The 121,896-nt window shown below is 36.2% G+C and overlaps 1 protein-coding gene and 1 pseudogene across 4 annotated transcripts; one reads left to right on the forward strand and one right to left on the reverse strand.

Annotated features, from left to right (window-relative positions):
* Positions 1-20,183: 20,183 nt before the first annotated feature.
* SHPRH (SNF2 histone linker PHD RING helicase) lies at positions 20,184-104,758 on the reverse strand. 4 transcript variants are annotated; one of them, XM_077998436.1, is made up of 31 exons: positions 104,557-104,758; positions 95,167-95,831; positions 92,831-92,960; positions 92,274-92,406; positions 90,707-90,925; positions 88,725-88,803; positions 87,942-88,092; positions 86,379-86,487; positions 85,524-85,780; positions 83,290-83,949; positions 81,778-82,029; positions 80,881-80,959; positions 75,367-75,530; positions 74,998-75,254; positions 73,178-73,299; positions 66,937-67,025; positions 65,950-66,042; positions 63,414-63,521; positions 59,387-59,529; positions 58,442-58,615; positions 58,066-58,128; positions 56,246-56,471; positions 54,421-54,564; positions 53,215-53,316; positions 48,795-48,866; positions 45,795-45,983; positions 30,472-30,564; positions 29,767-29,853; positions 28,805-28,983; positions 23,584-23,664; positions 20,184-22,156 (listed from the first exon to the last, which is right to left on the reverse strand). In XM_077998436.1, the coding sequence occupies exons 4-31, from the start codon at positions 92,350-92,352 to the stop codon at positions 22,060-22,062; spliced, it is 4,368 nt and encodes a 1,455-aa protein (XP_077854562.1). In that variant the 5' UTR covers positions 92,353-92,406; positions 92,831-92,960; positions 95,167-95,831; positions 104,557-104,758; the 3' UTR covers positions 20,184-22,059.
* On the forward strand, positions 60,263-61,654 carry LOC100426551 (nuclear envelope integral membrane protein 2 pseudogene; annotated as a pseudogene).
* Positions 104,759-121,896: the final 17,138 nt, after the last annotated feature.

A 121,896-nucleotide genomic window follows, 5' to 3' on the forward strand; every position in this document is an offset into this window, starting at 1 on the left:
CAGAGTACAATAAGTTCACATTTAAAAACTTTGAAGTACACTGTATCAAAACTTTACTTCCTCTTTCATTTTTATGTGATTCAGTTGATAGTCTGGAAGGACAATGAAAGTGAGTTCTATCATGCCACCTGGTGTCCTTAATGATAAAGACTTAGAGTGTATTTGCAAACCCTCAGTTAATGACAGCATTTTTTTTTAATTCTGAGCTTTATTGAGGTATAACTGACATACAAAAAAAAGTACATATTTAAGGTGTATAATGTAATGTTTTGATATACATATACATTCTGAAATGATTACCAAAATCAAGATAATTAACACATCCATCACCTCATAGTTACCCATTTAGCAAATCATTTACTAGGTGGCAAAATTGATTTTAAAATCACATTTTTGTCCCCTTGAAATTTTTTCATCTGTAAATGTTCAAGGGCAGTCTTTTAATAGAATACAAACAGCTCATTCCTTCTGTGGCTCCAAGCTGGCATTTCAGCATTGGGTTTAAACTTTAGAGCAACATATGAAAATCTCCTGAATAAACTTGTCAAAGATTATGGTCATCAAAACTTAGTATGATCAAGGAAACTGGTTTTTACATAATATTCTGAATATTTAAACTTCACAGAGCTTGAATAAATGACGTATAAATTAAATATATCAATTTTTTTCTTTTGGTACATGGTCTATGTTATTGCAGATTAGCATCGCAAACCCAAAATCACAAGTTTGAAATACTTCAAACTCTGAAACATTTTGAGCACTGATATAAGGCTCAAAGGACATGCATTTTGGATTTAAGATACTTAACCAGTAAGCATATAAAGCAAATATTCAAAAATCTGAAAACCAAAACACTTCTGGTCCCAAGCATTTTGGATATGGGATACTCAACCTGTACCATGGTAAATGGTTAGTTCTTCCTTGGCTTATGCCAGTGGTTCTTGATTTAAGCCCCAGGAGATATTGGAAATGTCTGGAAACATTTTTGGTTGTCAAAGCTTGGGGATAGAGTGTGTTTCTGGCATCTAATGGGTGGAGGCCAGGGATGCTGCTCAATCTTATAATGCATAGGACAGGCCCCAGAAGAAAGAATTGCCTGGCCCAAAATATCAGTCAGTAGTGCTGAGGTTGAGAATTCTTGACTTAGGCCATAGCCATTCCACAGCTCAAATCACAGTTGCATTCCTTTAGCTGAACCTTCCAGTTCAGTTGTTTTACTCAATATTTGAATGCTGAAGAAAGATTGGCCCTCTAGGGTTGTATTTCTAGAACAGGGAGAATGTTGTACTTCGAGGTTGCATGCTTTAGAATTAGTCATTATGTGAGTTGGAAGACCGTATGATTCTTTATTGGAAGTTGGCAAGTGTGCCAGATTAGACTTTCACCCAAGAATATCATGAGGGTTAATGAGAGGTTTTTAAAAGATAATAGTTATCTTTGTTTCATGTTTAACAACTTTATGCATTCTCTGGTCATTCCAGCTCCATGGAGAGCTCTTCAGTTGAGTTTCAATTACAGCCCGCAATTCCAGATGCTACAACATTTTAACTGTGGCTGCCAGATATCAGTAAGATTCACAGGCCTGGAGTACAACATTCTTTACAATGTGTGCTTCATATTTTGAAGACCATTTGTCTCATTTTCATCTACAATTGGCTCTGCCAAAGTTTTGCATGCCATTTTTCAAAATAAGCTTTTGTGCTACTTTAAAAATGTTTCAAAAATATCTTTGAGACACAATTCATATACCATAAAATTCAGCCATTTAAAGTGTACAAGTCAATGGTTTTTAGTAGATTCACAAATTTGTGCAACTATCACTACAGTCTAAATTCAGAACATTTTCATTACTCCATAAACAAAGCCCATGCCCCTTAGCAGTCACTCCAGTTCCTCTCCTAGTCCTCGGCAACTACTAATGTAATTTCTGTGTCTAAAGATTTGCCTATTCTCACCAGGAGTGGTGATGTATACCTGTAGTCCCAGCTACGTGAGGAGGCCAAGGCAGGAGGATTGCTTAAGTCCCAGAGTTTGAGGCTGCACTGAACTATGATACTGCTACTGCACTCCCATCTGAGTGACAGAGTGAGAACCCATCTCTAAAAAAAATAAAATAAAATAAAGATTTGTCTATTCTAGACATTTCATATAAACAGAAATATACAGTATTTTGGGACTGTTTTTTTTCCACTTAGCATAATGTTTTTAAGGTTCATCCATGTTGTAGCATGTATCAGTACTTCATTTATTTTTTCTATAAATCATATTCCATTAGAAGTATAACCATATGTGGTTTGTCCATTTATCAATTGATGGGCATTTGGGTTGTTTCCACATTTGCCTACTATAAATGATGCTGCTATAAATACTCACATACAAGTTTTTCTATGAAGACATGTTTTCATTTCTCTCCGTTATAATTATAGGCTGAACTGTGGCTCCACCAAATTCACAATTTGAAGTCCCAACCCCTAGTATCTCAGGATGTAACTGTATTGAAATGTAAGTGTGTACAGAAGTGGTTATGCTAAAGTAAGGCTGCTAGGATGGGGGCTCTAATCCCATATGAATAGTTTCCTTATAAAAAGCCATCAGAGGCCTATCTGCACAGGGAAAGACCATGGGAGGACACAGAAAACAGCCATCTGCAAGAAAGGAGAGAGATCTTAGAGATCTTACACACCTGCTAGCACTGTAATCTTCAACTGCCAGCCTCCAAAATTGTAAGAAATAAATTTCTGTTGTTTAATTTACTCAGTCTGTGATACATTGTTATGGCAGCTCTAGTAGACAACTGCAGGTATATACCTAGGAGTGGAAATGTTGGGTCATGTGGTAATTCCATTTAACACTCCAGGGACCTGCCAGACTGTTCATATGAGTTTTTGTGTGAATATATGTTTTATTTTCTCTTAAGTACATAGGAGTGGCATAGCTGCTAGGTATACATTTAACTATTTAAGACATGGATAGTTTTCCAAAGCAGCTGTGCCATTTTTCATTCCTACTAGCAATGTTTGAGGGTTCCAATTTTCCATATCCTTAACAAAACTTGTTATTGTCTATCTTTTGGTTATTGTTTGAGAACTAATCTCTGATTTTTTTATATTGTCCAAATTCCTACCTAAGGGGTCTGGGGAGTCAAGTCCTACAAACCATGGATCCTCATCAGATGGGTTTTATTTGACCATGTGTATTGTGACTTGCTTTTCAATCTGACTCTGGCATAACATTATGAGACAAGGAAAAAATATTTAGTCCCAAAATACATTTCCTTGCCATGCCTTGAGATTGCCCTGCAAAGTCTCTTGTGGGAAAAATCCACATTGTATAGAAAATCCCCTTCCCCTTTTGTTTTCCTTCCTTTCTTTGCAGATCCAGTGGATAATCAACTAAGAGTCAGGCACCCTTTTAGATCTGATAAGAAACATTTTACAACCTACCCTCTCTCTGAAGTCTGCTATCTGAGATTCCTCTGAACAACAAAACTAGTTCTCCATGATCCTTTGTCTTTAACCTGAACATTCCTTTCTATAGATCCCAAGTCTTTAGACAAACTCAACCAATTGTCCACCAGAAAATGTTTAAATTTACCTATAGCCTCGAAGGCCCCACTTCGAGTTGTCTCACCTTTCTGAACCAAACCAATATATTTCTTAAATGTATTTGATTGATGTTTCATGTCTCTCTAAAATATATAAAACCAAGCTGCACCCCGACCACCTTGGGCACATGTTCTCAGGACCACCTGAGGGCTGTGTCACGGGCCATGGTTGCTCACATTTGGCTCAGAATAAATCTCTTCAAATATTTTAGAGTTTGACTCTTTTCATCGACAACTCATGTGGTGTAAAGTGATGGCTCATCGTTTTTTAACAGACTTTATTTTCTAGAGCAGTTTTAGGTTCACAGCAAAATTCAGCAGAAAGTACATAGAGTTCCCATATATCCCTACCTCCCCCCAACCCCATGCACCCTATGCACAACCTCTCCTACTATCAGTATCACACATCACAGTTGTACATTTGTTTCAAATTATGCCACATCATTATCCAAAGTTCATAGTTTATATGAACTTTGGTGTTGTACATTCTATGGTCCAGCAAATGTTTAATGACGTATCCACCCGTGTAGTAGCATACAGAAGGCTCTCTGTCCTAAAAATCCCGTTTTGTTTATTCATTCCTTCCTCCTCTCCAAACCTTCATATTTTGGTTTTGATATCTACTTTCCCAGCAGCTAAAGCTGTTGATCATCTTTTCATGTACTTATTGGTCACTTACATATTATCTTCTTTGGAGAAATGTCTATTCAAATCCTTTGCCCAGTTTTAAATTGGGTTATTTGTCTTTCTGTTGTTGAAATAACTGCTTTTTAAGGTTCAGTTTACTCCCTGCCAAGGAGGAAAACCCATGACTTTTGTCTACCGTGAGAAAAACACTAATACTTTATTACTCTGGGAATGGCTTCCTCAGCAAATTCACTGTTCCTTTCTACTTGGGATTCACTAAATGTTAATGAAGCCACTTTGTGGTTTTGCAGCAGAGCCGTCGTTTTTCTTGGCCGCCAGATTTATAGGACTCCAAAAGAAACAACCAGCATTAGGCAATATTAAATAAAATTTAGAGATAAAAGCTAATCAGTGTGTATAACAATTACTGATATCAAAATCAAGGAATAAGAATCAAATAGCACTTCTTACTGTTCTTGGACTTCAAAAGATTTATATGAATTTGGTACTATTAAAACTTCCTCTAAATTTAAATATGAAACACATGGGAATAATACAGTTACATGAGAAATATTAGTCATTTCTTTGTGCTTATGAGCTGGGTCCCTTTGGTGGACAGTATTTGTGCAAATGTTTTAGTAACTATATGACTCTGCTCTGTTGTGAGCCATAGTTACCAGATTTTTATTTAGTCTAACCAGTTAAATAGCTATTTACTGAACACCCACTGCCTCTTCTACTGAAGTCATTAAATTCTTTGATACATTTCAAAAAAGAAATAGTTGCTTTTTCTCTGTTTACTAACTTCTTAAAAAAAGAAAATAGCACCGCCCCTCCCCTCTTTGTATTTCTTAGTTGGCTGAAGATATTCTGGAACTTAACACCATATATTTTGGGGGAAAGAAAAACAAACCTAAAACAGAAAATACCACAGTTATTCAAATATAGGACTTAAAAGAAACTCTTGAAGTTTATCTGTACTTAAAAAATTTCTTTCCTTTTCTTAAAATTTTCAGAAAGGATTTCGCTATCTCCTTTGGTAGTTTATTCTGCATTCTAAAACTTTCTTTTCTTATGGATAATCAAAATCGATCCTATAGGCGCCTCTTCCGTATTCAGTAGAAAAGGTGACTAGTGGCCGGGTGCGGTAGCTCATGCCTGTAATCCCAGCACTTTGGGAGGCCAAGGTGGGTGGATCTCCTGAGGTCAGGAGTTCGAGACCAGCCTGGCCAACATGGTGAAACCCCGTGTTTACTAAAAATACAAACATTATCTGGGCATGGTGGTGGGTGCCTGTAATGCCTGCTACTTGTGAGGCTGAGGCAGGAGAATCGCTGGAACCTGGGAGGCAGAGGTTATGGTGAGCCAAGATCACACCATTGCACTCAACCTGAGTAACAAGAATGAAACTCCATCTCAAAAAACAAAAACAAAAACAAACAAACAAACAAAAAAAACAGGAAAGAAAAAAAGAAAAGGTGACTAGCTTCCTCCCACCATCTTGATATAATGATGAAATTCTTCACACCTTCTCTACCCAGTGAGGGAGAAAAAAACATGAAAATATTGGAAGACACAAGACTAAGTACTAACATTTGTTGACACTATTAAGTTTCTGAATGTTTAGGTTTCTGAAAATAGAACATTTACTGTTGACTTTTTCCCTCATGTTACCAGGTGTATCTCCAATAGAAATTTCATGAGAGAATAAATTATTATTAAGCATAAATTAGGTGCTTTATATGCTTTTTGACCAAAAAATTGGAACATGGAATAAATTCATTATTTAACAGTAACATAGGTCTACATTTCCTCTGCAAAATTATTGACCCATAACTGCAAATTATAAGATTAAAAATACAGGCTGAGTGCAGTGGCTCATGCCTGTAATCTTAGCACTTTGGGAGGCTGAGGCAGGATGATCACTTGAGCCCAGGAGTTTCAGACTAGCCTGGGCCACATGGAGAAACCCTATCTCTACAAAAAATACAAAAATCATCCTAGTGTGGTGGCATGCGCCTGTAGTTCCAGATACCTGGGAGACTGAGGTGGGAAGATCACCAGACCCTGGGAGGTTGAGGTTGCAGTGAGTCATGATCATGCCACTCCAACCTGGGTGACACAGTGAGATCTTGTCTCAAAAAAAAAAAAAAAAAAAAAAAAAAAAGGTTGAAAAGAAACTTTTCAGGAAGTGTATACATGTAAAGCAAGCCTGGCACGTAATAAGTATAAATTAGAAACTATATACATTAGAAAATATAAGTTAATGTACATAAAATAGAAAACATATATTTTTGGTTAATAAAATGATGTGAGGTTATGAAGAAATTGTGTGATTTCTTAATTGGTTTTGAAAGCAATTTCAAGCATCCTAAAAAAGTTTTGAGTGATGAAAACGTATCTAGAATAAAAGCTTCTCACATTCATAAGAGCAACAATTATTTCACTTCCAGTGACCTCCAAACTTATTTAATTACATATCTCACCAGTAAAAGGTTTGTACAACTATATATCCAGTGCATATTTGTTTAAAATGTAAATAGCTTATTAGCTATTTCTATTTTAAAGCATGCATAAATTATAGTTGGAGTAAGAATAAAAGTAAAACAATGTAAAATATTGTGTTTTTACTTACTAAAGGGACAGAATCTTTTTGCTGTTATTAAAACACAGTATTTTAAAATTTTTAAACAAAAACAGGCTATTGAATATAATTCACTATTTAAATTCTTTGTTGTTGTTTGTATTAGTCCATTTTCATACTCTTAGGAAGAAATTCTCAAGACAGGGTGATTTATAATGAAAAAGAGCTTGAATTCACTTACAAGTTCCACATGGCTGGGGAGGGCTCACAATTAAGGTGGAAGGTGAAGGAAGAGCAAAGGCATGTCTTACATGGTGGTAGGCAAGAGAGTGTGTGCAAGGAAGCTGCTCTTTATAAACCATCAAGTCTTGTGAGACTTATTCACTGTCATGAGAACAGCATGGGAAAACCCACCCCCATGATTCAATTACCTCCCACTGGGTCCCTCCCATGACACATGGGGATTATGGGAGCTACAATTCAAGAAAAAATTTGGGTGCGGACACAGCCAAACCATATCATTCCACCCCTGGCCCCTTCCAAATTTCATGTCCTCACATTTCAAAACCAATCATGCCTTCCCAACAGTCCCCTAAAATCTTAACTCATTTCAACATTAAGTCAAAAGTCCACAGTCCAAAGTCTCATCTGAGACAAGGCAAGTCCCTTCTGCCTGTGAGCCTGTAAACTCAAAAGCAAGTTAGTTACATCCTAGATACAATGAGGGTACAGGCATTGGGTAAGTACACCCACTTCAAATTAAAGAAATTGGCCAAAATGAAGGGGATACAGGCCCCACACAAGTCCAAAATCCAGAGGGGCAGTCAAATCTTAAAGCTCCAAAATGAATTCCTTTGACTCTATGCCTCACATCCAACTTCATGCTCTACCCCTGTGGCTTTGCAGGGCACAACCCCCTTTCTAGATGCTTTCATGGGACTGTATTGAGTGTCTGTGGCATGGTGCAAGTTGTTGGTGGATCCACCATTCTGCACTCTGGAGGATGGTGGGCCCTCTACTCACAGCTCCACTAGGCATTGCCTCAGTGGGAACTCTGTGGGGGCCTCCCACACATTTCTCTTCTGCACTGCCCTAGCAGAGGTACTCCATGAGGGCTCTGCCCTGCAGCACACCTCTGACTGGACATCCAGGTGTTTCTATACATCCTCTGAAATCTAGGGGGAGGTTCCCAATCCTCAGTTCTTGACTTTCGTGCACCTGCAGGGCCAACACCATGTGTAAGCTGCCAACACTTGGGGTTTGCATGGGGCCTGTAGCCCCATCGTTTTGGTCAATTTCTTTTATTTGGAATGGGGGTATTTACCCATTGCCTCTGAAACAATGGCCTGAGCTGTATGTTGGCCCCTTTTGCCATGGCTGTGACATAGGGCACCAAGTCCTGAGATTGCACAAAGCAGCAAGGCCCTGGGCCTAGCCCGTGAAAACATTTTTTTCTCCTAAGCCTCCAGGCCTGTGATGGGAGGGGCTGCCATGAAGATGTCTGTCATGTCCTGGAGACATTTTCCCTATTGTCTTGGTGAGTAACATTTGGCTCCTCATTACTTATGTAAATTTCTGCAGCCAGCTTGAATTTCTCCTTAGAGGTTTTTCTTTTCTATTGCATCATCAGGCTGCAAATTTTCCAACTTTTATGCTCTTTAAAACATAAGTTCCAATTCCAAACCATATCTTTGTGAATGCATAAAACTGAATGCTTTTAAGAGCACTCAAGTCACATCTTGAATGCTTTGCTGCTTAGAAATTTCTTCCATCAGATACCCTAAATCATTTCTCTCAAGTTCAAAGTTCTGCAGATCTCTAGGGCAGGGACAAAATGCAGCCAGTCTCTTTGTTAAAGCATAGTAGGAATCACCTTGGCTCCAGTTCCCGATAAGTTCTTCATCTCCCTCTGAGACCACTTCAGCCTGGACTTCATTGTCCATATCACTATTAGCACTTTGGTCAAAACCATTCAACAAGTCTCTAGGAAGCTCCAAACTTTCCCACATCTTCATGTCTTCCTCTGAGTCCTCCAAACTGTTTCAGCCTCTGCCTATTATCCAGTTCCAAAGTTGCTTCCACATTTTTTGGTATCTTAATAGCAGTACCCCACTCTACTGGTACCAATTTACTGTATTAATCCATTTTCATACTGCTATGAAGAAATACTTGAGACTGGGTAATTTATAAAGAAAAAGAGGTTTAATGGACTCACAGTTCCACATGGCTAGAGAGGCCTCACAATCATGGCAGAAGGTGAGTTAGGAGCAAAGGCACATCTTACATGGTGGCAGTCAAGATGGCATGTGCAGGGGAACTGCCCTTTATAAAACTATCAGATCTCATGAGACTTATTTACTATCATGAGAACAGCATGGGAAAACCTGACCCCATGATTCAATTACCTCCCTCTAGGTCCCTCCCATGACATGTGGGGATTATGGGAGCTACAATTCAAGATGAAATTTGGATGGGGACACAGCCAAACCACATCATTGTTGTTCAGCACTTTGTCAAATGGCAAATGTTGACTTGATTCTAAGTTCAGTGTATTTTGAAATTCTCTTTTATGGGCTGTCACAGTGCAAAGATATATCTGACTGAAACATAACAGGTGATATGGTTTGGGTGTGCCCCACCCAAATTCCATCTTGAATTTTAGTTCCTATAATAATCTCCATGTGTCATGGGAGGGACCTGGTGGGAGGTAACTGAATCATGGGGGCAGCTTTTTGAATAAGTCTCACGATATCTGATGGTTGTAAGGGCACTTCCCCTTCACAGCTCTTTTGTCTGCTGCCATGTAAGAGGTACCTTTGCTCCTCCTTCACCTTCCCAGCCATATGGAACTTTCAGTCCATTAAACCTCTTTTTCTTTATAAATTATCCAATCTGGGTATGTCTTTATTAGCAGTGTGGGAATGGATAAATAAAATAGGAATGTAGTTATTAATAATGGGTGTAAATTTGTATTTTAGATTTTCTTGATAATCCAGAATTTTCATTGTATGACAGCTTGACAGATCTGATCAGTCTTCATTGTTTTTACCTAGTCACATAGCTAACAGAACTCAGTAGTCAGTTGTAAAAGTATCAGCTGTGCTATTATTTTGTCGTTTTCTGGCATTATTACTATTATCTTTGATACAAGGATTCCTTGTAGGAGCAATCTTTTAATGTCACTTGTTCATTTTGAGAAAGTGAGTTTAAAGCTAGAGAGTATAATCTGCAATTACTCATGTAATCATGCACATGGAAACAACGATATACTTGGAGTAAATAAATTAGAGTCCAATTACTCTCCTTTCTTAGTGATTAGCTCTCATCTCCATTGACAGGTGACATGTGACTGATAAGTGGATGAGAATAAGGGTGTTGGTGTTGATCTGCAGATCTCATAAGAAAAAGCTCATGAAAGGCATCACATGGCAGCAAAAAGCAGAAAGCAAGAGATGGAGAGAGAGGAGGGAAGTGCCAGATTGTTTATACAAGCAGTTCTCATGGGAAATAACAGAGTAAGAACTCACTCATTATCACACATATGGTAACAAGTCATTCATGAGGGTTCCAACCCCATAACCAAAACCCTTCCACCAGGCACCACCTCCAATATTGGGGATCAAATTTCAACGTGAGATTTGGAAAGGACAAATATCCAAACTATATCACCCACCCAAGGTTTTTTTTTTTTTTTTTTGAGACAGTCTTGCTCTGCAGCCCAGGCTGGAGTGCAGTGGCATGATCTAGCTCACTGCAACCTCCTCCTCTCGGGTCCAAGCAATTCTTGTGTCTCAGCATCTGGACTACAGACATGGGCCACCATTCCCAGCTAATTTTTGTATTTTTAATAGAGAAAGGGTTTTCACATGTTGGTCAGACTAATCTCAAACTCCTGGCCTCAAGCAATCTGCCCACCTGGGCCTCCCAAGGTTTTGGGATTACAGGTGTGATGTGAGCCATCACGTCTAGCCAACTTCTCTTTCTCTCTCTTTTTTTTTTTTTTTTTTTCACAATCTTTATTCTTTATATGTTTAGGTCATGGCTAAACATTTTTGGGTATTTTTTTTTAGAAACATTATAGTGCTGTTTAAAAGTTGCAGCATAAACAGTATCACCATTTGCTGAGCAAAAATCTAGTAGTTTGGGTACCTTCTTTTGTACATTTGAAAGTCTTCCCCAAGGGTGGTGTACCAGTCACAATTCAGAAAAAAAAAAAAAAAAAAAAAAAAAAAAAAAAAAAAAAAAACAGTAGCTGCAATAAATTAAGGGATCTATCCCAAAGAATTGGCTTACATAATTGTAGGAGTTGGCTAGACAAGTCTGAAATCTGGAGGGCCAGCCATCAGGGAGGGCAGGCTGGCACACAGAGGAATGATCTGAAGCTGCTGTCCTTGAGCAGCATTTCTTCTGGGAAGCTCCACTCTGTTACTAAACCCTTCCAATGACTGAATAAAATCCTCCAGGTTATCTAGGATTATCTCTCTTATTTAAAATAGGCTGATTATGGATGTTAATCACATCTACAAAATATTTTCTCAGCAACACAGAGATTAGTGTTTGATTGAACAAATGGGATTACAGCCTTACCAAGTTGATAGATAAAACTGACCATTACAGGTGACAATTATCTCTTTGATTACAAAGCACAGAACATCACTGTCCACTTTACGTTCATATGGAGACAGGGTTTGGTTTAAAAAGCTACCATATACAACCTTAACCATTTAATTTTTTTTCAAACAAAGCATAAGGTGCAAAATTAAATCAAACTCCTTGTTATACTAAGTCCACCAGATTTCCCCTCCCTTCCTCCCTCCCTCTCTTCCTCCTTCCCTCATCCTAAAATGAAGTGATCCTCCCAACTCAGCCTCCTGGTAGCTGTGATTACAGGCATCCACCACCATGCCCAGCTAATTTTCTTATTTTTACTAGAGATGGGGTTTCACCATGTTGCCCAGATTGGTCTTGAACTCCTGGCCTCAAGTGATTCACCCACCTTAGCCTCTCAAAGGGGTGGAATTACAGGTGTGAGCCAATGCACCTGTTGTGGGTAGACTTCTTTCTACAAATGTGCATATAGCACCTTGATATGAGCTTGGCTGGAAAAAATTATGCCAATTCCTTGCCTTGTTCTTGATGGAGAGAAACTGAAGATGATACAAGCGATCAATGTTTCTCAAACTTTTGGGGCTCAAGAATACTTTATATGCTTCAAAATGATTAAGGACTCTATTAAGACTTTGCTTTTGTTTATATGGGTTATATCTACAACTATTTACCTTATTAGAAATTAAAAATAGTTAACAAGGATATCCAGGAATTGAACTCATCTCTGCAGCAAGCAGACCTAATAGACATCTATAGAACTCTCCACCCCAAATCAACAGAATATACATTCTTCTCAGCACCACATCGTACTTACTCCAAAATCGACCACGTAATTGGAAGTAAAGCACTCCTCAGCAAATGTACAAGAACAGAAATTATAACAAACTGTCTCTCAGACCACAGTGCAATCAAACTAGAACTCAGGACTAAGAAACTCAATCAAAACCGCTCAACTACATGGAAACTGAACAACCTGCTCCTGAATGACTACTGGGTACATAACGAAATGAAGGCAGAAATAAAGATGTTCTTTGAAACCAATGAGAACAAGATACAACATACCAGAATCTCTGGGACACATTGAAAGCAGTGTGTAGAGGGAAATTTATAGCACTAAATGCCCACAAGAGAAAGCAGGAAAGATCTAAAATTGACACTCTAACATCACAATTAAAAGAACTAGAGAAGCAAGAGCAAACACATTCGAAAACTAGCAGAAGGCTAGAAATAACTAAGATCAGAGCAGAACTGAAGGAGATAGAGACACAAAAAACTCTCCAAAAAATCAATGAATCCAGGAGTTGGTTTTTTGAAAAGATCAACAAAATTGACAGACCACTAGCAAGACTAATAAAGAAGAAAAGAGAGAAGAATCAAATCGACGCAATAAAAAATGATCAAGGGGATATCACCACCGACCCCACAGAAATACAAACTACCATCAGAGAATACTATAAACACCTCTACGCAAATAAACCGGAAAAACTAGAAGAAATGGATAATTTCCTGGACACTTACACTCTTCCAAGACTAAACCAGGAAGAAGTTGAATCCCTGAATAGACCAATAGCAGGCTCTGAAATTGAGGCAATAATTAATAGCCTACCAACCAAAAAAAGTCCAGGACCAGATGGATTCACAGCTGAATTCTACCAGAGGTACAAGGAGGAGTTGGTACCATTCCTTCTGAAACTATTCCAATCAATAGAAAAAGAGGGAATCCTCCCTAACTCATTTTATGAGGCCAACATCATCCTGATACCAAAGCCTGGCAGAGACACAACAAAAAAAGAGAATTTTAGACCAATATCCCTGATGAACATCGATGCAAAAATCCTCAATAAAATACTGGCAAACCGGATTCAGCAACACATCAAAAAGCTTATCCACCATGATCAAGTGGGCTTCATCCCTGGGATGCAAGGCTGGTTCAACATTCGCAAATCAATAAACATAATCCAGCATATAAACAGAACCAAAGACAAGAACCACATGATTATCTCAATTGATGCAGAAAAGGCTTTTGACAAAATTCAACAGCCCTTCATGCTAAAAACGCTCAATAAATTCGGTATTGATGGAACGTACCTCAAAATAATAAGAGCTATTTATGACAAACCCACAGCCAATATCATACTGAATGGGAAAAAACTGGAAAAATTCCCTTTGAAAACTGGCACAAGACAGGGATGCCCTCTCTCACCACTCCTATTCAACATAGTGTTGGAAGTTCTGGCTAGGGCAATCAGGCAAGAGAAAGAAATCAAGGGTATTCAGTTAGGAAAAGAAGAAGTCAAACTGTCCCTGTTTGCAGATGACATGATTGTATATTTAGAAAACCCCATTGTCTCAGCCCAAAATCTCCTTAAGCTGATAAGCAACTTCAGCAAAGTCTCAGGATACAAAATTAATGTGCAAAAATCACAAGCATTCTTATACACCAGTAACAGACAAACAGAGAGCCAAATCAGGAATGAACTTCCATTCACAATTGCTTCAAAGAGAATAAAATACCTAGGAATCCAACTTACAAGGGATGTAAAGGACCTCTTCAAGGAGAACTACAAACCACTGCTCAGTGAAATAAAAGAGGACACAAACAAATGGAAGAACATACCATGCTCATGGATAGGAAGAATTAATATCGTGAAAATGGCCATACTGCCCAAGGTAATTTATAGATTCAATGCCATCCCCATCAAGCTACCAATGAGTTTCTTCACAGAATTGGAAAAAACTGCTTTAAAGTTCATATGGAACCAAAAAAGAGCCCGCATCTCCAAGACAATCCTAAGTCAAAAGAACAAAGCTGGAGGCATCACGCTACCTGACTTCAAACTATACTACAAGGCTACAGCAACCAAAACAGCATGGTACTGGTACCAAAACAGGGATATAGACCAATGGAACAGAACAGAGTCCTCAGAAATAATACCACACATCTACAGCCATCTGATCTTTGACAAACCTGAGAGAAACAAGAAATGGGGAAAGGATTCCCTATTTAATAAATGGTGCTGGGAAAATTGGCTAGTCATAAGTAGAAAGCTGAAACTGGATCCTTTCCTTACTCCTTATACGAAAATTAATTCAAGATGGATTAGAGACTTAAATGTTAGATCTAATACCATAAAAATTCTAGAGGAAAACCTAGGTAGTACCATTCAGGACATAGGCATGGGCAAAGACTTCATGTCTAAAACACCAAAAGCAACGGCAGCAAAAGCCAAAATTGACAAATGGGATCTCATTAAATTAAAGAGCTTCTGCACAGCAAAAGACACTACCATCAGAGTGAACAGGCAACCTACAGAATGGGAGAAAATTTTTGCAATCTACTCATCTGACAAAGGGCTAATATCCAGAACCTACAAAGAACTCACACAAATTTACAAGAAAAAAACAAACAACCCCATCAAAAAGTGGGCAAAGGATATGAACAGACATTTCTCAAAAGAAGACATTCATACAGCCAACAGACACATGAAAAAATGCTCATCATCACTGGCCATCAGAGAAATGCAAATCAAAACCACAATGAGATACCATCTCACACCAGTTAGAATGGCGATCATTAAAAAGTCAGGAAACAACAGGTGCTGGAGAGGATGTGGAGAAATAGGAACACTTTTACACTGTTGGTGGGATTGTAAACTAGTTCAACCATTATGGAAAACAGTATGGCGATTCCTCAAGGATCTAGAACTAGATGTACCATATGACCCAGCCATCCCATTACTGGGTATATACCCAAAGGATTATAAATTATGCTGCTATAAAGACACATGCACACGTATGTTTATTGCAGCACTATTCACAATAGCAAAGACTTGGAATCAACCCAAATGTCCATCAGTGACAGATTGGATTAAGAAAATGTGGCACATATACACCATGGAATACTATGCAGCCATCAAAAAGGATGAGTTTGTGTCCTTTGTAGGGACATGGATGCAGCTGGAAACCATCATTCTTAGCAAACTATCACAAGAACAGAAAACCAAACACCGCATGTTCTCACTCATAGGTGGGAACTGAACAATGAGATCACTTGGACTCAGGAAGGGGAACATCACACACAGGGGCCTATCATGGGGAGGGGGGAGGGGGGAGGGATTGCATTGGGAGTTATACCTGATGTAAATGATGAGTTGATGGGTGCAGCACACCAACATGGCACAAGTATACATATGTAACAAACCTGCACGTTATGCACATGTACCCTACAACTTAAAGTACAATAAAAAAAAAAAAAAAGAAATTAAAACTAAGCAATATAAAAATATTAACTAGAAATAATAAACCTATTACATGTTAACATATAATAACACATTGTGAAATGAAAAATAACTATTTTCTAAAATAAAACAAAGACTTAGTGAAAAGAATGGCATTGTTGTACAATTTTGCAAATCTCTTTAAAGTTCCCTAACTGAAGGCAAGCAACTTCTCATATGTCAGCTTTGTTAATAAATGTGTTATGTTGTTTTCATTGACACATATGAAGAAAATCCCAGGGCCTTTCAGACTGCTTGGTCTTGGAGATCCCTAAGGATCACACTTCGAAACTGATGGTCTATGGCAATGGGTCCTTTTAGGCCTTGAATCCCTTTAAGAATCTGACAGACAATATGAAACTCTGTCTCTAGGAAGCGGCTGGAAGGTACACAATGTTGGGAGTTTGCCCTTTGAAGCTCACCTGTGGACCTTCTTTCCCTCCATAAGTCCACTGACTCCGGTTAGGAATGCTTGGGCAGTGGTCTGATAAGCGTCCTTTTTATGTAATGGTGGATAAATTGCTTTTTCCAATGTCTAAACACACAGTTTCAAAACCAAAGAGGAAATAAGATTGAAGAAAAGGAAATAAGGAATAATGGAAGAAAGGAAGGGAAAAAGAGAGAGAATTAAAAGGTGGTTTATTGTAATCCCAGCACGTTGGGAGGCCGAGGCAGGTGGATTGCTAGAACCCAGTAGTTCGAGACCAGCCTGGGCAACATGGCGAAACCCTGTCTCTACAAAAAAATAAACAGGTGTGGTGGTGCTTGTCTGTAGTCCCAGCTACCCGGGAGGCTGAGGTGGGGACATCACCTGAGCCTGAGAAGTTGAGGCTGCAGTGAGCTGTCATGGCACTTCACCCTGGACAACACAGACTGTGTCTCAAAAAATAAAAATTAAAAAATTAAAAATAAAACACGTGGTTTACTCAGTAGAGATCTTTATCTTGCTTGAAAGACCAAAGCCATTTTAAGAAGGAAACTTGCTAAATCTTCTGCTGTATGCGTAAAGAGTAATCCCTTAAAAATAAATCACTGGGTAAACGAGATGACTGCTTGAGTCATCATTAACAACTTATTAAAAAGACAGAAGGGGCCGGGCGCGGTGGCTCAAGCCTGTAATCCCAGCACTTTGGGAGGCCGAGGCGGGCGGATCACAAGGTCAGGAGATCGAGACCACAGTGAAACCCCGTCTCTACTAAAAATACAAAAAATTAGCCGGGCGCGGTGGCGGGCGCCTGTAGTCCTAGCTACTCAGGAGGCTGAGGCAGGAGAATGGCGTGAACCCAGGAGGCGGAGCTTGCAGTGAGCCGAGATCGCGCCACTGCACTCCAGCCTGGGCAACAGCGTGAGACTCCGTCTCAAAAAAAAAAAAAAAAAAAAAAAAGACAGAAGTGCCTCTTACAGAGGTGTAAAGTTTTACTTGCACCCTATCATGCTGGTAGAAAACCTGGGAAGGCAAATCTGAGTGCAGGGTAGAAAACGGTCAGTTGCAGAACATAAACATTAACATGATTATAATTATGGACTTGAGAAGTGAAAAGCACTGGGGAAGTTTTAGGTAAATACAACATTCCACACTGATGCTTTCACAGTTTAATAGCGGAATCACTTATAAACATTCTGATAAAGATCAGAAACTAAAATGCATTCCTGTTTAAAACACAGATTTGCATTTACCAAAGAAGACATGATTCTGGAACAAAGGAAAAATACACTCAACGTTATCAACAGGCAATGATGCTCTCAATCAATGGAAATTTTTACAAAGGCTCTGGAAAAATAACTGGAGATAGCAGTTGTTTGATTATGGGAAGCCAAGAGAACAGAAGAGGCACGCATGAAGTGCCTTACGGATCTGGGTAAAGAATTAGGGACATGATGCGGTAAATGTTAAATAGTCTTGGCAGAAAATGACCACAGGTAATTTCAGTAAGTATAACCTAAATAAATAATAAAATGTACAGAAATGATTTCTAAGGAAATATAAGCACAAATGTTTGCTCCTTAGAATACTGGAAGAGTCAGTGATCAGAACTGTGCGCACATACAAATCACAGGTCTGGAAAGATCCCATAGATCGAAAATGTGTCTTTGGACAAATCGCTCCTCTAATATGCTCTCTAGGCAGGTATGGAGCATTAAGAACAGGTTTACCGGAGAGACAAAGATAACAATAGGGTTTGGAAAGGCAGACCATTTAAAAAAGGCTGATTTTTTGATAGGGAGAGAAAAAGTTATTGATTTTAATAATAGTAGTCACCTATACAAAGATCTTTATACAGATAATGGAGGCTGCTTTTTTAAAATTTCTATTTTGCAGGAAAAGAAGCGTAAGCTGCAATAAAAATTTGGTTTCAAGATAACAAAGTCAGTCCCCAAAGTCAGTATTGAGAGTCACTGACATTAAATGAAGAAGATACAAGGATGGTGTGGGGACCTTCACTCTTCAAAGACGAGCTATACATGCCCCTGAAAGGCTGTCTGAAGGCAAGGGAAGGCTGGAGATGGCAACTCTGGCCTCTGCCAAGTACTCGTGCTATTTTCTGGATGTGATACTATCTGTTTTGTAACTCAGAGGCAACACCACATACCTAGCATAGGGCTCGAACCCCCTTTGGGGTTATCAATTACTTACATAGCCTTCCTCTAAGGGAAGGCTTGCAAATGATTTAAATTCAACCCTTACATGTGATAAGCATTCATGTCGGCTTCACAATGTAACAGAGGTACATAAGGATTCTTGTAAACAGAAAATTTTATAAACAGTTAACTGATCTCACTTTGAAGAAGTCTTACTGACTACATGTCCTTTATCAGAGTAGACAGGCTTAAAATGCATTGCTTGTAGTATTCTGTTGTAATGCCTTCTTTTTGTTCTTGCATTGGTTTTTAATTCATTTAATTGGTTTAAATTCTTTTTTTTTACATTCCATTTTTGCATTTGTATGCCAGTTAAAAATTATGAAATGGCACATTGTGGGATTTTGTTTACCTAAATTCTAGAAAGATTGAAAGACACCTTTTATTTGAATTAAGTAAGCCTGAGGTTATTCAGCATGGGTGATCTCTGCATTTCTGAAAGGTTATCTTGTCGTTTAATAAACACAAATAACTTAAGCACACTGGAAGAGCTATTAAATGAGAGCAGGAGATTAAAAAGACATGATTTCTTACTTTGTCCACCTGAAAGGAGAGCTTGTGTTGGTGATTAATCTTGCACTGTTAAATTCAGTTCCTAAATATTTAGATAAATAGTTGGTCTGATCATTATTTGTAAAGTATTAGTAGTTGCATGTTGAATTATCATGTTAAGATTTTTAGTTTGTTGTTCATGTGCTATGAAAGATAACAATTCGTAAAACTGAATGCATGGCTTATTCAGCTCAGGTCACATACAAAGAGAAACACTGATGCTGCAATAAACACAGTAAAGTTATCTGGGTTTGAAGCAAAACGGCTGTGAAGTAAGGTATATGCACTTTACGTTGTACATATCTTTTCAGTTCTAGTAAACTCATATGGAATCATGTAACAGAAAATGATTCTCCAGGTCCAAACACATTTAAGTTTAATGACTGGGGCTATTCTAACAATTGCGGCTATCTCATTTTTTCTCACTGGTTCATTAGCATAGCACCCATTTAAGAACAACTACTGCAATAAACATACGTGTGCATGTGTCTTTATAGCAGCATAATTTATAATCCTTTGGGTATATACCCAGTAATGGGATGGCTGGGTCATATTGCAGCACTATTCACAATAGCAAAGACTTGGAATCAACCCAAATGTCCATCAGTGACAGATTGGATTAAGAAAATGTGGCACATATACACCATGGAATACTATGCAGCCATCAAAAAGGATGAGTTTGTGTCCTTTGTAGGGACATGGATGCAGCTGGAAACCATCATTCTTAGCAAACTATCACAAGAACAGAAAACCAAACACTGCATGTTCTCACTCATAGGTGGGAACTGAACAATGAGATCACTTGGACTCAGGAAGGGGAACATCACACACAGGGGCCTATCATGGGGAGGGGGAAGGGGGGAGGGATTGCACTGGGAGTTATACCTGATGTAAATGATGAGTTGATGGGTGCAGCACACCAACATGGCCCAAGTATACATATGTAACAAACCTGCACGTTATGCACATGTACCCTACAACTTAAAGTATAATAATAATAAATAAATTTAAAAAAAAAAAAGAACAACTACTTATAAACATAGTAATATTTCAGAGGCTATAAAATAATAGAGGAAGAAAACTTAAAAAATCCTTTGCAGCCAAGAAAATGTGAGGAACAGATTTGTATTTGTTTTGAACAATTGGAAACTGTCATAATTGTTTTTAAGATGTAACAAATGTATATAAAATATGGGATTCTGTAGTATTAGCCATTTTGATATCTTTTATTGAAAGAAAAAATAAAAAACCCCCATATGTTCTGAGGCTCAGAAATCAAAGAATTCCACAATTTTCATTTCCACTAAAATATTTATTTAATTGATATCTTACAGAAATAAATAAAAACAGTTTTTGTCTAATACAGATAATTTTTATATATATATGTAATTTGTTTTTACAAAATTGAAGCATATCAAATTGTTTTCTCTAAAACATAGCTCAGAAAGGAATAGTAGAAAATAAACACAAAGAAATACTGAAGTAGTCTCATTTTTAAATTATAAGCATGGGCCTTCTGAATCTCAGCATGACATGTTATTAGTAAAAGAATGTAAGATATGGAGTCAGGGTACCTGGGCTCCACTGTTTACTTGCTACATGTCCTAAGAAAGTTTCAATGTATCTGAACTTCAGTTCTCTACCTTTAAAACAGGAATGATATTAATTATATCAACTTCACAAGATTGTTGGGCAAATTAAGCACGTAAATGTACAGGAAAGCTCTTTTTAATATGTAAAGAGCTATAAAAATAAGTTTGATTTAATTTCATATAAAAGAATCAATGCATACTTCCTTTTAACTGAAGAATAAGCACCAAAAGCATGTGTGTGTTTTCTTCAGTTGAATTACATCACTCTATAAACCTAGAGTAAGAAAATGCACCTTAACTGAGCACCAAAGCCTCTCGGACAAATGGGATCCAGGGGATGGTTCTATGAGTTTTCCAGGCAGCTGACTAGGAGCTAGTAAGTCCTGAGGGTCAAAGAAGGTCCTTTAAAACTCTGAAGGCTCAAAGAAAAGGAAGCCAAACAAGAACATTTGCATTACATCAAATGGCTAGGATATAACAAGCTACTCCTTATTCAGCAATTTCAAAGTCCATTAATTCCTCACAGAAGAACAACACTTGGTTATTACCACTTGCAACGATTCGCTTATGTGAACATGGCATTCTCTTGTTCAAAAGGTCAAAGACTCGTGCTTAAGGGAGGAACAACTAGAGTGAAATAACAACTCTACCATGAATTCAGATATCACTGGCTGAAAAGTTCTAGTTACACAAGAACATGGGAGAGGAAAAGAATCCAAGACATCAGTATAATAATGATTGAAACAAAACCCTGCCATATTTCCATGTTATAATAAAACAAAATCATAAAAACTGCAATATTTACAGATACATCAATCTTACAACATATAAAAACTTTAACAATAAGAAAAATTAAGAGTAGAGAAAGCAGATAATTTTAAGGTAATCATTAATACATTAAAAAAATCTATTTGGAGTTAACTGTCTACACTAACACCACTTTACACATAATAGAAATATGAGTATTTTCATTGTTTTTGTTTTCAGTAGCAAGATGCAGAAGAAAGAAATAACTGTCTGACATTAACTTATTCTAAGGAGTTGCAAAATTACTAGTTGTAAAGTTATGGTATAAGCCTACTCAAAAAATGAGTTAATGTAGTTCACCATCTACTTAAAATATTACTAACAAGATACTGGTGAATCATGTGCTAAAGATACTGAAGGCCCTTCCAAAAACTGAGATCTATGTTGGTTGAATATACCAGGTCATATAAAACTAGACTAGTTTACTTTCTTATTCCAACTCTTTTTATGACTGATCTTTTCATAAGAAAAGTACACATTACCTCTCTTAATTCCCTTGTATTGTCAGATATAGATATTATTTGGGACAAAAAATAAATATTTTATTAGGAGTGTAAAATTAAAAATCTTTATAGATCTTTTGAAAACAGTATATTGAAAAGGACTCAGTAAGTACTAGGCCACTGTATAACCAGAACAAGAAACAAATTCATTCAACTAGGAACAGTGGTAACTGTTATCTACTGGGTTTTTAAAACTTGTAACTTTGCTCTACAGCTATGAAAGTTTATTAATACACTAAAGTCCATGGAATGAATCAAGTGTAGTTCATTCAAGCTCTTCAGTTTCTTTGGTAAACAGGTCTGCCAGGTCAGCCACGGTCAAGACGGAAGCCTCTGAATGCTTCACTGATGAGTTCGTGTGACTGCAAGGTTTTCCAAATGAGCACAGTCAGAAAGAAACCCCAAGCCATCAGCGATTGTATTTGTAGTAATACGAACTAGACACATATTTTTTCTTAAGTTTTTGTAACTGGGCTATAAGAAACTCCCAGAGGAAAGCAAGTGATAAGATCATTGTTATACCTTGTCAAAACTAGTGAAGACTTCTATATATTACGTTTAGGGTTTGTCAAAATGTTTTTTTCTCTGTGCAATTAACAGAACAAAGAATAAAACCCTTGACAACTGCTACTAAGGCTCTCACCTTACAAATTACCTTCTTACCACCTAAAGTTAAATTGTTTCAAGAGAATTTCAAACAACTCATAACTGTTATTTTATTAAAACAACCTAAATAAAAATCACTGAAGTCTGATACGCAAGGGAACAAGAACTTTAAAAAGCCTTCATGTTTTAGGTAAAAAGGCTCCTGTGGAAGCCTCTTTCCTTCCCAGAAATCAACAATGGAAGAAAATTTGTGGTTTCAAATTGCTTCTTTGCTATGTGACAATCCCTTCTAAGGCAATCATCTCTTCCTTGGGTACCTTCCAATCCTACCTACCTCCTAAAGATGTAGAAAGATTTATGTTTTCAAAAAGATTTAAATAAATTATACCATAAATATTAGAAAATTCTATGATTCCAGAGTCAAGCTTTTAAAATTAAGACTGGTTTGGTCTCTCTGCTTTTGTTTTGTCTTTGGATTGACACCACAATTAACCTTAACCAATTAAGTTTTTTTTTTTTTTTTCCCTGGGACAGAGTCTTGCTCTGGTGCCCAGGCTGGAGTGCAGTGGCACGATCTTGGCTCACTGCAACCTCCACCTCCTGGGTTCAAGCGATTCTCCTGCCTCAGCCTCCCAAGTAGCTCAGACTATGGCATGTACCACCACGCCTGGCTAATTTTTGTGTTTTTAGTAGAGATGGGGTTTCGCCATGTTAGCCAGGCTGGTTTCGAACTCACGACCTCAGGTTATCCACCTGCCTCAGACTCCCAAATTTTAAATTTTACAGTCAAATTTTAAATTTTAAAATCAAATTTTAAAGTTCAGATATTTATACTTGCACGTGACTAACAAGTGTGATGTAGAAAGTAGCAATAAGAGTTTAGTTTACACATATGAGACTAAGGCTTACGTCAGGCATAAAGATATATTTTGTTTAGAAAGTGATCCAATGTGGCAAAGAAATGTAGTATAGTTTATATTTATGTTATGATTAATACATTAATTCAAATATACAAAGTCTGGAGCACTGACTGGGAAACAGTGAAAAGGCAAAACGTCAGACCTTGCTTTTAAGAAGTATTTGTGTTGTATTTTTTGTTGTCATCTAAGTGAAGAAGTTCCAAAGATACAAACTTTTAACAGGAAAACCTTCCCCCTTCTACTTGTCATAAATTATTACCTACCTCCTCTCAGCAGTTTTCAGCATCGCCTGCATTCTTTCTTCTATTGTTGCTTTAATTAAGAATCTGTGTACAATAGTAGGTCTAAAAGGTACAGAAGAATTTTAAGCTTAAAAACACAGTAAAACAAATCAGTACAAACTGACTTCACAGTTTACATGCTATATTCATCAGTCAGTTGGTGCCCACTTGTGGCAGGTGCTGGGAGGGGTTCAGCAGCAAATAAAATGAACTATTTAATCTCCTGAACTGGCATTCTAACGAGAGACAGACGATAAACATATAAAGGAGTAAGACAGTTTCAAGTAAATATAATGCTGAGAGGAGGCTGACATGCAAACTGAAACAACAGTGATGGGAATGAGGCCAGTAGGCAAAGGAGGAGTAGGAAGAACATCCAAACGGAAGAAACAGCACATTGCCCGGGAAGGGAACACGCCTGGAACAAGTCTAACATGTTCAAGAGGCCAAAAGAAGGCTAGCATGGCAGAAGCATCCTGCAAGCAAGGGAGAGAGGTGAAAATAAGGGTGGAGAAGTGTGCAGGGGCCAGGTCACACAGGGCCTTCCAGGATGTGACCAAGGATTTGAATTGTATTGTGGTTATAATGGAAAGCCCTTGGTGGGTTTGTATGCATGATTTGATGTATACCTGACTGTACTTTAGAAATCCCTTTGGCGACTGTGTGGAGGATGTACTTCTTGTTCAGCAAGAAGAGCACCAGAGAAGTCAGTTAAGTTCTGTAGTCATCTGGGTAAGTAAGGGTGAATGCACTATGATTGTGTCAGTGGAGAAGACAGCAGTCAAGTAGATTTGGAATATCTTTTGGAGGCAGAGCTGACAAAACTTAAAAGATGACTGGGATGTGAGATGTGAAAACAAAAATATAGAAGAGTCCTAGATTTCTGATCTGGGCAGGAACAGATGACAGTGCCACATTATAAGATGGGGAAAGCTCAGGGTGGGAGTGAGAGTGCAGATGCAACACAGTTTTATTTTGTCCATGTGAAACCTATCAGATAACTATTAGACAGGTATCCACGGTGAGTCCAGAGATATGTGTGCAGAGCTAGAACTGGATATATGCACCTGGGATAGGAGTTATATGGGCATGTCTGGGCTGGGGAATATATACCTGAGAGTCGTCAACCCGTAAAAGCTACCTAAAGCCCTAAGACTGGAAAAATTCATCGAAGGGGTGTAGACAAAGAAGCCTCAGACCACTGGCAAGAAGTAGGTCACTAAAAATGTTATAAGCCTCACTTCAGTGATATGGTGGAGAGAAAAATAAACCAGACAGTTTGACAGAGAATGGGGGATAAAAAAGTAGAGATGGAGGTAGGATGTATCGGAGTGTTTTTTTCTTTTTAAAGATGGATAATATTAAGACATATTTATGGAGTAATATATGACAGGTTGAGTATCCCTAATCCAAAAACCCAAAATCCAAAATGCTCTAAAATCCAAAACTTTTTGAGTGCCAACGTGACGTGCAGAATTCAACACCTGACTTCATGTGATGAGTCACAGTGAAAACACAGTAAAAACTTGCTTTCGTGCACAAAATTATTTAAAATATTATATAAAATCACCTTCAGGCTATGTGTAGAAGTTGTATATGAAACATAAATAAATTTCATGTTGAGACTGGGGTTTCATTCCTAAGATATCTCACTATGTATATGCAAATATTCTAAAATCTGAAAAAATTCTAAAGGCAAAACACTTAAAGCATTTCAGTTAAGGGATACTCAACCTGTACAAGGGAAATGTATACCTGTCCTTGAAAATACGAGAAGGAATGGAGTCCAGGACAAATGAATGAGTGGCTTTTGAAAGAAAAGGGACACTTCTGCTGTAATAAAAGGGAAGGCATATGAGGTACTTTCCTGCTTATTACTGGATGACATATCCATGCTCCTGCCTACCAACCCCTCCCTCCACTTCAGTGTTCCATCCCGTATCCTCTTGGCTACTTAAGGACACTGTCAAGCATTCTCCCTGTTCTCCTCCTTCACTAGTTTTTGTTGTCTCTAATGAATCATTCTCTTACGAATTCTCCCATTTGAAAGGAAAAACAAATACTTCTCTTGATCTCATTCTCTTCCTTTTCTCTGCAGCAAAACTCCTCAAAATACTAGCTGTACCAGCCACACAGAAGCAGCAGTGCACTGTGGTTAAAGCTTGTACTGTGAAGGCAGAATGGCTGTGCCTGAAATCTGCTACCGCTTCTACTAGTTGTCTGACCACAGGCAAGTTACCTAACCTCTCTTTGTTATACAAGTATTTGTTAAATAAGAAATACACAAAATCCCATTTTCTCCAAAACTAAAGTCAGACTGTCACCTCTACCACTTAACCTGATTTTGATCTCCATGTTGCTAAATCTAATGATCAATTCTCAATCCTTATCTTCCTTGACATTTTTCACAGCACTTGCAACAGGTGACCATATCCTCTTCTTTGAGGTACATTTTTTACTTGGCTCCTAGGACACCCGTCTTCTGGTTTTCTTCTAACTCACTGCTTGATCTTTGTTACCTTTGCTGGTTTCTTCTCCTCTCCTAGAGTAGTTGAAATTTGGTGCCCTGGAGTTCAGTCCATGGTCCTCTGTCTAAATTCTATCTCTATCTAAATTCACCCCTAGGTAATCTCATTCAGTCTCGTGACTTAATGCACTTGTACATCTAGTTACAGAAAAGAAATCTCCATTTGGATGTCAGTTCTTCTCTTACCAAATCTGTTCCACCCTGTAGACTTCTCCAGCTCAGCTGAAGGTTACTTCATCCTTCTAGTTATCTAAGCCAAAACCCATGGTGTTATCCTTGACCCTCTCACACCCCATGTCTAGTCTGTCCAAAAGTACCATCAGTTCTATCTGCAAAATATATCCAGAACCTGACCACTCCTCACCATGTGCACTGCTACCGCCATGGCCAGGTCACCTTCATCTCTCACCAGGACGACTGCAATAGCCTCCAAGACTCTCCCTGTTTCTACTCTCCCTTGTTCCCCTTCACTCCCACCCCATCATAGCACTCAGAATGATTCTTTTAAAACTTAAGATATGCCAGGCCTCTGCTCAAAGCCTTCCAATGGCTCCCGATTTCACACAGGGCAAAAGCACTGTCCTCACAGTGGCTTCCTGGGCCCAATATAATCCCTCTCCCCACTGAGTGCGCTCACTTCAACTCCTGCTTCTCTCCCCTTTAGCAACTGTGGCTCCTTGCTATTCTTCTAACATACCATACTTCTGACTTAGGGCCTTTGCACCGAATGCACTGTTTACTTGAACATTCTTTTGCAAGAGAGCTGCGTGACTAACTTTCCCATTTTCCCATTTCTTTCAAGTCCTTGCTCAGACCTTCTCAATAAGGCCTTGCATGCCTTCCTGCCCAAACACTGCACTCTTACTTCCTCACCCTGCTCTACTTTTCCAGCTCCGAACATAGTCTAGATTGTACTTATGTTTATTGTTTACCATCTTTCTGTCTACCAACCCCGTTACAGTTAGAATTGCGCTCCATGAGGACATCTCATGTTCCCATAACAGTACCTGGCACACAGAAGATACTCAATAAAAATCTACCAAAAAGCATTGAGTACTGATGCAGGCAGACTGTTCAAGTTGATGATGGAAAGATGAGGTACTTCTAATCTGATTGTATATGTTTCCCCTGTACGAGGCAAGATTGCAATGGTGAGAAAGAAGACAGACTTAAGACAGACTCCTCAGAAGGTAGAAAAAAACAGATTCACTTGGGAGGCATAGTAAGATTGTTGGGTAATGCTGAATGGCCATTTGGACTTATGGTTTTAAATATGAGACCAGTCCAGCCTATGCTTTAGAAGAACATTGGTAGGACAAAATATCAATATTTAAAAACATAGAAGAAAACCAACAAAAAACCAAGTAAAGACGTGACTGCATTTTAAATGACACTTGGTGGTAAGTTAGAAGAAGCCTGCATTTATTACAGTTACTTTGCCCTATTTGTTAAGGGGTTTAATAAACATGTCTCTTCCCTGTTTACAAGTAAATCCTTTATTTTCTCTCCCGCTACTACTTACAGGGCAGTCTACATTTCTGAGTATGACACAGAAGACTTCATTTCCTGCCAATGACCCCTTTCTCATACTTTATACTGCAACAATTCCAAACTCCTTATAGTCCCTAGAAATGTCATGTCATTTCCCACCACTGTATTTTTGCATATCTAACTCTCTTTGGCTGTGTGACTACCCTTTTCCAGCCAACTTTGAAATAATTATTCCTTCAAGACTCAACATCATAAAGCCTTTCCTGACTCTGTAGGGCTCGAGTGATCATTACCTTCTTTTGTTAACACAGTCCTTTTATTATTATACTTCTGCACATTCTACCCAACACTTTAAACCGTGCTTCCTGTACTACACAGTGACCTACTTGGGGAAACAAATTATGTATCATTCAATTTGAACCTTTAGTATTTAGAATAATGCCTGACATACAGTAGGTACTCAATAAATATTGATTTAATAAGTGCTTATTATGGATGTGTGTTTTTTTTTCTTTTTTAAACATCGAAGATATTTAACATTTCTAAATAAAAAAGATACTTCTTTTTTAAACATCCAGAAGGTAACACATTTAGCAGGCCTTATCAAAGATAACTGTCTATTCTGATATATGAATAAAGCTAATACATGCCATATAATAATATTTACTATTAGGTTTGCTTTGGGCCTTAAACTGAATCTAATCATCTCTTGGAGCTGACCTAGGAGGTGTCTTTTCTTAAGGTTAAGAATTTTAAAAAGAGCCATTTATTTTCAGTCATGTACAAAGCATATCTTCTTTTAAACACGGGACTACTTTAGACAAAACTCCATTCTCAAAGGCATGATGGATGCCTTCAACTTTGTAGCTGTCTTAAGTATTTCTAACAAGTTTTTTTGGATAAAGTGATAAGGTTTTTGTGGGAGGGAAGAGAAAAATTTGGGACAATCTGGGGGTTTGCTTCTTGGAGAGAAGGGAGGGTTGGAAATCTCATGCCTTTTAATTAAATAATTAAAAAGTTATAAATAAATAAGTTATAAAATAATTAAATAATTAAAAAATGTAGTATCTAAGGAAGTAATTAAAAACAAGTAGGCTATGATGAACATAAATGAACAGTCTAAAGACTGATTTGGTTTCTCAGAAAACTGAAGCAAATGTGACTGATTCTAATTTTAGTCCTTACTTTGTCTGTCCAATTCGGTGCACCCTCCCTATGGCCTGAAGCTCATGGGCAGGGTTCAATATGGGCTCCACCAAGAGAACATGAGTTGCTTCAATGATAGTTAATCCATTAGAACCTGTGTGCAGGGGCAGCAGCAAAATATTGATTTGGGGATCACGTTTAAATGCTGAAAGGTTCTCCTAAAAAAGAAAGGTACATTTTAATTTTAGCTGGATCAGTTAAAATAAGAGCAGTATGTAATAGCTCACTTTAAATATGTCTAATGCTATCTATTACTATTGTGAAACGTAACAGCTAAGAAACTTAAATGCAAAATAACCAACTTTAGAAAATGTAAACTTGTCACTTGATTTTAATTATGAAAAAAAGTATCATATAAGCTCTCTTGTTCTTCATAATATCTAGAGGAATCACAAGACAGATGCATGTTATGCATGCAAATTAAGCTATACGAGGTTAGAGGAAAAAGAAAGAAAGAGAAAGAATGTGCAAGAGTGAATGTGAGATAAGAGACATGAATCTGTTAAATTTTCATTTGGTCTCTGTGTGTGCCTGAGGTCATACGTCTGCCACTATGCTGAGCATGATGTAAGGATAATTGTGACCACATGCAGTTCTGCCTGACGGCGACTTTAGAACTTAATCCTTGCGATGCGAGGCCCCTGTCCATTCAACAGGTGTATCATAGGCAATCTTTTCCTGTACTTAAAAAAAAAAAGAACCTCAAGTTGGGAGATCTTTAAAAAGCCAATGGTCTTGTTATATATAGGTATAATTACATAGACTGAAAATACCTAGAGTTTCTCTGCTTCTAAATGTTCACTTTATAATTAATCAAGAACTCAGATGCTGTTTATGTGGCTTATGTGACACAAGACAATAAATGTAACTAAGCTAGTTAACAGCAGTTTCAATTTGCAACTGTATCTACTACAAAAACCAGGAGTAAAATCTTAACATACCTGAAATGTCTTAACCCGACTGATTTGTGCAAATTCCATGTTGTTGTCAGTGAGAGCTTTTGAAATAATATCTAATACATCTTGCCACTAGAACACATAAAACAATTAGAAAACCAATATTTATATGTAACATTTATCTAAGGGTATCTGAAAAGTAATTAAATCAAAATGACTTTTATACTGGAGTTAAGCAAATAAAACCAAAACCAAAACTCTCAAATGTAGTACCATCAATATTATTTAGCTCCATCTGAAACAGTATTTTTTTTTTTTTTGCATCAAATGCTGGTTTTGAAAATGGAATTAAGAGAAACAAACAGTAGAAAATACATAATGGAGTGCACACTGGAATATAGTTACTTAGTTTTCTAAAATGAAAACTAGGGGTTTTACTCAACACTTTATTCAGTAGATTTTCTTTTTTTAACCCAAATTCTTGTGAAATGAGACTTTCAAGGTCAGAAATTCCAATTTTAAAAATATTAAACTAAGAAAATCCTTAAACGAAACGAATAAAAAATCATGAAATGTAGCTATACAAATTGCCTTGTGAAGCATCATCACATTTCTCTAAAAATAATTCTATCTTATGGATTTGGGAAAAAAATCAAAGAGTAAACATTAAAAATTAGTTCTCAGCTGCAAACTGATTAGCGAGGGAAAATCAGTTCGAGTTAATATTGAGGATGAAAATGTTGATTATACCGTTGAGAAAACGAGTGCTTTGGCCCCTGGATCTCTAAGCTGTATTTTCATCAGAGTTCTGACCACAGCTTCCACTTTTGTAGAATGGCTGCCCTTTGAACACACACAAAAAATACACATTACTACTAAATAAAATCTAGTTAAGAATAGAAAGGAAAAGCAATATAAAATACTTTTTATTATCAAAGCTACAAATGCATCAAAACAAATTATCAAGTGCATATGTGTTTACTCTTTTCCATTCTGTGTTTGCTGGAAATTTTCTTTAGCTTCGAAATGTAGAAGTCACTAAATTTACACCCAGACATTTGAATGTAAAAGAATGCCAGAAAGTAATTCAGTGCTATGACCCTGAAGATAAGATCTTTTAGTTAAGTAGTCAGGTTTTATAGTTACAAAATTTTGTTACATTAGATTAGCAGAAATGGTATTTTAAAACACTCTTCATTTATTCTTCCTTTCTTCAGATATTATGTCATTAGAAATGTTAAGAATACAATGAATCAAAACTCCCAACTTAAGCAGTGAAGGATCCAACCAACAGAGAACGTTTTCTTGCAAGGGTATTACCAAAAACAATGACAGAGGTACAAATGATGGCCTCTTAGAATGAGACAGATTCATACAAAGCTAGACACTGGGTTTTTGTTTTTTGTTTTTGTTTTTTTGCATCTTCCATAACCATTTCTATCAGATGAGGATGAAAGTGAAAAAATGATTTTTAAAATGGAGAAATAAGAAAGTGAGGAAAATAGTGCAAGTATTTCTGCAGCCCTCAGTGAGAAAGTTTTCCTTCTGGAGTACTCTCAGAGATGGTATGACAGAGAAATTAAGGTTATGAGATTTTGAATGAGAGAAATTTAAGTTGAACTCATAGTTCTGCAACTCACTAGTTACAGTTTCTAACCCTTTGTTTCCTCATCTGTCCAACAGGGCTGAATGATAATTATATCTCTTTCCAAAGGTGGCTGTGATGATTAAAGGAGCAAATGTATACAAAGTATTTAGCCTAACATCTGGTAAGGAGTAAACACTCAAGAACTTACTATCTTTCTGAGATATTAAATATGAACACTATAATGACCTAGATTATATCACAAGGGAGGGCAGATTTAACCAAAAAGAAAGAAAAATATTTCCACAGCAGCATAACCCTCTCCCTCAATCCTCTCAACACACTTTTACATGAAGAAACATTCAAAGGTAAAAATACAAACAAAACAAGAAAGAAAGCTATACTAATTTTAAGTCAGCAAGATAGAATAATGGAAAAAGTTTTAAAATCCTCATGCTAAAATAATGATTCTACACTTATTTTCTCTGGATACGCAGATTTTCAAGAATACTTGCAAGATTAGAAATGTACTACAAAGAACCTATTTCAGTCTAATAATTATCTCAAATAAGAGTGAAGAGAAAATAGGAAATTAGTGTAAAGGTGATCATTTCAGAATTTAGACAAAAACATCCATGTTCCCTGCAAGCGCTTACTTTCAAAAATATTTCAAGTGAAATACCAGGATAACTATGAATTCTTCCACCAATTAATGTTTCTTACTAAAAGTTCAAAAAAAAAAAAAGTAGAATAATTTTTTTGTAACCAACATTCCTAGCACTGTAGTGCTAACTCTATGGAGGAAAAGAACAGAGCATTCACTTTTATCAACGACTGGCCAGTTCAGTGGTAGCGCTCAATGATCCCTTCCAAATGCTACAGTTCTGAACCATTTCATCCCAGTCTAGTTACTTCCTACTCTCCTAGCAGAAAATGTTAGGCTACAAAACAAGTCTTGAAAACAAATTCAGACTGAAATTACATCAAGTATCTTCTCTGACAATGGAATGAAACTAGAAATCCACAATAGGAAGAATTTTGGAAAAATAACAAAAATGTAGAAATTAAATAGAAATTAAATAACATGCTCTTGAACATTCATTCAATGGATCAATGAAGCAATTAAAAGGAAAAATTAAAAATACCCTGAGACAAATGAAAATGGAAATACAACATAATAAAAGGTATGGGAATTCAACAAAAGCAGTTCTAATAATGAAGCTTATAGAAATAAACAACTACATAAAAAAAGAGAAATGTTCCAAATAAACAACCTAATGTTGCACCACAAGGAACTGGAAAAAGAAGAGCAAAGTAAGAAGTCAGCAGAAGGAAGGATATAATAAAAATCAGAGCAGAAATACATGAAAAAGAGAACGGAAAAAAAAAATACAGAAAAGACTAATGAAATTCTTAGTTGGTTATTTGAAAACATAAACACAATGAACAACCCTTCAGGCACACTAAGAAAAAATAAGAGTGAAATTTAAAAAATTATAAATGAAAGAAGAGACATTAAAACTGATACCACAGAAATACAGAAAATCGTAAGAGACTTATGAACAACTATATGCCAACAAATCAGGAAATCTACAAGAAATGGATAAATTCCCAGAAACATACAATCTACCAAGACTGAATCACAAAGAAATAGAAAATCTGAACAGACCAGTATGTAGTAAGGAGATTGAGTTGGTAATAAAAAGTCTCCCGTCAAAGAAAAGCATAGGAACTAGTGGTTTCACTGGTAAAGTCGAACAATCATTTAAAGAAGAACTAATACCAATCTTTCTTGAACTTTTCTAAAAAACTTGAGAGAATATTCTTAATTCATTTTACAAGACCAGAAGTACTCTGACATCAAAGTCAGACGAGAATACTATAAGAAAATTACAGACCAGTATCTCTGATGAAAACATGCAAAAATCCTCAACAAAATACTAGGAAGCCAAATCCCACAACACATTAGAAGGGATCACTCACCATGATCAACAGGGATTCATCTCTGGCATGCAAGGATGGTTTAACATACGCAAACCAATAAATGTGACACACCACAGAATAAAGGAAAAAAATGATCATCTCAGTATTTGCAGAAAAAATATCTGTTAAATTCAACATACTTTAATAAACTATCAACAACTTAGGTATAGAAGGAACGTACCTCAAAACAATAAAGGCCATAAATGACAAGCCTACCAGCTAGCAATATACTCAGTGGTGAAAAGCTGAAAGCTTTTCCTCTAAGATCAGCAAAACACAAATGCCCACTCTTGCCACTGCTAATCAACATAGTATTGGAAGTCTTAGCTAGAGTAATTAGGCAAGGAAAAGAAATAAATGGCATTCAAATTTCAAAGGAGGAGGTTAAACTGTTTGCAGATGACATGATCTTATATATACAAGTTCCTAAAGATTCCACCAAAAACCTGTTAAAATAAATGAATTTAGTAAAGTTTCAGGATACAAAAGAAACTCAAAAATCAGTCGCATTTCTATAACTAACAATGAATGATCCAAAAAGGACATCAAGAAAAAATTCCCATTTATAATACCGTAAAAAAAAATGCTTAGGAGTAAATTTAATCAAGGTGAGAGATTTGTACACTGAAAACTATGAAACATTAATAAAAAAATTAAAGAGAACACAAATAAATGGAAAGACATATGTTCATGAACTGAAATAATTAATATTGTTACATAAATATTAACATAATCTATAGATTCAATGCAATCCCTATGAAAATTCCAATGACATTTTTCATGGAAATAGTACTATGATTTGAGTTTGTCCTCAGCGATATTCATGCTGAAATTTGATACCCAGCATGGAGGTGTTGGGAGGTCGGGCCTAGTGGCAGGTGTTTTGAGTCATGGGGGTGGATCCTTCATGAATGACTTGGTGCCATTCTCTTGGTAGTGAGTAAATTCTTTCTTGTGCAAGAAGAATTAGCTCCTGTGAGGGCAGGCTGTTATAATGTAAGTTTCCTCCTCCTGTTTGTTGCTCTCTCATTGTACTCGTCTGCTACCCCTGTGACTTAAGCCATGTTATCATGTAACAAGGAAGCCCTCACCAGAAGGGCAATCTCCTTCAACTTCCCGAGTACACTTTCTCTTTTCTTTCTTTTTCTTTTTGAGACAGGGTCTTATCCTGTCACTCTGGTTGGAGTGCAGTGGTGTAATTACAGCTCACTGCAACCCTGAACTCCTGCACTCAAGTGATCCTCCCACCTCAGTCTCCGAAGTAGCTGGGAGGGACTACAGGTGTGCACCACCATGCCTGGCTAATTTAAATTTTTTTTTTCATACAGATAGAGTCTTATTATGTTGCCCAGGCTGGTCTTGAACTCCTGGCCTTGAGTGATCCTCCTGCCTTGGCCTCCCAAGGCACTGAGATTATAGGCATGAGTCACCGTATCTGGCCATAACTCCTTTTCTTTATAAATTAACCAGTCTCAAATATTCTACTATGTCAACATAAAACAGACAAAGATAAATAGAAAAAAAACAATTCTATAATTCATATGGAACCATGAAAGACCTTGGATAACAAAAGCAATCTTGAGCAAAAAGCTAGAGATATCACACTCCCTGATTCTAAAACACATTACAAAACTACAGTAATAAAAACAGACATACAGACCAATGGAACAGGAGAGACAGCCCAGAAATAAACCCACACATACACAGTCAACTAATCTTTAACAAACATAAGATCACACAATGGGGAAAACATAGTCTCTTCAATAAACTGTGCTGAAAAAACCAGTTATCCACATGCAGAAGAATAAAACTGGACCCTTATCTCACCCCATATATAAAAATCCACTCAAAATGGATTAAAGACTTAAATATAAGACCCAAAACTACAAACTACTTGACAATGATCTTGGTAAAGCCTTTTTGGATACGACCCAAAAAACATAAGCAAGAAAAGCAAAAAGATAAATAGGATTGCATTAAAGTAACAATCTTCTGCACAGCAGAGGAAATAATTAACAAAGGCAATCTACAGCAAAGGAGAAAATATCTGCAAACCACACATGTGATAAGGAGTTATTATCCAAAATATATGAGAAACTCAAAAAACTCAAGAGCAAGAAAACAACCTGAGTAAAAACTCGGCAAAGGACCTGAAAAGATATTACTCAAAAGAAGACATACAAATAGGTAACAGGTATAGGAAAAGGTGCTCAAGAACACTAATCATCAGGGAAATACAAATTAAAACCACACCGAGATACACACCCCATTCCTGTTACAATGATTATTATAAAAAAGACAAGAGGTAAGTATTGGTGAGAAAGTGGAGAAAAAGGAAACCCCTGTACACTACTGGTAGGAATACAAATTAGTAGGACCATTTTGGAAAACAGTAAAGAGGTTTCTCAATACATTAAAAATAGAACTATCACATGATCCAGCAATTCTATTTCTGGGTATATATGCAGGGGAAATTAAATCAGCATGTGGAAGAGATATCTGCATTCTCCAGTTAATTTCAGCATTATTCACAGTAGCAAAGACATGGAATCAATGTAAGTGTCCATCCACTGATGAATAAATTTTAAAACAGGGTATATATACACAATGGAATATGTTTTTACCTGAAAGTAAATCAATCCTGTCTGGTGAGATAACATCTATGTACCTGAAAGACACTATGCTAACTGAAATAAACCAGGCACAGAAAAGACAAATACTGCATGATCTCACTTACATGTGGTATCTAAAAACATTGAACTCACAGAAGCAGAGAGCAGAACGGTGGTTACCAGAGGCTGGAGTTTGTTGGGGAAGGGAGTGGGTTAAACGGTACAAAGTTTTAGTTAGACAGAAGGAACAGATCTAAAGATCTACTGTACAGCATGGTGACTACAGTACATAATAATGTATTATATACAGCTGTCCCTTGGTATCCATGGGGAGTTCTAGGATTCCCACTGGATATCAAGATCTGCAGATGCTAAGTGCCTTACATAAAATGGCAGTGTTTACATAATAGCCTGCACACATCCTTCTGTATACTTTAAAATCATCTCCGTATTACTTATAATACTTAATACAATGTAACTCTTATGTAAATAATTATAGTGTCTTTTAAAAATTTGTGGTTTTTAAATATGTTGTATCGTGATTTTTTATTGTTGCTGGGTTTTTCTTGAGTATTTTTTATCTGCGGTTAACTGAATCTGCTGATGCAGAATCTGCAAATATGGGAGGCCAACTGTACTTGAAAACTGCTAAGAAGGCAGATTTTAAATGTTCTTATCAAAAAAATTGGTTAAGTATGTGATGGATATGTTAGTTTGACTCAATCCTTCCATAATATCTACATATATTAAAACATCATGTTGTATACTACCACAAATATATACAGTTTTTCACTTGGAGTTAACAAAGAACTATACAAGGAACTGGATGAAAAAACACACTCCCTTGTCTCCAAATACATAACACTCTAACGCATGTTACAGAATATGGAGAAAAACATAAAAGGATGGTTTATCTGCTGGTTTGGCAATTGAAATGAATGCTTTATACTGTCTTAATGAGCACTACACACATTCTACTGCTCTTTTTCATGTTTCTTCTATTTTAAATATGTAAATAAACTTGGGTTCAAATCTGCCGGCTTCTGAGAAGACTACTCAATGCGGTTACTGCTATAGAAAGTAAATATTCACATTGTTAAAAAAAGGTAAGATTAACACAGGAAAAAGGGAATGGGTTACATACAGGCAAGGCTGCTTGCAAAAAAGCAAAAAAGTAACAAAAGGAAATGTGGATACTAATCTATTCCTGTATAAGCTGTTAACACAGTATGAACATTCTCAAGACAGGTAAACTGGTAGCCTCAGGCAAACTCATTATTTAGCTACAGCAGTAAACAGATGCAAAGTTAAGCTTTGCTTATGCATTAGGGATGCATACTATGTTATGCATTAGGGAATGTCATGCATTAGGGAAGAGTGTACATGGGAAGAGAAATCCCACAAACCTGCTAGATAATCTCTTAATATATTAGGTTGATAAAGCTGTACTTAACTATAAGCATCTCTGTCCTCTTCTGACATTATTGTCCCTTTCCTTACTCCCATCCTTTCTCCTTAGTCTCTTCAGCACACACACACCCCCAATCCTAACTTTGTGCTTAATGTTTGGTTTTCCTTCATGTTTCTGAAACATTAATGACCAAGGCCCAGTTTTGGAGTAAGGACACAGCTTCTGTCCTGTACCCTCACTGACTGTATCTTTGTCATTCTTCTCTCCAAGGCACTAATTCTCTCTAAGGTCAACTAGAAAACTGGGATGGGAGACATACAAAGTGTTCCCACTCAGCTCATGGCTGTTATCTCTCCTGGTTTTCTACTCAAGACACAAAGTCAGCAGCCAGGAGAACTAAAATGTTTAAAAATAAAGAAGTGAAGTAAAGTGAAGTCTTTCACTTTCTGGAAAATAAAGTGCAAAGTTAGAAGCTCCAGAATTTGGGGCAGGAAGTCAACACACTGAAAAAACAGTAGAGACCCAATAGCACCAAAGGCCAATAAAGAGTATTTCCAATGAAGTTTGGCCTGGAAGTCACTTGGTAACACAACTCAAGATCAGAAATGTCATGTGGCTTCTTATCTGCTCTAACAGGTGCCACTAACTTGTTTTTATCAGAGTTAAGTCTCATTGGAATAAGGTGTTCTATAGTTGCAGCCTCCTGTTGTAAAATGTGGAGAATCTAACCTTTGAATTACAAGTTGTTAAATGTGTTAAAATGACAGAAAATTCAGTTTTGTTTCTTTGCCGTATGTTCAGTAGACTGAAAAAATTCTTCTAATAAAGTAACCAAGTAGCATCCGATCTAGATTTTAATCCTCTCCCCTCCAGAATGAAATGAACTATTTTACTGATGCAATTTCAGAGGGATGAACTGCTTCTTATGCACTGAAGACTTATTATTAGGGAAAAAAGAGGGTGCAACATTAATAGTGAAAATCTGAGTATTGGTGTAGAAAGATACACTGTAGCTTGGCTTTACTCTATTTCGATTCATGTCCATATCCTATCTACTGAGATTCCTTACTTAAGAGAGAAAGGAAAGGAATGAGAACACATATAAGAGTTCTCTGCTGCAGCAGCAAAGGGCTACTTGCACTTGATTTATACATATAAAAGAAAAATAATGCTCAGTGACTAGGAAGGTATTGTTGCTTTGTATTTCATTTCAATGACTTTATAAGTGAATACTGGAGCACTATCTGAAACAGGGCTTGGCAATCCATCACCCTGAATTAAGAGCTTGTTACTCAATATATCCCTTTGTCACCAATCTAGTTCTTCCTTTTCCTTTGCCATTTTCTATTTTTTCTATTTACCTCATCTGCCCACATCTTTCTGCCACCTCTTTTTCTGTGCAGGACCTGTGGATTCCCATGGTCATGCTTAGCTCCATTTGTAAAATTAAGAGCTAAAGTCGCTGCTGACTCCTCAAGAATATCAGAGAAAAGTCAATGCAATGAAGATGATGAATACACTCAGTCTTATTTTATTTATTTATTTATTTTTTGAGACGGAGTCTCGCTGTGTAGCCCAGGCTGGAGTGCAGTGGCCGGATCTCAGCTCACGGCAAGCTCCGCCTCCCAGGTTCACGCCATTCTCCTGCCTCAGCCTCCCGAGTAGCTGGGACTACAGGCGCCCGCCACCTCACCCGGCTAGTTTTTTGTATTTTTTTAGTAGAGATGGGGTTTCACCGTGTTAGCCAGGATGGTCTCGATCTCCTGACCTCGTGATCCGCCCGTCTCGGCCTCCCAAAGTGCTGGCATGACAGGCTGGAGCCCTGTGTCCGGCCCAGTCTTATTTTTTTAATCAAACAAAAGAGAGAACATTCTTGTTTGGAGACTACTTTATGTCAACAAGCAGGCTGTATCTTTAGAGATTTTATATATATTAATTAATATATGTATTCATACATATGAAATACACACAAATATATAGGAAAAACTTCCAAAAATGTTTTATATTAAGAGGATTGTTAGTCAAAAGTTATTTCCTATTTTGGTATTTTCTGACTTCTGTTACTTTTATTCTAGACTTTTCTTTTTGAAATAGAGCTAACTCCTTCAATGTGTGTGTGTTGTCCATAGTAGGTTCAGCTGAGTAAGATCAGTTAACATTGTTTTATTTCTGTCTGCACCTGTTGACCATGCTAAAAACCCATACTGGTGGCCACAGATACAATTGAGTGCAGTTATGAAGCTTGTATGATTGGTGCTACAAAGGGGAAATACTTTTTAAGCACATGCGTAGGGCAAGTACTGGGTTCTTCAAGCATTCACATGATATTTGAATAAAGCTCAATGGAAATTATGTCTAGGCTGTGGAAAATCTTACAAGTGTACTAGGCCACAAAAATATTATCCTGTTCTTTTAAACATTCTGCATAATTATTTCAAAGATGTAAGTTAGCAATGGAAAAAAAGTTAAGAATTTTATTTGGATACAAAGGCTCTTAGGGTTACTAGGTATACAGACTATTCAATTGTCATCCATCCATGCATTCAAATACTTACTGAGTGTCTATTATATGCCAAGTATTGTTCCAAATGCCTCATATAAAATAGTGAATAAAACAACATCCTTACCTCATGAAAAGTCCTCTACCTTTTAATGGAGTTTATACTCTACAAATGATGTTTTCATAAAGATAATTTCATAAAGATAACTTTTAGTTCATATCTTAGAAGTCTCTGTGCGTTCAATTTATTGCAAGCTGTGGATAACTTTAACATGAGGCTAACAGTTCAGAATTACAAGTATTAACTTGGCCAGTGAACAGAAAGAGAAATGGTATTTTTTTTTGCAATTATATTTAGTCATAACATATTTTAACAAAAAATATACAACTGCATTCCAAATTTACCAGTTAATGTTCATGTTATACAAATCTTGTCTTATATAAGAATATTTAGATAAATATATTTAAATATAATCACTTCTGGATTATATTTACCAAATTATTTTATTCCCATTTTAAACTCAGTCAGAATTTCATAATTCATTTTTTTCCACTCAGATGTTTATTTTAATTATATTTTAAAAGTGTGAGACAGATGTCACAAATGATCTTTAAATTAATTGAACAAAAATTCAAATTAAAAAAGAACAGAACAGGATTCCACATGTAGAATTCTACAATACTATGGCTAGGCTTCTCTGTGAGTTGGAATGTAGAGATACAGAGTTTTTTTCCTACAAACAGGCCATATAAGGTATCTCTATTATTAAGATATTTGCTTGCTAAAAATGCAGATTTCTGGACCACATCCCAGGTCTAATGAGTCAAAGTTTATGGAGGTAGAGAATGAACAAAAATACTTATTTTAAAAAGCAGGCCAGTTGATGGTCAGATACTTAAAAGTTTGACAAGAGAAGCAATTGTGTAGTATGTGGTGGGTGGAGAGGGTGCTGTATTGCTGTCACTGTATCTACGTAGTGGTTATGTCTATTTTCTCCCGGACAGAAATTTCTTATTATCTAAGACTCTTGTTCATTATAGGGTCAGGGTTTCCACTGGCAAAACGCTTTGTATGAAACCTAGCCAAACATAAGACACAGGGAACAAGACACATGGGCCATATGTTCTGCCAGGAGGCCCACTTCACCATCCAAAATGCCTGGCAGTTGTCAGAACTTGCAAGGGGAATTTTGTTTACTTTGTGAGATGCCCAGTAGGTTCCAAAGGTCATTTAGGAATACTGTCACACTGTTGCTAGGGAAGAAATGGTCTTCAACTTAAGTGTATCCACCAAACAGGACATTTGTGATCCTAGTATTCATTTTGTATCTATGGTCAATCAACAGCATTCCTTACATTGGAAAATCTCTTATTTCCAAGAAATACTACTTAAAAATGTCTACTACTAATAAATAGTAGTTTTATGTTTTCCAAATATCTTTTATCCACAAAACAGCTATATGATTAAGCATTATGCATGATATATGGTTTGCTATGTCTGAGAATCTTGACATAAATACAGTGAAATAACCATTTCAGAAATAAATTTCATATTTCAGAAAATATAAATATTTCAACTAAATAAAAAATTACTTATCAGTATTGTTTGTTAAAGATCAGGGATTTGATAATCAACAATAATATAAATAGTTTAGAAATAATTGGAACTAGTAGTTCTAAAATTTGAAAATAATGCCTTAATTATTTACACACAGCCATCTTTATTTACATACAAATCCAAAATAGGCAATATGACCTTTTATGTGGAAGCTTCAAAGAGTCACAAGAGACGGGTGAAGTCTCAGAATACAATAAGCAGATGTTTCAAGGAGGACATGACAGACAGCAGGGCAGAAATGTGACAGAAGTCAGAAGAAGAGACAGGAAGCACAAGGCAAATGTGGCAGACACAAATGGTAACAGAAAAAGCAGCGAAGAGCCAACCTAAACATGGCATGAAGCAATGTGAGGACATCGAGGAGGGATAAAACTTGCCCGCACAATGATACAATATTCAGTGTTACGTACATGTGCATCTTTTTATCAAAGGGAAATTATCTTTAGTAAATTCTATAATCTTAATTTTTTTTAAAGATGCTTCAGTTAATTCACGTGTTCATCAATACCCATGAAAGACAGCGAGAAGTGAGGGCACAATAAACAGTATTTATACACTGATATCCCTGCTCCAACAGCACGGCACATGTAACTGTGCCAATCTCTATCCTGGGTGTCTAGGAAAGTTGCCATAAAATGAACAGGTGTTTGGATTTGATGGGCTCAATGACTCAGTTTCGTAGAGGTTGTGCTGTTTACTGGTAGCTAGAGCAATCACTTCCTTAACCTCTCTGCACAAAACCCGACACAACAGTTCTTTCTTACGCCAGTTCCTTGTACTGGGATGCATGCTTTTACCTAAGGGTGAGCCACCTCTTCTTAGCCACAAAGGCCATCTGTGGCCCTTGAGATGCTGTGGCCAGAGGAAGAGAATGAAGAGAAAAAAGGAAGGGCTAAGAAAGACTATCTTTATGGGAAGGAAAAGAGAAACTATAGGAGTGGGAAGAAAGGCAGAGAGAGGGACTGGGAAGGAGCGTAGCTCTGTGTTGCAGGCAGGATAAAGAGTAACTGTCAAATGCCTCAGGGCTGCACCGTAAGTCACCTACCTCTTCATTCAGTAACTCTTAGGCATTTGCTTTAAAAATTCAGTCCTCCCTCAGTATCTGTGAGGGACTGACTGCTTCCAAAACCCCTGTGGATATCAAAATCCCAGGATGCTCAAGGCCCTTGTATAAAATGATGCTGTACTTACATTTAACATACACACATCCTCCTGTATACTTTAAATCATCTCCAGATTACCTTATGTAATCCCTACACATCATTTCATTTGCGTGGATTCAACGTAAACTCAGCATGCTGCAAATTCAAGTTCTCCTCTTTAGAACTTCATGAAATTTTTCCTGTTCTAAATATTTTTGATCTATGGTTGGCTATATCCACAGACACACAGGGCTGACTGTAAAATGTATTCAGGGGATTCACCAATAGGGAACAGGACTAGATGATCCTTAGGTCATGATGCTCTCAATCACGTATCCTTGCCTATTCTGTTCCTCCTATACTGTCCTGCACTTCCTTCCTGCTTGTTCACCCTCTCACTTTTCTTCTTTCACTGCTGGACCTTTCGCTGGCGCCCCCTGGAACTTGTATTTCATGAAACAAACTGTTTCATATTTTCTACCTCTTGTAGAAATACTGCTCTTCACTTTCCTGCTCTAATTAGAACCTGGCTATCCTCTAAACATACTGGTCTCTCAGCAGCCCTTTTGAAAGAAGGATTTGAGTGTTGCATTTGACTGCTGGTACGCAAATGCAGGTTTCAGAGCATTAGTTCTCATTTGTATAACAACTTCCATTTTTTGAGCCTCCTGAAGCCCAGTTATCCCAACTCTACTCTTTGCTATAATTTACTGAACCCTACCCTACATTCACTAAGAATTTTGGTGCCTAATTTACTCTATACCTCAACTCTAGATATTACATACTGTCTGTCTGGACAACTCATCCAAAATTCAGGTCTCACTGTTTAATCTTCTGGCATCTTTTCTTCTCCTTCTCACTTGAGTCACCTACTTCTACAGTCACATCTGGCAGACCTGTCCTCTCTGCAATGACTATAATTTCCCATTCTCAGATAAGAACACCTATGTTTATATCTTTTGGGCTCAATAGATATTTGACTTCAATGAAACCTCTACTTTCTATACATCAACATTCTCCTTCTTTTCAAGAAACTTATATTACAAATTATCCTTTCTCCTATATCTTCAGTCTATCCTTTTTTTCCACTGGAGATTAAACATGCTCAAGAATCTTTTGTCTTAAACAAAACAACCAAAAAAAAGTGATGTCTTTCTGTACTCATATCTTCTGGTTACAATTCTGCTTCTATCTCACAGTTAAATTTACAAAACAGTTGGGCATTTTTTGTACTTATTGACTTCCTGCTCATCCCTCAATCCCTCCCAATCTGCTTTCTGCCTCTACATTTGTATTAAAAGAGCTCCTTCTAAAGTCATCAGTGACCTCATTAGACAAACTAGTCCATACTGTAGTTGATCCACCTTCAGAACTACTGCCTCCTTACCGAAGCAGAGCTTCCCTGTGGCCTTTGTTGCCAGCATACCCCACTGGATTGCCAGTCCCTGGTTGCTCCTTCTCATTTTCCAGCCCTCTCAACTTGATTCAATCTTTTAAAGTTAAGGACTTCATAGGACGTGATCTGAAGCAAACTTTTCTGTTAGTGACTCTGAATTTTGTATCTCCAGCTCCACTTATCAACACTTTTCTGGACAGTTCTACTTGGATGTCTTAGGCACCTTAAATATGGTATGTCTAAATGTATCTTCTTCCAAATGCCTTGTATCATTAGCCATACCACTACCCACCTGCTTATTCACATCAGAAACCAGGGGTGATCTATGAAATCTCCTTCACTAATGCTGCCAACATTCTCTTACTATCTTTACCTTAAACATGTCTAGAATATACCCACGTCTCTCCATTTCTACTGCCATTACCCAAATCATTGGCTGCCATCAGCCAAATCATCTGCTCCATTGGCCTATATGTCTGTTTTGGTACCAGTACCATTCTGTTTTGGTTACTGTAGCCTTGTAGTATAGTTTGAAATCAGGTAGCGTGATGCCTCCAGCTTTGTTCTTTTGTAGTGCTTATCACAATTATAACACATTAATTATTTGTTAACATCTGTGCTTCTTGTCCCAATTCAAACTCCTTCACCAATCTCCACAAGAGTAGTAACCATATCTGTTTTATTTATGTGTATGCTGCGTCTATGAGGCCTAGCACACCGCCTGTGTGCTAGTATATGTCCAATATATATGTGTGGAATGAATGGATGAACGCTTATTCTAACTGTGGGATTCTGTTTATCCCAACAGACTAAAGAGTAATATGACTGATATTTTCAGGTTTTACTCAAATAACAGTGAAAAAGAGCAATTAAAAGTTCTTTAATGCAACTACAGTTTCCTTGGGAGAAGGGTACCCTAATAACTGCCTAACTACTGGTAGTGAATTTCAACTTATAGCTGATTCTACTTACAAACCACATTACTTAAAAGTGAAAAGAGAGTATCAAAAACTCAGAAGAAGGAATAAAGAATACTTCATCTTGCTTAAGAGTCAACCCCACCATTCTCTAATTCTCATTCTCTATTCCTTAAAGCCCACATTTGCTACTACATTTAGATACTGATGTGTCTTTTGTTTAAGTTTGGTTAGAAAAAAAATATTAAAAAAGCATATTTAAGGAAAAGAAAGGACAAAATAGTCTTGGCTTTTTATTAAATACCCCTTAAAAGCAGTAAATCCAATTACAGATCCAGTCTGGATATCAAATTATAGCAATTTTCTTAAAATTCTGAATGAAGCACGGAAAAAAATTAGGAAAATAAAGCCAAAATTTGGCTTTACCCTGAAATAGCAATCCATGCTGTTTAAAAAGCACATTACATCTATCTTGTAGCTGTGTTCATTAGCCAATTTATTTTATCCTTCTGTTTAGACACATCCTTTTTTCCTTAGATCCAGGGTTGAGTAAAAGAATGAGGAAAACTCTTACTTTAAATAAATCTTTAATGTAACCAGACCTCTATCTACTTGTGGTGGATAGCAATATTATAGAGGATGATAGGAAACTGGAATTTTAAGCTGTTACATTTTAGCCACAGTGTACATGACTATCGCTATTATGTTTGAATAAGCATTCTGTGTTCCTCTCACAATAAAAAATTAGATGGTTAAGCTGAGGCTTTCAGGCAGTATATCTATGGACAACAGTGGCATCTACCTATTCACTGTCAAGCTCGTTCTGATGTTCATGCTTTCTTAATCAGATACTGCTTCCTATATTATATTGCCTTACCTATGCTTCTACGTGTTCCTGACCTACTTTACCTTCACAGGGATGTCCTCCTCCTGGTTTGCTTTCTCTGAGGTGAAGACATATGAGATTTCTTTGTGAGATGTGGTCTGGCGGCAGATTGCACACTTAATGGAGCTTCTGTGAGATCCCACGCTGTATTGTTCAATAATTATAGAAATGCATTCATTACAGAAACAGTGACCACAGGTCAGTACTGCCCACTAAGAAGAAAACAGAACAAGCCTTAGTGCTATCAAAGATGCCTTACAACTTAGAAGTATATCAAAAGGAGAAGAAAATCACAATTTTTCTTCCCAAAGATTTTATGACATTAATATTCTTTGTCATAAAGCCAAGTTGTGTCTTTAAATTAATTTTTTATTCCAAAGTAAGCTTTCATAATCTTTGGTTGTGTTCATCCTAAAAGTGAGCATGATAGTCATTGTAGAAAGGTGGTGGTCTCATTTCTGTATTTGGGAGGAACGTAAATCAGTCCTTCAGCACTCTAACAACAGATATAACAGAGGGAATCAGAACATTAATTTGGAGTTAATATCATACTCGACATATTCCATTTAGTTTAAAAAACAGATTTATATTTTCACAATTAAAGCACTTACATAGAAATTAATTATGGGTTAGTTAGTATCTCAAATTTATTTTGAAAGTGGTTCTGGTTATATTTTTAAAAATACAACCAAAAAGAAATTATTATTATTTTTTAAATAGTCTCGGTCTGTCACCCAGGCTGGAGTGCAAATGACGCAGTCTTGGCTCACTGCAACCTTGCAACCTCTACCTCCAGGGTTCAAGCGATTTTCGTCCCTCAGCCTCCCGAATAGCTGGGATTACAAGTGCTCGCTGCCACGACTGGCTAATTTTTGTATTTTTAGTAGACAGGGGTTTCACCACGTTGACCAGACTGGTCTTGAACTCCTGACCCCGTGATCCACCCGCCTTGGCATGGGATTATAGGCGTGAGCCACCGCACTTGGCCAAAAAGAAATTTTTAAGAAACCCCTTGTCCTATCTGAAAAAAATAAAATAATCCTCTGTGAATCTCTGCAACATACCATGGAGACTTTGGCAATGAGAGATGTAAAAGAGCAACAGATTTAGTCTAGGTGTAAGTTCTAAAAGCTATGGCATCTTAGAAATGTAGATTTAACTTTTTTCATCTGGTAAAAACAATAAGAAAAACTGTCTTTTGAGTGACAAAACTTCTAAATCCTTAAGCTATGTTTTTTTGTTTTTTTTTTTTTTTAGGATATGCACATGTATGGAAAGAAAGTATGAGGCTGGCCCACTTGAGGTTCTTTGCTGGATCAACTAAGATGCTCTTAGGAAAAGAATTCACATTGAAAGAAGAGAAAATTGAGGTATATAAGCTTGGTTTTAAAACCACTATTTTGCCTATTATCAGCTAATACTATTCCTACTGTTCTCTAGCTGTACCTCTGCCAGAGTCCACAGGAGTTAAGATTAATGAAACTGAAGAGCTGTTTTACTAGTATTTTTGTATGACACAGAGCAGCACTATATTGTACTTTATGTACCTCTAGTGCCACTGGGGTACTCTATTAGAAAGGAGTTTTCTGACTCAATGGAGCTCAAAATGGACCAACTAAATGTCAAGACAGGTCCACCTACATGTGCAATGGAGAAGAAGCAATGAGATACCTGGCACCTGAGCATTAGGAGTGACAGGACGCTGACTGACCCAAACAGAAGAGACAAATGACAATGCCTCTAGGGGCATCAGCTGGTATATATGAGTCATCTCTGATAGATTCTAATTTAATAACTCTAAATTAGAAGAAGGGAAGAACTGGGGAGCCAAAAAGGAAAAAAATATATAGCTACTATACATTGTGAATATGAACAGGGCTTGAAAAGTAGTTTTGTTACTATTATTGAAATCCAATATGGTCTTCTAGGTTATGCTACAATTAAATGAACTACTGTATATGAAAGTACTTTAAAAACTGAAAATGTTTAAGACAAAATGAAATAAAATGTCTGAGACATTCTAGTTGCATAAATCTTATCAAAACTAAAAGCAAAAAAGACTACTTTATGTCATGATTTCTTCCATTTTTATCACAACTTTTATCACAGTTTCATCACTGACTTTTGTCAGAAGTCACCAGCATTTGTACACTACTATTTGCTCAGTTTCCAATGTAGCATCTTTCCCTTTAAGATGTATTACCACATATTCTTGTGATCTCACCTTCTCCACCAATCTTGGAAACCAAAAGGTACTTTCTTCTTGATTATTACTGGTCAGAATATGGAATGCATATATTTACCTTTCATCTCTCGGTTCCATAGAAAAAAACAGCCAAGAATATCTCTACTTCTTCAACAATAATAGGCTTATCTTTCAAATTTTCAAGGGCAATGAATATTCTGATACATATATATATAGATTTATCATAGAAAGCAGAAACTTGTATTTTCACAAATTGCAGTTCTCCTAAAGAATGTTTATGAACATTATGTATATTAATATTCACAAAGAAATATATTTAAGTGGTCTACCAAAATCACATCTAAATTTCCATAGGAGATATTAATTTGTACTCTAAAGTACAAGTATTATGAGATATTAATACTGGCAAGTAAGAACTGTGATTCTATACTAATGTAATTCCTTAAGTAAGTCTATGTGTGTTATATTACATTTCTGTATAATTACTGAATAACTATATTAACCCGACAAAGTCAAATTACTGGACACAACCTTGTGACTGGAAACAATGTTCAAAACTATGCATCTTTAATGAAAAAGATGGGGTCATTCTAGAAATATTTTTTCACTTCCCATTTCAGAAAAGCATTGCTCAAATATCTTACCCTAAGCATGTCACCTAACCTCTAGTGCTATCTTTAAGATAATGGTAATACTTGCCTTTCATAGAAACTAGTGGTGGGAAAAACGAGAGAGAGCAAAAGAAAAATTTTATGTAGAAACCTTTGAAAACCATAAGGTATTTTATAAATGCATCTGATGTTTATTATAATTTTACCTGTTTTCCCAGCTGTCGAGCACAGATTGGACAAGGTTCTGGATTAATACCTCCCGATGTTTTGTCTTGAGACTATCCAAAAAAGAATTAAAAAATATATTAGTTACATTTTTACATATAAAACCTGATCCATGTTTTGTAACTCATTTATGGAAATGAATACTGGCAATTATAATTTACATAATCTAACAATGTAGATGACCCATCAATATATTACCTAACATTATTATTCCTGAGACTTACTTACAAATATCATTTATTCAAGGAGTGGAAAAAAAAACAATTTTAATCATAAAGATTGAATATTCCTAATCCAAAATCCGAAATCTGATGCTCCAAAATCCAAACTATTTGAGTGCTGACATGACAATCAAGGTAAACGCTCATCGGAGCATTTCAGGTAACAGATTTTCAGATAAGGCATCTAAACAAATTGAATCAATGAATTATTCTTTTCCTCTGTTAATTATTGATTTTTATAAGTAAATCAATAATGTATGTATATATTTTACAGTTCTATAATGTCCATTTGTTCTTACCATATAGATTCCGATTCGTTTTACTATGTTGTCCAGTTTTCCTTTTTACATATAATAAATCACCTACAAATTTAGTGACTTAAAACAAACATGTTTCCCATGATACTACAGGTGATTTGGGGATGGGCTGAGTTGGCTGGGGTTGGATGGTCTATGAAGGCCTCATGCTCATGTTTGGCAGTTGGTAGGCTATCTGTTCTGCAGGGAGGGCTGAGCTGAGGGTTCTGCTGCTCAAGAAGGTAAACTAGGCTTTTTCAGATAGTCTCACAGAGTTCCAAAGGGCAACAAGAATGGGAGGGTCATTGCTGTAGCACTTCGTAAATAATCTACCATAATTCACAATAGCTCTTCTTTTCCAATATGTCAATAAAGAGTTGACATGTATGTAAACAGTGAGATTATAAATATTTTAGGCCTTGTGGGCCATATGATCTGTGTTGTAACTACTCAATTCTGCTACTGTGGCATGAATACAGCCACAGACAATAGATAAATGAATGAGTGTGGCTATATTCCAATAAAACTTTACTTACGAAAAAAGGTAGTGGGATGAATTTTTCCCATGCATGATAATTTGCAGATCCTTAAGTTAAACAAGTTATAAATTTTCCTCTAAGCACTGTCACATATTTTTACTTTCACTCAGTTCAGAGCATTCTCTAACCTCCATTTCGACTTCTTCTTTGACCCATGGGTGATTCGGAAGTATCCTCTCAATTTCTAAACTTTTAGGGATTCATCTAGTTGCCTTTCCATTACTGATTTCTGGTTTAAATTCCTCTTCAGTCAGAAAACATGCTCTCACATACTTTTAAGAGCTGCTTTTTGAATTAGCATAAGGTCTATTTTGATAAATGTTCCATATACACCTAAAAAATATGCATTCTGAAGTTGTTGGGTGTAGTGGTCTGTGTCAATTGGGTCATATTTGTTCATTAGTGTTCAAATGATCAATAGCCTTACGGACTTTTTTGTCCATTCCTCTGGAGGAATCTTATAATAGTTTACCTCTGCTTACCTCCTTCCTTTGTGCTACTGACATATATTTTAGTTCTATATATGTTGCATAACCCATAAGACAGCACTGTTGCTTTTAAATAGTCAATATCCTTGCATATTTATTCACGTATTTAAGCTCTTGCTCTTCATTCCTTACTGTAATTGCATCCTTCAATCTGAAACAATTTTCCTTCAAAGAAGCTCCTTTAATACTTATTGTGATGTGGGTTTATTGGAGATGACTTCTTCCAGTTTATGTTTGTCTGAAAATATCTTCATTTTACTTTTTTTAAAAAAGGAAATTTTCATTAAGTATAGAACTTTAGCTTGGCTGTTTTTTTTCTTTTAGCAGTTTGAAGATGTTCCAATGTCAACTGGTTAAACTATGGAAACACTGAAACATCTCTAAAGGTGAAAAGAAAAACATCTGTACGTAGTCACCAGTTTTATTAGTGCTCCTTTGTAAGTATTAAGTGTTTTATCCCTCAACTTTTTTTATTTCTATTTTTCATTATTTTTGGTTTCCAGCAGTTTGACTATGATGTACCTAGGCAGTATTTTGTTTTTTTCTTTACTTATTCTGCTTAGTGTTTCTTAACTTCTTGAATCTTTAAGTCATTTGTCATACTTTTATCAGTTTTAGAAAATTCTCAGCCATTATCTCTTCAAGCTCCTGTCCTATTCTCTTCCTCTTGAACTTCAATTATAAGTATGCTAGATCTATGAAATTACAAGTATGCTAGATCAAACAACTGTGTCTCAAATCTTTTGCCCTATTTTGCTCTTTTTCTATCTATGCCACTTCAAATTGGGTATTTTCTATTGTACTATACCTGAATTCATGAATCCTGTTTTTTTCTGTATCTGGTTTCCATTCAATTAGTTTTTGATTTCAGATACTGTATTTCTGCAGTTCTATAATGTCCATTTAATCCTACCGTGTAGATTCCAGTTCGTTTTATCTATGTTGTCCAGTTTTCCTTTTCCTTTCTTTCACATACAGGTTAAGCATTCAAATCCAAAAATCTGTAATCTAGAACACTCTAAAATCATAAACTTTTTGAGTGCTGATGCAATACTCAAAGGAAATGCTCACTGGAGCATTTCAAGTTTTAGATATGAGATGTTCAACCTACATAAAATTGTTGATAGATATTGTTAAAGTGCTTTTAGGAAAAGCTTATATAAATTTATATTTCCATTGGTAATGCATAAAATGCATCCATTCCCTGCCCTTTTTCACCACTGGGGTGTGTAATCATTTAAAATATCTGTGCCTACTTGTTGGCAGAAAATAGCACCCGTGTAATTTGATTTTTCCATCATCATAGATTAAATGCTTTTTCTTTTATTAATAGCCAAATGGATTTTCTTAGGTAGATTATTTATATCCTTAAAATTTTAAAAATATTTTAACATATAAACAATGACGTACAAGATAACTGTCTTTTTATTTTGACTATCATATTTAAAGTATAGAAATCTTACATTTAAAAAACTTATGCCCAGGAATGTTGAGACACTTTCCTAAGTGTTATCTTTTTTTTTTTTTTTTTTTGAGATGGAGTCTCGCTCTGTCCCCTAGGCTGGAGTACAATGGCGCGATCTCAACTCACTGCAACCTCTGCTTCCCAGGTTCAAGTGATTCTCCTGCCTCAGCCTCCCGAGTAGCTGGGATTACAGGCGTGTGCTACCATGCCGGCTAATTTTTTGTATCTTTAGTAGAGATGGGGTTTCACCATGTTGGTCAGCATGGTCTCAAACTCCTTGGCCTCCCAAAGTGCTGAGCCACCATGCCCAGCCTAAGTGTTATCTTCTTAATGTTAGCAATTTGCATGAAACTTTTAAATGTTTTTCTTCTTTTTACCTTTCAGAACAAGTGTTGGTAATCATAACAGTAATAATGATCTTAATAATATTAATAGCAGCAAAAACCTAGAAAGTGCTTAACAGAGCAGAAACTACTCTGGCATTTTACATACATTAATTCACATAATCCTCAAGACAGCCCTATACTATGAAGTAGTGTTGATATCATTCTCATTTTACTGATGATGCGCGGAAAGGTGAATAACTTAAATAAAGTCACATATCTAGAAAATAGTGGAGTCATGATTCAAAATTGGGCTGTCCAGATCCAAAGTCTATCTTCTTAGTCGCCATGCTAAACCTATAATGAATGTCTAACTTTTAATTTTGTCTGAGATTTACTGATTCACTTAAATATATGTTATGCCAGTTTCCAGAAGAATTCAAATCTGTGGCTTGTCCTCACTTGCCCTATCCAAATATTTACTACTATATCTTGCCCCTAGAAGGTTCTCTGTCAACTAGCAAAATATGAATGCCTGCAATAAAATGAAATTATATTTAATCAATGACCCACCAATTCATCAGTGTCCAATATAATACTTAGATCACAACTCAGAACATGTGTTTTGAATTACACTTAATATTTTAAGTCTACCTTTATTACCATGTACTCTGATTTAGTAGCTTTCCAAACACACTTCACAGTTTCAAATAACAAATTACAAAATATTTTTGTATTTACAAATGAATGCATGTGTATAAATTGTATTATGCCATTTTCACCAAGAGATATGTTGTAATACTTTTACTATTCAAGGCTTTGAACTACAGTCCATTTACATTGTTCTCTACTATACAGTGCATGCCTTCTATATCATCTGCATAATATAATTTCTATAGATACAATATTCTTCTGTGATCTCTGTAGCTATTGTAGAGACATAGTTAGTGTTTGGACTCATATAACACAAAATATTAATTTAAAAAATTTGCACCATTATGAAAGGAGTCACTAAAATCGTTTATGATAATACAGCATAGGAAAAAGTAGCATGTCTTAAAAACAATACCTTCTCCAAATTAGTTAGGTAAAGAAGCTGCCCAAGTTTTTTCTGAAGCTGTGATGTAGCAACAGCTTTATCATTTAGTAGTTTTATTCGGTTTTGTTCTACCTAAAGAAAATAAAAATAAAAACTTCTTTATTCTTTCAGAAAGACAGTTAAATTATATTAAATATGAACAATTCTCCAGTAACACAAATGTTCTGTTTTTAAAAAAAACCCATTTACATTCTAAACCACAAGTTTTCAAAATGGATACTAGATAATATACTTCAAATGACTTCTTTTTTTTTTGCTTCATGAAAGGCACAATTCAGTGCAGAGTTCTTTCAAATAGGAAATGTCCCTGTGTACCTGAAGTTAGATAAAAAATAAACTCAAATTCTATTATGTACCATTTTTTTCAGTAATACATCCATGGAATAAAGAAAAGTTACATGATTTGTTGCTCTGGCCTCAGTGATTTCATGAAATCCAGGAAAGAATTTCTCTGCCCTTCTTTCCTCTGTCCCCCTGGTAGAATACAGCAGACAGAGAAGGAACACTCAAACAAGAATGTATTTTCTCAGAAAAACTTATTCAGAATTCACATTTAAGTGAGATAGTATATAATGAATATATCTAAATTTTTCCAAATTACAGTCTCCAAGCTGTACAGAAAGACTTAAAGCACTAAACAAATAAGGAATAATGAATTATAAAGGAAATAATATCTTTTAATGGAGAATAAAAAAGATTGGTGGAGTACTGTTTTTAAACCTGAGTTACAAAGACAAATTTATTAGAAGGTAAAGTTGTTAATATTAGTTCATCATTAGCAAAAGAAACACTGCAAAAGAAAAGGTTTCAGTTGTTTTTAAGGAAGATTTTTCTAGTTCTGATAAAACTAAGGTAACAGAAAATGTCTAAAAAGTGACTGAGAATATCCATTGGTCTTAATAGCACATATAAGGTTTTAAATTCAAAAACAGATGAACGTGCAACCTGGAGAGAAACAAGATGCACCAAAATGCTAAGCATGTAATAGATACGAAATCGCTCATCTTCGACCATTTTTGATCTACAAAGACAATTTTCTATGGGTCAAATTAAAAATGGAGATTAAATACACACTTATAGTAGAGCTCAGTGCCCTGATTCTGCCTCTTCTATGGGTCTCTGATATCTGTGACATCTGCTTGCTGTTCCCTTTTCTGTGATTTACTTGCCAATTACCTCGTGTGGTTCAATGATATGAAGAACAGGCGGATTAGGCTTTGGCTCCCTAGGATCACGCACTCTTAGTCGTTCTGTAGCCATTGCAAGTTCATCAACAGCAGACACACGATTCCTCAGAGCCATCCAATATTCATGAAGCAACTGAACAGAAAAGACAAACACAGTGGTAAAGCATGTAATTAAAACTGGTTAAAATCACCAAGATGTGCCTTAAGCAAACATCTTCAATGAGATCTCACATTTTTTCTCTATGTGTCTAAAATAAGTAGTTCCTGGGGTCATTTTTAGAATGAAATGTGAATGAAAAAATCTCTATAGGACACTGCCTCTTTAGATTCTCAGGAACAGAATACAAAGATTTCTTGGTAGGACCAAAAATCTTTATAAAGTCCAATTATAGGCTGCCAGAATCTCTTCTCTGTTTTATTTTTTTAAAATGTTTTTATAACATATTTCACATATTCAACTATGTATAAATGGCATGAAGAATACTAAAATATACAATCAAGTACCCACCATCTAATTTAAGAAAGAATAATATGAATTCCTTAGAAAGGCTCTGCGTGTTCTTTCTCAACTGTATCACTCTTTCCTCACATATCCCTCCTTCAATACCTAACGATGGAGCAACCACTATTCTGAATTGTACTTATTCTGCTACACTTTTCACTGCACTTACACTATATGAAACGTATTCTTAATAATTCAGTTATATATGTTTCTGAAATTCACAGAAATGGTATCAATCAGTATGCATTTTTTGACAGGCTCTCTTCACTGACTTTACATTTTCAGGTAGATCTGGTGGATATGCATAGCAGGACCTCATTCAAGTTGCTCTTCTGTGAAAAGGTCTGCAAAGTTATGTACAAAAAAAATGTACCAAGACCTGGGAGAACTGCACAATAAGCTCTCTTCTGGATAAAGGGCATGTGGCCAAACTGAGTCGAAAGGAGGAATACAAGGGAAACCGCACATCGTACATAACACTTCTTCCAAAGCTTACTGTAATTAACTGTGTTAATCTGCTTTGTATTCACAAGAGTAATGTGTGAGAAAAAAATTATTATAAACCAATGATTTCGATGCTATAAAAGTATTCCCCAATTTATGACATATGAACTGATAGCACAAATAACTACCTTTCTGCATAAAAATTTTTATCCTACTTTAAAAAAGCAAGACTTTAAAAAAAAGAAATTGAATAAAAATATGTCATTATAAATAAAACACTTCTTTCCTTCCTTTACCTATCTCATCTGCAAAGCAGTACAATGGATAACTAATCCAAATAAAACAATAATTGAAAATTAATGAATATGAAATATCAAGTACAGAGTTTTAATATGATGGAATCATTAAAGTACAAATATGAAAGGGCATATTGGTCTTTATTCATTGGAATGGTTTCCAGACTTACAGGATGAGAAGTATTTACTATGTTCCCCAGTCTTTAAGGTAGTTGGTACTTGCTTCTTATTCACAGAACGAAAACAAAGCTCTAATTTCATACAATAGCAGTGGAAGATCAAGCTAATAATAGAATGAAAACACTTTCATGGCTAAACAAAAAGTTTCATATAAGTTCCAGTTTAATAATGATTTTCTTATAGTAGTTTAATAACTAGAATGTCTTTATTTGAGTATTATGGTATTTGCTATCCTTTATTACAACAATCACATTTTAGGCAAAGAGAAATTATGCCACCCCAATCCGAAAAGAAGATTTTAAAAAACTAGAGAGAGAGAAAAAGTAGCAGCCAAAATTGATGTAAAAAAGAAGGAATTTTTAATTTTGGAAGGAAGTTTTAAAATACTATACCTTATATTCCTTCTTCCATGCTTCAAAGAGATCCATTGAAGTGCTTCCTTCATCAACGAATTCAACATCAAACCTATGTGATTTTGCAAATGATAGTATTGCTTTCATAGATCGCTCTGTCTCACTTATTGCCCAGAGACCCCGGGTGGTGGTAGGTGCTCGATCATCCACGAGTCCTTCTTCATCTTCTATCATCTCCTCAAATATTGCAGTCTGGCCTTTGACTCTGAAAACATAACAGAACAAAACAACGGTAACTGCTATCAGTGAGTGAAAAGCACTGTAAATGAGTGATATTGCAAAGCAAATACAGAAGCAGGGTCAGTAACTTCAACAACAACTTTCTTTTTTTTTTATTTTTTATTTTATTTTTTATTTATTTTTATTATTATTATACTTTAAGTTCTAGGGTACATGCATAACGTGCAGGTTTGTTACATATGTCTACTTGTGCCATGTTGCTGTGCTGCACCCATCAACTTGTCAGCACCCATCAACTCGTCATTTACATCAGGTATAACTCCTAATGCAATCCCTCCCCCCTCCCCCCTCCCCATGATAGGCCCCGGTGTGTGATGTTCCCCTTCCCGAGTCCAAGTGATCTCATTGTTCAGTTCCCACCTATGAGTGAGAACATGCGGTGTTTGGTTTTGTGTTCTTGTGATAGTTTGCTAAGAATGATGGTTTCCAGCTGCATCCATGTCCCTACAAAGGACACAAACTCATCCTTTTTGATGGCTGCATAGTATTCCATGGTGTATATGTGCCACATTTTCTTAATCCAGTCTGTCACTGATGGACATCTGGGTTGATTCCAAGTCTTTGCTATTGTGAATAGTGCCGCAATAAACATACGTGTGCATGTGTCTTTATAGCAGCATGATTTATAATCCTTTGGGTATATACCCAGTAATGGGATGGCTGGGTCATATGGTACATCTAGTTCTAGATCCTTGAGGAATCGCCATACTGTTTTCCATAAAATGTAAGTTCTAAAAGAACATGTTTGGAAGTCTTTTGAAAAAACAAAGCAACCCTGGAAAAGCTGAAAACATCATAAATTTGGCCAGTTTTTTTTTTTTTTTTTTAATTCTATCATGTAGACTGTAGTAAACAAAAAGACTACTGATTCATTTGCCATAACACAACACAAAAATCTTGTTTTCTTCCTTCACATGCAGAAGTGAATGCTTGGCAAGGAAACATGTGGGGAAAATTTCTATTCTAGAGAAGTTATATCTGTTGGAGATGAATGAACAGAATTTGGATAGAAACATGAAGAAATGTATTATTTACTTCAGTAATAACAGAAACAGATATGACCTAAAACAGAATAGTAACATAACTGGATGAAAGTGGACACATTTATTATTCTAACAAGCTTCCCTCTGAGAATCCAGGTGTTTGTGACAATGTTTACTTACGGTTTTATTAAAGTAATAACATATTTGATTGTGTCATTCTTTATTCTTGAAGAAGTTATGCCAGACACTATAAGTTCTACCTCGAATAGCAGTAAAATGCTAGTAAAATCTGTATAATTCAAATCCATTGGACTCTAGAGTCTGGGATTTTACCACTCCCCAAAACTGCACCTCAATTAATTATATATTACTACACTAAGAACATTTAGGGGGTAACTTCTGGATAGGTAAAATTGGGCATATTAAACAATCAAAATGCCAAAGGTGTACTCATCAATTTAATTAAAGAAACAATATAATAAAGGTTACTGTGGGGGAAAATATAGTCATATCAAATACTGAGTCTTGAAAAATGTTTCATTTTCTTGACAGGTAATAATCAAATAGAGAACTTACGTGTTGGAAAACAGCTTTGATTCATACTCTGTGAACAATTCATCAGCTTTACAAAAGACACAGCTGAAAAAGAAGATTAACAGAGAAACATTCACAAAAATAACCAGCAATCTGATAATTTTAAGGAGAAGCTTAATATTTTAATTTCATTTCTCTTTCTACTAGATACGACATTTTAGAAAAAAGAAATCACATGGTTTTTCATACCTTGTCCTTGAGACTTAATTTTTTTTAAATTAGATTGATACATCTCTTTCTACTTCCGTCTCAATTAAAACGAAAAAACCTTTACTATATGAGTCAATTGTTTCTTCTCTAAGAAATCTAACTTAAAGAAATAGTACCATTTCATTGTATGATTTCTTCCATTACCTACCAGTTGAGAGGAAGTCTGGCTGGTCGGAGGTGGCAGACTGTTGCAGACTCAATAACATTACGAGATGGAGGTCCCTCCAGGTTTTTTACAGCCTCTCTTACTAGCTTCTGGCATTTATTTAGCTCTTCCATTTGTGTTGTAAGTAAGAACTGAAGACCTCTGCAATCACGGAACCTGATTCCCACACCAGCACCACACACAACACAAAGAAAAGAATAATAGGTCAATTTCCTCAAATTCAGAAAACAGTTGCCAAACAAAGTGTTAAAGAAACTGTTTGCTGTTTGTTTTTTTTTTAAACCAGCAACATTTGACTGAGTTTTCCTTCAGTGTATTCAAAGTATAATATTGGGCTGTCTACTGTAAAAGACACCAAAAAAATTTGATAGTCCTGTGATCAGGAACTGAAAAAGAGCAGGAAAAATGTATGTCTCTGTCTCAGATATCTTTGAAAGTGTACGACTGCCCCATTCTTCCGTTTTAAGCCTGACTACAGATAGCCCTCCTGACATCCTTGCTCTATATGAGGTGCCTGCAGGATGAAACATAAAAGCAGAAAATTGGGAAGAAAGAAGAAAAATGGCTAAGAGTTATATTCCTTGGTTGAATATAAATATATGTATATACATTTAATTAAATCTGTAATTATGCACTATATACGAGGCACTTTGCCAAGCACTTTTCCTGTATAATTTCTACTAATGTGCTCACATTATGAAGTGTAAAATATTAAAGTAATTAAAGTAACAAAGGTATGTGGCAGTTGTGAGTTAAACCCAATTATAGTACCCATAAAAAAGGCTGCAAAAAAGAAGTATGAATGTGTGTATAAGTTTATGAATGGAGAAAAAAAGTCAGTAATAATGAAAAATTAGAAACTAAAAAATACAAGGATTTCTTTGCTTTTAAAGTTATGATAGACACTTTTTCTTCCTGTTTTCTTACTTCTCTGACATAGAAAGCTTGCCAGTTTGTTGCTTGTAGTTGCTGGTTATTTCATTTCGCACTCGCTGAACAAGCTCCTCATCAATAGTAAATTCTATTGCTCTGTGGATCACATTTAGCCACCAAGGAGAATTAGAATGAATCTGTAAAAAAGGTAGCAGTTAATCAATTATTATTTTTTTTTAGTAGTCACAAAGCTTCCGTCACTGGGCAGGGTGGTGTCAAAATTCAAAGTAAGTAATAAATGCTATTCTCAAAAGGACTATCACAGAGGGGAGATGAGTATACATATTCCATGTACAATGCTCGCTTCCTCTTTTGAAAATGTAATTAAAGAGAAACCCCTATTTCCTAGCTACTCTGGATAAATGAGAATTTATTGTATGCATTTATATAACAAGGCTGTAACTAAAAAAATTATTAACACCAAATGAAAATTCAATAATCTATATATGTGAAAAGTCACAGGTCTCTTTATCAGCATAAGAAAGCCTTCATTCTAATCTTTAACCAATTGAACTAGATTCTACTTAATGAATAATCCACAATAACAAAATTATATCCCAGAATACTAATAAATAAATTAGAAAGACAAAAATTTGCAACACCTGATTTAAACATTGAAAATAAAAGTGTATTTGTATAACCTCTTTAGATTTTGCTACTGATTTCATAAAAGTGAAATTTTAGAAATGACAAATGGTATAAATTCTGCAGGAAAAATAACTGTGGTTCTAATGTTTTAACATTTTAAAACATCTCAGAAACAAGATAAAAAGGAGGGTATAGAAGTCTTTACTTTCTTCAAAAGACAACTGTTATACACTCAAGGTCAGAGAAAACCCATGAGTTCAAAAGAAAGAGAACTCGGCGCCACTTCCGCTCCTCGCGGCGGAGCCGGTCCCCTAGGGCTCGGGGTCGCACGGAGCTGACCCCTAACGAAATGGGGCCGTGCCAGGGGCGGTGGTGGCTGCTGCTCTGGCTGCCGCCCCTGGCCACACTGCCCGTGCGGGGGGAGGCGGCGGCGGCGTTGTCAGTTCGTAGGTGTAAAGCTTTGAAGGAAAAAGATTTAATTAGAACGTCTGAGTCAGACTGTTACTGCTACAATCAAAATTCCCAAGTGGAGTGGAAATACATATGGTCGACTATGCAGGTGAAAATTACCAGTTCAGGCCTGTTCAGAATTGTATACATCACAGAAAGACATAATTGCCAATATCCAGAAACCATTTTATCTTTTATCAAATGTGTGATTCATAACTTTTGGATACCAAAAGAATGTAATGAAATAACCATAATCATCAATCCATATGGAGAGACTGTGTGCTTTTCTGTGGAGTCTGTCAGGAAGATATTTAACTATATGATACATGTGAATCGAAACATCATGGATTTCAAACTCTTCCTTGTGTTTGTGGCAGGAGTTTTTCTTTCCTTTTATGCAGAGACCCTGAGTCAAAGCCCTACTTTCTATTACTCTTCGGGAACTGTGCTAGGTGTTCTAATGACATCAGTCTTTGTCTTGCTGTTGGTGAAACGATTCATTCCGAAGTATAGCACCTTTTGGCTCTAATGGTTGGTTGTTGGTTTGCTTCAGTTTATGTTGTGTGCCAGTTGATGGAAGATCTGAAGTGGCTGTGGTATGAAAACAGGATATATGTATTAGATGACAGGAGCAGAAGTCTTCTGATGTGGACACTATGACTCCTCTCCCTGGTTCTGGTCTATGCTGGTGTGGCCGTGCCTCAGTTTGCCTATGCAGCCATAATCCTCCTCATGTCCTCCTGGAGTCTGCACTACCCACTGAGAGCATTCAGTTATATGAGGTGGAAAATAAAGCAGTGGTTTACATCGAAAGAGCTGGTGGTGAAGTATCTTACAGAAGACGAGTATAGGGAGCAAGCTGATGCTGAAACGAACAGCGCTCTGGAGGAGCTGCGCTGGGCCTGCTGAAAACCCGACTTCCCCTCGTGGCTGGTGGTCTCCAGACTTCACACTCCTAGAAAATTTGCAGACTTTGTTCTTGGAGGAAGCCACTTGTCACCTGAAGAAATCAGTCTGCATGAAGAGCAGTATGGCCTTGGGGGTGCCTTCTTGGAAGAGCAGCTCTTTAACCCAAGTACTGCCTGACATGCGACCTTCAAGTTGACTTCATTCTGGACAAGGAAGTGGGCAAAGGGTAGGGATTCTATTAAAGTTAGGCAGAACTGTTCTAGTGAACAGTGGCAAAAACATTTGCTGTGGAGAAAAACAAGTCATTCTGGAAAGGAAAACTAACCCATTTTGAAGATAACTTAACATTCTTGGTGAGTTCTGCTATTTACTGTACTGTAGGTGGATACCAAGATTCTGTGACAGCCACTACCACCTTCCTTGAATGAAGGCTTTCATTAGGAACAGGGGAATGGCGTTGTTCTTCAAGGGACTAATAAGCGTGAACAGGTGCTTTGTCAAAACCAGGGCCCTAAATCCGCTCTTAATCCCCTGAACCTGTGTCAGAAGACTCTGCAACACTCTTTCTATATTTTCATCAGTATAAGTCCTAAAAGAGACCTGAGACATGCTGGACCAGTGTTTTCCAAAGTACAGCTCAAAGGATACTACCGAGTGTTGGTCAGTAAAGGTACTCTCAGGTCAGCTAAGATTGATATAAAGTTAAACTAATGTACCTCTCAGAGTCATTCATAATGCTCATGTGCACTGTGAATCTCCCAAAGAGGAGAAAGTGTGTGCTGAGTTTCTTGCTTAATTTGACCACAGAACTCTTTTTCATGAGATTAATATTCCTTGGAACACATGTTTGGAAAGTGCTAATGGCGGTGGAATTGAGCTCTGGAGAGGTTAAACAACTTGTGCAAGACCACACTGAGATGCAGCACTGGTAGAAATCCAGCCCTGGTGTATCCTTTGATTCAGGTAGATAAGATCTTCAGGTACAAGCTTAGAAGCCATCTTCCAAAGCCATGGGCCTCACAATGTTGGTGGCTTTACTTTTTATTTTTCAATAATGGCCAACTTGCTATTTAACTGTGATAAAGGGAAATGTTTCTTAAGACATTTTAAAGTTTTTTATACATAAGATTTTTATATACATACATAAGGATTAGATACTATGATTACTTTTTTCTTTTTTTGTATTTTCAAATTGAAGGCATTTAACTTCTTGTGACATTTTGAATTGACTGATCCATTTAAAAAATTGTTTAACTATATGTGTTTATAACAGTTTCTTACAAAACAATTTTTTTCTTGAGTCATGATATTCAACTCCAGAGTGCAATGAAGGGCTGTGAGCTTTGACCCTGAGGAAAGAAGGCCAAAACATAGATCTGAGAAAAGATTTGAACATGGCAAGACAATCTCAGGGTTAAGATGTTGCTTAGTTGATTCTGAGAATCAAGATCAGGCTTTTTTTCCTGTGATGGGATCATAAAAATCTTTTTATCAGGACAAGGGTTATGGGGGAAGGATAGACAGAATTTTGGCACTGCTGCTTTCCTGAGCCAAATTTAGTAGTTTTTCTAAATCATGAAAAAAGAGCATGACTATCCATCTGGAACTTTCTAGATTGATTTTCAAATGATAGTTCCTCTTTGAAGTATTTACAGGTCTGTTTTTGCCAGACATCTTTTCATACTAGGAACTTTGTTTTTTTGTAACATCCACTAAAGTTAATCTGCCTTTATATAGACTTGGATTTTTAAAGAACCAAAGGATGTATTTCCCATTCAGATTTATGGTAACTATTTTATGAGTAAATAGAAGTTTGAACATTAAAAAAAAAAAAAAAAAAAAGATAACTCAAATAGTTGACTTATTTATGCAACTCAAATAGTTGACTTATTGATCATTCAACCAATAATCATTGCTAACAGTTAAATAAACTTGTATTGTGGGTCAGGCAATGTACTAGGTGCTAGGAATTCCAAGATGTATAAAAAATTCAAGTTTCTCCCCACAAAAAAACCAAAACCCAAAATGATATCTGGAGACAAATACAAGTAAGAAACACTGCATTTTGGCATACCTTTCTTTGAAGCTCATGGATAGTCTGCTGCACAGGATATAAAGCTTGCTGGGCTTCAGCAACTTCTGTATTACACTTGCTCATATAGTGCTCTCGCAGCTGTTTGGCCTGTGTTGAAACACAGAATATAAACTTTCACTCCCAATCCAGAATATAATTCAGTATGATGTTTCAAGAAGAATGGCTCATTTTATATATTTAAAGTTACTTAACTGCATTTAAACATATAAGTACAACTACACTGTAGAGAACATACAAGTCACACTAAAAATTCCTTATATATGGAAGTTAACAAAATGTACCTGTCCAAGTAACAAAATTTAAGAAACACCAAAGACTTGTCTGCCAAATTTTCATTTAAATTATTTTTTTAGTTAGAATAAGCAAAGAGGGGAGAAAAAGAACAGTAATATTTCAAATGATAGGCAAAGCAAAGACGCCTTTCTAAAATTTGGCTAATTGAGTTATTAAAATTTCTTAGAGTTACTGCAGTTTAAAAACAATCCTTGAGAATATACAGTAATATAGGTGTTAGGGACTAAATTTTGTTTCCCCAAAATTCATATGCTGAAGTCCTAAGAAAGCAGATTTTAAATGTTCTCACTACACACACACACACACACACACACATAAAAATAGGTAATTGATACGTTAATTAGTTTGATTTAGCCATTCTTTTTTTTTTTTTAATTACACATTAAGTTCTAGGGTACATGTGCACAACGTGCAGGTTTGTTACATATGTATACATGTGCCATGTATACTGCACCCATTAACTTGTCATTTACATTAGGTATATCTCCTAATGCTATCCCTCCCCCCACCCCACAATAGGCCCCACTGTGTGATGTTACCCTTCCTGCGTCCAAGTGATCTCATTGTTCAATTCCCACCTATGAGTGAGAACATGTGGTGATTGGTTTTCTGTTCTTGCGACAGTTTGCTGAGAATGATGGTTTCCAGCTGTATCCATGTCCCTACAAAGGACACAAACTCATCTTTTTTTATGGCTGCATAGTATTCCATGGTGTGTATGTGCCACATTTTCTTAATCCAGTCTGTCACTGATGGACATTTGGGTTGATTCCAAGTCTTTGCTATTGTGAATAGTGCCACAATAAACATATGTGTGCATGTGTCTTTATAGCAGCATGATTTATAATCCTTTGGGTATATACCCAGTAACGGGATGGCTGGGTCAAGTGGTATTTCTACACTGTTTTCCACAATGGTTGAACTAGTTTCCAGTACCACCAACAGTGTAAAAGTGTTCCTATTTCTCCACATCCTCTCCAGCACCTGTTGTTTCCTGACTTTTTAATGAATGCCATTCTAACTGGTGTGAGATGGTATCTCATTGTGGTTTTGATTCGCATTTCTCTGATGGCTAGTGATGATGAGCATTTTTTTCATGTGTCTGTTGGCTGTATAAATGTCTTCTTTTGAGAAGTGTCTGTTCATATCCTTTGCCCACTTTTTGATGAGGCTGTTTTTTTTCTTGTAAATTTGTTTGAGTTCTTTATAGGTTCTAGATATTAGCCCTTTGTCAGATGAGTAGATTGCAAAAATTTTCTCCCATTCTATAGGTTGCCTGTTCACTCTGATGGTAGTTTCTTTTGCTGTGCAGAAGCTCTTTAGTTTAATTAGATCCCATTTGTCAATTTTGGCTTTTGTTGCTGTTGCTTTTGGTGTTTTAGACATGAAGTCCATGCCCATGCCTATGTCCTGAATGGTATTACCTAGGTTTTCTTCTAGATTTAGCCATTCTAGTGTCTACATATATCAAAATATCACTCTCTACTCATAAATATATAAAATTTTTGTTAATTAAAATAGTTTACCAGAGCCCCTCCATCCCCAAAACAACCAGTGCAAAAAGGCTATGCATATCTCATTTTTTATCTTGTTGACACAAATAAAGGCTCCATTTATAGGCTCAATACATTTCAAACATACCTCTTTTGATTTAGCTCTTTAATGTTTAACAACAGCAAAAATCCCTGGAAGAATCTGCATCATAAGCTATTAACAATTTATAGTAAAATAATTTATAATATCACTCTTCGATGTCATTCTTTTCAAAAACAGGCAACACTTTTTGTAGAGGAAACTTCTTTGAGAGAACTACCACCAAAAATTTGACTTTATTTACCCCCTTAAAAAATACAGAGAAAGGTGGAGAGAGTGCAAAAGTTTGTATATTTACTAAGCTACATCTTTTGTAGATTTGCCATGAGATCAAAGTTTCCTTTTTAAAACTCATTTATTTACATCCCGTTCTGTTGGCTACCAACAGCCATACCTACAACAAACATTTATCACATAACTGCAGGTAGATCAGCAGAGAAGCCAAATAATACGTACTGCGCCATTCTCTGCTACCCAAAATCACGACAAAATTTGAAACATCAAAGTAACAGGAAAACGTGATTACATTTATTCATACGTTGTATGTCCTAGGATATATCAACTATATGGAGCATAAAGTTTGAAGAAAATATACTTTCATAGACATAATGAAAAAAATAATAATTACCTCTTCCTCAAGTCGGCCATCACGCAAGGTAGGCGGTATCCCTGGGTGCTTGGCTATCAACAATTCCATTAAGTTATGGGTAGCATGAAGTCTCTACAAACACATCAAAGGCAATAATTATGACAGTCAATGAAGAAGACTCTGAAGAGAACCTAATATTAATATGGCACACAGAACACTAACACCACATTAAGATCATATCACTGAATACTTTTCCTATAAAACAATCTGGGTACTACTACTTTGTTTTCTTTACTCAAGAGCAGGGTGTTAAGGTCTAGGACCTGCCTTTTGTAACCTTTATCCATGCAGAATATAAGATTTATATTTAATTTTTCCTCTCCCTCCACTTTTTCATACGTTCCTCTAAATATCCACTCTGGTACTTGTGAATATGTTAGTCAGTCCCAAGGTCAATATTCTGAATGGTAATGACTTCTTACCTGGGACTCAAACCTAAACTTGCCAAAATTAATAAACTCATGCTCACTTCCTATTTAGCTACAGAGCCTTGTTTATATGAGTCAATGACAGATCCAAGAAGTCAATGACAGATCCCAGGGAAGTGTTATAATTAATATATCCAAATCTCCCTAATGACCTCTAAAAATTATCATTAGATAGGTTTTATTGCTTAGTTCCTTTTCTTTTTAATGAAAACCATGTGAATATGTTGATATTCATATGCAAAAGTGATAAAACTGACCTACTCTTGGAAGTACAAGTACTCTGAGCTATTTTTAAATGTAGCTTATATAGACTTACCTTGTCAGGCTTGTGCCCAAAACGTCCCTGAATGGAATAGTAGTTGATTCTCAAATAGTGTACACACAAATCACCTAAAATGCTTATTGAGAAGACTGAATCCCAAGTTTCATCCAGTGATTATGACTGTTTGTTACCATTTATCCTCTTAAACGTTCAGAAAAATTATTTTGTTAAAAAAAAACAGAATACATATGATGAAACTGTTTAGTCTTTACTTACTTGAAGTGAATCAGTTTTGAGTTTTCCTTTGTGTTCCTCCGAGGAGCGCAACACTTCTCTGTACAATTCTGCTGCCAAGGCATACTCACCTAAAGAATTAAAATGTATTTAAAGTATGAGAGTCACATATTTAGCTCCCAATGTCATCTAGTTGTCCATTATTTAAGAATACTGTAAAAATAAAATGTAATGATTATACCTATTTTTTTAATAAAGAAATCTGACTTGGTATTAATATGATTGCCCAAGTTTTAAAAAAGGCTGAGTACAGTTCCTTTTTTAATTCCATGGAATATAATGTTCTTATATTACATTTGTAATGTTTTAAAATTATACTGAAATATGTTTATAATCAAACCTGTCTGTAATGTTTTGAGATTATGCTACTGGATAAACTTTTAATTTAGACAAAAACATTTCCTTTTGCTGAAGTTAAAGGGTGTCAATCACTAGTCATTATGATGTTTGAAATTAAGGAAAAACTTAAGGTAATTATAGATTATTTATAAAAAAATTTAAGACACTCCGACCAACCTACATATAATGATCAGCAAAATATACTATTCTTGGTAGCTATTATTGTTCTTGGTATTAGGCCAAATAATTTGCAGTTAAAAACTTCATGTCAGAAACTTAGGGATCTCACCTCTACTTCTGGTCACACAAATCAGTTAGTCTGAGATGTATGCTGTTTTCTACTATTCATAATTAGTATCTCATTCAAATAAAGCAATTCAAAAAGTATCGATTAAAGCACAGGCTGGCAAAGTATGGCCCATGGGTCATTTCTACCCTCTGCCTATCTGTTGGGCCCATCAGCTTAGAATGAATTTTACATTTTTAAATAGTTGAAAAAAATTCAAAAAAAAAATTTCGTGACATGTGAAAATTAAATTTCAAGGTTCATAAATAGTTTTATTAGAACCCAGCTCTACTCATTTGTTTTTGTACTGCCTGTGGCTGCTGTTGTACTACAACAGTCAAGCTGATAGTTGCGCAGAGATCTTATGGCTTGCAATGCCTATGTATTATCTACTTCTTTATATAGAAAGTTTGATGATACCTCAATAAAATAAGGGATGAACATTTTTAATGGCTTGAATAATAGAATCTATCTTAATTGCTGCTTGGAAAATTCAAAACAGGTAAATTATAAATACTATCAAAGCAAAAATCTAACAGTGGCAAAACCATGCAATCAAATACCAAAAAAAGGTACATAGATGTTCTAGCTCTTATTTGCTGAGCAAGTTTTTTTCCTAAGTATCACACATACTTCTTTTTAAAAAAAAACTTCAAGCTGGTTTGATGAATATCATGTAATTAGGACCATGTTCATAGTTACAATGAGATATATATATATATATATATATATCTCATATATATATATATATATCTCATATATATATATATATGCAAACCTTTGTAAATTTTGAGGTCATTTCTTTTTTTAGCTCATATGTAAGTTTATACACATATCTTAATTTTGGTAAAACATACATAAAATTTACCATCTCAGCCCTTTTTAAAGTGTGTAGTTCAGTGGCATTATGCATATTCAGTGTTGTGCAAAATACCTAATTTAAAAGAAATTTTTGGAACAATAGCTCTTATACTATTGCTTTACATCTAGTTCTATTAGTTAGCTAATACAAAGTTTTCTAAAACACACATTATCAAAGAACTGTAGTCAGCCAATTTCTATTCCCTTTAAATAAGTGAGATTATTTTCACAATAATAAAGTTACATTATAACGCAGGCATTAACATTCAGTTATCTTCACAGTGAGTTTTTTTAGTTAAGAGTCTTGATAAAAGCTTTTCAAATGACATTATGAATTCTATCAGTATTTATACTATCATTTATAGAGAATAATTCATTTAACAATTTTCTCTTCATAATTACCATACCTTTTAAAGAAGGTATAGTGATTAGACTATAGTGTGAAGCAGCTGAATTTGACCTATTCACTATAATACCTGGTTTTTCATGTTTATTTTTAAAAAGACATGCTTTCTGAGGAAGACACAAAAATACCCATATTCAATGTTATAAAGGTTTAAGTCAAATTTGGAAATACCCATTCTTAGCCACTTGATGGCGCTAACATTTCTGAGTAAACTGTAGTGGATTTGATATTGTCAAGTTAATTTTCTCCAAAAATCATCTGCAGAAAACACAATGTTCAAAATTGGAATAATAAAATGTGTTTAATACCAGTCAAGGAGAATCTCAGAATATGAACTAATGTATCACACGTATTTATTTACATATAAGCAAGTATTTTTAAGAGTTTGAAATTAATTTTAGATTTCTTTGAGAAGTCAGACCTTCACTGTCTGATCTTCACATTAGAAGAATCTAATTTATGTAAGTTATATATGTAATGTTACTTTAAAAAATGAATATTGTTTAACACATCACTATGAAGTTAATAAAAACTAAAAGCAGCAAATCTATTACAATTAAGTAGAAAATTACAATTAGGCTGGGCGCGGTGGCTCAAGCCTGTAATCCTAGCACTTTGGGAGGCCGAGATGGGCGGATCATGAGGTCAGGAGATCGAGACCATCCTGGCTAACACGGTGAAACCCCATCTCTACTAAAAAAAATACAAAAAACTAGCTGGGCGAGGTGGCGGGTGCCTGTAGTCCCAGCTACTTGGTAGGCTGAGGCAGGAGAATGGCGTAAACCGGGGAGGCGGAGCTTGCAGTGAGCTGAGATCCGGCCACAGAACTCCAGCCTGGACGACAGAGCGAGACTCCGTCTCAAAAAAAAAAAAAAAAAAAAAAAAAAAAGTAAATTACAATTAAATTCAGAAGGAATATATCCTTTATTAATGGACTTTCTGGTGGGGGATTTCTCTTAATAATAAACAATACACTGCTAGCTAAATTGAGGACTTTCTAGGGAATACCCTAGAGGGGAGATTTGCCCACAAAGTTACATGTACTATATGTGAACAATTTAACAGGAATATATAATAATATGCCTTTTTCTATTAAATATTGATAACAGAATTTACATTGTGAGTAGGTTGAAAGTGGTAAGAATCCGAGGTAACCTTCATATTACCATAATCAATAACATCATTCTTCATCTCTATGTTTTTATAAAAGTTTTCAATGTGCTTCGACATTTTGTATTAAGAACAATAGTTGAGGTAAGTAAAGCACCTGTATATTTTATTGACAAAGACACTGAAGTTCGGAAATTTTGACCAATATACACCATTTCACAGGGTTCCAAATGCAGCATATAAGAAGGCCCATCCTATTCAGTTCTTGTCTAGAGCTATTTCTACTAAGCTTCTGAGAATCCTTGTAACTCTATCCAAGTATCTAGCACAATTAAGAGATACAGAGATACTTGCCATTTCTGGTTCTATTATGCTAAAGAGCTAACAACTACAGACAGGCTTCTCAAAGAGGCTTAATATTTCCTTATATTCTACAAAAAGCAAACATTTCTTTGGGCAACTGATTTCTTTGTATTTCATTTGCTCTTGTTTTAAATTTCTTAAGGTAGCAGTTGAAGTCTCCGATATGAAACTTTTTTCTTTTCTAGTACGTTTAATGCTATGAATTGCTTTTTAATAACTGATTTGCTATACCCCACAAATTTTGGTATTTCATTTTTATTCACTTCAAAGTATCTCCTACTTTTCCTTTTATGTTTTTAACCCAAAGGTTTAGAAGTGTGTTTTAATTTCAAAGTATTTGGGGACTTTCCAATTATCCTTCTGTTATTGGCGTCTACCACTCTGGCCACAGAATACACTCTGTAGGCATGAATCCTCTGAAATTTACTGCCTTGTTTTACAGACCAGAATATGCCATATCTGCATATACATTTAACATGTACTTGAAAACAATGTATATTCCTCTTTGGTTGGGTAGTCAATAAACACTGATTAGGTCAACTGGTTCACAGCAGTGTCTGAGCTATGTATGCCCTCACTTATTTTTTAATTATTCTATACATAACTGAGAGAGGGATGTAGAAATCTCCGACATTACACACTTGTTTATTTCTCATTATAATTCTATCAGTTTTTAGTATTTATTTTGAAACTCTTGTTTTAGATACATTTAGAATTTTTTTCTCTAGTGATAAAGTAACACCCTTTATCCTTGGTAATATTCTTTGCTCTGAAATCTACTTTAGAAGCTCCAGTGGTACAATCAGTTAGCAGGCAGTATTAATAAGAAATCTATTTTACTTGACAGAAATATAGTGGCTTTATCTTTCTTTTGATTAGTGTTAACGTATCTTTTTTCATCCTCTTACATTTGCATCTTTAAATATAAAGTGGGTTTCTTATAGAGAACACATTGATGGTTATTGTTTGTTTTTAATCCAGTCTGACAATCCAGGCCTCTTAATTGGGCTATTCAGACCATTACAGTTTACGTGATCACTGATAAGCTTGTGTTTAAATCTACCATCTTGCTGTTTGTTTTCTAATCATCTCATTTGGTTTTTGAATCCTTTTTTACTTTTTGCTTTTTTTTTTGATTGAAGATTTATTTATTATTATTATTTATTTTTTTGAGATGGAGTCCCGCTCTGTAGCCCAGGCTGGGGTGCACTGGTGTAATCTCGGCTCACTGCAACCTCCACCTCCAGGGTTCAAGCGATTCTCCTGTCTCAGCCTCCCAAGTAACTGGGACTACAGGCTCATGCCACCATGCCCAGCTAATTTTTGTACTTTTAGTAGAGACGGGGTTTCACCATGTTGGCCAGGATAGTCTCTATCTCCTAAGCTCATGATCTGCCCGCCTTGGCTTCCCAAAGTGCTGGGATTATAGGCACGAACCACTGCGCCCGGCTGATTTTTTATTTTTTTACTTTTATCTATTCTTTTGGATTATTACCTCTAACTCCTTGTTGTATTTTGAAGTGGTGGCTGTGGGATGCACATTCTTTGCCTTGTCACAGTCCACCTTCATATAATACCTCTTTATATACAGGATAATAATCTTACAATATTATACATCCATGTCTCCCCACAAAGACTTTGTATTATTGCTTTTGTACATTGTACATTTACATGATATAAAACCCACAATATATTTCTTCCTTTTTTTTTTTTTTCTTTTTTCCTTTGGGGACTCTACACATTTATATCAGGCCATGTGAAGTAGTTCACAACCTCACTGATCCTTTTTTCAAAATTTTCAGTATTCTTCATTTGCTTTTCATGTTGGAGAGTTTCTATCGCTATTCTATACTTTGACTTTATTGATTTTTTTCTTAGGCGGTGTCTAATTTATTTATTAAGTCAATTTTCTATATTAGACATTGAAATTTTGATTTCCAGAAGTTTGAATGTTTTCAGTGTTTCTACTTAACACGTTTCATCTTAACTCTTGAACCTACGGAATACAGTTTTAATGTTTCTCATATTTATATGGAATGGAAAGGTGTATCCACATGGAGCTTATTAAAAGTGCCAGTTATATAACTTTGCTTCCAGCCAAGATAGAGTAACAGAGAATGGATTTACTCTCTTTCCTGTAAAAACTATAGTAACAGGCAAAATACGTGAAATGACAGTTTGTAAGATATTAGACCTAACGCAAAAAAAGTGATCCATGACAGATGGAGAAGTCACTAATATTCATCCATGTAGATATGTAAATATAAGATGCTCTTTCTAACCTGCTTTAATTTTGTGCATAATATATAATACTATAACTTTACACACATACATTTTGTGTCTGTGTGGGAGGGTGTGTGTGTACTTGTCACCCTCTGTAAGAATTTAAGGTCTGCAAGATCAGAGAGTTACTTTATTTACCATATCGTCGTTACCTAGATGAGGTATGGCACACAAATATTTGCTGAAAAAATGATCCTACAAACAATACTATTTTTAAATCAATGAACAATATCCCTTTAATGTGTCAAAATTTAACCATTTTTCTATTTCTAATTATTTTGACTAGTTGTTTACTATTATACTATTAAAGACTAAGATTAACAACTTAAATACAAATCTGTGTATCCTCATTTCCTCAAAAAAGAACTAAAAATGGAAATGTTTGGTTAAATCATATGTAAACTTCAAAGCTTTTTGAGATGTTCTATGAAACTGCTCTCTATTAAGTTGAATCTATTTAAACTATATTCAGTAGTGTGTGAGAGTATCTTTTTGGGAGGGATTTTGATTCTATAATTAACTTTACTCAGGAAGTGTTTGGAAGAATCAGAGATAACAAAGCAATCACCTTCTACCTTTAATAATATGAATGCCTGCTAAGCCATTGAGAGCACAAACTAGCTGTCGATGTGCTTCTTCACATTCAGTTCCACATTTCTTCTGCAGAGATGTCAGCAGCTCTTCCATTGTCATGGTGCTAAAAGAAAAGGTAGACTGTTGAAAACCAGAAAGAAAATCCCAAGTGTTACTCCAGTGGGAGTGTTATATCACAAATGATCAAGAGTATGAGACTCTTGCAGTTTTTGTGATATCTCTAGCATTTCTTTTTTGCTTCCATTTTTACCATTATTTTTTCCCATGTAAGTACCTTTATTTGATCATTCTTTAAATTTTTCCCATTTCAGTAAAGGTAGAATGAAACTAGAAAAATCTTCCTCAAGAACAAAGTACAACATGATATATTTAAACATTACAAATATTAAAATGTAAGACTGACTCTGAATCCCAGCACTGCAACTTAATTAGAAAACCTCTGAGCCTGAATATTTTTTTAATTAGTAAAAAATGAAGATCCTCAAAGGTTAAATGCCATTCCACCGAAAGGTTGTCTAACCTTAACCATTCACATATAAATTGTTTTTGGACTCTAACTGTACATAGTAATGTGTACACATACCTTTTGAAATTTACCATGTTCACTTCATAGTTTAGAAATCTGTAATTTTCATCATTTCCCTTATTTGTCTATAACCTGCTTAAAAGCAAAGACAAAATTGAATCCTCTTTCTATCTCTTATAGCCAAAGGCCAGTTCCTGAGTTGCAGTCTGATTCACAAAAACTTTCTGGGACAACAGAGTATTATGAACACAAATTTCTTAATGTTCTCAGAATGAATAATCAGAGAGATAGAAAACATTTAATGGTAATCTAATTCCTTGATGTGGGAACTATGAAATAAAGAGCAAAAGCCTTTCATATCTGGAGTACAGCCAAAACCCTAAATAACAAAATAATAATTTTTTAAAAACCTCAACAATAATCCTAATTTTAAAAGAAATGTTCAAGGCCAGGTGTGGTGGTTCACGCCTGTCTTCCCAAAAGTTTGGGAGGGTGAGACAGGAGGACTGCTTGAGGCCAGGTATTCAGGATCAGCTCAGGCAACATAGCAAGGCCCTGTCTCTACAAAAACATAAAACAGGCCGGGCGTGGTGGCTCATGCCTGTAATCTCAGCACTTTGAGAGGCTGAGCGGGGTGGATTACCTGGAGGTCAGGAGTTCAAGACCAGCCTGACCAACATGATGAAACCCCACGTCTACTAAAATTACAAAATTAGCTGGGCGTGGTGGCACATGTCTGTAATCCCTACTACTTGCAAGGGTGGGGCAGGAGAATCGCTGGAACCCAGGACGCGGAGATTGCAGTGAGCTGAGATTGTGCCACTGCACTCTAGCCTGGGCAACAAGAGTGAAACTCCATCTCAAAAAATAAAATAAAATAAAATAAAATAAAATAAAATAATTAGCTGGCTGTAGTAGTGTGTACTTGTAGTCTTAGCTACTTAGAGGCTGGGGCAGGAGGATCACTTGAGCCCAGGAATTTGAGGCTGCCATTGTGAGCTATGATCACATCACTGCACTCCAGCCTGGGAAAGAGAGTGAGACACTGTCTCAAAAAAAAAAAACCAAACCCACTGCAAAAGAGAAAAGCTGAAAACCATGAAAATAATTTTGATATAATTCTCTGTTGCAAATGAGGTTCCACACCAAAGAAAACCCTCCACACCATTAAAAATAACTGACAACTCAGTTACACGTCTCTGAATGCAACTATGGGCCAGAAATATTGTCTATTATGATATATCAACTGCAATATAAAAAAGTTGATAATAAAACCTTTTTTGGAGTGGCAAGAACTCCCCACGAACAGCCTGTGGGTGACAGCAGGCCTGTCTGAGCCTCAGCAATGGATACAGGATAGAGGTGACAGTCCTTCTGTCCAGGCTGCTGAGCTTCAGAGCCCAGTCAGAAATCTTCCTGAGTTTTACCACCGCATCCTGGCAGCACACCTCATGCTGACGGTGATAGAAATGCCTTTCCACTGGAGAAAAGTGGAGCCAGTGTATTTCTTCAGTTTGTGGTGGTATTTGGATCTGTAAAAGGAGCAGAAAAAAAAAAAAGATGTCACCTAAAAATTTAACTTTCTATCCCAGTTGTTTCTTTTCTCTTATAGTACCTGTATCAATAAAAACTTATTGTACTGACTTGGTCAATTACATCTTTCTTTGCAGACCTCCACAGTATCTTGGCAATAAAGCTGTAGAGATGCTGAGGATTCTTCTTGCAGTAAGGCCGATAGAGAAGTCGAACCCACCAGTGTTTGACACAGTAAGGTTCAATACCAAGAAAGACCACTAACCCAAAAAGATCTGAAAAGAAAAAAATAAAGTACATTGAGAATAACTCTATTACTTCATTACTAGTTTGCAGAAGCGTTTCTACAGACATTACATGCACATAGAACTTTCCATGAATTAAAATACAGGCTGTATAGGCTCTTAAATCTGAAATTCAATTCCAATTCCATTTATATTTATTGAGCATCTATTCTGCCCTAGGTTTTGTGCTAGGTGCTAAAATAATGTTAGGTTTATAGAATAATTCATTAAACAAAGCTTATACTTAATTCAAAAATCTGAAATTTCTATCAGAAGTTAAACCAAAAAACCACTCAACTGAATGTACTTGGTAAGACATACGTAAGAAATACCATGCTCTGAAACCAATAGACGCAAGATTTGCTGGATTGGAAAAAAGAATTTCTAATCACACAGATGACATGAAGAATATTCTCTGATGCAATATTCCTCATATCCTTTATCTAATAATTCTCCTAGAAAAGAAGGCTAAGAGAGTAATAAAAATATAGATAAGATTTATCTATATTATAGATAAGACAGTGATATTCATAGCAACAATATGTAGAAAAATGACTCAAATAAATAAATTATGGTAATCCCATAAAATAGAACTATTTTTCTTTTCTGATTCAGCATGCCTTGTATGTGTTAGCTTTAGAGCATGGGACTTCTTGTATATCTCTTTACTGGGCACACTCAATTTTATATTCTATTCCCCTCCACCCGCCCACTTAGCATACCCTAAACAGTTTTCCATATATTTATCTGTAAGGAGTTAAGAAAAACTGCTTTGGATATGATGTTAAGTGGGAAAAAAAAAAGGAATATAAAATTGTGCAGGCAGAATAAGCTCAAATATATAAACATCTACATAGAAAAGATTCGATGTGGTTTTGTCTTCAAATGAAGACTATGAGTGTAATTTTTTTAATTTTTTTTTTTTTTTTTTTGAGACAAAGTCTTGCTGTTGCCCAGGCTGGACTGCAGTGGCACCATCTTAGCTCACTGCAGCCTCAACCTCCTGGGCTCAGTGATCCTACCTCAGCCTCCCGAGTAGCTGAGATCATAGGTGTGTGCCACCATGCCTGGCTACTTTTTTTTATTTTCTGTAGAGACAGGGTTTCCCTATGCTGCCCAGACTGATCTCGAACTCCTGGGCTCAAGTTATCCTCCCACCTCAGCCTCCCAAAGTGCTGGAATTACAGGTGTGGGCCACCATGTACAGTTTGTAATTTTATTTATACTTTTATGTACAGTTCAAACTTTTCCACAATGGGCATATATTCTCTTCAGAAGCCATAAAATAATAATACAAATATCCTTCCCACACCTACAACACTTATTCTGATGATGATCAACAAATCTTTAGATTGAATTAAGTTACCTTGATGGTTGCTGGGAGTTAGCAACACCTGAAAGAACCAATGCATCACTGCTATACAAAGGTTCACAGATTTATATTTTCAGCTCAAATCAATTCAATTGCTATATGCTACCTCTTCTTTGAGGTCCCAAAGCCATCTCAAACTCAACTTGCCGAAATCTCAAATTCATAATCTTTTTGCACACGTGCTTCTTTTTTTTTTCTTTTTGAGAAAGAGTCTTGCTCTGTCGCCCAGGCTGGAGGGCAATGGTGCAATCTCGACTCCACTGCAACTTCCACCTCCCAGGTTCAAGGGATTCTCCTGCCTCAGTCTCCCGACTAGCTGGGATTATAGGCGCCCACCACCACGTCCAGCTAATTTTTATACTTTTATTAGAGATGAGGCTTCCCCATGTTGGCCAGGCTGGTCTCGACCTCCTGATCTCAGATGATCCACCCGTCTCAGCCTCCCAAAGTGCTGGGATTACAAGTGTGAACCACCGCGCCTGGCCCATGTTTCTTTTCTGGTAGTATTCACTGGGGAAACCAGTCACCATTCACGGATTTATGCAAGTCAGAAATCTTGGTATCTCCTGATCTGTCCCTGAGGCTTGTTAATTTTGCCTTATCCACTTTTTTCTGTACCTTTAGGACAAACCTAGTCCAAATTAAGTGTCAGCACCACTTGCCTAGATTACTTCTTATAGGCAATCAATTGATATCCTAACACCCACTCTTACCCTCTTCTAAACCACACTGCGACTTGAGTGATCTTTTGAAATACAAATGTAACCACAAAATGACCCCCAACCACTGTGTTTAAATTGTTTCAATAGCTCCTACTACTTTTAAGAAAAAAAAACAAAATTCTTTAACATGGGGAATAACATCCTCCATGGATGGTCCCATCTCTACTCACCTAGTCTCTCCATCCACCATCATCTCCCTAGCTCTTTATGCTCTAGCCACACTATTTCTGCCACATGATCTATTTACATTAATATTTTCTGTTTCCGCTACAACAGAGGATTTTTCTTTCCTCTTTACCTGGCCCATGTTAATGTTTCAGATCACAGCTCAGTTGTCAGTTCCTTCTGCATCCCAATTGTATGATGTTACAGAATAAGATTTTTTTTTAATGACACCTGTTATAGTTAGAATTTTCCATTTTTTTCATTTGTGAAAGTTATCTCAATTGCAATTTTGATATTTATCTAAGTATGTAAGAAATATTTTAAGAAATATATGTTCTCCTCTAAGCTGTAAGCTCAATAGATCAGGGATTGTATGTACTTTTGCTTATCATCTGTTATGGTTTGAATATATCCCCCAAAAGTTCATGTGTTAGAAGCTTAAACTTCAATGAACAATGTTAGGCGGTGGGACCTAATAATATGTGACTCGTTCATGAGGGTGGAACCCTCATGAGTGGATTAATGTCATTATTGCGGGATTGGGTTAGTTATCTCAAGGGTTGGTTGTTACAAAGTGAGTCCAGCCCCTGATGCTTTTCTCTATCTTATGTACTCCCTTCCACCTTCCACCATGGGATGATCCTCGCCAGTTCCCAGTGTCATGCTCTTAGATGTCCCAGCCTCTAGAATTGTGAGTTAAATAGACTTCTCTTTTTTGTAGTTATCCAGTCTGTGGTTTCCTAACAGCAAAAATCTGACTAAGATTCTATCCTACCTCACAAAGAAATAAATGAAACACATAAATAATAATAAATGAAATAATAAATGCATCACAAAGCATTTGTTATTTTAAAGTCAACACTTTCAAAACACTAAAATACATAAATGACTACATAAATGGAAAAAAAAACAACAAAAGCAGAAGTAGAAGCAACTATCATTCACTGAATATTTAATATTTGTTAGGTACTGTGCTAAATCCTTTGTATACTTCATCATAATTCACCTTTAAAACACGTTATTTTACAGATAAGAAAAATAAGGACTTAAATGTTTAAGGAATTTGTTTATGGACAAACAACTAGTAAGTCAGGATGTAAACCCTGGTTTTTATATTCCCCAAAGCCAATGATTTCTATATACAAATGAATACATTATGTAGACACACAGTGTAGGGGATGGAAAGTGTTAGGAAGCATTCTTCCATATTTGACACTCCAAGTAGATGACATTATTTCAGTCTGGCAATTTCTGAAGACATTTCTGGGTGTCAGAATTGTAGGAGTGCTACCAGCATCTAGTGGGTAGAAGCTAAACATCCTAAAACATCAGGACAGTTCCCAAAGAAGATGAATTATCTGGCCCCAAATGTCAATGTTGAGAAACCCTAGTTTAGCACAAAAAGAAAAGAAATGAGACTTCCATGTCCAAATACAACATAGTAAGTCATGAGTAGGCTAACATTCCTAGTGTGACAACTAGAAAAAAACCATTTAATTGCAAGAATCATAAAGATACCAGAGAGATATGGAGGCAAGGGGGAAAGACAAATTTCTAGAAAGTCTGGAAAAGCTCTTTTGGAGCTGACACGGAACATGAGGAAACTTGCCTTATTGTGCAAATATATTCATGGCTACACATACATGTCAAAACTTTTCAAATGTGGTATTTTAAATATTTAGTTATATTCTATGTCATTCATACCTCAATGAAGTTCAAAGATATAAATAAAATAAAGCTGTTTTTTAAAAAATTACTCAAGAATTTGTTGAACGGTGACAGGTGCTCAAAACACTTGCCAACATCTTATATCTCCAAAAAAACCTACCCAGGAACTAAGAAATTATTGCTCATATTCTCTCAATATTAAAATGAGAAAGAGTAACTCTGATAATCATGTACTCTTTTCTATATCCTCTCAGTTAACTTTTGAGCTGAGTAAGATCTTAGACCTTATTAATGCCTATTTACAATTCTGACAGTTTCCAAACATGAAAGGAGACCACTAAATGTGGTCCTTTACCGAACCTGATATGATTCTATAAATATGTATCTAAACGTAACATTTAAGTTATGCACATATTTAAATATATACTAGAAAATATTACTAGAAAACCTTTTCCTCCTAAAAATAATGATTGGAAAACACTGCTTTTAAAGGTCAAAGTAACAGATGCTGAGATTTCTGTTTTAGCAGAGTAAGTCATGCTGCTGAACACAAACATACAAAAACTTGGGTTTTCAGAAAGATAAGTTTTGAAGATGAGTATTTACTACAGAACTCCAAGTATGTTTAAATTTTGTAATTTAACTACACTTTAATAACAGCTTTTAGGGAAATACATAAAACAAGATTTAGTTAAACTTTTCATTTTAGATATTCACAACTTGAATAAAGGTTTTAGAAATGCAGTGTCTGTTCTACAGAAAAAGTGATATTGAATAAGATTAACGTAGAAGGATAATTTCAATGTATGTGTGGAGAGGAGGAAAAAACTAGACATAATCTAAATGTTCAAGAAAAGCAATGGTACAAGGAATAATGGCATATACATATAGTGTGACATTATAAGGCTATTAACAACTTCTATAATTACTAAAATTATGGCCCTAGTATTCATGGGTTCACACAATAAAAACTAGTCTCCATTTTCATAGACACAGTCAATTGAAATTAACTCCCTTTCTCTCTTTTTCTGCCTCTCCTCCTCCCTGCCTCTACCCTTTGTTTCTTTTTGGGTTAGTGTTTCTTTTTGGGTTAGATTCTTTCTGTTTTCTACCTATGACTTTGGAACTCTGATTTTAATTCAGACATATCTATGCTGTTTAGGCAGGTTCAATAATTGTTCAACTTAAGGTAATGAGACCTCTTAATATATATCTGTCCTCATATACATAAACAGAAAAATCACCTGAGTCCCATTTAAAAAGATAAATGCTTAAAACTATTAGGAGTCAACTATAAAGACATGAATTATCACGTCAATAAGGACTTCAGCAAAGGTTAAGCATAACAATACTTTTCTCTCTAAAAAATGAAGCTTTCCAAATGCATGCAATATATCAGGAAACCATACATTACCCTCTAATCCTCTCTGTACTGGAGTGCCACTGATACACCACCGATTAATCCCGCTCAAACGCTGGGCCATTTCTGCAGCCTGATGAGAGAGAAAAATGAAATAAAAATAAAATCCAGAAATCCAGAGAAAGAACACAGAAGTCAGTCATACTCATGAAAAACAGCCCATTAAAAGCTACACTTCCGGTGAGATGTACCTGCTTTTATTTAACAGTTATCACACTTAATGTTGAATGTCATATTCAATGGACCATCTTCCAGTACAGTGGTTCTCATTAATGGGAAGCTGCCACGCAGTCCCCTAAAACAGAGGGGTAGTTCAAATATATACAGAATGAAAAAGCCCCCTGAATAACTGATCCATGTCCTACATCACTCTATCCTCCAGATACTAATAGATATGATTCATATATTCAGTTCAGGTTATAGACTGGCCAAAGACAAAAGAAAAAAGACATATGACATTCAAAGGCTGAATTAAAATTCTGTCTCTAAAGTAGTATTTTCTGCTACCATTTGGCCTCTGATTTAAAAGACTGTCAAAGTCAACTACGGTTCAAAGCTATCTGAGGCTACATGATGAGCTCCCAGTTAGCAGAAATGCTTATAGAAGTTCCTAAACACAGTTTACTTTGATATGCATCATATATAAATTGACATCTTACTGAGAAATATATATTTCACATAGAGCCAAGATTCACAGAGTACAAAATTAATTTCAAAGGGTTATGTAGTTCAAAGCACAAGAGAAAAGCACCAGTAGTATTTAATAACAAACTTGTGACCAATATCAGTACTACAGGTTAACTATGCTTAAACTATTAAACTACTCAAGTTCCCCTAATTCCATTTACCACTTCTTCCCCAGCCCTCAAAAGATTTTGCAGAAACTCTCACTTTTACTGCGGGACATTCAACCATCTGAGCTTCATCAAGGCAGATCCTCCACCACTCCACAGCTACTAGGGGGCTCGGGATAGCCATATAGCGCTTCTGGTTCCGTAGTCGACGCCCATCCTCACTATTGCTATGTGGGATATCGACATAATTTAATTCTGAACGAAGTACATCATAGGTGATAATAACTATATCCTGTTCTGCCAAAAAATGAGGTTGTAAAAAGCCATCTTTCTTCACTCCTTGATATACCTAGGAAATAATACAGGCAGTTACTGCAAAAAGGCTCACTAAAGGCAATGAAATATTCACTCATTTATACCTTTACTAAGTCCTCTCTATTTTCTTAGGAGCATTCATGCTATGAGACAGATCCCATATCTGTTTAGAGAAAGACATGTTCCAGTGTGGAAGACGAATTACATAATTGATGTGCAACAAACTGTAATAAATGTAAACATGACAGCATCACAGTGGAAAGACCAATTCTGTAGCGGAGAAGGTGAAATCACAGAGGAGTTAAAACCTGAGGTATATCTTAAAGGTTCTCATAGGTGGCAAAAAAAGAAAAGGGCTATATGTAGGTAAGAGGATGGAATCAATAGCATATGTGAAAGCACAATGGTATGAAAATGTAGAAAAATAAGAGCTATTATTTATGAAACATCTTTTATATTTCAGATACTGTGCTAAGCATTATCTCCAAACTTCAACAATAACTCTGTTGGTAGTTAACATTCCTATCCCACACATAAGAAAAATAAAGTGACTTGCTCAAAACTGATGGAACTAAGACTCAAAGCTTTGCCTACCCACACGGAACAGAGCTTCTTAACAGCAAAAATTGTTTTACTTATTACTGTATTCTCCATGCCTATGTAGAGTGGATGAAATATAAAAACCTTCAGTAACATTTGCATGGAAAGAAGGAAGAATGAAATTAGTGATGGGTATTAATATTAGGAAACAATAATATTACTATGTGCCCAGTACTTGATGAAATCATATAATCTTCACAAATGACTGGATACTATTTTTAAAACTCAGCACAGTTCCTGGCACATAATTTAAGTGGTCAATAAAGATTTGCTGTATAAGTAAACTCTTATTTTACAGCTGAGGTAACTGAAGCTTTAGAGGATGATTCTGGAGCTAAGAGATGGCAGGTCAGATAAGTAGCTCCTATACCACAGTGCTGCCTTTGGATTGCATTTCTCTCTGAAGACTATAAATGCTTATACCAAGATTTTTTCATTTACATACTCAAGAATTTTTAAAAAGTGTTCACATCTTTATATTCAGAATGCTTAAACTGCTGAAATTCTGATGTTAGAAAAGAATAACACTGTACTGTTCTAGTTCTTAGTCTCAATTTTTTTCTTTAAGCTTTAACATTACTTTAAATCATTCAGTTAGTTTTGAGGATAAACAACAAAGAAACAAAGATTCGGAAACTATCATGAACAAGAAAAACTTCACATCTTCCTCTCCCTCTAGTCCAAGTGGCCTTACCAAGACTCGAAGAGATGATGACCTCACATGCCTGTTGATCTCATCCACCCACTGGTGACAGATGGAACTTGGAGAGATGATCAGAGTTGCTCTTGTTGACACTGGCTCCATTGCAACAAGGCAGTGGGGGCAATAAAAAGGCTTGATCTTCAGATTTTTCTCATCATAATTCACGCACTTTGCATGCTGCCACAGGTGACACTTCAGGCACTGAACACGAGGCTTACGATCTATCTGATCAAGTTCACCACATATGCACTCAAAGCGATAATCAGAGGTGTTAAAGGGACTCATGGTATTAGAAGGTGGCACATCACTAACATCAGCATTTAGAGATTCAGCACAGTCCTCTGTTTCATTTTCTTGGTTGAATTCAGAGATACATGTACTTTTAGATACAGCAACATCAGTTATTCCGGAGTTGCTAGTAGCTGGACAGAGACCTTGTGAATGGGGATTGATAAATGGTTGACTTTTTCCCTTTTTTGTGGATGGAATAGGCTTTTTCCTCAATTTACTACGATTTCTCCTGGCCTTATAATAATAATAGTAAGGATCGTCATCATCATCAGAGGTGTTTGATGGCAAGTATTCAGAATCTGTGTCCTTGTTCCCTGATTTTCTAGATTCTTTCTGAATTTTCCTTGGACTCCCTACTGCCTATGAAAAAAATATTTAATTAATTGATTTCAACATAGTTGCACTTCTGAAATTAAACGCCTGACTTTATGTAAGTACTTCATATAAAAATCTAGCAGCCAGTCTTTGCTACCCTTTTCCCTGAGGAGAATCACTCCTGATAAGTGGTTTCCAATCTGCCCTCTGTAAGGACCCTCACTTTATCGCAAAAGAAAAGGAAGGCTCTACAAGTATAAGATTTGAAGAGACAAAAAGTTAGGAAGATAAAGGAAGCTACTGATATTTTGTTATTAACATACTATGATTTAGTCTGCCTAAATCAATACAAGACTAGTACTTTCAAGTACACAAATACACAAATTGGGGCAACTACAAAAATACCAAGTACTAACATATTGCATCCAAAGAAAGTAAAAGATAATCCACTGATTACTGCAATTAGCAAATTGATTCCTTCTTTCCTTCCCTTTTCTACATGTGTCCTCTCTTATAATTACTTATTAAATGCCAATTCTGTGCCAGTAGTTGTGTTAGATGCTAGGGACACAAATATGAACAATATTTGGCCCCTGGTCTCAAAGGGGTCTACTGGAAAAGTGAGAACAGTAAAAAGTAAAATGATGCTATAGGAATACCTAAGAGGGTTGTACAACATAGTGGGAGTATGATAGGCAGGTAGGTAACAGGGACAGCTTCCTCCAAGTGATATCAGGGCTGAGGTCGAACAGCGGAGTTAAGACACAACATGTATTCAATGGGAAATTTTCTCGTTTTGGTGGTAGCAGGATTACCAAAAGCACAGTTGATTGCTGTCTTCAATGCTACCCAAGGACAATACCAGACTTTCTACTCCAGGAAATAATTTTTTTGTCTTTTTCTTGGTGGCCAAGCTGCTAGTTCCACATTTTGACTTGTTGTCTTTAGTCTTTATTTATGATTGCAAATATTTTAACTATTTTCCTAAAAGCAAACTGAAATTACTGGCCCAACAGAAGCAGTTTTCTAACAAAATGCAGAAATTTTATAAGATAATAATATAAAGAAAATAAGAATTTAGTAGTTCCAGACCTGCCTGGGCAACACAGTGAGAACCCCATCTCTACAAAAAATAAGAAAAATTAACCAGGCATGGTAGCATGAGCCTGTACTCATAATTACTTGGGAGGCTAAGGCAAGATGATAGCTTGGCACAGGAGTTCAAGGCTGCAGTTAGCTATGACCACTGCATTCTAGCCAGGGCAATAGACAGACGCCTTGTCTCTTAAAAAAATACTAAAAATAAATAATACAGAAGATGCTTTAGACTCTATAATACGCTTAGCCAACTAATTTTATAATTCATTCAATAAATATCTGAGTATTTGTTATGTGCCAAGCATTATCCTCTGGGTTTAATGATAGCCAAAATAAAGTTACTCTCATGGAGTTTATATCCACAAAGTAGAAAATATAAGTTACAGATATAAGTACTCTTCCTATTTTGTTTTTTATCTTCATATTGTAAGAGTTTCAGTGTCAAGGTGGGATCTGTCAATGTACTCGGTAAGGTATCACATACGTGTACTTAATATGCAGCTTAACTTAAGCTCTGTTACCTGCTTTTTTGTTTTATCACATATATCTTCCTCCTTGTAATTCTTTCCTAATGTAAAAGTCCCAGAAAAACCATGGCCTTTGATCTGTTTCACGAGACCTTCAAAAATTAAACATTTCAGCATCCGTTTCAAAAGACTCCTGTTCCGTTGAACATCGTATCTATATATAGAACTGACATACTTATAGATGGAAAGGATGGACACTCCTTTTTTTCCATTCATTTCCTTCACAGCTGTCAGGATCATCACACGTGTAGCTAAATGTAAAAGGATATGCTAATTCAGTCAAAATAATTAAAATGAAAAGAAAGTAAAACTTGGTTAATCTTAATCTGCATGAGGACTGAGTTAAGAAAAAAATAAATCAAAGATTTATTACAACATAGTGTCATTTTGAAAAAATATGTAATAAAAATGTATCTCAGCATATTAAGAAACAAATTAGTGTAATACAAATAATTGAAGGAAGAATTACTCATATTGAATTGTTAATGTTATAAAACAACAATCATTCAGAATTATAAAAGAAAACTCTCACAATTATGTAAGTATACGCAATGATTAGTATATGAAACGTTCATTTCCTAAAAGATAAATAAAGCCTGGTTTAAACTGCAAGCTAAAGAGATTTAAATACAACAGATTGAGCAAGAACTACCTGGGCCAAGTCAAACAAAAGAATACATCTTTACTTTTGTTAAGATATTATGACTTGTAATTGAATTCATTTATGAAAAGCATACATAACTGTAAAAACAATTATTTATAACAATTACAAGATATCTCTAAGGATTGCAAGAACTTTAGCAAAGATCACTACAAAAAGGTATTTCCCTTAAGAGATGTCATACTTACGAGGGCATTGAACTTTTTCTTTTGGTTCAAATTCGATATTCTGGATTTCTGTCTCTTTCAGTTTTCCTCCAAAATAATGTGACGGAATAAAGTAATTCACCACTTTTCCCTGATACAAACAACAGTCAGTAGTTACACAGTGTTTTGCTCTCAGTATTCTGAATTGTTTATTGAAATTAACTTTCCTTCTTTATGGAAATGCAAAACAGTTGTAAAAAACTTGCAAGAGAAAGGGCCAAATAGCTGTAGATACATACATTGTTTTATTTCTGAGTTTACAGCTAGCTATCACTTAAAAAATATGTGCATATTATCTTAAATTACCTAAATGTTATGTGTGGAACCTCCAAAATTAAGTTTTTTTTTTTTGAGACGGCGTCTAGCTCTGTCACCCAGGCTGGAGTACAGTGGCGCGATCTCGGCTCACTGCCAGCTCCGCCTCCCAGATTCCCGCCATTCTCCTGCCTCAGCCTCCTGAGTAGCTGGGACTACCGGCACCCGCCACCACGCCTGGCTAATTTTTTGTATTTTTAGTAGAGACGGGGTTTCACCATGTTAGCCAGGATGGTCTCAATCTCCTGACCTCGTGATCCGCCTGCCTCAGCCTCCCAAAGTGCTGGGAATTACAGGCGTGAGCCACCATGCCCGGCCTGAAATTAACTTTTAAAGGTATATTTAAATATAAAATTAACCCATTGAATTTATAATAATATGAAAATAACCTGGAATTAAAGGAGTAATGAGTAGGACATCTCAGAGAGAAGTTACTGAGCTAAATCAACATATTCCAAGTCACACTTCTACAAAGAAAACATAATTTTTTCTATTTCCTATTCAAATCTGAAAGGCTAATTCTGCAAACTTGACCCTACTGAAAGATAACATAATGCTAAAGCTGTGAGACTGGTGGATCCTGGATGTAATTAATTATAATTACACCTTTAACTACTGACTTCATTTCAGCAAGATTTAATGTAAACGCTGATTTTGGATTTCATTACTAGAAAATATGAGCTATATACTATATTTGCCTTAGTGGATTTTGTTTCTGTAACTCCAAAATTTATATTTTTATACACAATTATGTATTTTGGGACAAGGACTTGAAATTTGTTTCATTTAGCAATCTATTTACTAAGCTACCTGTTCTTTAACAAAGTTCTAATTATTTGGTTCTAAGATTTATATATCTGAGATTTGTACAATATTTTTAAATAGCTCTTAAAAATATTTAGTAGTAATATGGAGACTTTATTAGTGACAAAACATTTGAGGAGTCAACAGTACTTTTGTAAAGGAGTTTCTCTGCCAACTAGAAGGAAGTTTAGTAAGTGACTGCTAATTCTCTTCCAGGTTGGCCAACATTACTTAAAAAATAAACCTTCTGGGTCACAAACACCCCATTCTCTCTGCCCACTTGAAGTTAACTAACCACTAATATAAATCATTACCCACAGAGTGAACAGAAAGTGTTGACTTAAGTGCCAAGCAAATGTTCAACATATGATGCTTTTCGAGAACATATGTCCCTTGCTTTTGCAAGCCCTACTGTACCCCTCCTACCTCAGGAAGAGTGAGAGTATCTTGTTTGACATCTTGTCGAGTATGTGTCAGAATCAGAGCCAAAACCTCCACTGTCTTTCCAAGACCCATCTCATCTGCTAAAATTCCACCAAGCAACTGCAGCCCACAATTTGGGTACTCACGAATGATGCTAAGGAAAAAAAAAAAAAACAAGATAAATCACATCACAAGAATGTGAATACAAATTATACTTTTTCTAAAGAGAACTGGAAGCAATGCATAAAGTCTAAGTTTACTGAAACTGTATTTTAGGGTAAAATAATTCAAACCTTAGATTACGAACATAAGAAATGTGATAACCAAAAAAACTGCCTGAGCTGACACGTAACTCCGCAGAAATGAGTGGCAGTCAAAAGGGAACATGTCTGCCTTCTTTCTATGACCTTTATGAATCTATGAATAAAAAGAAAAATACAAAGGGCAATAACTACTGATTCATTCATGATGTTTAATGATTACTAAGAAAAAAAAAAAAAAAAAAACTGGCCCCATAATAAACAAGATAACATTTTTACTTAGAATAATAATCTCTTTAAATCTTGATAACTAAGCACCTTATGTCTATTATTCCAAATTCATTCACTGAAAAATGACAAGTGCTATTAATTCTAAATCTATCCTATCCATAGAGATGTCTAATAAGACTTCACCTTTGACTCCTTCATGAGGTAAAGCCAAAGTTACAGATATGCTAACAATCTCAGACAGTTTTTCATTATATTTATTTTTTAAATCAAGCATATAAGTAAAATTTTGCCTTACCAGCCTGTATATGGATTATAGTAGAGTTTCAGACCCTCAGATGTAACAATCTCTCGCCATAAGAAGTGCAGGGCACTTTCTAAAGAAAAATATAATCATAATAACAAATTTTTGTTTTGCCTTCAGTCAGATAATCACATTAAAATACGAATAGGTTAACTGTGAGGATACTCTGACATAGTGATACCCATATTCTTGTGAAATCTCATTTTGGAAAAGCCACATACTTAACATGTGAGTAAAAAGCTAAAGGTCCCTCAGTTTCCTTTCTTCTGGTATTACTCTTTAGCTCTCTTTGTTTTGGGCACAAATCCACATCAGCAAATGGGACAGATAAGCAAACTGTAGCTGATTACAGAGAATTAACAGAAAACTGATACATATAACCAGTCCCTACCTGATAAATGAGTCTTTTTAAATAAATCTTGCAATAAATTATATGAAGTCTTTGAATAACTCAATAGACATATGCCAGCTGGCTAACACATTTACCCGAATCAGACCTGACCTCTTCTATGGGTCTGAGAGTGAGAAGAAAGGCTTACTTAACTGGGAAAAAAAAATCTAAAACCATAACTCAGAAGTGCTGAGTTTGTTTCTACCAGAATCTTCCACTATCCTTCCCCTTAATATTTTAACTTATTTAAACCAAATGCCAAATAAGTAGCATGTCTCTACCCACCAATGAAACAGCAAGTAATTTTTAGTTGGCTTCTTTAGAGATTAATAGGTATTTTATATTTTTATCTTCTAGAATAAAATAGCCATTAAAAATTCAAAAATCTATAGATGTTGGCACAAAGGCAGTAAAAAGGGAATGCTTTTACACTACTGATGGGAATGCAAATTAGTACAATCTCTATGGAAAACAGTATGGAGATTTCTCAAAGAACTAAGAGTAGATCTATCATTCACTCCAGAACACTACTGGAACTTGTTCCCTAAAGGAAAACAAGTCACTATATCAAAAAGACACCCATGCTCACATGTTTATTGCAGTACGAATTGACAATTGCAAAGATATGGAACCAACTTAAGTGCCCATCAATCAATGAGTGGATAAAGAAAATGTGGGTGGAGGGGAGCAGGTGTGTATACACACCATGGAAACCATGGAATACTATACAGCCATAAGAAAGAATGAAATAATGTTTTTTGCAGCAACTTGGATGAAAATGGAGGTCATTATCCCAAGTGAAGTAACTCTGGAACAGAAAAACAAATACCACATATTCTTATTTACAAGTGTGAGCTAAGCTATAAGTACATGGGTGCATACAGAGTAGTACAATGGATACTGGAGACTCAGAAGGGAAGTGAGGGATGAAAAAATACATAGTGGTACAATATACACTATTCAGGTGATGGGTACACTAAAAGTCCAGACTTCACCACTACACAATTCGTCCATGTAACCAAAAATCACTTTTACCCCCACAAAGTTACTGAAAAAAGACAGCAATAAAGAAGTGGCATAAAAGCCTCCCGTAAAACTACTACTTTCATAAAAATACTCAACAGATGACATTATTGTAAAGAAAAAATGCAAAATCTAGGTAAATTAGTCACACATAAGTCTCCTACTTTTGTAAATTTGCTTTCTGTCACTAACATTCACCATTACATTGTGAGTTTCTTACAGATGATCAGTAAGATTCCCACTGGACCAGATTCTGAACAGCAATTCTTTGTTTGAAAAGAATGTAAAAAAAATTTCTTGGTTTTCAAAAATTCCAATTGAGGCAGCTTTTGATTTCCTTTTGGCAGGAAAAACCATTTCAAACTTTTCTGAATGAAGAAACCCACAAATTCATTTTTCTAGATTTCAATTTTAAAGAATTTCTTAGAAAATAATTTTGTTCATAGCACCCATTTTATCTTATATTTTCAGGATGTTTATTTTAATGATTAATTTCCCCCTGCCCTAATTGTCTCTGATGTAATCTCTCTAATCAATTTTTCTTTAAACATCTTATTCTTACCAGTAGCAGGACTGCTTCTGAAACACTCTTGTTGTAGCATCCAATTGACAGCCTCTCTTTGGTAGGGTCTCAACACAGGGATCAGTGCAGGATGCTGGACATCCACTTGGATGGACCGTGTTTCTTGCTGATGTGTTTGTTTCACAAAGTGATACAGCTCGTCAATGTCTTGTCCCTCTGGCTCATTCTCCGGATCATCTTCATCCTCTTCCAACACATCTGTACATCACACAACAAATGTACTCAAAAACTGACGTGACTTTTCTAACTATAAGCAATTCTTATTCTAAGAGCATACGATGAACTTGCCCAACTCTGGGTTCTTGCTCAGCGTGTTTTGTCACTGAAAGGCCCTATCTTTAATTTTTCATTAATCAAAAATCTACTCATCCATTCTTCAAGGAAGTTTAACTGCTACTTTTTCCATGGCATTTTCTTTTGCTTTCCCTGGCTGGAATTATGTTCTCCTCTGTTGTGCAATCCTTTTATATTCTGGATATAGTAATATTACATTGTAATCTACTGCAATACCAACTGCAATCATTTATGTCCATTGGTCCCTTCCCCAGTGAGACAAAGGCAAAGTTTTTCATTTTTGTAGCCCCTCAGAGAAGCTGACACGTAGCTGACACGTGTATTGTCCACTGCAGATATTTTACAAACATTTGAGGAACTCAATGTGAATACTGTTTGAAGTTTATACAGGAACACTTATTTTACTTTTACAATTTTAACATACAAAATCCATATGGAGACATAACTGTTCTATGCCCAATAAGAAACGGGTTCTCATTTTATTTCTTATGCTAAAAAAGGATAGGCATTTGGTAGCAGTAGCAGCCAATTGGAAGACAAGTGATTATTAAGTTATCAATGCAAATTTGTAAAATAGTAAAAATACTAATTTCATTTGGTGGGCACAATTGTTCTGTGGAAGAAGATTTATGCTTACTATAACATGAAAAAAGTAATAAAAACCTTGAACATATTTACAAACTCCTTTCAGTTAATGGTTCTTTATTAAAAACGTAACTCTTTCAAGGTGAAAAAGTCTATCATTTATTTCTGAACTGCTTTGAAAGAGGCCTATATACTTTTACAGGACACACCTCATAACTTCTAAAACTAAAAGATCACACCAAAAAATTCATGACTTACTTTTTTCCAATAAAAAATATGCCATGTAAAATTTCCAAAACTTCACAATTAATGTATAGCTTTATGCTTGGTTCTTTTAGACTTTTACTGTAATTATATAATCTAAGATTAATAGCTAAATTTGAAGCTTTCCTTAGATACCAGGTTTTAAAATGCACAAATTTGTAATATTTTTAAAAGGCCATAGCTTTAAAAACTCTACATGTACTTAAATTCATTCCTTCTAATCCCAAAACCAGAGGTTTCCTCATTTAAAGTATCTAACTTGCAAAATGATTTACTATTACTGATATTATAAAGCATTGCAAAAAATGTACTAGAGAAATAACAATCAAAGTTAGAAATTGATTTTTAAATACTCCAGTATGACAATGTTCTATAATTTGCACCTGAAATAATGCTGACCCACCATGAGCAGAACTTGGAGAATTTGGGCTCTTTTTCCAGTAGTGTTGATGAGCTGCACCAAGCCATCCACACTCTCCCATGGTGACCAATGGCAGACAACTCTGAATCTGCAGTCCTGACCAAAGATGCAACGTCTTGCCAAGAAACAGAGCAAAGTTATCTGGTCTTTATGGGAACCAGGCTTTTGAAATTATTTGTCAGACTGCAAAGGAGAGGTGGAATAAACGCCAGCCAAGAATTTCTGGCCATGACAAAATAAAAGCACAGGAATAATGCAAAAATCCCAACCAGCTCAGATCCCTTTACACTCTGCCTTTAGACTTGCATATTGACTCTGCAAATATTCCTTTAATATTTACAATAAGGTAAACACAGAGTTAACCAAAGAAATAAATTATATTAGTGGGTGCATTTCAAATAAGCATAATTTGCCATATAATCATTTAATGTTTATTATGACTTTATCAGCTGTTTTTCTGATTGTTATGTCCAGCACTTAGAGAAAAAAACTCACAACTCCTAAGTAATAGCAATTTTTAAGTTTACTGTAAACATTACCTGGAATAATATAATTGTGTAACTTTTCCATTACTTTCTTCATAAGCTGATTGAACTTTTTCATTCTTGAATTTGCATCACTCAAGAAGTCTAGTTTTGCTAGGCCAGCTTCCAAAAGATAAATTCCAACCTACAAATAATTAATCAAAATAAAAGTAGTTTCATTTGAAATACACCATTCTTTATGAGGACATAAGAAAGAAAAAATTAGCATCACTATTTTTAAAGGTATTCATAGCATTTGTGCCACAAATAATAAATACATACCTACCAAATTTTCCCGTGTTTCATTTTCACTAACAAATTACAAATGTAAGTGCCTACAATGTACAATTCGAGTTGCTGGAAAAAAATATTTCCCTAACTGAAATCGAACCTGGGAGAATGCGATAAGAACACCTAGTTCTATCTACTAATAAAATGATTCCCAAAACTAATGAATTAATCAGTCAAGTTTGTTAAAAATGCAGATTTCCCCAGAAGATTATGATATACATGCTAGGAATCTTCTACACTGTTAGGTTTGGGCATCCTTATTACTGAATCAAACACTAAAACGTGTAAAAAAACAGACCTTCATTAATGTTAATATTTTGACCCTAGTGAAGCAATGTAGTATGAAGTTTTACAGTTGAAAGACTTGATTTTGAATCCTGGCATTGATACTTAGAAGCTAAATGAATTGGAGAAAAAACAACCTATTTATTTTGACCCAAGTGTTCTCATTTACAAAATGGAGAGACATCTAGCTTAAATAATATAACTATAAAAGTTTCTAATGGTAGACACTCAATAAATGTTAGTTCCCTTTACTTCATGTTGACTATGTTGTACCTGAGTCCCTAATCACTGAGAATCTCATATTCTTTCACTAAAGAACAGAAATCCACCAGCCTTACACAGAAATGAATGACAAAGTATATTTCATTCCTGTTTGTATTCTGTCTTGGCTTGCTTGGAGATGTCTTACTACAGCAGCAATAAATGTTTAAATATTTGTAAAATTCAGGATCGGGAAAAACACAATAGATTAAGACTTGGTTTGTAGGGAACACAGAACACAGATATGTGAGTCATAAATTGTTACATACTTGTTATCACTGAGCCACAATTTTGGCAAAATCAGTAAAGAGAGGGAATGTCTGGTTACACAGTTTCACTGTACAGGGAAAAATTAATTGCAATCTAATAATTCTAAATTTTCTCCTTTCCTTCTGACAATTCTAAAACTATAACTAAGGTTATTGATGAAAGAAATATATGAAACAGTTTTCAGTTAAACAACATGAAATTAACGTTTTAAAATTTCAAGTTTAACATAAAAGCATATTAATTTGCTTCACAGTTTGCAAAGTATACTTTCTTACATTATCTGACCTCATTTTAAACACAATTTTATGCTGTAAGAAGAATGGGTATTACTGACATTTCATAAAGAAACTGAAATTAGAGCATTTAAATGATTCACATAAAGTTATTTGGCCAGTGAATGGCAGAGACTGAAATAAATTACAAATTTATTCATTCATCTACTGAAAATTTAGGTACCAGGTACTTTACTAGGCTGTAAAGATGAAAGGCTTCATAGTTTACCAAAGGGGAATGATATAAAACGTTAAGTACATGACAAGTCGCCAAGGCTGGGGAAAAAAAAAAAAATCTACCAGAGATTCTGAGGAGAGGGCACATAATACCACCAATAGATTTGAGAAATGATCTCCCTGGGTGAATTAATGCTAAACTAAATATTAAAAAATAACCAGAAATTATCAGGGAAAGGGAACAACTGAAGCAGAGGGAACTATAAGAGCAAAAGCAAAGACGCAGACAGTCAGTGTGGTATATGGAAGAAATAAATCAATTTGGAGTTTCTGGGACAAAATAAAAAGCAGAGTAATAAAGGGTAAATAAGGCTCAAGGGCTTGTCAAGGGAGGAACTTCTGTGCCAGATTAGAAAGATTATGCTTAATTCTGTAGGCAGTAATGAACAGAATTTCATTTGCATTCACATCATACAATTCTAGAGACAAAATCAAAGCATTTGAAAACACAAAATGGCAAACAGAGAAATGGTTAAATGACTGCTGCAGTAAGAGGAACAGATGATGAGGACCAAAACAAGTCACTGAAAGTAGAGATGGAAGATCTTGAAAAAGTGTAGCCTGAAAATGATTAGTTGTAACATACTTTTAATAGTTATTAAAAGCTTAAAGTGTACTTTGAAACTTAATAATGAAAGGCTTACTGCTGGCTTTTCAGACTTCTCTCATAGGTTAATTTAAAAGTGGACTGCCAATGTAGAAGAGCCTCAAAAGACACCACAAAAAATTGAGTACCTTGATAATGTGATTTCCTTCTGGTTTGTGATAAAGTTTTATTCTTCTCTTCTTTTGCAGCCAACCCAAATCTTCTAACATTTCACCACTGAAGGATGACTCCACTAGAATACCCTTGTCACAAATACTCATTGGTTCTTTTTTTTGTTTCTCTACATCTTCACCTTTTGAATGAATATAAATCAGGAACTGATTGCTTGACTCTGAACTCACCAATGTAATACTCCTTTCGGAAAAATTTTCAGTTAAACTCTGCTCAGGAAGAAGCTGAAGAGTTAATTCTCCTAGAAATGCTTTCCAGGAATTGTCAAAGTGATAGGGAGAAATCACAATATTCAACTTTACAGACAAAGGGGAAAAAATACCAACAGTCTCTTCTTTTTCAATTGGTTTTGAGAAGCTCACCACTTTTGAACACTTCTTCTTGTCTCTGTGAGCCACTTCTTCCTTCAGACTATCACTTAGAATGATGCAATGAGCAGAAGAGGTATCGGAACCTGGGCAGGGCTGCTCATCATCATCACTTATGGTGATAGGTTCATTCCTTCTGTCCTCATGCATATTCCAATGAAGCTGCTGCCTTTTTTCCTCATCTACCCTCACTGGAGGAGCACGCTTCCTCCGGCTGCTCATTTTCAAGTTTTCTTGGCTGGTAACTGTGAACCCTAGAGGACAAATGAAACAACAGGAGGTATACCAAGAGATGATTTAGTACTTAAGGGTTACCAGATGAGAAATTCAGCATAAATTCACAGCCCATAAACATAATATGAAATCTTCAGTGACATATAAAGCAATGAGGAATTTTTTACCAGGTCAATATGACTAAGGAATGAACATATTAACCATAATCTATACATCAAATAAATTCTAATGGTTTTACTAGTCTTTAATAAATTTAGTAAAGGCAATTTGTTGTATAAAATAAATTGTAGAAATAATTTAATGAGCAATATAATAGGAAGGTAAATCTCTCAATTAATCCCAAGTAATTTAACTGCCCCTCAGAACAAAGCCCAACAATACTTTAAAAGAGTGAAACAAAATCTAACACAAATGTCTGGCATCAAATCTAAAATTATCAGGCAAGTAAAAATAAAAAAAAAAATGAAAATAAAACAGAAAAATAAGACCCATGACAAGAAAAAAATCAAAAAGCCCCAGCATGATATAATTAGCAGAAACAAACATTCAAACAGCTACTGTAAATATTCTCAATATGTTCAAGGAGGTAGAGGAAAATATGAATATGACAAAAAAATTATAGATATACAAATGACTCCTATAAAATTTATGCAGATGGAAATGCAACATCTGAAACGAAAAACACATTGTATGAGATTACCAGCACATTAGAAATGGCAAAGAAAAAAAGGAGGAGAATAAGCTTAAACAATGGAAACAACAGTAACAACAGAAACTGTCAAAAATGAAGCCAAGATAAACAAAGACTGAAAAAACAATAAATAGAACATCAGAAACCTACTGGACAATGTTAAGGAGTCAAACATGCATAAAACTGGAATGTCAGCAGAAAAGAAAGGATATAAAAAACTTCTTGAAAAAATGATACATGAAAATTTTCCAAATTCTATAAAAACCATCAACCCAGAAAACCAAGAAGCTCAATGAAACCCAATCAAGGCAAACATAAAGAACAATCACAATAAGGTATGCCATGATTAAAGTACCGAAAAGTGAGGACTTCTCTCCAGATTTGCCCTATTTTTCTGGTTTAGCCACTGCTCCCACCCTACAGCTCTAAACTCGGCAAAATATCTTTCAAAAATGAAGGTGAAGAAAAGATCGACAAAAGCCAAAAGGACTTATCACTTGTATACCTAAAATCTAAGTAATGTTAGAAGTGCTTGGGTAGAAGAAATATAACATCAGATGGAAATCTGGATCCACACACAAGGAAATAAAAAGCAAAAATTAAAAATATGTGCATATAGTAAACTTTTTTGATTTTTAAATTTCTCCAAAAGATAACTTACTATATTTTTATTCTGAAAATTTTCAAGCATACATAAAAATTTAGAAAATTAGTATATAATTACAGATCTATACAACATACTATGTCCATGGACTAGAAGACACAAAATGTTCAGATGTCAATTTCTTAGTATTAACTTACAGAAAAGCAATTCCATTCAAAATTCCAACAGGTTTCTTTAGTAGAAACTGACAACCTGATGTTAAAATTTATATTAAAATGCCTACAATACAGGAAAGTCAATATAATTTTAGAAAATAAAAATAAAGTTGAATGATTTACACTGATTCCAAGACGTATGTCAAAAGAAATAAAAATGGCGCAGCAGTGGTGTAAAGACAAACATATAGATCAATGGAACACAATAAAATGTCCTGCAGTAGACCCACACATGTATGGTCAATTGATTTCTGAAAGAAGTTCAGAGGCAGTCAATGGGAAAGGTATCCTTTTAGTAAATGGATACCAATATGCAACAAAATGAAGCTTTACCTCATAAAATATAAGAGTTAACTAAAAATAGATAATAAAAATAAAAGCTAAAACTAAAACTTCTCAAAGAAAACAGAGGAGAAAACCTAAATGACATTGGATTCGCCCAAAAAAAGTCACAAAAATTTTTAAGCAGGAAACAAAAACTACAGACTATGTAAGAAAATGATAAATTAAGTTTCATCAAAAATAAATATTTTGGTTCTTCAAAAGATACTGTCATCAAAATATGACAGCAAGTCATAGATGGGAGAAAATATTAGCAAATCAAGTATCTGATGAAGGATATGTTTGCAGACTATGTAAAGAACTCTCACAAATCAATAGTAAGATAAACATTTAAAAAACAGTCAAAAATTTTGAACAGACATTTCACCAAAGATGACCCATAAGTGTAAAATAAGCACATGAAAATACTTTCACCAGCATCAGTCATTAAAGCAATGCAAATTCAACCCAGAAATCACAATGAGATGCCACTATTCACACACTAGAATAGTCAAAAATTTAAAACACTGCAAGTATGGTTCAAACAGAACTGAACTCTCCAACATTCGAACACAGCACACTTTGGAAAAGTTTATCAGTTTCTAATAAAATTGAATATAACTTAATACGCAGCCTAGCAATCCCTCTCTTAGGTATTTATCCAAGAGAAATCAAAACATAAATCCACAAAAATTTAAACTTCAACGTTAACAGCTTTCCTCTTAAAAGCCCCAAACTGGAAGAAAACCCAAATGTCCAACAACTGGTGAATGGACACATTGTGGCATATTCATACAATGGAATACTATTCTGTGATAAAAAGAGACTTCTGTAAAATAACATGAATGAACTGTTAGAGCATTATGCTAAACTGAAGGAAGCTAGATGTGAAAGATTATATACTATACGCTTCCATTTACATGAAATTCTAGAAATGGCAAAAACCTAAGTACAGAAAGCAGATTAGTGGTTATCAGGGGCAAGGAAGTAGAAAGAGGTGACTGACAGCAAAGGAACAGGAAGGCAGGCTTTGGAACATAAATGTTCAACACATGATTGCAGAGTATACATCTGTCAAAACTCATCAAATTATATACTTTAAATTGAATTTTCTTATATATAAACTATATCTTAAAGTTGATTTAAAGAGCAGAAACAAAAAGTAGATGCACAAGATTTAGAAATTTTAATATTAAATATAACTTTATTCAATAAACCTGAAAAATCTGGATAAAATGATAAATGATAAAATTTTGCTAACAAAATACAAATGAACAAAATTGGCCCAAGAAGGAAAATATGAATAGACCAATAACCATAAAGAAACTAAAGTGACATTATTTACCTGCCTAAGGTCTATTCTCCTTCCCTGATGATTGAACCTTTATTTAGAAACAAGGTGGCCCTGTGATTCAAAGGAAGGTGGTTTCCTTGGCAGCTCCAAGTAAGTAGTTTCTGTCTACTATTGGCCAAAGCAAATCCAATAAGGTAGTTGTTGGCTGCATATGACTACTTAACTTTCAATACAGTTATGCATTGCATAATGACATTTTGGTCAATAAGGGACCAAATATTAGAGTGGTTCCATAAAGAAGCTGAAAAATTCCTATGGACTAGTGACATCATAGCCATTGTAACATCATAATGCATTACTTTTTTTTTTATTTTTTATTTTTTTGAGATGGAGTCTCGCTCTGTTGCCCAGGCTGGAGTGCAGTGGCTCGATCTCCGCTCACTGCAAGCTCCGCCTCCTGGGTTCATGCCATTCTCCTGCCTCAGCCTCCCGAATAGCTGGGACTACAGGCGCCACCCGCCACTATGCCCAGCTAATTTTTTTTTGTATTTTTAGTAGAGACGGGGTTTCACTGTGTTAGCCAGGATGGTATCGATCTCCTGACCTCATGATTCACCCGCCTTGGCCTCCCAAAGTGCTGGGATTACAGGCGTGAGCCACCGCGCCTGACTGCATTACTTTATTTTTTACTAAATTTTGTGTAGCACAAGCGTGCAGTGTTTACAAAGTCTACAGAATTGTACAGTATTGTCCCAGGCCTTCACATTCACTCCCTGACTAACCCAGAGCAACCTTCAGTGTTATAAGCTGCATTCATGCTAAGCACCCCACAAAGCTGTACTATATTTTATCTTTTATACCATATCTTTACTGTACATTTCCCATATTCAAATATGTTTAAATATACAAATACTACTGTGTGACAACTGCCTACAGTATCCAGTACAGAATATACTGTACGGGTTTGTAGCCTAAGAGCAGTAGGCTGTACCATAGAGCCTAGGTGTGTAGTAGGCCGGCGGTACCACTTAGGTTTGTGTAAGTATACTCTAAGATGTTCACATAACAAACTTGTCTATGATGCATTCCTCAAAACACAGCCCCATCATTAAGTGATGTGTGACTGTAAATAAAATCAAATGTTATAAACTCAGCTCTTCAGTCTCACTAGCCACACTTCAAGTGCTCAATAACCCTATGTGACTAGTGGCTACTGCACTGAACAGCACAAATATACAGCATTCACATAATTGCAAAAAGTCTATATATCAGACAGTGCTTAAGTCAATCATGAGAATTCTATTCTCTTAGCCAGTGCTTCACTGGCTATGATAACTACTTTTAAAGCATCTTATCCTCTCTTATCTTGGAGGAATAATATAGAAAGCTCTTAATCTCCTAAGTGTTTATGTTTGTCCAGTTTTCTTCAAAGCATAAGCTGGAATACTGAAAGTGAGTCAGGTCACTGCAGGAACTTTGAAAAGTTAGGCTTATCAGTTAACTACTGCCACAAACATGCTGTATTAACACACTACCCCAAAGCTCAATACCTTGATACAGCAATCATTTATTCTCATAGATCTGCACATTAGCTGAAGGAGGTTAATCTAGGCTAGGTTTCTGGAAAAGCAGTTTGGCTCTGCTTAATATAGTTCTTATCCTCTCTCCTTGGATCAGCAAAGTAACTCAGGAATGTTCTTTATGGCAATGGTTGAGGTGTATCATCTTGCAAATCCAATCACACAAGTAGTTTTCAAAGTGTTTAAAAACCACTAAGGTGCCACAGACCAAAGCAAGGCATATCCATGGACCCAATGTTAAGTAGTGGAGAAATATACTACACTTCTTTACTAGGTGAAACTGCACATGGCAAAAAGCATGGATATGGGGGGTGAAGGCGTAGAGGGAGTGTAGAAAGGGAATTGGGCCAGTTACAAAATGTATCACACTAACCATAATAATATTAATAACATGGTTCTTGTGGAATCATTAACTCTGAAAACTCCAAAAGCAACTCTCTAGCAGAGTCTCACATTAGCAAAGTAATGTGGCTTAAAGGTGAGAACGCGATGCTTTGAAGTCTTACATTCATTCTAATTCCAGCTTTGGCATTTACTGTGTGGCACTGAAATAGTTATGCAGTCTTCCGTGCCAATTTTCTCATCTCTAAAATGGGGATGATAGCAGGATTGTGGTTAGAAATAGTTTAAATACAACAGCACAGTACCAGAAATTTGGCCTGTATTCCATAAATGGTAGTTGCTATTTATTGTCATCCTGAGAATACTCTAAACCAGCAGTTCCCAACCTTTTTGGTACCATAAACGGGTTTCATGGAAGACAATTTTTCCATGGACCGGAGGAGAGGGGTGGGGTGGGGAGGGGGTGGTTTAGGGATGAAACTGTTCCACCTTAGATCATCAGGCATTAGATTTTAATAAGAAGTGTACAACCTAGATCCTGCGCATATGTAGTTCACGATAGGGTCCATGCTTTTATGGTAATCTACTGACTCTGTTGCTCTGACAGGAGACAGAGCTCAGGTGGTAATGCTCGCTTGCCCGCAGCCCACCTCCTGTAGTGCAGCTCGGTTCTAACACGCCACGGACTGGCACCGGTCCGTAGCCTGGGGGTTGGGGACCCCTGCTCTAAATTACATTTCACAATAACCAAACTTTAATGTCGCAGGATGGGGGACCACAGATCAGTGCTTCTCAAACTTGACTGCACATCAGAATCTCCAGGGAAATTTTAAAAAATCCTGATGCCTAGCCAACTAAGTCAGAATGTCTCAGGGAAACACCCAGGCACTACTCCCTTTATTTTTTAGAATCCCTACAAAAAACCTTGTTATGGATAACCAGCTGCCTACTAAAATCCACTTATTTCCACTCAAAGTATAGAGTAGTTGAGAAATGGCTGTCCAGCTTAGTATGGTCCTGTGACCAGTCCTAGCCAATGGAATGTGAGAAGTAACATGTGCCATGTTTCTTACAATAATTTTGTAACAGACACATTACCAAACCAGAAAACATTACTTCAACTATTTATTCTGTTCTCTGGTAAAACCTATCCAGTATCTTTTAAATTATGTACACCATTATAATTTGCACATTCCTTCAGATGTTTTCTTTCAACCTGATTCTTCCAATATTAGTGCCTCAAGGCACTTATCAGTGATAATAATACACTGCAGAAAAGTCAATACCAGAATTTCTAGCAATGCTCTGCCTTTGTCCAGTTCTTAGCTGAGTAAACATTCATGATCAAAAAAATCAACCAACCAAACAAAAAGCTCTTGGTTTTGACTGAGTCTTTACTTAAAGAAATCTCTATTTAGGGTTAACTTTTCGCACCAAAGAAAATAGTATTTGGTCAAAAATACTTATGACTAAAATGCAATATGGCAACTAGTAAGTCAAGTACTGGTGAAATCCTGTACCTAACCACATCCCATATTCTTCCAGTTTTCTTCATACCTTATCAGTCACAACTATTTCTTCCTCCTTCTTAATTAGCAGTGTTTGGGTAAAATGTAATTATGTGAAGTTTTCTATATGGACCACACTTTTACTGTCTTGTATTTAAATGTAAAAGCCTTTTGCTTGAATTGCTTTTATGCCTGTCTCCATCCCAGTCTTCCCTGGAAAGGCTTCCATGACCAGAGAAGCTGAGTTAAGGTCCTCTCTCTCCTGGATCCCAACTGCTACAATGTTCACTTTGAAAGATGGGCAGGAGTAGTATCCCATTCAGTGCTGTACTCCCAATGCCAGGTCAGTACTAGGAAGTAAACACATACAAAAAGGGTGAAACAAAGATCTCTAATTCTGTGGATATATTCCCTCCTTTTGAGGACCTAACAGTACTTTACTCATATTTCTTTTTAGAGAAGTCTCTCTTATCCACATTCTAGAAGACTATAGGTAATATGAAACTATTCTTTAGTATTTCTGAGAAAAATGAAATACTAGAACAAGGCAGGAAAACTGACTGAACTTTACCTTCAACAGAAAACAAGGATGGAATGCTAGAAAAATAAACATAAAATGTTAAATTACTAAGACAATCCAACAAATGAATAACACAACTTAAATTCACATTTTTCCCCCAAAAATATTATTTCATGTTTATAAGATACATACAAATCCTGAATTACAACAAATCCATGGTAGATCTGGGTTTAGGCTATAAAGGGCAAACAGGATTATACACTTGCCATATTCCTGTCCAAAATGTTGTCTTACGGAAACGAAGCCCACTCGTTACTAAGTACTAGGAACCTCTTAATGACCCAGGGTTAACATAATCTTTTCCTTTTCTGTAGAAATAATTCCAGCAAGGTGAGAGTATTTCCATCTACTAAATGCTAAAATATATTAGTTACATAAACTTGAAAAATGCCCTCATAAGTTTCTTCACCACCAAATTCTGTTTCCCCTAAATCTTACTAGCCTAAACTCTTAATAATAAAAGCTTTAATAATTCTGTAAGTCCAGCTCCTTTCGGGTGGACAAAGAGGATATACAATAGCATCTCTCAAAAGTAAACTATTTTATTTTCAATTGCCAGCTTACTGGTTAACTGGTCCTTCAAAGCTCTAGAAAGTCCAGGTTTGCGAACACGGACATAATTATCACAATACTGCTCAGGACTGCTCTGTCTCCAGCATGTTTACTAATCATAAACTAGTCTTTTTGGTGACAGTAAAGATATCATGGATCGTTTCTATTCAAGAGTTTCATCATTCCTACTAATGCCCACTGGAATAATTTCAAGTAACAGTAATAACTTTAAAATTATCTTATTTTGTTCAGAAAAAGCCCCAAGTTCCTTAAGTACAAGTTGGAAGGCATCAAACATCTAAGATTTCTACCTCGTGATAATGTCCAACTACTTGGAAAAAGTGTAAAGCTTCCTGGTCATTATTTAATAATACTGTATTTATTATACAGTGACCATCAATCATCAAACAACACCCTATCTTCGTTCATAAACCTAGCAACTACCAAACTGTACAATGTGGAATAGTGGTTCTGAATTCGAATGTAATTAATCTGGCTCCAGAGGTAACGGAGAACTTTGAGTCGGACTGAGAAGCCTCTGCCTCCCCTTTTACTAACACAATGCCGCGCACAAAGAAGGGAGGCGGCCGCCCAGTTCCAGCCTCTGGGGGCAGATCTGCGGCGCACGGTGATACCCACTCAGTTATCTTCCGAAAGACCCACAAGCGGCTCCCGGAGTCTGAGCGGGGCTGTCAGCGCCGGATCGCTCCCAGCAGGCCAAGCAAACAAACGACCGCGAGGCCGAGGAGCGTGACGACGGACTCCCGGATCCTAGGGTGTTGGACGCTCGAGACAAACACCGCAGGCCCCAATGCATGAGAAGCACAGCCTGCTTTCCCACGACCCCACTTTATCCCCGGAGGGACATGGTGGTCCGGGGTTCGCTAATCCGGGATCGGGAAGGAGTGGGGAAGACTCGCGCAGCGGCTCCCTCTCAGCCCTTGAGCTTCCCGGGCTCCAGGACAACCAGCGTCCTCCCTCCCTGGTACCGGAGGCCAGAGGCCACCTCCCTCCCTCCCGACCTCTGACCCCTGACCTTCCATCACCCAAGCGCCTACCCAAGCTGGTTCTCCGAGCCTCTTGAGTCTCTTTGCACCAGGCCTGCGCTCCTCTACAGATCCCGCAGATCACGGGTACGCATTCGCCACCCACCGAACATTGGCTTGAGGTGGGCACAAGCGCTTTTTGCGGGATAGTGTACGGGTTCCCCGGGAGACCCAGAAACCACAGCGCCTAGCTGCCCGGCGCGCGCTGTAGCGTGGGGTCAAGGCGAACGCGCTCGTCAGAGCACCCCGCCCCCTTTCTCCTGAACTGGCTTCAAGAGTCTCTTCTGCGCAAGTCCACACTGTTAAAGACTTGCTGAGGAGACAGTGGAGTCTCGCGATAGCTCTGCCCCACGCCATTAGAGAATACAGGAGGGCTGGATGCCCGAAGTAGCGGGCTGCCCTGTGAGGCGAAGAGTGTGTGTGATTTGTAGCTTTAATAAAAGGCAGGGGCCGGGCGCGGTGGCTTAGGTCTGTAATCCCACCACTTTGGGAAGCCGAAGCGGGCGGATTTCCTGAGATCAGGAGATCGAGAATAGTCTGGCCAAGATAGCGAAACCCCGTCTCTACTAAAAATAGAAAAATTAGCCGGGCGTTGTGGTGCGCACCTGTAGTCCCAGCTGCTCGGGAGGCTGAAGCAGGAGAGGAGAATCGCTTGAACCCACGAGACAGAGATTGAGTAAGCCGAGGTCTCCCCACTTGGTGATAGAGTGAGACTCTGTCTCACCAAAAAAAAAAAAAAAAAAAAAGCAGAAAAGAATTCTGCAAAAGCGTCTATTTTACTGTTACAAAGCAGCCACTAAGTAGGTAGGAATAAAGCTTCTCTCCCGCAAAAACAGACTTTAAAGGGAAATGTGAATATATAGTCTAAGATGAGAGAAACTATTAAGTACATGTGTTGTGCTGAAGCTGGCCTTCCACTATTGGTCTTTTTTCCTCTCACCTCTTTCTCGTAGAAATGAGCTTAACGTTGGAATAACTTTGAGAGGTTTCAGAGTCAGGAGCCTGTGAAATAACCCTCAGGAAACACTGGGGACTCAATAATTAGTGAGTGAGTACCTAATAGCAGCATTTCTGCTGTGGAGGCCTTTTGGGTTGTGTGACCACTGAAGCACTTGAACTAAGTTCTTGCCCAAGTGAACATCGGTTGTAGTTGTGGAGACAGTCCAGGGTAGTCCATATTTTACTTAGTATATTCCTTTATCACAGACACGAAACTGTTTGCATAAGCAAATCCCCGCATCCTTTTATTTTACTTCCCTTTATTGTGCTTTGCAGATAATGTGTTTTTCTATAAATTGAAGTTTTTTGGCAACCCTGACTCAAGCAAGTCTGTCAGCTTCATTTTTCAAGCAGCATGTGTTCACTTGCTGTTCATCTGTTGTGGTGATCTACGATTAGTTATCTTTGATGTTACTATTGTAGTTTTTTGGGAGCACCACAAACTCTGCTCATAGAAGAAGCTAAACTTAATAAATGTTGTGTGTGTTCTGACAGCTTCACCAATGGCCCCTGTCTCTCTTCCTCTCTTCAGGCCTCCCAATTCTTTGAGACAGAACAATATTGAAATTAGGCCAATTAATAACCCTACAATGGACTCTTAAGTGTTCAAGTGAAAGGAAGGGTGGCACATCTATCACTTTAAATCGAAAACTAGACGGAATTGAGTGAGGAAACCATGTCGAAAGCTGAGATAAGCTGAAAAAAGGCCTCCTGTGCCAAAGTTAGCTAAGTTGTGAATGCGAAAGAAAAGTTCTAGAAGGGAATTAAAAGTGCTACTCCAATGAAAACACAAATGATAAGAAAATGAAACAGCCTAATACTGATACGGAAAAAGTTTTAGTGGCCTGAATAAAAGATGAAACCACTCTCAACATTCCCTTAAGCCAAAGCCAATCCAGAGCAAGGCCCTAACTCTTTTCAGTTCTGTGAAGGCTGAGAGAGGTGATGAAGCTGTAGCAGAAAAATGTGAAGCGAGCAGAGGTTGGTTCATGAGATTTAAGAAAAGAAGCCATCTCCATAACATCAAAGTATAAGGTGAAGGAGCAAGTGCTGTTGTAGAAGCTGTGGCAAGTTTTTCAGAAGATGTAGCTAAAATAATTGAAGCATGTGGCCACACAAAACAACAGATTTTCCATGTAGATAAAACAGCTTTCTATAGAAAGAAAATGCCATCTAGGACTTTCATAGCTTCAAAACATCACAGGACAGGTTGACTCTCTTGTTAGGGGCTAATGCAGCTAGTGACTTGAATTTGAGGCCAATACTCATTTATCATTCTCAAACTCCTAGGGCCCTGAAGAGTTATGCTAGATCTATTCTGCCTGTACTCTATAAATGGAACAATGAAGTGTGAATAACAGCACATCTGCTTATAACATAGATATACAAAATATTTTAAGCACGCTGTTGAGACCTACTGCTCAGAAAAAAAAAAAAAAAGATTTGTTTCAAAATATTACCACTCATTTATAATGCATCTGGTCACCCAAGAGCTCTGATGGAGATGTACAAGGAGATTAATGTTGTTTTCATGCCTGTTAATACAAAACCCATTCTGCAGCCCATGGATTGAGAGTAATTTTAACTTTGACATCTTATTATTTAAGAAGTAAATTTCATAAGACTATAGATGACATAGATAGTGATTCCTTTGATGGGTCTAGACAAAGTAAATTGAAAACTTCTGGAAAAGATCCACTATTCTGTATGTCATTAACAACATTTGAGATTCATGGGAGAGGTTAAAATATCATCAATAGTAGTTTGGAATAAGTTGATTCCAACACCCAGAGACTCAAAGTCTCAGCTTTGAGGGGATTGAGACTTCAATGGAGGAAGTAACTGCAGATGTGGTGGAAACAGCAGGAGAGCTAGAGTTAGAAGTGGGGTCTGAAGATATGATTGAACTGCTGCAATCTCATAGTAAAACTTGAATGGATGAAGAATTGCTTCTTATACATAAGCCAAGAAACTGGTTTCCTGAGAGGGAATACACTCCTGGGAAAATACTGTGAACATTGTTGAAATGACAGCAAAATTTTAAAAATATTTCATAAACTTAGTGGACAAAGCAGTCCAGAGTTTGAGGGGATTGACTTGAGTTTTGAAAGAAGCTCTACTGCAGGTAAAACGCCTTCAACGAGATTGCGTATCATGGAGGAATGGTTTGTGAAATAAAGAGTCAATTGCTGCAGCCAACCTTGTCGTGTTATTTTAATAAATTGCCACAGCCATCCCAACCTTCAGCAGTCACCATCCTGATCAGTCAGCAGCCATCAACATTGAGGCAAGACTTTTCACCAGGAAGAAGATTAAGACTCAGGCTTAGATGAATGTTAGCATTTTTTAGCAATAAAATATTTCTTAAGGTATATACTTTTTTTAGACATAATGCTATTGCACACTTAATACACTACTTTGTAGTGTCAGTGTCACTTTTATGTGCACTGGGAAACCAAAAAATATCCTGCGACTTGCTTTATTGCAATATTTGCTTTATTGTGGTAGCCTGGAACAAAACTTGTGATATCTCCAAAGTATGCCTATAGATGGAAATCAGTTACCTTATTCCAGGATTTATGAGGCAAGCTGGAAAAAGTAGTGCTAATGCTGGAACAATGGGCAGGTAGGATCCTCCTTCCTTTGCAAACCAATCATTTTGTCAAATACAAGATGATATAACCTTGCTTCTGGAAGTGTAATTTGCAAATTGCTATTTAAACATATATTGTGCTGTGTAAGGTTATCCTTGTTACTTTTATGTCACTTCTCATCATCGGAGCAGAGAAGTAGGCCCAAAGTTTGGCTGAGTCTATCCAACTAATGCTAGGCAGAAATATTTAAAAATAACCACAGCATCATTTCACCTTTGTTCACCTTGATTGTGGTAATTTATATATGTTATCATGGTAATGTCCATTCAAGATATTAAGCTTCAGGTCCAGTTGTCTATTGTATGGAGATGCAATTTCAACTGTAGAGATGGAATTCTGTACATTGCCATTCAGTGATTATAATGAAACAAAATTATTTTAAATTTTCCAGTGTTCAATCCCATATTTACCAAATGCTCTGTGTATTCTTTGAAAAATTTCTCTGTGGAACAATGTTTTTCAATATTAGAATCATCAGAGCTAATTTCAGAAAACATCATTCATGATTGCACCTTGACCCTCTGGCAGCTCCCAGCTGTGAGACACCTGTTCACCCCTGAGTACACTGAGTTCATCCACCTATTAGATGCTAGTGATCTAATGACATTCCACAAATCAGAATGAACTGATTGGACATCATGCATCTTGACAGCGAATAACTCAGTGTTCATGGAGTTCGTCTCCTCCTTCTTGAAACTGTAATATGAGATCAATCAGACCACTTTCTTCCTTGTATGGTCTCACTAACTTTAGCTGTAGATTCATTTTCTTTTGGGGACAGTGGCTTTATTGTAGCCATACCCCTAACTGGGGCATCTATTTTACAACTGAATATTCTAAGTTGTTCTTAAGGAGGAGGACTAGTTGAGAGGGAGTAGAGGACTTAAGGCAAATTTAACTCCCTTTAGGGACAGAAACAAGATAAATGATGCTTTATCAGTGAAGAATGTATATTTTGAAAAGCCCTTTTATATTTATTTTTCCATTTGGTTCCCAGACTAGTAATAGGCTTTTAAAATTTCCATTTTACAGGAGAGCAATCTGAGACTCAGAAATTTGGTAATTTGCCACAATTTAGCTGTAAGAGAACAAGAGGACCTAAAACTCCTGATTCCTCTGTCTAGGCTATTGTCTCTTATTACTAAATCATGTTGTCTGTCAAATAAAAATATACAACTTAGTCATCAAACTTACTAAGTAAGCATGGGCAAACTGAAGGCAAGAGGTGTGTCATTACTTGGTGATATAGGGCTTGTATATCAACAATAAGGGTCATTCAGTACCAACACTGTGTTCTCCTGAATACATTATTAACAAAATGACTAGAGAAATTTATTCCGTATTCCACCTACCTTTGCCAGCGCTCTGGAAACAAAGTAGGTGGCCCACCCAGTATGATTGGGGATTCCCAAAGATGACTCCTTGTTGCCAATTCCTACTACCAACCTGTCTTGAGACTGCTTTCCCTTCTTCTGACAAATTGAAAATATTAGGATCAAAATCTCCACTATTCTGGAATGAATTACAATGTCCAAAACCACTGTTAAAAAGCATGTAGTACTAAAAAAAGAGTGGGAAGAAAAAACATGGTCTTGGAAAATTGGTGCTAGCAGGGGTCATCAGCTATGCTGAAAGGAGTGATATCAGATCAACGAAACATAAAATGGTACCAAGGGTCGGACATGCTTTGCAGGAGCATAAGCAGGATATATCAAGGACAGGAGGTGTGCGAACTGAACCCAAATCCTCATTTTAAGAACTTTACAGCTTTTCCCTAGACTAGACCTGGATAGATTTAATTTTTAATTTTCAATTTCATTTTTTCTTGATGATTTACAAGTTGGATTGGTTTCAAAGTCCAAAGTTTGTTCTGTCTCCCCTGCTGCAAGCTCAACCTGAAAACTAAAAACTCAAGCTGTGTTCCTTCTGCCTCCCATAACTTCTAAAGCAAAACTTGTAGTCTGTACACAAAATGCTGCATTGGACATGAACCTATGACAGTGTTTGTTTTAGGTGTGAATGAAGCAACGATTTAAATTAGGTAAAAGCAAGAAGGTTGAAGGTGAATCTGCTGGTAAGGAAAGATGGGAGATTATATTCAGTGTTTAACAATGAAGATAGTATAATCTGTATCATAGGCCCTCCTTCCCGCTATCCCAGATCCTCCCCAACCTCCTTACCCAACTGTTACTTTTTCCCCTAAGGCGTATTTTTCAATTAATCTTGTCAGTATGGTGTTAGGCATTAAGGAATAGGAATATTGTAGGTGACTCTGTCAATGCTTATGACTCTGAGTAATATTCATTATGCAGTTTTGAGATCTACAAGTAAAATATTCTTTGAGTATTTCAAGGGTCACTATCATGTTTCATTATGAAGTACAAAAATAGTAGATAGCATTTTCAAAATGAATCTAAGACCTCAAGAAATCTTACTCATAATAATGTTAACATAAAATGGTGCTTGCTAGGAAATGAAGAGCCTTTCCAAAGCTTCCATCCACTAGCAGGGCAGCGCCATGCTCAGACTTCAGCATTTGTGTGTTATTTAGGTCACCTTGGGACAATGACAAAATTAGTTTGAATTCCATTTCCTTTAAGCTCTGTTAAATTTCTGAACTCGTCATTAGGGTTTTAAATAAATTTAAATAAGTATTTTTAAATACCACACAATAACAGTATTTAATTACTAATTATGTTCTTTGTTTGTTTGTTTGTTTTTTGGGATGGAGTCTCACTCTGTCTCCCAGGCTGGAGTACAGTGGTTCTATCTCAGGTCACAGTGACCTCCACCCCGTGGGTTCAAGTGATTCTCTTGCCTCAGCCTCCTGAATAGCTGGGCTTACAGGTGCACACCACCACACCTGGCTAATTTTTATATCTTTTAGCAGAGACGGGGTTTTGCTATGTTGGCCAGTCTGGTCTTGAACTCCCAACCCCAAGTGATCGGCCTGTCTCAGCCTTTCAAAGTGCTGGGATTACAGGCGTGAGCCACTGGACCTGGCCTAATTATGATCTTATGCCATAACACCCCCATGTTGACTATGAGTTCCTGGGAGTTCATTTTTCAAAAATTAACCAAACCATCCAACCATCTCAGGTAACTCCAGTGAAACCAATACAGCAACAGATGTTTGGGAACCACTTGAACAGATGATCTCCAACTTATGAACTAATTGATTCCTGGATGGCTAAAAAACCAAGCTCATGTAAATCAAACCCTCATTTCCTGTAGCCACAATGTTATAAACTGGGACTTCCTTCCTGGAAACCCATTTCGTACCTTTAACATACCAATAGTGTCATGAAAATAAATAGAAAATAAACATCCACAAATACAGGTGTTAAGAACCATATCTTAAGTACACGAAATAAAACTCCTAATTGGAAATTATATCCTAAATAATGTTTTGAGAAAATTTTCAGCATTGATTAAAATGCCTGAAGTGTCTTAAGACATGATTTCAAAGAAGTTAGGACTGAAGATGCATTTTTTAAAAAAATAAATATTTCAGAAATGAATGATTTTAGGCATTCTTCATGTTCCCAAAGATTGTTGAATTACCTTAAAATTCAGAGACATCTGAATTACTCAGCCTTTTGAGTAATTGTTATTTTAATGAAGTCTTCTCTAGCTATATAATATGGTTCTCTATTTTATGACAAGAATACTCATTTTTTGAAATTATATTTCTCTTGTCCAGAAGGAAAAGAATATAGCCACAAAGACAGATTAAAACGTAATTGTCCAGTGGGTTCAAATAGAATGAATGGACAAGGAAGACAATTCACCAGTTGTGTTGTGCTGATGGAAATCACTTTTCTGGATGGATCAGACAATGTACAACTTTCTAATTTTCCCAAATGATAATAAAGAGATTTGGGTGCCTCAATTATTTCCCTCCTTTCCTGTGGGTTACTGTAAATATAGTAGCTAGTTGTGAGTTCATGAAGTAAAGGTGAGTTGCAAAAGTAAAGGCCAAAGAAGTTTCCTTAGGATTCACATCACGTAGAGCTCTTTTTTCCCTTTCAAATAGAAAAAGCATACAGAGACTGGGTGCAGTGGCTTATACCTGTAATCCCAGCACTTTGGGAGACCAAGGAAGGCAGATCATGAGCTCCGGAGTTCGAGAGCAGCCTAGCCATTATGGTGAAACCCTGTCTCTACTAAAAATACAAAAAAACTAGCCAGGCATGGTGGTGTGCACCTGTAGTCCCAGCTACTCAGGAGGCTGAGGCAGAAGAATTGCTTGAACCCAGGAGGTGGAGGTTGCAGTGAGCCGAGATTGGGCCACTGCACTCCAGCCTGGGTAATAGAGGGAGACTCCATCTCAAAAAGAAAAAAAAAAAAAAAAAAGAAAGAAAGAAAGAAAGAAAAAGAAAAAGGATACAGGATCAGACCTTTGTCGAAGACACTGAAATTTAATGGGGAAAATCATAGAGATAAATTTTATCACAGTGTTCATATATTCTGCAATATGGGGTGAGTATTTCCTAGCCAGGGGCATATTTCTCAAATTTCTAGTAGAATGAATCAGACTCTGCAGACAGGTTAAAATCTTTGATCCAACACTAGCTGCATGTCTTTGGGCAACTCATTTCTCTTTTTGAGTTACAATTCAAGAAGTATAATGGGAATATAAACACCTTTAAGTGTATTATGTACTGTATACACATTTGCTCGTAAGCAAGGTAGATTTTTTTTTTTTCTTTTCAGTTTTTAGAACTGAAGCTCAGAAAAGCAAAAAAGAAAACATCTCATGGTCAGGGTTTTTCAGTGTTGTTGACATTTTGCATCAGATAATTTGTTATGATGGGCTCTCCTGTGCATTGTAGGATGTTTAGGAGCATCCCTAGTCTCTACCCACTAAATGCCAGTAGCAACCCCCCACCACAGTCATGACCATCACAAATGTCCCCAAACACTGCCAAGCATCCTCTAGGGGATAAAATCACCTCTGGTTGAGAATCACTGAGTTAGATACCTGTATCTTTGAATCCTCAGTACCTACCAGATTATCTTGCAGACAGTAGGTGTTTAATAAATATTTGTGGTAATGTAAGTGTTCATAACTAGGTTATGTTGGCAGGTAAATACCACTGATATAGACTTTGAAACTTTCATCTTTGGGTGGAATATTCAGATGCTTTGGCATCATATCCACTCTTAAAATAAAATTTGTCTAAATTATAATTATCTTTTCTAAACAGATCTTGATAAGTGAAATGAGCTTATTTACTCTTTTTGTATGCTTTTCTTGTGTATTTCTTAATGTTTCATATTTACTCACTAAGTTATATGATAGATACTGTGATGATTCATTTTCTATACCTCAGCCAATGCCAATAATAATCCATACAGTGCAACTGACATTGATGTAATTTCACATGTATGACTTGACTTCATCTAAATATTTTCTTTTCATAAGTTACTATAATTATTATATTAAAGTTTTTATAAAGCTGGCATCTTTTTAAAAAATCTTAGATTATTAAATTGATGGGTGTTTTCGATTAAACGAATTTTCTTGTGGCCAGAGAAAAAGGTATGATGATTTACTCAGGATTGAAAAATCCTTGGAACGATATGGAGGATTTGCATTTACTGTATTGGGAACCATAAATGTACTGTGTTATCCTGGATTCTAAAAGGCCACGTTGAAAAATTGTGTTTTAAATTACTAAAACTAGAATGTGAAAATGTCAATAGATATTTAATATTGATAACAATATTATCTGTTAACAATAGATAATTAACATTAATTAGTATTATCAATAGATAATATTAACCTAACTTCTTCTGTGGCGTTAAATTTGGTGGAATATGGAAAACTGTCTAAAGCTACTCTCTTTAGAAGTAACTCTCTTAAGATTTTTATTTTTGCTTGATTCTATCTTGGAAAGTTGCTAATAGTTTATTTTGGGGGGTTTATCTAAGGAAGGAGTAGAGTTCTGGGCACGTAGGAGGCACAGAGTAAATTTCATTGTGCTACTCCCTATTCTTGATTCTTCCCAGTCCGATGTCTGCTTGATGACCAAGTTCTGACCATGAACTTTCATTTTTACTCTCATTATGCTAGTTCATATTGCCTTAGTCCATATTTCCACTGGAGCACTGCAACAGATTAAAGGTCACCCTGCCTCAAGTCATGTGCCTCTCTACTCAACTCCTTTCCACATGTCAGTATTATTTTTTAAAACATATCTGATTAAATTATTTCTTGTTCTTACTATTCAATAACTCTGCATTTCCTTCAAGAAGAACTCTAAATTCGCTTGATCAGTAATGAGTTTTCTGACCTGGCTTCTACCTATCTGCCTTTCTTTATCTTTCATTATGTTCTTGGATTCTGTACTGAAACCATACTGTGTTACCTGAAGCTCCTCTAGCATTATTTTCTCCTCTCCAGCTATGTATACATGCTTCGGGTGTGGTGGCTCACACCTGTAATCTCAGCACTTTGGGAGGCCAAGGCAGGCAGATCATGAGGTCATGAGATCGAGTCCATCCTGGCTAACACAGTGAAACCCTGTCTCTACTGAAAATATGAAAAATTAGCCAGGCGTAGTGGTGCATGTCTGTAGTCCCAGCTACTCGGGAGGCTGAGGCAGGAGAATTGCTTGAACCCAGGAGGCAGGGGTTGCAGTGAGCCGAGATCGTGCCACTGTACTCCAGCCTGGGAGACAAAGCGAGACTCTGTCTCAAAATAAAATAAAATAAAATAAAATAAAATAAAATAAAATAAAATAATGCCATCCAATTCAGGCCAGCTCACAACTTTTCACTCCTTTCAAACTCACTGGGTCTTGTTTCAGACTACCTTGCCTTGATTTTCCTAGTGTGAGTTACTGTGCTTCTTTTTTGTTTTTTCAGTACGTTGTGGAGGTGCCTCTCATGACATTTTTGGCACTGTACTGTAATTGGCTATTTACTCGTTGTCTCATTTTTAGTAGATTGTAGTCTCCTTGAGGGCAAGGGATATGTCCTATTCATCACTGAATCCTCATTAAGAGGGAGCCAACTCAGTCAATAAGTTTAAGTTCTTCTTTTTCTTCTGTTCCAGGTTAGCATCAGAGGACATATTTACTCTGAACATGATATGTTCAGCTTGGTTTTCTGGATTCTGGAGGTTGATGTCAAGAATGGTAAAAATGATTCTGATTTTATTGAGTGACCTTATCCTGAGGGTGAGAGAACTGCCTGTTGGAGGGGCTAACCTGTTTGCCGCTGTCAAAATTATACTGTCAGCCTAGCTGACTGCCCTGTGGAAAAGTATTTATCTAAATATAAAAAAAGTAGGCATCTCTTAGCTAGTACTGTTGAATAGAAATATAATGTGAGCTACATATGTATTTTAAATTTTCTAGTAGCCAGATTTAAAGAGTAAAAAGGACTAGGTGAAATTAGTTTTATTAATAATTAATTTAATTAATAAATTTATTTAGCCCATTATACCCAAAATATTATCATAGTGTAATTGTTATAATTGCATTTTTATTGTAACATGTAATCAATATAAAAGTTCTTAATGAGATATTTTATATTCTTGGTTTTTGTACTTGATCTTTGTAATATGGTTTCGATTTTATTCCTATCGCACATCTCAGTTTAGCTACTTTCAAGCATTTAAGAGCCACATATGGCCAGTGACTACCATACTGGACAGTGTAGCTGTAAAAGCTTAAGTAGAACATGTTAACATAAAACAGGACTGCAAACATTTCTGGGTTTTCCTTCAGAATCCTTGATGCTGAACTGAGATGTCTGCCCCTTAGTGTAGGAGAAGACCAATGAACGGGAGGTCACAGGATTGGATAATAAGAAGAAGAGTGAAGAAATACACATGAATGGCATCATGGATCTGGTAGGTCTCAAGAAGCAAAATCCAAACAGAGAAAGTTCTCTTAATCATGTTTAACTAAGGGCCAGATGGCCCGATGTAGCACTTTCTAGACTGTGTGAGATGGCAACAAAGGTTCCAGGGAGAAGGATTAAGTGGCCAAATGTGTCTAATAATAGGTTAAATAGGTGGAGGTGTAGCAGATTTTTTTCCCTGAATGATTTGCAATAGTTTAAAAAATATATATATATTTAAAATTATACAGGTAGTCCATGAATGTATTCACTTAAAAAATTAAAATATTATAAAATCTCTCCTAGATGCCTAATCCCATTTCCTACCCAAAGTGTGTATCATCCCAAATTTTATTGCTGTATTGGAAAAGATCTTTCTAGATCTTTTTCTATATATTTACTAACACACATATGCACTTAGACATACTTAGAGTGTTTTTTGTTGGATCATATCATAATGGTGCTCCTCTTTTTTCATTTAACAGTATATCTTGGATTTCCATATTAGACACACATACACACACACATGTACACACACACATAGCAGGTCAGGATTTCAACATAAAATAGAATGCGATTCAAATGGTTCAAGAGACTTTAGTGAGGAGTCCACCACAGAAGAATTGACAGGATTGAGTGAGCTAACATGAGAGAGTGAGCCACCCAGAAACTAGCAACAAGGGAAGCTGTTATTAGCCCAAACTTGAAGGGAGAAGGAGAAATAATATTACTTACAGAGAGAGCTGACTGTCCAAAGGGAGCTGGAGTCTTAGAGAGATGCAGCTGTGATCAGATATGAGGTACCAAGCAGGGAGACAACAGGTGAGAAATGGTCTGACCTGTCTTCCTATCTTCTACTGGTATCTCCTGTTGGCTGAGTATCATGGAAAGCCAGCTGTGATGCAGCTCAGGTGATGAGTTTGTAGGAATCAATCTCTCAGGGAACAGTTTAGAGCAGAGAAATGCAGAAAATGTCTCTTGGGATGGAGAAGAAATGGAGACCAACCAACTGTCATTATTGCCTTTTTTTTTTTTTTGGATGGAGTCTCGCTCTGTCACCAAGACTGAAGTGCAGTGGTGTGATGTCTGCTCACTGCAACCTCCACCTCCTGGGTTCAAGCGATTCTTCTGCCTCAGCCTCCCGAGTAGCTGGGATTACAGGTACCCGCCACCACATCCGGCTAATTTTTGTATTTTAGTAGAGATGGGGTTTCACCATGTTGACTAGGCTGGTCTCGAACTCCTGACCTCAAGCGATCCACCCTCCTCAGCCTCTCAAAGTTCTGGGATTACAGGCATGAGTCACTGCACCCAGCCTAGACAACTGTCATTATTGCCTTTCAAAGTTGCTATGCCAGTTATTCTCCAGCCATCAGTATGTGAGAATACCTATGTCTCCATAGAGCTGAGAATGCTTGAGATCAAAGATTCCAGAGCTTTTCTTAGCTATTTGACCTTGGAACTCTTTTTTTGTTCCTAAAATGCTAGTAACATCTTGTTGACAAAATATATATTGGGAAACATGCATCTACTAGTTAGACTAATCTTTGGTGTGACTTTGATCAAGTTCCTTAACTGCTCTGAACTTCAGTTTCCTGGAATTAATAATATCTACTTTGCAGAGTTCTTGAAAAGACTAAATGTACTTAGGACAGTATCTGACCCATAGTAGAAAGAGAAAGTGGTAGCTAAAAATAGGGATTGGGGGAAGAGAACGTGTTTTACCAGATTTTTAAAGATAAATCTCTTTTTTGATTCTTAACTTTTCTACCAAAATGTCCCTGTGGTCAGAGAAAGGTCTGCTGTGCCATAGGAGCCTGAAGATGTGGCCTTTGAAGCCATCTAGCACACTTGTGAAATGGGTTTTATCTTTTAAAAATCACATAAGTAGGCCGGGCACAGTGGCTCATGCCTGTAATCCTAGCACTTTGGGAGGCCAAGGCTGCAGATTGCTTGATCCCAGGAGTTTGAGACCAGCCTGGACAACATGGCACTCTATTAAAACATTTCACTCTATTAAAAAAAATAAGTGAAAAGCATATAAGTATTATGTTCAAATCAATAATATATTTTCTAATTTAATTGTCCAAATATTAATTACATTTTAATTTTGCCCAAGACTTCATTTAAAAAAATTACCATTTTTGCATGAAGCCTTTGGGCAAAATTTGTGAACAAGAAGATATGCCTTCTTTATACCATAGTTTCAAAGTAAATTGCTAATTATGTTACATTGAGGAACTCAGCTAAAAGCAGTGCTGCCTTATTTATTTAAAAATTACTTCTGAGCAGAGGCAGAAGTTTCAGTGAGTCGAGATCGCACCACTGCTCTCCATCCTAGGTGACAGAGAGAGACTCCGTATTAAAAAAAAAAAAAAAAAAAAAAATTGCTTCTGAGCATATATTGAATGTGAGGCACCATGCTAGAAACTCGGAATAAAATGGCAAAATAGACAAAATTTTTCTCCTTAAGGAACTTAGAGTTGAATTGGTATAGGCAGATAACAATAAGCAAATCAACACAGAAGGAGGATGATTGTAGAAGTGATATTTACTCTGGAGAATTTTATGAAGAACCCATGTAATGGGCTGAAATTTTAATAGGATGATTTATTTTATTTTAAATAAGATGGTTAGAAAAGGTTTTTCTGAGGAATTATCATTTTAGCTGAGTACTGAAGAATGAGAATAAGCCAGTTACTCTAGGCACTTTTAGGCAAAGGGGATTGCAAGAGTAAGGGTTCCTGGTGGAAGAAGTTATTGGCATATTCAAAGAACAAAGAGGATGTGTTTGTTGTGCAGTAGATACTTGAGGTAGTATCATGTGAAAAGGAATGAGTAGGGAGAAGCCAGATCATGTGAGTCTTTGTAGATCATGGTGAGGCATTTGAATTTTATTCTATAGGCAATCTAAAGATGGTAAAATTTTTAATCAGGGAAGTGATATTATTTGAATTTCAAAGTCATTTTGACTGTCATATGGATAATGGATCAGAGAGGCATAAAAGGGGAAGAGAGGGACCGATTAGAAAGCAGATTGGAAGAATGTAAAAGGAGCAGGTAGAGAGAAGTAGGTGGATTTAAAATATATTTGGGAGGCAAAATTGACAAGATTTTGTAATAGAATGGATGGGGGGAAATGAGAAAATGAGGAGTCAAGGATGACATCGTTTTGAACTTGAGCAAGTTGAGTCAATGGTAGTGACATTTGCTGAAATGGAGAAGATTTGGAAGAAGACGAAGGTTTGTCTTCTTGATAGACATACTAAGTGTGAAATGACGGCTTAAATATCCGCAAGGGTATCTCAGGGAGCAGATAATTGTACATAGGTAGAAGGAGTCATTATCCCAGTGGGTCTAATCACCTGGAGGGTTTGTTAAAACATCAGTTGCTGGGGGCCACCCTTAGAGTTTCCAGTTCAGAAGCTGTGAAGTGAGAGCTCTGGAAAACACGCTTTTCTAACAAGTTCCCAGGTAATACTGACAGTGCTGGTTTTGGAGCCACATTTGAGAACCACTACATGAATATGAAAGTGGGCCAGGCGCAGTGGCTCATGCCTGTAATCCCAGCACTTTGGGAGGCCAAGGTGAGTGGATCATGTGGTCAGGAGATCGAGAACATCCTGACTAACACGGTGAAACCCTGTCTCTCCTAAAAATACAAAAAAATTAGCCACACGTGGTGGCAGGCATCTTTAGTCCCAGCTACTTGGGAGACTGAGGCAGGAGAATGGCATGAACGAGGAAGGCAGAGCTTGAGCTTACAGTGAGCCGAGATCACACCACTGCACTCCAGCCTGGATGACAGGGCGAGACTCCATCTCCAAAAAAAAAAAAAAAAGAAAAAAGAAAGTGGATGAGATTACCTAAAAAGAGAATAGAGAATGTGGGTAAGGAAACAAAAAGGACATGGTATCAGGCCTGGGACCTTCAGAATTTAGATGCTGCATTTTTTGACATTGTCCTCTTCCAAACCTCAAGCAAACTTATTTCTCTGGGTTCCTAACAGCTAGAAAAAAACAAGAAGTTCTTAACTTGGAATTTTAACAGTTTGAATGACCTTCATCAAAAAAAGATTCATTTGTAATAAAATTGATATCTATTTCATTGCGTTTCAATCCATTCAAAAGGAATTATTTATGTAGGAAAAGTTTTTAGCCAAACAATATGAAAATGGCCAGAATTTTTTACTTGCCCCAAATATTTTGAACAGAGAGGTTTTGAATTTTGATTTACAAAGGTGTGGGAGATAAAGTTTTCCCTGTTTTACCAGAGACCAGTGAAGAAGTTCATGTTGCTTTAATGCCTATTTTCTCCTGTGCAGAATATTTGTTCAATTTATTTCCAGTTGGATGTGATGTATTAAAATCAACCTGAAAAGCATAGATTTGTCTCATTAAGGGAGATAATTCATAATGGATATGTTGGCAGAAATGAAATATTTAATCAACTATTTAAAATAAATCCAAAACATCAGTGATTATTACACTGATTACAAAAGAAACATCATCTTATGTAGGACAGCATATTTATGAAAATGTGCTTTCAGTTATTTTGAATACAGATATATATTTAGAAAACATTTCAGATTGATTAAGGTTTCTCTACCCTAAAGGACCAGTTTTAGTTATTAAATTTCTCATTATCCTCATCCCTTTGATGGTGCACATTTCAAGGAGATCTAATAGAATATTTCTTAAGTGACTGCTGGCTATAAAAAGTTATTAGAAAATTTAAGATATTGAAATAAATGATGGGAAAACCCTATATTTGCAGATGTAAATAAACTTTGCTTTTAGATTCTTGTACCATATGCTTTATTTTCTAATTAGAGATAAATATAACTACATAAAATCAACAAAAAGTTTCGTTGCTGTTATCTCTATTTTATGAGTTATTTTGCTATTTCAGTTTTCTTTTAAAACCTGGTATATTAAAGTCATTTGTAGCAAGTATCAAAATACCAATCTAGACAGATTTCCTAACTTAGTCTGAGCTTGTCCTTACAATTTGATATCCTTCAATTTCTTAAGAAATTTGGATGCTTTGCACTTATGGAATCAAGTCTCACAGGAAAGTGTTCATCATCCACGTTTTGAAGAAAAATGCTGTGGCTTGGTAGAGACCCTGCCTGAAAGTTATAGGAGGCTTTGTTTGTTTAAAATAATGCACAGAAGAAGTCAAAATATACATGGCCAATTTCTCTACAGAGTTGAGTTCTCTGCTACTTTATTGCTAATATAATACCAAGGAAAATATATGAGGTCTATTTGGCAGAAGCACCGTAGACGGGTACTGTAAGAATACCTGCAATATGAGAATAATTTAGAGAATACAGGAAATCCACACCCCTTCCTCTATCTCTAAATTATTCCCTTTTAGCCATGTTCTTGGTGTTTGAAACTGTATTAGTATACAAATATTTATTTGAATTAAGATATCATATATGCAGAAATCCTTGGCACATGATAAACACTGTTCAGTAAATATTTTACAGAATTGTCTGTCAAACACTACAAATTGTTGGGAACATAAAGTTGAATGAGGTAGCATCTTTGTCAATGTTCTCACTGTCTAGTAAGAAAGGCAAACCTGTTAAAAACTGTGTAATGAACTTTTGTATGTGATATGATAGAAATACAGAATATTGTGAGGGCACAAATGAGGGTATGATAAACTCTATTTGTTGGGATGTTTAGAAATTCCTTCATAGAGGAAATGATAATTGTATGTTGAAGGATTAATAGGTATGTTCCAGGTAAACAGGGATCTATGGTATCCTAGACAAGAAGAGCCTCTTAAATCTGGAAGGCCTGGAGATGGAAAGCAGACTGCATTATTTGAA

Source organism: Macaca mulatta, chromosome 4 (assembly GCF_049350105.2).
Source record: "Macaca mulatta isolate MMU2019108-1 chromosome 4, T2T-MMU8v2.0, whole genome shotgun sequence".
NCBI classification, from domain to species: Eukaryota; Metazoa; Chordata; class Mammalia; order Primates; family Cercopithecidae; genus Macaca; species Macaca mulatta.

Excerpts from the sequence above, each read along its gene's own strand:
- SHPRH (XM_015137155.3), bottom strand. The coding sequence starts at position 95,799 with ATGAGCAGCCGGAGGAAGCGTGCTCCTCCAGTGAGGGTAGATGAGGAA. Across the intron at positions 88,093-88,724 it reads TATAATCCATATACAGGCTG|CATCATTCGTGAGTACCCAA; the intron begins GTAAGGCAAAAT and ends TTTTTTCCTTAG. Across the intron at positions 29,854-30,471 it reads AAGCACTCGTTTTCTCAACG|TGGCAAGATGTATTAGATAT; the intron begins GTATAATCAACA and ends TATGTGTTCTAG.